The sequence below is a fragment of the Cucurbita maxima genome, unplaced genomic scaffold, assembly GCF_002738345.1.
Source record: "Cucurbita maxima cultivar Rimu unplaced genomic scaffold, Cmax_1.0 Cma_Scf00002, whole genome shotgun sequence".
NCBI lineage: Eukaryota > Viridiplantae > Streptophyta > Magnoliopsida > Cucurbitales > Cucurbitaceae > Cucurbita > Cucurbita maxima.
The window spans coordinates 509,531-641,436 of record NW_019272018.1 but is presented as its reverse complement, the minus strand read 5'-3'; the positions used below and the strand labels follow the sequence as shown (position 1 = coordinate 641,436).

Here is a 131,906-nt window from a genome sequence, read left to right as displayed (position 1 = left end):
AAAAAAAAAAAAAAAAAAAAAAAAATCAAAAGCTTATGTAATTGTAATTACATATGATCAAAATTTTAGTTTATACTATGGAGAAAAAAAATTACATAAATGTGAGTCACATTGAGACTTTCCTTTCACAGTGAGTTAGAGGTCGTGGTAATTTTACCTTTTAGCGTCAGTATTAGATATAGCTAACGCATCCCCTCTGCTAATAGAACTAACAAGACCATCTTCACTCTGCAATGCACAAAATAAATTTTTAATAAACTCAACGAGTGGAACAAGATAACGATGATAAATTGTCGCAGACTTTTTCTTGAAGCTACCACTAGACCAACTTATGGTCTATTTTCATACATCCTAGAAGTAGAAGTAGAGTATTGGAATATAAAAACTCTATAAACAATAATTAAGGACTCTTATGCATTTCTCATTAAACAATACTACAAGCACATACACGACATGAAGTTGATAGAACAAGTATCAAAATAATTTCTTGTGAGTTTATAGTGGTTGATTTTGACAACATACTAGTTTAATTAGATCCCAAGGAGCAACAGCTAGAACATGTGCATTGCGCAATCCTAGTAGGAATCTAAATAAGTCAACTCAAATAGAGAACATATAAATAGAAGTTAATGCATTTTCTCAACGATATGGGGGGTGGGATTTTAATCCATCCAGCTCCTCTTAGAAACACTTCAACATGACTTAAGCAGGTTTGTTGACTAGGCTCAGTTTTTGTGGGATTTTAGAAACTCTTTTGTGATGTGTTTGGCTTTTAGTTTGACATTCAAAGAAGTTGCAGGAAGATAATCAAGGAGTTCCGGAGTTCCTTCTCCATCCACCTCTTTTTTTTTTTTTTTTAGAGAAGGAAAGATTAAATGTAACAGCCTAAGCCCACTGCTAGCAAATATTGTCCTTTTTGGGTTTTCCCATTCGAACTTCCCCTCAAGATTTTAAAAACACGTCTACTAGGGAAAGGTTTCCACACCTTTACAAAGAATACTTCGTTCTCCTCTCCAACCGATGTGGGATCTCACATGAAAAGTGGAAGTTTTGCCCGTAGGATTTGTGGGGTAAGAGAAATAGTAGAACTTTTAGATATTGTTCACTAGGCGGCTAAAATATGAAATTGTTAAGCAATAAGCCAAGTTAAGAAAGCCTGTAACAGGAAGAATACTACAAAGGCAAACCATTAGAAAGAAAAGGAATGCAGCAGGTCCCACTAAGAGACAAAATAAACAAAGTCAACTAAAGTGATCCCAAAGAAGGTGAAGGTTCAAGAACTACGTTTGCCTCCATTGTGCCGCGCGCTGCTTCAGTAAAATCTCCAACTTATTACAGTCTAGAGAGTATGATAAGAAGCTTATGTGGATCTAAGGCTTAGAAATGAGATTCATGCCATTGAAGTTGATATTCTTTTAATCAAATGTAGAAAAACTGCGTATATCTTCTTTTCAGATTCTACATGTCGAACTTTCATGCAAGACGATTTAATCACCTTGCCTCAATCCATAGATGTTAGCCTAGAGGCAACCGAAATTGTAGAGCATCTCTTGTTTGCACAAGGGAAGTGACTATCGAACAACTTTCAAGGATAATGCTAAAGAACAAAAAGAACTTTAAGTTGGTACCTTGTTATAGTAAATCTTGGAGAACTAGGACTAGATACAATTACTGGAACAAAAGACAGAAGGGCCCTTGCTAAATTATCAAAAACAAAAAGTAAAATGCTTATATTCTTGATGTTCCAGATGGGCTGACATCAACTTGACATTTATCACGGAAGATCTATAAGATTACTTCCCTCTAGATACTCTCTTGTTGTAGCTTCAATTTGAGATAAAGTTCATTCCAAGTTATTTTAGGGGGGGAAAACATTAATGACACTTTTCATGAAGAAACTGAAATTTACAAAGCTTGAACCAAACAAAATAAAGCCAAAACAACTCTATCACAAGGAGGACCATACCTAAAACCAAAACACAAGTCACACTTACCCTACCACCCTTACGGAAGAAAAGGCTCATTTCCTAAATGAGCGAGAATAACTAACTTTAGATTGTTAAGTGTCACGGTTATGATTGTCCAATGCATGTTGCCAATGATCGCATGCCCATTTAACCCTTTTACCTCACTTTTATTGTATGTTTTTCATTCAAGTGTAGTCATTTATTTTTCTTGTAATTTTGTGAGTGTATGACTCTCCGCCACTTTTGATGTCTACGTCTACCAAAGGAAATTGCCTTAAAATGCACTATAGGAGGATATGACTAGCTGTCGAATCTTCCTACCCTATTTATATGCTATTAATGTTGTTGTCCCTTATTGCTGGCTAGCTTATAACATTTTCTTTTCTAAAATTGCTTCAAAATATTTTTCAAAACCTTCTCTAACCTCATTTCTAAAATCACTTTAAAAAACAGGACGGAGGCGGATAGACTATTTGTGCCACCAACGATTTTAGTTGGTTGACTTACTCGAAGGTGAAAGTAAGTGGTACAAAATCGCTTTGTGAGTCTCAAAAGAGTGCGATTGTGACAAATGGAACAAAACTAAGTCAATTCGTAGAGTGAAATTAGTAAACATGTCGACAACTAAGCAGTTGGGCAAGTCTCTCGTGTTGACTAATTGGTCCAGATCAAAGAGTAGATGTTCTATCTACATGAAGTCCCTGACAATATTTGGTTTTTGGATTCTCATCTGGATGAGATTTCCACCAAAACCGACAAAATTAACATAGTAGCTAGCCGCCTAGACGAGATTCCTATCCAAGAATTGATGTTCAAGGTTGAGATCTTAAAAGACAAAATCACACGGTTGATTGGTTCAGGCGTGGGGATAGGTCGACAAGCTCGGTTGTCCACATGGAGAAGCGTGTCAAAGGTTTAGAAAACTCTCGAAAGGCTATAGTTCAGATGATCTCAGACCTTTCTGAAGATGTAAAAGTTTCTCTTGAGGTAGTTAGAGAGTGGTGGCTTCTGGATCACACTAAACCTCTTATGCATGAGAGCAATGGAGAACTAAAACTAACCTCACATGAAAGCAATGGAGAACTAAATCCTAGTAGGGGATTCGATCCAGTTTAACAATCGAGAGCAATGGAGAACTAAACCCTAGCAGGGGATTCGATCCAGTTTAACCATCTAAAGGTTCTAGAGCCTAAGTCCTTCCGGAAGGTTCAAGATGCCAAGAATCTAGCGAACTCTATCTTCGACCTTGAATAGTACTTTTGAACCATAAATACTATGGCAGAGGAAGCAAATATTACGTTAGCAACAATACATCTAGCTAACGATGCGAAGTTGTGGTGGAGATCTAGGTATATGAATATTCAAGACGGTTGATGTACAACCAACACTTGGGAGAGATAAAAGTAAAAACTTCAATCAAAATTCTGTTAAATAAAAGTTATGTTCCTTATTCAGTTAGGTTGTTTTGACGTCTCAAAACTTCTGAATTCACGCCAATGGAGGAGCGTAATTCTAGCGTAATTAGCTGCCAACTTGGGCGAAGTCTTCGCCCACTTTTCTATTTTTTGTAATTAGTTTTTCTATTTTTGTAATTAGATTTGTTATTTAAAGAATTCAACGGAAGAGAAATAAAACATCGAGTCTTCAGCAAATCTCTCTCTCTCTCTCCTTTTACTTCTACTATTTTTTCTTTAGAAGAAACCTTCGGCTAGTTTTTCGTTGACATTTTCCTCCGAATTGCCAGGGTCAACAAGTGGTATCAGAGCCAGGTCGAAGCCATCGGTGGTATATTATTTCGGAGGAGCCAATCTTATCAACAGTCAAGTTGAATAGCTCAAGTGGTTAGAGTGTCGATCTAACAACACACGCGTGAAAACACACATCGTGGGGTCCTTCCCGGGTAGGCTCACTCACTCCTCCACGCTGCCGCCGTGTGCTGGCATCTCCATCACCGCCACAAAGAGGTCGACGCCGTGATGACGGGCGTCGAGTTGTTATTGAGCGAGTGATAAGAGAGACAATGACCGCCTCATCACCGCCACAAAGAGGTCGACGCCGTGATGACGGACGTCGAGTTGTTGTTGAGCGAGTGATAAGAGAGACAACGACCGCCGCCACCGTTCAGTACCCGATGTTAACAAGGTCCAACTACAATGAGTGGGCCTTGTTGATGCTCGTCAACCTACAAGCGCAAGGGTTATGGCATGCTGTCGAGCCAGAGGAAGGAGAAACGATCGAGTACCGGGAGGATCGGCTGGCGTTCGCCGCCATATTACGATCTGTGCCCCAGAGATGCTGGCGTCTCGGCTAGCGTTCGCCACCATATTACAATCTGTTCCCCAGAGATGCTGGCGTCTCTTTCCACTAAGTGTACCGAGCAATCGGCCTGGGAGGGAATCAAATCCCGTCGGGTCAGTGTACAGCGTGTGCGGGAATCCAACATCGAGCAGCTGCAGAAGAGCTCTTGGAGATCCGCTTTAAGGACGGCGAATTCGTCGATGATTTTTCAATGCAGATCACAGGGCTTGCCAATAGGTCGTCCCCGATCACCTCGAGCAAGTCGTGATTTCAATCGAGACATTGCTTGACGTGAACGACCTAACAGTGGAAGAGGTGACCGAAAGACTGCGTAACGTCGAGCAGCGGAAGAAAAATACAGCTTCAGCTGTCAAGTAACGTCTACGCGCGGGGAAGATGGGGATCAAAAGAAGAAGTCGACCAATGGCAGGCCGATCCAGTGTGGGAAGAGAGGTCACCTGAGCAAGAATTGTTGGAGCAAGTTCAGGAACAAAGAGAAGGCCGAAAAGGCCCATGTGGCTCAATCCGAGGAGGACGAGCCAGCTCTCTTCATGGTAAGTGCATGCGTCCCCAATTTCGATTCCAAATCCACGGAGGTGGAGGTAATCGACGACGACGTCGAACCCGAGAAAGAGCTTCAGCTGGGCGTAGCAAAGGCGGCACCAGCTAGGGAGCCAATTCAACTGGAGAAGAAGCGAGTGTTCGCTCAAATCGGCGAGAGGGACAAGCAACACGAGCACCGGCGATGGATCCTCGACATAGGGGCAACAAACCATATGACCGGAGCTAGATCTGCGTTCTTCGAGCTCGACTCGGGGATTCGCGGGACGGTGAAATTTGGCGACGGCTTCGTCGTCGAGATCGAAGGGCGTGGCACTATCCTGTTCGTCAGCAAGGGAGGCGAGCACCGCAAGCTGACCGACGTCTACTTCATCCCTAGGCTCAAGGCTAACCTTGTGAGCCTGGGTAAACACGATGAGACAGGCTGCTTCATTTCCATCGAGCGCGGACTCCTCAAAATCTGCGATAATCAACGACGGCTGCTCACTCAGGTTTGACGCACGACAAACTGTCTTTACATCCTGGAGTTAGAGATAGAGCAACTCGTCAGCCTCTCAGCCAAGACCAAGAGGTATCTTGGAGGTGGCACGCAAGATACGGGCACTTAAACTTTCTTGCTCTAGAAAAGCTACAGAAGGAGGAGTTGGTGCACGGTTTGCCGGCAATCAAAGGCATGAACAAGCTGTGCGACGTGTGCCTCATCGGTAAATAAAGGCGCACACCCTTTCCGTCTCGAACATCCTACTGTGCCGATGAGCTGTTGGAGCTTGTGCACGGCGATATCTGCTGGCCCATCAAGCCGACGACCCCAGGCAGTTAGAGTCTCTTCCTCTTGATAGTCGATGACAAAAGCCACTTCATGTGGCTGACCCTGCTGCAAGCGAAAAGTGAGGCGGCAGAGGTGGTTAAGCGCATTAAAGCACGAGCGGAAGCCGAATTGAGAAGAAGATGCGAGTGCTGCGCACAGACCGAGGCGGAGAATTCACCTCGACAAGTTTCGATAAGTACTGCAATGAGATCGACATACAACGGCACCTAACGGCGCCCTACTCCCCCCAACAGAACGGAGTGGTGGAGCGCCGAAATCAGACCATCGTCGGGACAGCGAGGTCATTGCTGGTGACGGCTGGGATGCCTGGGAGATTCTGAGGAGAGGCGGTAATGACGGCCGTCTATCTCCTCAATCGGTCACCAACCCGAAGCCTCGATGGGAAGACGCCATATGAGGCCTGGTACAACAAAAAGTCAGCGGTACATCATTTCCGCGTGTTCGGCTACGTCGCATACATGAAGGTAACACGTCCCCACCTCGCCAAGCTCGATCCTAGGGGGTTGAAGGTCGTCTTCATCGACTATGAACCCGGGAGCAAGGCGTACAGACTCTATGATCCTGTAAGGGGGCGAGCTCACGTGTCTTGCGACGTTGTCTTCGACGAAAGCACCTTCTGGCAGTGGAATGACGTGATCGAGGCAAACCATAATCCAAATAAATTCACGGTGGAGTACTTCGTCACCGAGCCGGAAGGAGCCCAGCATCAGGAGCCGTCACTGCCGCCAGCAGGTGCAACCCCTGAACCAGTGGAATTCGCAACAACACGGACTGCGGATTCGACGCTGGAAGCCGATCACGATGCTGATCTGGAGGCTAGGTACTGGAGGATGGACGACCTAGTGGGAGGAGGTGAACCACCTGGACTGGCAACGCGCGAGCTCGAAGAAGTGGCCGAACTGCATGCCATCAGTGCAAATGAACCGAACACCTTCGGCGAAGCAGAAAGAAACCCATGCTGACTGAAGGCAATGCAGGAGGAGATGACATCCATCACCGAGAACCAGACGTGGAGTTTGGAGGATATGCCGCCGGGACACCGAGCCATAGGGCTCAAATGGGTCTTCAAACTGAAGCGCAACGAAAAAGAGTTGTGAAGCACAAGGCCCATCTGGTGGCGAAGGGCTACGTCCAGAAGTAAGGAGTGGACTTCGAAGAGGTATTTCCGATAGTGGCAAGGTTAGAATCCGTCCGTCTCTTGCTGGCAATTGCGGCACATTACTCTTGGGAGGTTCACCATATAGACGTGAAGTCTGCTTTCCTTAACGGAGAGCTGAAGGAGACCGTCTACGTCCGACAACCACCTGGCTTCCTGGACAACGATAACCCCGATAAGGTACTGCATCTGCACAAAGCACTCTACGGGCTTCGACAAGCCCCACGAGCCTGGAACGCAAAGCTCAACAGTACCCTACTGTCATTGAAATTCAAGCGTTGTGCCTCTGAGCATGGCATGTACACGCACGGCCATAACAAGTAGCGACTGATCGTGGGAGTGTACGTCGACGACCTCATAAACACTGGAGGCGACGTGGAAGTCCTTGGAAGGTTCAAGAAGGAGATGTCAAAGAACTTCGAGATGAGCGATCTCGGCGTGCTCAGCTACTGCCTCGGCATCGAAATACAACAGAACTCTATCGGCATCTCCATCTGCCAAAGTGCATACGCGAAAAAGCTGCTGGACACAACTGGGCTTGTGGACAGTAATCCTACAAGGACGCCAATGGAGGCCCGTCTCTAACTAAGGAAGGCTGGCACTACGACGACAGTCGACTCCACCAATTGCCGCAGCATTGTCGGGAATCTGCGCTATCTGGTATACTCTCGTCCTGATCTCGCTTATTTTGTTGGATATGTGAGCAGGTTTATGGAAGCACCTAGGGAGGAGCATCTAGTGGCTGTCAAGCGCATCCTGCGCTATGTAGCCGGAACCAGAGACTGGGGTGTAAGATACTGCGCAGGGAGAGGAAAGGAGAAACTCAAGCTGGTCGGCTACAGTGATAGTGACATGGCCGGTGACATTGATGATCGTAAGAGCACCAGCGGTGACATTGATGATCGTAAGAGCACCAGCGGAATGATCTACTTCCTCTCAGGAGGCACGATCTACTGGCAATCAACAAAACAGAAGGTAGTTGTTTCGTCTTCCTGCAAAGCAGAATACATCGCCGCTTCGATGGCAGCAACACAAGGGATCTGGCTTGCGCGACTAATGGAAGAACTCATCGGGAGAGAAAGCAGTCCACCAATGTTATACGTAAACAACAAAGCTACGATCTCCCTGATCAAAAATCCAGTTTTGCACGACTGGAGCAAGCACATTGAAATCAGATTCCACTACATTCGAGAATGTGCAGATCGAGGGCTCATCAAGATTGATTTCATCCGAACAGAGGAACAACTTGGAGACATTTTCACCAAGTTCCTGGCGCGGGTAAAATTTGAAGAACTACGCTCAAAGATCGGAGTTCAAATAATAAGGTAGATATAGCACAGCTTTTACGAGGAGATTGTTAAATAAAAGCTATGTTCCTTATTCAGTTAGGTTGTTTTGACGTCTCAAAACTTCTGAATTCACGCCAATGGAAGAGCGTAATTCTAGCTGCCAACTTGGGCGAAGTCTTAGCCCACTTTTCTATTTTTTGTAATTAGATTTGTTATTTAAAAAATTCAACGGAAGAGAAATAAATCGAGTTTTCAGCAAATCTCTCTCCCTCTCTCCTTTTACTTCTACTATTTTTTCTTTAAAAGAAACCTTCGGCTGGTTTTTCGTCGACATTTTCCTCTGAATTGCCAGAGTCAACAAATTCTTCCTTGAGAATGTCAAGACATTAACAAGAGAAAAATCTAGGGAATTGAAACACATCAGAAATATCCAAGACGTACTACGTCAAGTACTTTCCTGAGTTGATGGAAGATAACTTAGGATTTTTCTGAAAAAACAAAATTTTGCCAAAGGGCTAGCGATAGACCTGGAACTAGAGGAGACTATAAACCCTTTCAACTAAGAGGTTGAAATTAAGCTGAGACTGCACAACCAAAATAATTATAATCGGGGCCCTTGTCCTGTTTCATACATAAAGGGGCCCATCGAGTATTTAAGTGCTCAAATAGAGCGGCCCTCAAAGTCTTCCAAGCAACATTTATAACGACTTCAAAAGTTAAATCTAAAATGGCAAAATTTGAAGTACCATCAATTGAAATCATTGACAACCCCCGCATGGGGCCAGAAGTTCTTATCGGTTCTTTAGAGAGAATTGGGGGGAGATGAAAGAGTTAGTGGACGGGGACTTATGTATGTTGAGACCTGGGTTAACCATAGATCGACCAAGAGCACTATGGTCGACTCTAAAATCATTCACAACTTTGTGACAGAGACCGAAGCAAAGTTCTTAAACATACTCTGGCACAGAGATATGAAGACGAAGGCCGTCAATTTGGTAACCCTACCCAATTTGGGAATTGCAAAGAGAATTACAATCAAGATGGCAACTTGGAATGGACATGATGATTTTGTGATTGTTAAGATGTTCGATTTCAGCATTGTTAAGGAAGGAGTTCCTATTCAAACACAAAGACATTCTCATACCCCGAGAAAAATGCTCGGTGATGGGATCCAACCCCACCATGTTTAAACTAATGTCAAACATTCAAAAGGGGGTGAAGATGATATCGTCGCAACAATTGAAATGTGGCCCCATCCACAATGAACCCACTTTTATGGTCATTCCTGAGGTTGAAGATGAAGGCTCGAGTAGACTAGTTCTTATAAAGATCCAATGGCTGCTAGAAAAACACCATGATGTAATTCTAAAAAGGCTAACTAAAGTTTTATCCCCACACAGAGGGTTAGATCATGAAACTGAGTTACTATCGGAAGCGAGACTGCATGCCAAAAATATGTACCGTATGGCTCCACCCGAATTAGCAAACTTTGAAAATAGCTAGACAACTTGTTGAATGTCGAGTTTATTTGGCCCGCAAAGGCTCATGTCATTGACCATCCATATGCTGGAAAGAGTCTCCAAGACTACAATTTCACCAAAGCGTAAAGACGAACCTCTAAAGTAGCTCATGATTACTTAGAGAAAACATCTAGGCGGATGAAGAAATGGGTGGATCTGAAAAGCCACTGGAATTCCAAGTCAGAGACAAAGTTTTGATCATGTTAAGACCAAAACAGTTTTGCAAGACCAAAACAGTTTTGATTCAGAAGCAACCAGGATTAGTGACTAGTGCGAAAATATGAAGAACTAGACGAAGTCATTTAGAAGGTCAGGAAGGCATCATACAGGACCCAATTTCCTTCATGGATGAAGATTCACCAAGTTATCCATGTAAGTAACTTAAACCTCTACCATTCTGATTTAGAGAACAACGGCCACAATGAGGTAACACGACCTCCCCTCACAATGAATAATAATGTCAAAAAAAGAAGAAGAAGAGATTCTAGCTAAGAGAACAAGACAAATAGGTAAGCCAAAAAGAGATGTGCACGAGTTCCTTATATAGTGGAGGGACTCCTTGACACAGAGATCAATAGAGAATTCATTGAAGACCTACAGACAGTCGCTATTCACATTGATGAGTTTGAGTAGATTCAGTTACAAGGACATCATCCAATTAAGTGGGGAGGATGTCATGGTCATGCATGTCTAAGGCCTATTACCCGTAGTTGCATGCCCATTCCAAATCCTTTTACCTTGCTTTTATTATATGTTTTTCATTCTAATGTAGTAATTTACTTTTCTTGTAATTTTGTGAGTGTATTACTCCTCACCACTTTTGATGTCTCCACTTGCCAAATGCAATTTACCTCCAAATGTAATGGATACAACTGGTTGTCAAATCTTCCTACCAGGGTTACATACTATCAATGTTATTGATGTTGTGGCTTATTGCTTGCTAGCTTATAAAAGTTGCGTTCAAAACGTTTTCCAAAACTTTCTCTAACACCATTTTTCAAGAATGTGCGGAGGTTAAATCATATGCCTATTGTGCCACCAGCAACCTAAGTTTCAGTTGGTTGGCTGACTTGAGAACAAGAATCAGTGTCGCACAGTCGCTTTGTGAGTCGCAAAGAGTGCGATTGTGACACCAAGCTCCTTCCTAAATCCCTAGCCAATCATCAAACACCATATTCCTTTACAGCCATATATTCCACACAAAAAAAACATATTAATTGGTAGTTCCCTTAATGAAAGTACAACTTAACATACCTCTGGTTAACTTGACATTTATTGCAGATGATCTATATGTATTCTACCCACTATAAACCTTTTTGTGGTTTGTTCAAACGGGAGATGAATTTAATCATAGTTAAGAGTGAGTGGGATGCATAGGATGCTAGCATTGTGCTTTAATATTTTATACTGATTCAGTGTACATTGTGGTCCTTAGTAGTTAACTGGTTAGCCTGACCTGGAAGCTATTAGAGACCTAGTCTAGTCAAAGATAGAGTTAATGGAAACTGACAACCTTGCACTACTTCTGAACAGCCGAACTCTCGAAGGAACCCGCTGTTACAAGCTTTAAGCTATTTATTCCATCCAATCAAGTTCCCAAGATAGATCAGAATTAGGTCAGATTTATTAAGAATTTGACATCTTTGAGCACATTAAAAGAACATCCAAAGTATAATTATGTGCAATTTGGATATCACAACCTTCTTTGTTAGACCATGAGCTGACATTATTTCAAAAAACTTGCGCATGAGCATTTCTTCTTCTACCTGCAAATATTAGAATTGCAATTACAAGCACTAGAAATAGAACCAACAACCTTCCAGTTGTAACCCAAAATTTCCAGGATTTCTCTCAAAAAGCAAAGTTTCATCTCAAGAGCAAATATAACAGACTAATACAATAAAACAACATTAAGTTGATTTTGAATTTTCAACTGCATTAATATCTTTTGAAAGTAGACTGAAATATTGTTTGGCAACCTCCCTCCCAGTCTTTCTCTATTGACAGTAAGTTATCATAAAAAAAAAAAAAATCCAAATCGATGAAATCCTGTAGTACTAAAAAGTCTAAAATAGCATTGTACTCGTAGTTACTTCAAAGGACTATATTCTGCAATCAGAACATAAGCCAGAGCCGTAGAGGCTTAAGAACTTAAAATGAGAGCCAAATAAAATAAAATAAAAAATCTCTAACTGAATCAGATATCCACGGATGCCAATCAGGTTAATACATAAAGACAGGCGTATAGAATCATATATGTACTAATATGTCAGATTTTTTTCTAAATCCTTCTAAAAGGTAAAAACTTAGAAAGGTGGACAATACAGCTCAAAATAAGATGAAATCGATAATGCAAGTTCATCAAACAAATCAGCAAATCAAGAGCAAAAGAAAGGAAACCTGAAGTTTATGTAATTCATGGGACATTAATCTATAAGCATCCATAAGAATCTCATCCTGCTTGTCCAAATGCCTGCACAACAAATTTAGAAGTTAATGACCAGTATCCCATCCAAAGATACTAAAGGAATTTCACCTACTGAATTCGTTGAAAAGAACTTACTTCAAAATCTCTCCCGTGTGTTTGGGATCCATTCCTAGAGCTTTAGACTTCACCACGTTCCAAAACTAAGATTTCCATTTTTTCAAAAAAGCACCCTAAATCAGTGATATTATAAATGTTTGGAGAAAACTTAATGGGGCTTATATATTTAGATTGGTTGGATTGGATAAATTTCAAGAAATATGATCCAGCAAGAAAACATCAAGCAATTTGAGCTAACAGATTCCCGTTCGAGACATCCCCAATTAAAAACTGAATTCTTCAAAATATATAAATTTTCAACAATAATTTTACTTGACATAAAAGAACCCTAGAAATAAAGGAAAACACAAGTACTCGAAATTACTTTCAAAACCAAAATTGCTGTCCTACATTCAGATTGATGAGAACAAGGAATAGAGTATTAACAATTGCTTCTAATTACAATTAAGAAGTCGTTATTTCATTCACATAATCAATCAATTAACTGACGGAAATTGGAATAAATAAGGATCTTGAACATGAAAGAGCGAGATAGGCTACACTCAATTATCTCCTCTATCAATTGGTTAATGGTTAAGTGAAAGAGAATGAGAAGGCGGAAGCACAAAGTGTTAAGAATAAAAATAAACTCAGTACTGTCGCCTCTCAACAGGTTTGCTTCTCAAATCTCAGCGACGGCGACGGCGACGGAGACGGTGACGGCAAGAATGAGAGCAACGACAGAGGAGCAAACAAAGTGAGAGGTGAGATCACAGGTGAGGTGAGATCACAGGTGGGGTGAGAGAAGAGGATGGGCCCTCAGTTTCCGTCTTCAATTTCCTTAAATTCTCTATTTATTTTTATTAGATTATTCTAAATTTGAGAAATATATATATATTTCTATATACCATTTCTATTTTTTAATATAATTCCTATAAAATAAAATAATATAATTTTTAAAAATTCAATTTCATAATTTTTTTTATTTATTAAGTATATGATACATACATCAAAACTAACTTGAGATAAAGACGAGAATTAGGGCAGGGTAAGGATGTAGCCGAGAATGTAATCTTCGTCTGTGGCCCCGAAAAAATTTATTTATATTCTCTGTGAATGTTTGATTAATCCACCACACCCAAATGGTGGTGAGAGTTCTCTTATTTATAATCATTTACAGAATACAAAAATAAGGTAAATTACAAATAATAAGGAAATAGCGATAAAAGGAAAGAATAATAAATGAATACAATATATTTGTATTTAATAAAAGAGCAAATATGGTAACCCGTAATGTAAGGCAAATATCTAGATATTTGCCTTATAATGAACGGTCAACTATCCTTAACACCCCCCCGCAAGCTGAGCGTCGAATTTGAACGAACATGAAGCTTGGATCTGAAAAATTCAAAGAGAGGTCGAGAAATACTCTTTGTGAAGATGTCAGCAACTTGGAGATGTTGGAGATGAGAGGGTACATATTGTGTGCGAAGTTTGCCAGCGATAACAAGTTCTCGAAAGAAATTATAATCTAGTTCAACATGTTTGGCCCGCTTGTGAGAAACAGGATTAGAGCTAAAAAAAATAGCACTTTTGTTGTCACATAAGAGATATTTAGTAATTCACATATAGCCCTCCATCTCTTTTACCGGTTGCCACCACCCTTCCTGTTTCATGATTCTGGATAGTAATAAGATTATTAGTAAATGTAACGGAGAGAAGAAAATCAGACGTTAATTTACTTATGGAAAGAAGATTTTTAGTGAGGTGAGGGACAACCAAGACATCTAATAAGTGAATATTTGGAAGAGGAGAAAGAGTACCGGTGTGGGTAATGGGTAGGGATGCACCGTTTCCTACGATCACAGAGTCCTTGCCCGTGTAATTTTTAGACTGATCCAGAATTGATGGGTCGGCAGTCATATGAGTCGAAGCTCCAGTGTCCAGAAACCAATCAGCAGCATCGGGTCCAGAAATAGAACATGACGTGTTAAAGGCTTCAGCAAGGTGAGCATGAGAAGAATCAGGTCGAACATACCGTTGGTTGCAGCGGTCAGCATAATGGCCCTCTTTGCGGCATATTTGGCAATGAGGTGGTCGACGACCCTGACTTGAGTGGGTTCGTCCTGGATTAGAAGAGTTGTTTTTGTGTGAATGCTGTAGGAGTGGAGTCATAGGACTCAAGGGAGCGCTGGAACAACTCAAAACTTTCAGTTTTAGAGACTAGATCTGCAAAACAGGGGATAGGGGTGAGAGCCATCTGAGCAGTAGAAAAAGCTGAAAATTCGGTGCCGAGTCCACGAAGGAACCAGTGCACTTTATCAATGTCCTCAACGGGTCTGCCAATGACATGAAGTTAGTCACAAATTTTTTTGTAGGCACGGGCATACTCAGCAACAGGTTTTGTACCACGTTTCATCAACTGCAAGTCATCCTTGAGTCTCAGTTCACGAGCTTTTGACTGATGGCTGAACGTAGTTTCCAACGCAAGCCAAACATCACGTGCAATAGAGAGACCAACGACAACAGCCATGGCTTCCTCAGTGAGAGAGGAGAGCAGGGAGACAGAGAAGTCGTTGATCAGCTGCTCTCCATGCCAAATATTTGGGGTTGAATGTTGAGGAGGTTTTTGGTTCAAAGCGAGGTGGTGGAACCATAGTTCCATCGACATAGCCCAGCATGTCTTGACTCTCAAGGATAGGGAGAAGTTGGCTTTTCCAAAGAAGATAATTGGAGGAAGAAAGTTTGATGGTGATCATATGGATTAGAGTATTGAAAGGAAGGAGATGATAACAAGATTCGGAAGCCATAGAGAAGAAAGGATCAGGGTTGTTAAACCGAAAGGACTCTAATACCATGTGAATGTTTGATTAATCCACCACATCCAAATGGTGGTGAGAGTTCTCTTATTTATAATCATTTACAGAATACAGAAATAAGGTAAATTACAAATAATAAGGAAATAGCGATAAAATGAAAGAATAATAAATGAATACAATATATTTGCATTTAATAAAAGAGCTTATAATGAACGGTCAACTATCCTTAACATTCTCTCTCTTATTCCTTATTTAAATAGGAAATTCATACTCTGTTCGAGACACGTCCTTATTCCAATTTAATATTATTAGGACATCTCTAGTTTCATCCTAATCATATTATTTTAAAAAATCCCACTTTTTCTAATGGGAATGTATATCATAGGTAAATATATAAACTAAGATGATAATAAAAAGATTTATACATGAAGATGAGGCCAATAAGGGTCATGAAAGCAACATATTAGCGTTAGAAAGATTTATAGATGACGTCCTAGAGAGCGAGACGTTCAACCCAAATTTGGGTTTGAGATCTTGTAACGTCTGGTAACCAATCAGGACATACCCATACCCCCCATACCCAGCCTTTGATGACCATTACTCTGAAAGCCAAACAAGTCTCCACGTAGATCATGTGGTGGGCTTAGATATATCAATTTACTTAGGCTATGATGACTATTAAAAGAATTATGCACCCTACGAGCAGACATTACCAATTAGAAGTTTTGGTTACTATGATATTAAATGAAATAAGATCCATACACCACGAGGCGTGCTATGGGAATCATGGCTGCAATGGTTTTAGATAGTCTACAGAGACTATATTCATTTATATGGACTCCTAGGTGTCCAACAGGCGCATTATGCTACTTATCAGATATGGAATGAAGGACATTTCTGGTCGAGGATGGTTCAATAGACGATAGATTTACTATGAACCTCAAATGAGAGATCCAAACTTAGGAGCAGCACATGGTTATCATGATTATATGACCGTGCTTAGAGTCGTCCATAGGATTCGATAGGCAACTAGTGAAGCTTGGAAATGAGGACAACAATAAAAAGCTTGAGGTAAGGCCGACATTACCATCGTCCAAAGAAAGGATGGACCAGACGTCGTAATGAAACCTACCCTAACAACTGACGTAGTCATGTCGCAGGAGATGTAAGAGGATTATTAAAGTCGTCAGGTGCCTAATATGGTTGATATGAACCAAGGTATCAATCATGCAAGATAAAATTCAAGGAAAATGTGAAGAAAATGTTGTTCAAATTATCACAATATGTTGTAGTTCATGCCACATTAAGTAAGAAACAGGCTTCATTTATTCTTGGATGATTACAAATTTTGGGTGGATGATAATCTAGAGTTATGTGTTTCTTAATGTATTTTAAGTTTTTATTTACTCTAAGGTTACATTTACACCGTGACTAATTATGGTCATAAAATATGAAAGTTTGTGCTTTCTTTTAGCCCATGGTTAAGTTTCTTTGCAATTCTACGAAGTTTAGATTGTATGTTTAGAATCATTCAAGTCTAACATGATTAAACTTGCTTGTGAAGTGATTCGAATCTCAAAAAAGTGTTCTTGTCTTGTAATATTCGATCAACAAGAAAATCCAGAGTCTTACTTTTACTTGGGTAAAATCAAATTGATTTTGGAGTTTCAACATTCATGAACTAGGGGTTTGTATATCCAAGCGCGTATGAGGGTTCTTAGATTCAACTGGCTAGAGTTTTCTATCAATGGTTTCTGAATCTTGATCAGAATCCTAAGCATTGAGCATTATACTTACATGTAAAGGAAACATCTTAGAGCTTAAAGAAAAGCTAGCCACCACATTAATACCTATAGAGTTCTCTAGGATCCCGTATAGAAACTCTAGGGTTGAGGTTCTTAGATGTTACCGTGATGATATGTCACTATCGAGGAGGTATGAATAGGCTAACCATGAGAAATTGTGGGAGCTAGCCTAGGTGAACAACATGAGACTCATTAAAGAATTAATGACTCCCAAGAAGCTTGAAAAAAACTTAAATGAGTAACAATTATCACATGAGCAATGTGACAGAGTGTTACGACATGATATAGGCCCGATTTGGCCACATGTGAAGGAACTATGGGGCTAACTTCAGTGAAACAACAAGGACAACCAAGACCATGATAAGGTCAGGTTACCCTTTGTTGAGGATTAAAGAGGAGGACATATCAAAGATTGCACGTAGAAGTCATTATGGATGAGATTACCATTATGTCATTCGGTCTTACTAATGCTCCTACAATGTTTATGGAACTGATGAATCGAGTATTAAAAAATTTTCTCAATTTATTCGTCACTGTTTTCATTGATGACACAATAATGTACTCCAAGATGGAGGAGGATCATGGGAATCATTTAAGGAAAGTCTTATTAGGGTTCATACCAACTATATGTCAAGTTCTCAAAGTTTGAGTTTTGACTTCAAGATGTGGCTTTCCTAGGACATGTTGTATTGATTAAAGCGATCCTAGTAGATCCTACAAAGATAGAGGCAGTCTTGATATGTTTAAAACCAACCTCAATCACTAAAATGAGAAGTTTTTTTTGGGATTAACAGACTACTAATAAGAGGTTTGTTCAAAACTTCTCCAGAATTCAACAACGTTAACTTGGTTGACTAATACGACTATCTCTTTCTAATGGACAACATGTGAGCAAAGTTAAGAACTTGTGGACAAGTTAGTGATTGCACCCTCACTCACAATCGCAAATGGATCAGGTAATCTCATAATGAACAACAATACCTTAAAAAAAAAAGCTCGGGTTGCATGTTGATACAGAAAGACAAAGTGATTTCCTATGGCTCCCAACAACGTAAGAAATATGAATGCAACTATCTTGCCATTGACCATGAATTGACAGCTATGATGTTCACATTTAAGATATGACAATATTACTTGTATGGAAAGAAGATAAACGTATTCACCAACCGCAAGAATCTTAAGGATTTGTTTATGTACAAAGAGTTGAACATGAGACAAATGAGGTGGTTGGAGTTAGTGAAGAACTATGATAATGCGATCCACTGGTACCCAGGTAAAGTTAATGTTATGGCCCTTGCAAGATGAGATTCATATAGCTAGGATTGAGATCATGGTTAAGAGTGTCACTGCACAACTAGCTTAGTTAATAGTCCAACTCACACTTTGAAAGTGTATCATAGATGCTCAGAAGACCGATATGTACCTCAGCAAGATCTAGCAATAACAGGAGATTGATAGGCCTGAGAAGTTTAGAGTCTAATCAAATGATGGTTTGTTGTAGCAAGATCCTTTACGTGTACCACAAGATGAAGATATTTTGAAGAAGATCATGACTAAAGTCCATAATATATCTTGTACGTTTCATCTTTAAGGTACGAAGATGTATCTAGAATTGAAGACTTGCTACTTGTAACAAGGAAAGAAGGACATATGTAATAAAAAAAACACAAAAGCCTAAACTCGAGACAAAAGAGAAGGAAAGGAGATTGGGTCGAAGTCCAATCCATCTTCTCAACCTCAACAATGAGAAAAGGCTCGGCCTCAGCAAGAGGTTAAGTCCATGTTCAACCTTCTAATAACGTTTGCACCATACTTCCCTAATTGATGGTATCAATATTTGGTTCGATTTAGTTCACTTTTAACCTAATTCATATAGAAAACGTGAAATACCATAATGAATTTTCATATAAGTTCAACCTAGGTATGATCATTTATTTGTATACCTAAAAGCTAGATACATCCAAATTTTTCTAGGTAACTTAAGCATCAAAGCTAGTGTGATAAGCTCCGATGCTTAAACTCCACTAATGTTCAGCTTCTTCTTCTTATGTGGACGACATTCTTCCCTCTTTATACAAATTGACTATTGTTGTCACATGACATACACATTTTCTCCATCTAAATTTTGGCAACAACAAAGTAACAATGAAGTTTATAATGGCTCCAATTACTTTGATGCTCATCTACATTGTTCTTAGATCCAAACTCGTACTTATATCATCATTAGCAGTCCCAAATCTTGAGAAATTGACAGCTTCAACTTTATACACAAATGTTCAGCAGTAACAATGGACTAGGAGACACGTTTATAACATCGATATAGGTTGATAATATTGAAGCAATTTAACTATTAGAACGGTTCATTAGTATTGATGTATACTACTCATTTCTTGATGTTAGAAAGCTAAGATGAACTATCATCATTATTGGATCTATTTACATCTATTTTACGTATATAGCTCTGCGCATATAATCTGTTGAGATCACCTTTTAACTTCATACTTAGCTGTGCTAAAGAAAATGTTCATATTAAGTTTCAGAATTCCTTTATGTTCATTGTTAGAGAAACTCAACCTTACTAGCCACAGCAGAAGAAGCCTGATAAGTTACAGATCTTTATTTTCAAATATTACAACCTATGAGGTCAGACAGCCTAGGCATTAAATACTGCCCAAACAAAATAATCTTAATTGTCTTTACATTGTATCAAATATAAATATCTTCAGAAAATATTTCATTCCCAAACGAATAACATAGCAACCTATTAACTTACTTATCAATTTTAATCGATCAACATTTCTCCGCTTGTGGGTTGGATCGTCGCCTTGCTACTCTGCATCGCAACCCCTCCGTCCGGTTGCCTCTTCAATTTTTTTGACATGATGAACTCTTTGATCCTTGCTTTCAGTTCTTCGTTTGGTATTAGCATGTCCGAAGTCAGATGAGACCGGTTGAACGGGTCGGTCTGCAAATCGTGTAGAGTTTAGCAGGGGAAATCAAACACTTTGTTCTGATAGATAAATGTACTTGAAGGGAAAAGCAAATCTTACGCTATCGCTAAGGAGATGTCTTTGAATGACGGGTCTGTCGACCGTGATCCTTGAAGAAGGTAAGATCACAGGATCCTTCATTAAAGTATACTGCATAAGGGAAAATATAAGTTCTAACCGGTTTAAGACACAAACATAATATCGAGCTTCAAATATGTCTTGAGCAAAACCATTCCATACTGAAGGCACAGCTCAAAAACTTGTTATGCGCAGTGATCATGCATAATGAAGTCAATAACTCAGCTACCTAAAGAGTAACTGAAACCCATCAATTTAAGCGTACTATAAGTGGAGCGTACTTGGATCGGGTCAAGGAATTCATCCGGTATATCTCCTAGAGTAGCCTCAGCATCCATGGCCTCTGAAGCTGCATCCTTCGCCTTGTTACCAAGAGCAATAAATTCCTGTATTATCCTACCATCTTCTCCAATTCGTCTAAGTACAACTGCTGCAGCATTGAACAACTGGAGAACGCTCCAAAATTCAGGCAGAGAAAAGATGCCAATGAACATGTCCACAATGATAAAATGCATTTCTTTAAAAAGAAATAACTGTTGATAAATGCATTCGAGTTTTACTTATACTGGGAGTTTTTTTTTTTTTTTTTTTCCCCTTTTAGTTCGATGGAATTATCTTCTCGAGGGTCTTATCAAAAGGTTAGAATAAATAAATAACCTGCTCGTTATATGATCTGCCGTCCTTCGAAATGGCAGCTGGGAAAATATTCTCCTTATCGCCTCTCGCCAGATGAACATATATGTGAACAATCTTTACAACCAAAAAAATAAATAAGAGAAGTCAATATCTAACTAAATTGTGTTCCCAAGTCAGCTAAATACATAAGCTCCTAGCAGAGAAGCACATCACATCATTTCATTACAGCAGAGATAGCATAGAAAACAAAAGGGAAAGAAAATAATTATCAAACTCTGCATTTGGCTTAATTATCAAGAGTGAATAGGGAGAATGTAGATGCATGACCTATATTCCCGCTATGGTGAAACATTAGAATAGCCAATCTTAGCAGTGATAACAGATTCAATATTGAATTGAATTACTTTTTCCCCACATGAAATAAATTAATCCAATCATGTGACTCTTTCCACAAGTTACATACATAAATTACTTTGTTTCCTAGAAAAAGAAACTACATATACAAATAACAAGGTAGAACATTCAAATCTATTCAAGCTAATGTCACATTAGAAGATGGAATTATCTCTACCTATTATTAAAAAAAGAGAAAAAGCAGTCTATTATAGTAGAAATTAGAATCTAACTTGTACATACCTGCTTAAGCAACTCTCTTGGACGGAATTCGTACTTTTCAGGGTCTTTCAGACTAAGAGATCTTCGCTGAGGACCAACAAGTTGCAGGAGGAAATAATTAAGCATGCTGGCCACCCGTTCGACCTGTAAGTAAAAATTGGAATGGAAAGTTACCAAATGAGATAAATTTAAGCAGAAAATGTAACGAGATCATATTGAAAGTGTGCATTGTGATGAAAACAAAAGGTTTCTAGTTTCATTAGGGAAAAATATGGAAAAAAGTAAGCTTTGTGCACAACAGTGGTAGAGTACCATCTCTGGAAGTAGGAAAGGAGCTGTGATTTGCTCTGTTGTAAATGCCAGCATACTCACATCCTCATTTGCTAATTTCATGTCAATCCGGATGATCTGAGAATATCAAATAATGTCAGATTAACCATATACTCAAAACTCGAGATCAATATCAAGGCTTTGAGAGTGATTAACAACAGTTCATGATTCATAGTAGGGTTATCAAACCAACATTTTCTTGGGAGTGAAATAGCCTAGTTCTCTCCTGCCTCTCTTGAGCAGGTCGCTGCTCCCATTCTGCAGTATTTGACATTTCAGCTTCAAGCTCTTTAAGTTCGAGAATCTTATTAAGGCTTTCATCAAGAAGATATATGCTATCATTGATTAGGAAGTTCAAGAAATTCAAGTAAACACCCTTCTCCTCTTCCTTGGCAATCTGGAATGGCAATTAAGAGAAATAACATGTAAAAGATAAAGCCATAATCCCGGTCAACAAAAAAAATCACATGGATGAACGGGAATAAAATTTTACCATTCTCCAAGCATTACGATGACTAGGAACCTGCCAAAGGTATTCAAGAAGTTCGGCAATATTATGACGGATGTTGAACTTGTCATAAAACTGCACCAGAGTAAAGAAGACCAGTCAATAACTGCCATTGGGAGTTGCCTTCTCCTCAAAATTGGAACAGGGGTAACAATGACTCAAAATGTCATTTGAGAGGACAAAAATAGATATCATCGCCTTAAAATAACATGCAACATGTTTCTTAGACTAATTATAAGATCTTATACAAGAGGGGGACAGTTAATTTCTGCCCTATTCGAATGCCTTTTGTTTTTGTTTTCTCATCATCCTGCAGGATCCGCTTTGAACTTAATAAAAGCATAAATCATCAAAGCATCCATAGAATAGTTATTGCAATGTTAGTGGGTATACTAAAACACATGAAAAAAGGAGCTGAACTCTCTCTATTATCAAATAATCGTTTACGCTTCCTATATTTAAGCTAGAACTTCAACCATGCTGTACCTGTGTATGTGAACCAGTGAACTCAATGTCCACATAAAGCTTTAAGAGATTCCTAACAAGATACTCGAGTGATAGTTGGTGGCCTTCAAATAATGTTGCTGTTACAGATGAACCACTGCATGAAAACAAGGACCAAAGGCTTTTAACTTCAGAATCAGTAATGGAAAAAATATCAAATGATCAATCTGTACATATCAAATATAAAAAATCACCTTCTACGAGGAATCCAGCAGTTGAGAACTTCAACCATCTTTGCTCTTAAGTAAGGATTTCTAATATATTCCGGACTTGCCATAAACATAATGATGAAGTTCATAAAATCATCCTGTCAAAACAAGATATAAAAAATGTTTATACAACATCATTGGCATTTAACTATGTAAAAGAATTGATTAGGGTCGGTTAGAGCTACCAAATTGATACCGTCCAAAGCTTTTGGAATTCGGGAAGCAAATATAAGCAATTCCATTGCATCTTCCACAAAATGCTCTGTCATGGATGCAAATTCCATCGGGCAACTTGATGGAAGAGGCATTTTAAATCCACCAATCAAACCAACTAACCATACGACCATTAATCGATAGAAAGTAAGAGCTTGCTGGATTAGACTCCCGTCCTATAAGGAGAACAAAAATAACCACCAGTTTATGTAACAGTTAGCTGAAAACATAAGGTTCAATTGATGTAGCCAAAAATAAACCACAATGATGTTCATGAAGGATAAAATCACCATTCTTATGTGAAAATGAAGGATAAAACCATAGCTCTTGAGTTTCTAATTCTAATCAAGATCAAGGGTGATCTCAACTGGCATCAAAAGTTTTACAGCACGAATAAGGATCACATCTTTTGGTGTCAATACTATCTTCAAAATTACAATAAAGACGGTGGAGGGCATTGCAGATACGTACATATAATGAGAGCCTCCAGTAGATAGGGGAGTTTAAAGGATATGGATCAAATAGATGAAGAATGTGATAAAACCTCCTATTAAACGTGTATATTGGAGGAGCATGAGGAAGGGGAGTGGGGAATTATGTGCCGTAGATAGTTACTTATTACATCATCAGTTCAATTCACTAATGGCAATCATACTCGTTAGATCAAAAACAATTATGGATGAAGATCTCAAAAAATAAAAAATCATAAACTATAAAAAATGGTATACATTGCCCAGCCAAGTTTGTGCTTTTTTAGACAATTAATGACTAGTTATGAGATTTCTTGTAATTGGATGAGATTATTTTTCGGGAGGATATTGGTTTCTATAATCTTTTTTTTTTTTAATATATATAAGAAATGAATAATTTATTGACACGAAGCGAATCATAAAAAAGGGTGAGGCAGAAATATACCCTCAGTATTTGAGCTTCAAAACAAAGCTTTTCCTGTGAGTACAACTCTATTTCCTTCTCAAGGCGAGCTACATCCATTTCAAGCTGTGGAGCAGGTCCTTGTCCTTGCATGGCTTTGAGTGTGGCCAATGTATCTTCACACCTAGATATATCCTGAACAAAATTTTACTTGATTTCAAAAGGTCCAGAAAACAGGATTAATGAAAGCAATATGTAGAATGAACATAAATTCTAAACCAAAAAAATCATAAAACTATGTGTCGTTTCTTTTATCCACAAACAAACGCATAATCTATAGTTACCTGTACTAAATGCTTGAAGTCCGAAAATGCTTTTAACAAGCCCAAATTCAGCACCCTTGCAGTCATAAAGAAACACTCACATATGAAAGGGTACCTAGTCTTCTCACTATTCAATCTTGCCTTTGCAGTAGAAGATTCAATTGTAGCATTACTGCCAGAACTAGAAGCTTCTTGGGATTGCAGCAAGCGACTTTCACTGTCATTGAACTGCCCGGAGTTATCAGTTTTCAACTGAGTACCATTATTAATCCAGTCTGTAACTTCTTCAGACGATGCATGTAGAGCAGTTAATCCTCTGACAATTACGTGACCACGTTTAGGAACAGTTGTAATAGATCAATAATCAACAAGTACACAAGAAAATTATCAACAACAAGAACAGCAAGCAAACAAAAACTTCTCACCTTAACTCCAAGCGGTTACCATAACATACATATTTCGGATCAATTTTATCCCTTTTGGTCAAGTTTGCATCTAGAAATGGCTCACAAAGACGAAGCATGATGGCACTGAGATTAACAAACATGCCTGAACTTGCACAGGAGAGAGGATCAACCTACAATAAGAAAGTACATAGCATAGTTGTTAAAGTGGAAAAAATCAACTCGACCGATAGGGGGAGGAGATTCTAACTATGATGAATGCGCCACTAACTAAGGATATGATGCCGGAAATAGACCGATTTTATATCATCCCTTCAATTCGAATTAGCAAAGGATATAACATTCATCAACATTTCTCTACAGTTACCAAAATAAATGACCTTCGAAATTGAAACTGAATCAGTGTTTTGAAATCAAAATATTGAAAATGGATGAAAGCTGATAACAATCAAACACAGTACAGTTGACACCACTAGAACCATATGCAAGTACCTGTATATGAGCCCTTGATGAGTTTCTATTTATCACTTCTGCAAGATACTCAAGAACATTTTCACGGGTCTCCGTGTTCTTAAGAAGAGAGAGAAGAACTTCCGCAAGACCATCATATAAGTTATTCATGACTGTTTTAATTGTAGTGAATGAAGACAGTAAATCAGATGGTCTACGAGTTGATGCTTCTGAAAAGCATTGCTGCCTGAAGTTACCAACAAGACATTCACCGGTCAGAACAGAACCAGTGTACATAGGAAATAACAAAACCTCAAAACACATTAACTAAAACTCACCCAACATCAGGTTGGCTCTTAAAAATGGCATGGTCGGGCAGAGCACTGACATGGAAGAAAGGCCCCAAAATACTTGTCCTCTCAATGACACGGCCATTGGAATATTTACCAGGGGGAATCCACCATGGATGATTAACCAAAGATTTAGCCCCAATGGGAAAACTAACAAGAAACCTAAGTGCCCTTAAGGGCTGCTGGAAGTTCCCAAGAGCCGAAACTTTAAGGACGGTACCCCTCAAATCCTCGTACAACCCCCTCAATATGGGGTCTAATGTATCAAAATCCGAATCCCGGAAAAACTCGTCCATGAAACCCGGAGGGCACTGAAGAGCTCCACCAACACTGGTACTAGCCCCAAATCCATCCATGGAGCTACCAACTTCAGAGAAAATCAAAGGAAGCAAAGGCGAAGTAGTGGAGTTAGTACCCAAATCCCCACCCGAAAACAATTCAGGATTCCCCAAATGAATCCTACAATAGGAAACCGTCAACTTCTTGGCTTGTTTGAGCGCCATCTCAATCTCAGACCGCAAATTCCTATCCTTCATGGAGGCAATTTTCTTAGTCTCGTCGTGAGCCCGACGATAGCAGCCGATTAGGTACTGAAAAATAGGTTCGGCAGAGAGGAAATTACCGGATAGACGATCAATTATAATACGCTCCATTACATCCCTCGAAATCCTCAATTGCTTGCCTTCGCTAAGGAGTTCGGCGGCGGTTTGCTCGAGATAGACGGTGCGAGAATCGGAATCGGAATCGGAAGGAGGGGTGAGAGAGACAAGGAAAACTTTGCGAAGGATAATGCCTTCCACCTCCTCAGGAGACCTTTGGGATTTGGAGGTCGCCATTAGAGTTGAAAACTGGGAAGAAGAAGAAGAAGAAGAAGAAGGCGATCAAAAGTCTGAACTTTGTAGGCACAAAGGGTATGGGTATATATTTTGCCTAAGGACCAAGAAACGATGAAGATCCCTCTTTCAAATCTCACAGATTAATCTCACTCCCCATTAATCTATTATCAAAATCTTTTTTTTTTTTCCTTTTTTATTTATTTTCCTTTATTCAATTAACGGTTCAATTTTCCTTTTCTTTTCACATTTTTACCTTAAGATATTTTATTATTATTATTATTATTATTTTTTTAAGATCCAGCTGACAAACTCAAAAATAGAATTACAGTCCAACCCAATCCAACCCAATCTTATCTTTAATATTATTTAATGTTTGTAACCGATTTAGTGATAAGTTGTGACTTTTGAATATTTAAAACAACAAAAGAGAAGGAATGTCAGGGAAGAACATCTGTCCGAGTAGCGACATAAAGTGCTAATAAATATTAAATTTATTATAGAAATATTAAATTTTTTTATAAGCGAATCAATTTAATTATTTTTTTTAAAGATGTGTGGTAAATTAATTAATGCTTATAAAACTTCTTTTTGAATGAAAATAAATCAAATTAGCTTAAAAATGCACTTAATGTAAGTGAAAAATAATATAAATATTTTGGAGAATAATATTTTTATTTAAGTTCATTTTAAAAATAATTATAAGAATCAAATTATATAAATAGATTCATTTATAAGATTTAGGATTTTAATCGAATCAACACAAATTTTAGGGTTTTAAATGGATTTCCCCCCCTAAAATTAGGATAATATAAATTTTAAAATATTTTTTAAATTTGATGAAATTTTTTTATTTTTAAAACTTATAAATTTTAAAAACTTGTAATTTTTTCATTCAGTAATCCATGTAAATGACGTGGAATTTGTCATTTTATTTTACCAAAAGAAAAAGAAAAAACAGGACATTTATCTATATACATAAATTAAAGATGTATTTTCTACTATATTAATTTAATTTTTATATTTTTAAAATTTATAATAACATAGCCTCTATTAAAAAAAATTATTATTAAGATTTAATAAGATTTTTTATTTATGTAAATTGATAAAACCAAATGCATTTATAAATTACAAACTAAAACATTACGAATTTTAAGGACAAGGAGGAACATATTAGCAATGAATTAGATATTGATGCATTAAATGTTAAAGGTGGAGATTTTCAATGTGTTGGGTGTCCGATCGTACTTCTTCAACTGTGTCATCTTAAGGAGGAATTTAAGCTCCATTCACATTTTTCACCTGACTTCGTCGGACCTTTGTTGAGGTTTGTTTTCGCCAATCGAACACAACTTATGCAGAATTTAAACTTGTTCAGCCACACATGTCGTTCCTACCTACATATTTAATCATCTGCAACTCTAGCTAACTTACATCTACATTAGACCAAGTCATTTGGATTGATCTTACCTATACTTTAGGCCAAGGCCTCTCATAAGCAATATTGCATCTCCTCGTCATCTCCGTTTCCAACAACACGACTCATACATCGTGATGTCATCTCATGTCTTGAGACAACTTGACCATATTGGCTTACTTAGACACATCCATTGGAAACTGACCCATGTCTTGATCATTTCATCGAGACATCCTGGACATCCATCCCTCTGGGTTTCTCATCGGGCATTGAACTCTCTCGTGTTCATGCTAAATCATTTACGGCATCCATTCCAAATAGCGAATGCATAATCCAACCCTTGACACATGGACTGGAGAGCAATACCGGTACACTCGTGTTGTCCGGTATTGTCCTTGAAAGATCTTTTTCAAAGGAAAACGTCTGAGATGCTCGTCCCACGACGCTCGCTCATGTTATGACGCACGTATGTGCCACAAGGTAGCTTACTTAGGCCATAAGGCTCATGGGTTTTGGAGAGTTGTCACCATCTCTCCCTCTATATTACATTGTTAAGGCATTTCCAATTCTTTTTTAGTGGCGAGCCGACATACGGCCCTATGTATCGTCCATCAAGTATCTAATTGACACCAATTATGGTGAGCTTTCATCTTTCATATAGACCTATTGAACTCCAAAAGTCTATGCTGAAACTCATTTCGAGACGTCGAATTCTTAAGTTATGGCCTGGGGCCCTACCTAGTCCTCTTCGAGCTTGTCTTCGACACTCGTGCTGCCTCGTTCTCTCGAACCTTGCAAATGTCTTGCCTTAACTTGAATGCACACTCTTGGTGTGTTGGATGATGCACCATCCTCCTTGGTTGCATCATGGTACCAGAATCACACTTTTCTTGGTAGTAGAGTGATTGTGCTGCACTTACTCCCAACACCGAGTGAGTCAAGCTAATTTGGATTTGGATCGCCTATAGTCGAGCTACATTGCTCAAGCCTCTGGCCCTGTTTTTAGAAAAAAAAAATTAGAAAACGAGGGCAAATAGATTTTCGAAAGAGAGTTAAAAGCAAGATTGGAATAAGGTTTTGAAAGCAATATTATAGGTTATAAGCAAGAAAGGCAACGCAACGGTTTAGATAGCAAATAACTCTTAACTCTTAACTCTGGGCAATTAGTCGCATCCCCCTGTAATCATACATTTTGAGGCGATTTAGGTCTAGCAGGCTTAGACGTGATTTTGTCGAACAGTCATACAAAATTCAGGCAGAAAGAGTTGACAACTTGTCGAATCCTCTACAATACATTTTGAGGCGATTCAGGTCTGGCAAGCCTAGACATGATTTCGATGAGCAGTTATATAACATAAAATACAATAATAAGGATATACAACATGAAATCAAATAAAGGGTTTGGCGTGATATGGACATGTGACCAGGGGCAACACACCCGGGAAGAGCATGACCGTGACATCCTCCCCCACCTAATTGGTTGACGACCCCATCAATCGGCTATTTTCGAACTCAACAATGGAATTGCGTCAGAGTCCAGGTCTTCAGCACATTACCAACTTGTTTATGCTAAGCTAGAAAAAGAATATACATGACTCGAATTCAAGATGCGCAATTCAGACAAAGTAAACTTTATAAGATATATAAAATTATGAAAATTGTCATAGATGATTGATAGGGTCATCTCTCTAATAAGTTTGTACGAATGTTTAGATTATGAAGATCATGCTCTAGGTGATCCATAGGATAACTCCCTAACAAAGCATGAATAAAAGAACCAAGTTAAGATTAGGGTTCTAGAGTTAGAGCAGTTTTGCGTTGACCTAGGTCAATATGTTTCCAATAGACCAAGTACCCTCGGATCGTGAGTCGAGATTAGAGGCAGATGGCAGAAAGCACGTACAAGTAGGCAGATTGCAGTAGCCACCATACGAATGGACACCAACATTGGGCACAAGAAGGTAGACGACAAAGACATCTCCCCACCCCATTTGTCGAGGCCACAATTTGAGTTGAGGAGGTTGGGGAGGCGATTTAAGAGGTGTGGGAGCTGAAGGAGACGGGAAGCACGCAAGATTTTGGGATTAAGTCGCTAGAGAACTTGAAGTTTAACGCATGTTCGTCGGAGAGTAAACAGTCCAAATCCATTGGAATTCAGCTCAAGTTGGGACATGGTTTCGAACGAGGAACAAGAGCTTGAAGAGGAAGAAATCGAGAGCGTCGGTCACGGTAACGTTTTGAGGTTTCTCTAAAAACTTCCTTTACTCATATCTTTCTTGAAACACAACCAAATATCATAATTTTTATCCATATAGTTTCTATTTGACAAGATCTATAAGGTTTGTGAAGAGGTCAAACATAAAAGGAGGCTAGTATTGACACGGTTTGGTTGAGAAAGAAGAAGCGGAGAGAAAAGGGTAATGTCAGTGCAACAGTCAAAGGTCAAATTTTTTCGAGCGGTTTTCACCATTTTTATTTTCTTGATTCAATCTATGGTCTATTTGAGGAATTTGATGAAATTTAGAATGTTTTGAAGACTCAAACCGGAACAAAAAATGTCATGCATTTCAAGTAAGTGACACCTCAAAATTTCTGATTGAGCTATGTTCGTAGTATGTATAAAAACATGATATAAAAATATGTCACAAATTTGAGCTTAAGTTGAGTTAATTGATGTACGAAAAAGCATGTTAAACTATGTTTCCAAAAAACATCTATTGGACTCTGAATGAAACTGAAAGCATGCCTTTAGTATGATAAATAACATGTTATAGGAACACATATTATCCAGATTTGAGCCTGGAAGGAGTTGATTTACTGTATGTAAGAGCATGTTAAATATTATGATGCACATTTTTTGAGAAAATACATGAGTTGAGCTTTGATTGGATCGAAATTGAAACCATGACTAGGTATCCATGTGTTAGGTCGTCTTTAATATATGTATGCGATTTTAAGACATTTAGAGGTTCACCAACTAGTTTTTAATCATAAACCTAACTCGATTGTCAAGGGTCCGGATAACTATACAATTGACTTATGATGATATATGATTTGTACTTTGTGGGGATTACTAGGAAGCTTGCCAGTTAGCTTTCTTTTAGTGAACCTATCACGAGCGGCAGGGGTCCACAGTTGTACCTTAGAGTTAGTCAAACTTAAGAATTGCGATTATTGTTCATGGGGACGATTAAAGATTTGTCAACTAGCCCTTAATCATAAACCTAACTCGATTATCAAGGGTCTGGACAACTATAGAACTGAATGATGATATTGATGTATGAGTTGTATTATGTGGCGATTATTAGGAAGTTTGCAAAGTTAGCTTCCCTTTAGTGAACCTGTCACAAGCGGCAGGGGTTCACAATTGTACCTTAGAGTTGGTTGAGCTTTAGCATGCACGAACCATATGAGACTAATACCAAGGTCACACCTCGAGGACCTAGAGCTATGAGATGAAAGAGACTAGCAAAAATGACTAACTAGGAGTCCTAGAGAACTTAAGAATATTCTAAGGATTGGAGGTCCAGATAGGACCAAAAGCCGAGAAAATAGAAAGAGTAAACTTAGGATGTAGCCTAGGAAGAACCTATACTTGAGAACGAACCCTCAAACGAGAATAAAACACTAAACTAAGATCAACAAAACTTAATAACGAACTATGAACTACCAACAAACTGCTTACTGAGTATATTTTATATATTCAACCCTGCTACTTCAATTTTCTTTTCAAGTGGAGTTTCATGTAGCGGTCGAGATGAAGGTGCATGTGGGCTATTAGCTTTAGGGAGTCCCATCACACATAGTTTAGATTTCCTTTTGTACTTATCTTTAAATCTTGTATTTCATGTATTTTAAACCGATTGATCCTGTAGTAGTGTATTTTGGTGGTCTTCGTTTGTCTCTTGTAAAAGTAAAAATTTTCAGTACTATTTTAATTGAATTTCAAAGTGCATGCACATGTTTAAGTGTTTTAAATTCTACACATTTTTACTGATTTTCACGTTAATGATAACGATTCGTGCTTGACTTCTTCGAAAAGTAGGTCTTTATAACGTAGTCAGAGAATGGATTAGTTCAAGGAGTTAATACTTAACGTCCCGGTAATGAGAGACAAAATTTAAAACCACATATACACTCCTTAATAATCTAATAGACCTCCATGGCATCTAAGGAGGACCAACATAGCTCTCTAGACTATTTAGCATTATGACTAGTATCAACAAAGTCTCCACTACCCTTTTTACTCCGGTACCTATACTGTCGAGTTAGGTATAGGCTAGTTAGAGTACTGTCAAGACAACTAGGTGCCCCAACCTTTTGGAAATGACTAGGGATCTCCTGAATAGAGCCTTTGTGGGGCTGATCTTCCATGATGTTTAGATTAGCATGCAACATATTGTCCCATCAGAACTTTATGAGGTAGCACCTTGACTCAGGACGTCGGTCATGCACTACGTTGGCAAAACAAGTTATCTAAGTCAAAGAACAGAAAGGTTGAACCACCTATACAAACCCTTATGGGTAAGTTTCAGACTAGAGAACAACTTGGGAACTACAATACCTCTTCAGTTGCACAGATAGTAGTAGAGATTAAACCTGAACTACTTAGAGCCTAGAAAAAAGCATGTGGTTACCTACTAGGTCGAACACGTGATGACAGTCAACAAGTAGGTTACCTAGTATTTTTATACTCACCATTTTTTATATTTTCTTTTCAGGTGAACGATGTAATTGGTCGAGGTGGGAGAGTGCTCGAGAGCTGTACAGTCACAAAAGGGTGCCAACCTAGAGTGTTGATTCTATCAATTTACTTTCGGTTGTCATTTATTCATTTTGTATCACGCTCCCATTCTTCATTGGTAATTAACTCGAAGATCATGACCCTGGTGTTGTAAGACTTCAATTCGCACGAAATTTTGTTTTATTTTCATTTATTTAATGGTTTTATTTATTTATTTATTTATTTTGTGTTAGATTTAAATTTTCAAAATTTAGGTTGATAAAATTAAATAATAATAATAGTAATAAAAAAAAAAATGCTTATTCAATCACTCTCCCATATTTTGTTCTTGGCTCAAAACTTGATTTGAAAGTGGGTTGTCAGTTCTTCCCTTCCATTCTATGTTTTTTTTTTTTTTTTTTTTTTTTTTTTTTTTTTTTTTTTTTTTTTTTAATTTAATTTAATTTTAGAATTAGACCGACGTTCTTAATATGATAGAGAATACCTTCGTGTATGTCGTTACAAACTTCGAAGGACAACAAACCAATCTCGAAAATAGGATAGAACGTCAACTAAGGCCAACCAAGTAAGTGGCCTTACTATCGATTTGGTTAAAAGTTGATGTTGTGTGATGACACGTGTCATATGCTGGACGTGTGTGAATATTTATGAAATGATACGATTATAATATGTTATGTAAATGTTGTGATATATATTATGATATGTGAATGATATGATAACTATTATGATACGATGCATTTGATAATATATTTGAGATATGATAAGAGGTGGATAAGATATTTTTTATGATATGAGATATGGATGGTACGATTTGTGAATGATATAATATATGTTATGATATGATATGTATGATGATATAATCGAGGTATAATATGTGAAGATAAGATATATGTTATGAAATGATATGATTATGATACGTTATGTAAATGTTACGACATATGTTATGATATGCTAGGTAAATGATATGATATAAGTGTTATGATACGATGCATTTGACGATATATTTAAGATATGATAGGTGAACGATATGATATGTTTGATGATACGACACATATGGTGATATGCTTTATGACATGATAGGTTTATGATATGACACATGTGACATGTTAAGATATATGGTATGAATGACATGCAATAAGGCGTTTTTGGCATGAGATACAACCTCGATACAACCATGGAAGATATGATAAAAATGTTATGATAAGAAGGAAGAGCTAGAGGGGTTGTAGTACATGATAATGAAAATTATAAATATTAGAATCTCATGCATTATTGCGTGTTCATGCCTCGGGCATTTCTATTACATCTTAGAAAACTTGACAGATTATAAGTTTAGTCTCTTTCACGTCTGTGTGTATTCGGTCCTTGGGCTTTAAAAAAGTATCGGATAGATTTCTAAACTTTTTAATTTATATTAAGTAAGTTCCTAAAACGGTTAAGTTAGGGAAATTTTACGAACCAATTCAAAATTTCGGGTTAGTTGAGTGGGTAATCCAACCAATCAGAATAGAGTTTACACTCCAACCCAACTCTATATATTTCGAGTTGGGTTGTCCGGTTTATCTATAATATATTTTACATTAATAATTAAAATTTCATTAACATAATATACAAACGTCAAGCGTTCTTAATTTTCATAATAATTTTAAAAATAGGGTAGAGTTGGATTGTAGCCCTATTTTCGGGTTGATAGGATTGGTCAGGTTGACCCGACCCAAAAAATGTCAACTTGTGAACTGACCCAAATTTTCGATTTTTTAAAATTTCAATTCAACTCTAAACATATATTTAATAAATTAAAATTAATTTAAGGCTTGTTTTTATACCTTTGACATAAATTTTATCTAATCAAAATTTATTTGGTATCAATAATATATTTGAGAATAATTTTAAATATAAATAAAATAATTTACCATATTTAGTTCTTTTAACTATTACTAGCAGTTCTTTTTCCTTAAACGTCAGCCATTTCTCGCTCCCATTACTACTGCACCCGGCCCCGCCGTGTCGCCGCATGCTGCACTCTCAGCCGTCGCCGTCTCAGTCCCCCTTCCAACTCGACGCCGCTCCCTGCCTCTCACACTCTCTCAAAATCAGGTAATCTCCTGTGTCTGGATGGATATCTTTTTTCTTTTTTTACTGTATTCCTACAATCCTTATATTGCGTTTGTTTTTTGCTTGTTAAGGTTGGAAACTTAGGCAACACGAAATATTGGTTTGGGATTAAGGGGCGAGTTTGGAATGATTTTGAAGAGTGTGGTTTTAAGTGAAAGAAGCACGAATTGAGTACTATTCCTTCGAGCACTTTAAGCACATTTTAGTGTTTTTAGGATTTTCAAGTGATCACACTGTAAATTGTGGAGAGTGTTTTTAATTGACTAATAGTCCAAATACGTTTTCCCCCATTTTTAGATGTTAAATTTTTGCAGCTATTAGTATAATTTCGGAAATATGTATATGATCTGTGGCTGTGGTATCTATTTAGTCCGTATATTATCTTTTGCAGCTCAAATTTACTTGTATACATTATAATTGATTGGCTACGAATACCCCTAAAGTTCGTACTTTGTTTAAAAATACCCAGAACTTTCAAAAGGTCCAATAATACCCTTAAACTTTCAATAAAAGTTAAAAAATACAAAAAAAAAAAAAAAAACCCTTACCATTAGTTTCAGATGGAAACTGTTAATATTTTGTTTGAAAAATATCCTTTAAGCTTTCATAGGTTTAAAAAAAGACAATGGGAATTTTTATTAATGTAACTTAATTGATTTGCATGATGGTAATATATTGGTAAGTTTTGGTAACTTAGATTTAATTTTTGTGTGTAGAGTACATTAATCATATATATAATTAATGTTTGATTCTTCGCACGTTGACATGCATTAGACGTTTGTAGTAGCAGATTTGGGTTACGTAAGTGAAAGATATGAATAGAAAGAAAAAATTGAAACCAAGAGGATTATTGGCCTAACTTACAGTCAAGCTACATTCTACTCTTCCAACCATTCACAACTATCTTTACCATTTTTTCTTGTCTAATAAACATAGTAATCTTGGATAATCAAGTATTTTCATTCTCAGGCATCTCGGATTTTGAGCATCAGATATTCCTTTTAAGCTAAGATGGACAAGATGAAGATAGAAGAGGTTCAATCAACCTCTAAGAAGCAACGGGTAGCCACTCACACTCACATTAAAGGACTTGGTCTTGAGGTATCTCGCTCTTAACTTTACATTGAATAGGAAATAATCATTGTTATTTGGTTTTAAAATTACTTTTAAACGAATCGAAAATTATTATTTTTTCCCTCCATGTTTTGGCTTGTGTGTGATATACTACATTTACTTTCTGTGAAATTTTATATGAAATTTCCTCTCTCATTTAATCAATTATGTAAAAACTGAAATTTTATATGAAATTTTCTTTCTCGTGTTGTCTTTTATGTAGAAACTTCCTTTGGTCATTTCCTTCTTTTGTTTTAGTCTCTTTGGGAGCTTTAGAGCTTTGTTATTGCACCCCTTCTCTTTGCTTCAAATCTATCTTCTTTTGAGACCCTTTGGTAGAGAAGGTGCAAAAGTGACTTGCTAATTGGAAGAGAAGGGTTTTTATCTGAGGGGTAGACTAACTCTCACTCGTTCAATGTTAAGGGACATCCTTACTTATTTACTTTCCCTCTTCAGAGCTCCTCGTTTAGGGGACGAGGGAAGGAGTGCACATTTTTTGATCGAGGAAATCAATGAATCTTGGGAGGCTAGAACCGGGAATTTTAGGACACGCCATTGAGCCTTGTTGGCTAAATGGCTATGGTGGTTTCCCTTGAGTCTTAACACCTTTTGGCATAGAATAATTGTGAGTAATTATGGTCCTAATTCTTTTGAGTGGTTGTTGGGTAGGGTCAATGGCACGTACATAAATCCTTGGAAAGACATCTCCAATGAGCTCCCTACCTTTTCTATTCTGGTCCAGCACTTGATGGGGGATGGGAAGGAAATGTACTTCTGGGAGGATAAATGGGTGGAGGATATACCCCTTTGCGTTATGTTTCCTCTTTTATACCATTTGTCTTCTATGAAAAATCATTTTGTTGCTAACATTCTAGATCCTTCTAGGAGCTCTCCTTGTTTAGCTTTTGTCGTCTTTTATCTAATAAGGAAACGATGAACATCATGACTCTCTTTACTTTCATATCTTTGATTAGGAGTTTTCTTTGACTAGGGCAATTTTTGTTTTTTCTTGTAATTCATTCGTTTAGTGCTTATTGAATCCCTCCCTAGTCGGTGAGTCGTTTTTTTCTCAAAGAAGGTACAATTCTTTGTTTGACTGGTAATCCACGAAAGAGATAACACTTTAGAGATCGGCTTTTGAAAAAGTTGTCTAATTTGATTGGGCCGTTTTGTTCCATTCTTTGTCGGAAGGTGGAGGAAGGCCTTGATCATATTCTTTGGAGCTATAATTTTGTTTGGATTGCTTGAAATTCCTTTTTTGGATGCTTGATTAATTTCCTTCATAAAAAAGAAAAAGGAATTTCATGGGGTAGAAAGGTTCTGAGTTTACAATTCTGATTTTTTAGCCAGGGCCTTTATGTATCTCTCAGTAGTCTTTACTCAGAACCATATTTGTGTTAAAAGAATTATAGTTTTACTTACATCTATACATTTTTCTTTTTTATTAACTTTTCTTTTATTTAGCAAACATGGAATGAATTTTTATAATAATATGCACAGGAACATATCATATTATGATCATTGTCTGTTTATCTTTCCTGCTAAAAAGTAAAAAAGAAATATTTGTCCACTTAGTAAAAAAAGTGACATCCATAGGTATCCATTTTAGGCATCAGGAAAGGCATTGCCACTAGCTTCAGGTTTTGTGGGTCAATCAGAAGCAAGAGAAGCAGCAGGGTTAGTTATTGATATGATACGACAGAAGAAAATGGCTGGCCGAGCACTTCTTCTAGCTGGACCTCCTGGTACTGGAAAGACTGCGCTTGCACTTGGAATATCACAGGAGCTAGGAAGCAAGGTCCTTCTGATTCCCCTCCTCACCACACTCCTAGAAAGACCCCAAGAATTATTTTTTTGTTGGCCTTGGCTTAGAAAATCTGCTTACTTTATTATCATGGACAGGTTCCCTTTTGTCCAATGGTTGGGTCTGAAGTATACTCATCCGAAGTGAAGAAAACCGAGGTTTTGATGGAAAATTTCAGACGATCTATTGGTCTACGTATCAAGGAGAAGAAAGAGGTCTATGAGGGAGAGGTAAGTGCCTAGTGCCTCAAGCATATGAATCTTTAAATGTTGTTGTTGTCAACTATTATAAACACTTGATGTGAGGTATCCTTTTTCCCAGGTGACTGAACTTTCACCAGAAGAAACAGAGAGCATGACTGGTGGCTATGGTAAAAGCATAAGCCATGTTATCATTGGTTTAAAAACTATTAAAGGAACAAAGCAATTAAAATTGGATCCGACCATCTATGATGCCTTAATTAAAGAGAAGGTGACATTTGCTAATTATATCGTTTCGGGGGGCGTATGGATGTTTTTACTAAGTAATGGAAGTGCTGTACCTTTTTACCAATGACCATTCTGGTTATAATGAAGCATCTTTATGCAAAGTAATCTTCAGGTAGCTGTTGGTGATGTTATATATATAGAAGCAAATAGTGGAGCTGTGAAAAGGGTGGGTAGAAGTGATGCTTTTGCTACAGAGTTTGATCTTGAAGCTGAAGAATATGTTCCACTTCCTAAAGGTGAAGTTCACAAGAGGAAAGAAATAGTCCAGGTGAGAAATTTAACTTTACTGTATTGCATTTCCTCAATATCGTAATATTTACAGTCGTAAATCTTTAGTTTGCTAGCTTGCTTAAGAGAAAAACTACATAAAGTATGTGTTTTCTTTGATATAATTCTGGCATTCTTGTTTCAAGTTTATATAATTATTTTTATCATATTTATGAACACTATTAAGTTGTAGGATGCACGTTTAATGTACACGTAGGATATCGGTATTTTTCTTTAATCAAATCTTTGTCCGGTATTGGTTGACTGGAAACTGCTTCCTGTTGTTTATTTATTTTGTTATGATTTTGCAAAAGTCTTAATTGTTCTTTTTTTTTTTTTTTGGGGTATATATCCACCTTAATTTACTATGCTATTGCCAGGAGCTTTGCACTAGCATTCTTTGCTCCATTAAGAACTCTGGCCTAGCATGTTTCACACCAGTGATGGAATATGCATGTTACATCCCAATCTCACCGCTAATAGATATGGTCCTCTTTAGGCTTTCCCTTTTGAGCTTCCCCTAAAGGTTTTCAAAACGTGTCTGCTAGGGAGAGATTTTAATACCTTTATATAGAATGCTTCGTTCTCTTTCCCAACTGATGTGGGATCTCATAATCCACCCCCTTCGGTGCCCAGCGTCCTCGTTGGCACTCGTTCCCTTCTCCAATCGATGTGGTACCTTCCAATCCACCCCCCCTTCGGGGCCTAGGGTCGTTGCTGGCACACTGACTCGTGTCCACTCTCTTTCGGGACTCAGCCTCCTTGCAAGCACATCGTCCGATGTCTGGCTCTAATACCATTTGTAACAACCCAAGTCCACCGCTAGCAAATATTGTCTTCTTTGGGCTTTCCTTTGGGGCTTCCCTCAAGGTTTTTAAAACGCGTTTGTTAGGGAGAGGTTTCCACATCCTTATAAAGAATGCTTCATTCTTCTCCCCAATTGATGTGGGATCTCACAATGCATTCATGTGTATGCGTGTTTTTAATAGCAAAATCAAGTTTTTGAATCTTTCTTGCTTAACATTCTTAAATTTGGAGATATGTAGACTATTAATTTGTTAAGATTCTGGTAACAATTATAAGTATACACTATATTGCAATGTCGAGAAAAAAAATTTACAATTGCAATAACCGTTTGAGAGGGCTATGTCCAAAGTCCCACACGGAAAAATACTCAAAATCATTTCCCCTTCTAAGTTCCATAACTCCCGTACCAAGTCACCCTTAACCATTTACACTATGCCCTAAGTAATATCTTACTAATATTCCCAACATATCCCTTACTAATACTCTCACAAAGACCCAAAATCATTCCCCCCTTCTACGACCCCCAACTCCCTTATCTAAAACCAAGTCACCTTAACTAATTACCACTATGCCCTTATCAATATCCTACTAATAATCTCAACATATGGCATACTATTGCTCTCTCATAATTTTGTATTAATTTTATTGCATTTTCCTTTTCTACCTGACAGGATGTGACTCTACATGATCTAGATGCTGCCAATGCTCGGCCTCAAGGTGGACAAGATATACTATCTCTAATGGGTCAGATGATGAAGCCAAGGAAGACGGAAATCACAGACAAGTTGCGGCAAGAAGTAAATAAGGTAGCTCTTTGTGTTTGAAAGATCTTTTTTTTTTTTTTGAGTTACGTTCTTGGTGATATCCTGAATCGTGGACTGTATTATTATACTTTGAATGGGACATGAGTTCTTAATTTCTTTGATTTATTTTTATATTCTCGACGAGAAAATACTTCCAGTACTGTTCCAAAGTTTCATGAGATTTTTCAATAACACTGGAGGGTTTATTCTATTTTCAGTAGTATGAAATTTTTAAACACAAGATATAGAAGTATAATTCTTGGTAGAGTTTATTTTACCGACAGGTGGTTAACCGATATATTGACGAAGGTATAGCAGAACTTGTCCCGGGAGTTCTATTCGTTGATGAGGTTATTTCTTCTCTTTAAGCTCTCTCGACATTCTCTGTACTCAAACTTATGAGGTAAGTAAAGTTTCCAGGTGCATATGCTGGATATGGAGTGCTTTTCGTACTTAAATCGAGCTTTAGAGAGCTCACTCTCCCCAATAGTGATCTTTGCTACAAACAGAGGAATCTGCAATGTACGGTATGAGTCTTTGCCCTTAGTTGATCCTGTATTTCAAGTTGCACATTCTTGCACCTTTTGCATGCTTGAGATGTATTTTTTAGAAAAAACGAGCTTCCATTGAGAAAAAAAAAAAAAAAATGAAAGAATACAATGACATCGTTAAAATCAAGCCCACGAAAGTAACCCGATTAAAGAAAAGGGTTCCAATCCAGTAATATGAGACCAAACATATAATTACAAGACCAATTACATGCCTTTGTTGCTTGAATGTTTTATTCTGCTGACTTGCCCTTTCATTTGGCAAGAAATCCATATTTTATAGGCACCTTTACTTATGTTTCGAACCATATGTTGTCGGTTTTTATGCCTCCTGGATGTAATTTGTTATGACAAGTCTTCTCCAAAAAGAAGAGATTATTGTATCGATTACAAGTGAATCATTTATGAAGGGGATGAGCATTGTGATGATGGATGGAGCTCACAAAGGAGACCTTTGATTAACTTTATGGAAACTTCTGAAGGTAGACCAATGTTTCTAGAAGAAATGGGTTGAAGTCGATCATGAAAATGTGATTGAAGTGATAACAGTTAATTTTCTTAATTGCGAAGGTGCAACGCTAATTATCGAAATACAACTTTCGACGATTGTATAGACACCACGTGTAGTGCATGCCCTGAATCTTGCCTCGGAGAAGAACATATTTGCTACTAAGAATGTTGAAAACAATCAACTTTTATATGGGGTGTAGATTTATTATTCTTATGTGAAATTTACATATTCTAAAAAAAGCCTATCCCCAATGTGTCCGTTTTCTAATTTTTGTAGAAATCGACGTATCACCTTGTCTGGTCATGTACGCATTCATGTTTTGTCTCCATATTCATGCTTCTTAGACTACATCTTTTGGACCGTAAAATAAACGTTATTTTTTCAGAGGGACTGATATGAATAGCCCTCATGGAATACCTGTTGACTTGTTAGACCGATTGGTGATCATCCGAACACAAACGTATGGCCCTGCTGAGATGATTCAGGTCGACTTGCATTCTTTTGTGGAAATTTAAATCTTAATACTTTTTGTGAAGGTGCCAAACTGCTGATTATGCTATCATTGTTACTTTGTCAAGATATTAGCCATTCGGGCACAGGTGGAAGAATTGGTTGTAGATGAAGAAAGTTTAGCTTTCCTTGGGGAGATTGGCCAGAGAACATCTTTAAGGTACCATAATGATAGATTTGTGTTTGGAGTGTTTTTTAAATAAGTAATTTTCATATACAATTGGTCGATGCTATCAATAACCTCTGGTCGATAATACATGCTAGTTATTGTTGAACGTTCATGAACTTACTTGGCTGAAGTGTTTTGGTTGTTATGTAGACACGCGGTTCAGTTGCTATCGCCTGCTAGCGTCGTGGCGAAAATGAATGGTCGTGAAAGCATATGCAAGGTATTTACTTGAATGTGGCATTTTATTGGAGATTCATTTGTAGGCTCTATGTTTTGATTGTTTCTCACTCACAGGGAGATCTCAAAGAAGTTTGTGCGCTCTATCTGGACGCCAAGTCTTCGGCAAGGCTTCTTCAAGAACAGCAAGAAAGGTACATTTCTTGATTTGTTTCGATGTGGGATTCCACTTTTAACCATTTCCCACCTATACATTGATTTTTATCTCAGAAACATTCTGTTGTGTAGATGCTTTCTCTCTCTCTCAAAATTGATGTGTACAAACATGAATCTATCACCTGAAATGAAAAAATGGGTTTGTGTTTTGGCTATCATAAGTTTGCAATTTCATTTCGTAACTCTATTAACCAACCAAAGACAGGAGATGTAGGTACTATGATCGATGTATTTGGTTATTAGAAACTGAATGGTGAGCGTTATTTTTTTATTTTCGACTTGTTGCATAGCTTTCTTTAGTGGCTATCTATTGAAGATTTAATATCGCACCATTTTCTTTGACAACTAAATATCATACCTATTGAAGTGAACTAGAACATAAAAGCTAGCCATTTATTAACCAGTTGGCAGATAGGTCAGGTCGGCAACTTTGTTGTTGGAGGTGTATTTAAAAAGGTAGTTCATGCCTCCTTCAAATATTTATATATGTTAAACTATATACGAGATCTATATAATTTGTAAGAATTCTTTTATTCAAGGAAAAATAAAATATCCTTTCAGTTTCTACTCCTTGAAGTTTTCGTTTCTATTTGGTCATTTGGTTGAAATATTGAGATTGTTTGACTACAATGTTACTAACTTGTAGTTATAAAATTAAATATTAGGTTTATATAACCATTATTAATTAATTTTCAAACATATTTTTGTTATAAAATTGGTATAATTATTATTCTATAATATAATTTAGAATAAACAATATTAAACATATATAAATTTAACAAAAACAATTTGAGTTTAAAAATAAAGTACTATATTCATTGATTTTTAAACTTTTGTTAATATAATTCTTCATTTTTTAAAATTTAAATTACAAAATCTAGATTCAAAGAAAACATATATAAAAAAAAAAAAAAAAATTGTTTTATAGAATTTCTACCATTTGAACAACATAAAATTTAGATTCTTTTTATTATTTCAATTTACCTACTTGTTTTTTTCTTAAAAAAAAAAAAAAAAAAATCTTGTATATAGTATCAAATGTGTCGGATTCACGTGGGACCAAAGGAACATAGACTCATGTTTAGTTTGATCCATGTCATCTTAAAAACTCATCGGTTCGTTTATAATTCTAGAGTTGAACTCACACAAAGTGCGTTTTCAAAATTTATTTTGATTTAGTTTTAATTTTTAAAGGTAGAACTTATTACAAAGGTTATTTTTTTTTTTATTTTTTCACATCATACACACAAATATATCTTTTTTTTTTCTTTTTTTTTTTTTTTTCATTTTTAGTAAATTTCTAGAAAAATTAATTCCACACTAAAACTAATAACTTTTAATTTTAAAAACCAAAAATAAATATTTCAATTTTCATTTATTACTTATATATTTAACTGAAAAATAAATTTGTATGTATGCATGTCCAATNCCGATTTTTATTTTCAAATAATAGTGTGTTAGTATGGACTATTTTGTTTAGTTGTATGATTTTTATTTTCTTTTCCCAATGAATTTTAAAAGGGTATCACTGAGTATTGTTTACTATTTTCAAATCATCTTTTTTATTTTTAAATTACAAAAGCCTTGTTTTTAAGTATCGTCTCCAATCAATACTCGAAAAATCGACATTTTATGAACCATCTTCATGTTAATTATTTGAAAAACTTTATTGGATGATTGATTCTCGATATAGGGCAACACCTATAAAAGATAATAATAATAATAAAAAAAAAAAGATCGTGTGCTGAAGTGTTTTAAAATAACGATAACATACAAACGATTGTACCTCGTGATCGTGAATACTTAGGAGTAGAAACATATATGAACATCCATAATATCATCCACACATTACCATCTCTTTTACATTTTCACTTTTAGCATTTCAGATAACTCAGCATCATATTTTTCGATTACCAGACACTGCGTTTCACAGACATCTTTGAGCATTAGAAAAGAAAAACTGATATGAACAACTAAGTTAAAAAGTTTCTCCAAGTCAATTACAGAATCACAGTAAAACATTATAGAGCCATGTGAATTGAATGCTGAAGCTTACCACAGAAAGAAGAAGGCTGATAAAAATGCTTCAGATGGGGAAATTGTTCTTCTGCTTCCAAATTTTCTGATCCCCATTTAATCCCAGGCCTACCTGTTTTGATCAACTTTGAAGGGGGCTCTTCTGTGTGTTTCTGCTTCTCATACTCATTTGCTACACACATCAAGAGACCACTCTTGCCATTCTACAGCAACACCTCCAAACCCGAGCTCGTGCTACTACTCTTCCTCTTCGCATACTCGTGAGCAACGCTGATTGCGTTCTTGTTATGCCGTAGTGAGAACTCCGCCAGTAGAATTTGCCTTTCTATTGATGTGAGATCTCCATGGCAGCCCTGAAAAGTTTGATAAAGAACATACCATCAATTCAGTACTAGAAACAGTATATGTCCATTTTGACATCCTTTGTGTCGAACCCACCGGAAGACTCGAATCGACATATTTCCAGACAACACCCCTGGTAGCGCCCCAACTAGTTGAACTACCACTTAGGCGTAAACGAATTCAAAACATCAAACATGACTTTAGAGTTACCAGTCGAGATGTTCGATCGCAAACAGCATGGTGCATGAGGATGCCAGCAGCAACTGATACGTTGAAGGAATCTACCATCCCATTCATAGGAATAGTGCAATGCAAATCTGATAGCTCCAGGGCTTCATCACTTATTCCCCTGAGACCGAAGAGAACTAAACCTCAGATACTAACATAAATTGTAAATATCATAACTAGCTACAAGTATAATTTCTCCTGATTCGGACAATATTCACAACTCGAAACTCACTAATCAAAGGATGAGCGGATTAGAATTGCTGGACAACAAAAATGTAGGCCAGTTTATTAAACATGGACTAAGTTATGGTTTGCTAAATATAACAGATATCTCCCAGCTAGCAGAGATTTAAAAAAGTGTACTAAAACTTTGATCAAACTCGGTATTATTGAAGCAAAGAAGATAATTACCTACTTTCATTCCCAACCACAATTGCAGTTGGACACGACCAATCCATATCATAAACAGAAACCTAAAACAGGACAATCACAACTCAGCTGTCAGGATAAGCTCAAAAAGGTTGAAAAATAATAAAATTGGCATAAGACAATCGATATAAGAACAGAATTGATTTCAATGTAAAGCTACTTCATGGGACATTGTGGAAGGGAGAAAGTTTACAAAATGAATCAATACCGCATTCGATCCAAGATGCGTCGATACTATTCTATAACCCCGAGATTTCAGAATTCTAAAACATTCTGGGGTTGAGTTCCAAAGTTCAATGTCCAACCATTTCTCTGCTCCCATGCTAACATGACGATTCTCTCTGTACCTGCATTGAAATTGCAATAATCTCAGAAGAAGAAACATGGAATGAAAGATTATGACTCATGAATGAAATGTATTCAATGGAAATTTCTGTCATTATTAGCAAGTAGAATGTGTCACATTGTCACCCATATCTAACAATTACCATGGAAATCAAATGCATTTTCATCAATTTAACCTCCTAATCATATAAAACCAGATATGCAAATTGACTAATTGATTGAATTCAAGTGCTCCATTGAACAACGAAGTAAAACCACACTATGTAGAGGAATGAAATTCCGCCGGCGCAATGGACTAGAAGCAGCTGTCGAATTCCTGAACCAAACAATTTTCCATTGGGAAAATCAAGGGGGAAAAGGCAAATGTATTCGAAAACAATTTCACCTCAATCATTCTTGCACCTTTTGGAAGCGTCGCAAGAGACCACATGAACCGACTGAAATCCAAGTGCATCGGCAGATCGAAACGCCGCCGAGACGTTGCCGAAATCACTCAAACCCTCTACCACCAAACAAACTGAATAGCTCCTGTGTCGCACGACGTTCTTGAACCTCTCTTTCCTCGAGTCCAATATGAGAGGATCCAAGGCGTCCAAAACCTCACCACTATTCAACCAAGAATTTTCACAGCTAAACTTATCCAGGTACGGAAACCATCGCCCTTGGTGCGGATATTCAGCTCCATCTAAATTAATCGGCCTCCGCTCCATCTTCATCAACCTGGCAACGTCATCGGAGTGTGTGAGAAGGTGCTCCACCGTGTCTTGTGTATGAATCTCCGGCGGTTCTAGGTCACTTCCTACAGCGTCTGTTACTTCTACTGAAGATGCGGCGGCCGAAGTCGAGGAAAAACATCTTGTAAAAACTGCCTTAGGGTTGTTTCTTGAAGCTATAAAGCAATCAAAACAGAAGGAAAGTCAAGAACAGATTTAAGAAAGAAATGCAAAAGAAATTGTATGGCCTCCGAGAGCGAGAAAGAGAGGAAGTGAGAGAAGAGTACAATGGTTTGAGACGGCGGTGAAGAATGGAGAGTAGGAAGAAAGCGGTGGTGAGGGGAAGGAAACAGAAGGGAGAATTAGTTGAGTTGTTCGGGAACTGCAGCTTCCAAGTAGAAAGAGTGAAGGTCGGACTGCGATTCTGCAGGACGCCATGGCTGCTTGTTGAAGAGCTTCGATGGTTCAGACAGCTGTAGAAGCAGAGATAGACACCCTCCTCATCCACAAATGCAGTGCCGGCGTCCTTTCGAAATATGAATTATAGGTCAAAATCAAATGAGCTCCAATTGATGAGCACATTTGGGACTATAGATCTAAATTCAATTTAATCACCTAGGTCGGAGCTCGGTGTCACAATCCATGGAGCCTCGAGAAAGACATCGCGGATGGTGACAACTTTAAGTGGCGGAGAATGCCACAACTATATTACGAAGAGGGTAGGTTATGACCCTCATGTCGAGACAAGCATAACGGTGACCCTCAAGTGGTGTCCATCCAGCAACACGAGGGCCTAGAAGAGTGTCATGATGTGACCAAAGAGGACGTTGAACATTGAAGTTAAGAAGTGATAAAGCAAGATTGTGGCAACAAGTAGACAAGAGTGTAAAGATGGAAGCCCTCTAAATTTGGTGTCAATCGGACATCGAATGAACTCTCCATGACACCATATGATCATTTCCCCAAAAATCATATTTACATCTACTAGATAGGAAATGCTTAGACATATACCTTATGGGGAGGCATAGTATCAACTCTCCACCACTCTTGGGCCATGTGCCACATTAAGCAAGCTACCATGTGCCACATTAAGCAAGTACCGGGCTGCACAGGTGTGTCGGTATTGCACCATAGCCCAAGTGTCAGAGGTTGAATTATGCACCTGCAATCCGGTACGAAGTCCGTAGGTGACACGACATAGGCACGAGAGAGCTAATGCCTCGATAAAATCCGAATGGATGGATGTTCGGGATGTCTCAATGTTATAAATGACAAGTGTGTTTGTTCTCGATGGCATGACCGAGTGAGATGCGATGGCCGGTGACACCCTGTGATTTGGGATGGTGTAAAGACATATGGATTATGTTAGTTGGGAACCAAGATGATGTTGGATACGACGTTGCACACGAGATACCTTGCCATCGAGCAAAGGCAAAGTCGAGTTGAGGCCTAGTGTAGAGGCAAATCGATTGTGTTGCAGACGATTGAACATGAATGCCCAAGTGTTAGGTTATGGAGCCTGCTACTTATTTATAGCTTGGTCAACGGTTATAGTAAAGCTATATCTGTTATGGTAAAGCTATATATGGTAGATGGTTAAATCTAGTAAAGCTATATATAGTAAACGGAACTATATATATGTCCCTTAGGTAAAGCTTTGACGATGTACATTCTATTCTATTCTCTGTATTCTCTCTTATGCATACTCATCAATACAAATCATTTAGCCAAAGTTCTCCTTGCATTTTCTCTCCTATTTCTTTGTGTTCATCTAGATCGAGTGTGTGCATTGTTGTACGATCCTAACAACTAGTATCAGAGCTAGGCGAAATTCACCACGATCTGTGAAGATGAAAAGTTCAAAGATTGGAATTGAGAAGTTCGATAGATCCGATTTCGGTTTCTGAAAGATGCAAATTGAAGATTATCTGTACTAGAAAGATCTTCATGAACCCCTGTTGGGGGTGAAGTTGGATACCATGACCACGAAACAGTGGAAGCTCAAGGATCGAAAAGCCTTAGGGTTGATCCGGTTGACGCTATCCAGAAATGTGGCGTTCAACATCATTAACGAGAAAGCAACGTCAGATCTGTTGAAGGCGCTGTCGAATATGTATGAAAAACCATTGGCTATGAACAAGGTGTATTTGATTCAAAGATTGTTCAATCTACAGATGTCTGAAGGTGGATTTGTTTCTGATCATATAAATGAATTTAATATGATCATAAGTCAACTGAGTTCGGTGGAAATTAATTTCGAGGATGAAATTAAAGCGTTGATTTTGATGTCATCTTTACCCGAGTCATGGGATACTGTTGTTGCCGTAATCAACAGCTCCCGAGGATCTGATAAACTGAAGTTTGACGAAATTCGAGATGTAGTTCTCAACAGCGAAAGTATTCACAAACGAGAAATTGAAGATTCATCAGACAATGCTTTCACTGTTGATGGAAGGGGAAGAAATAAATCAAAGAGCTCAAACAAACACGGGTGATCAAAATCAAAGAACCAGGGAAAGTCTCCAAACAAACCCAACGTAACGTGTAGGAGCTGTAGAGGAAAAGGATATTTTCGGTCAGATTGTACAAAACTAAAGAAGAAGCAGAATAAAAATCTGAAGATGATGATGATTCTATATATACAACAGAAGATACTGAGGACGCTTTAATCCTTAGTGTGGACAACCCAGCTGAATCCTGGATTTTGGATTCAGGTGCATCGTTCCATTCATCTCCAAGTAAGGAATTGTTTCGAAATTTTCTGATTTGAAATTTCGGGAAGGTGTATCTTGCTGACAACAAAACCTTGGAGATTGAAGGGAAGGGAGATGTCTCCATACAAACTCTAGCAGGAAATCAATGAACCTTACAAGATGTCAGATGCATTCCTAGTATCAAGAAGAACCTAATCTCTGTTGATCAGTTGGATAGTACAGGCTATGCAGTAGAGTTTGGAAAGAGTTCATGGAAGATTGTAAAGGGTGCCATAGTTGTTGCACGTGCCACAAAATTCGGAACCTTATACTCTACTGTAGAATGTATAAACATGACTGCTGCTACTGCTGAGAGTGCTTCCAATTCAAGTCTATGACACAATAGACTTGGAAATATAAGTGTCAAAGGAATGAAGATGCTAACTGCGAAAGGAGATTTAGAAGGCTTAAAATCTATTGATATGAGTCTTTGTGAGAGCTGTGTTATGGGCAAATAGAAACGAGTTAGTTCCACAAAGGCTGCTAAAGAACAGAAGAAAGTGCAGTTGGAAATGGTCCATATAGACGTTTGGAGACCATCTCTAGTTTTATCCCTTGGTGGATCGGTGGATCAAGGTACTACGTCACCTTCAAATGACTTCAGCAAGAAGGTATGGGTTTACTTTCTGAAACACAAGTCAGATGTGTTAGTCACCTTCAAGAAGTGGAAAGCTGAAGTTGAAAATCAGACTGGCTTGAAAATCAAATGTTTGAGGTCTGGCAATGGAGAAGAGTACAACAAATCAGAGTTTAAAACATTTCGTGCAGCTGAGGGAATTAGATTAATAAGAACAATTTCCAGTAAGGAAAGACAAAATGGTATTGCAGGAAGGATGAACAGAACATTGAATGAGCGAGCAAGAAGCATGAGAATTCATTCTGGACTACCAAAGACATTCTGGGCTAATGCTGTGAACACAGCAGCATATTTAACTAATAGAGGGTCGTCAGTACCCTTGAAGTTCAAATTTCCAGAAGAAGTATGGACAGGAAAAGAACTCAAGTACTCTCACTTGAAAACTTTTGGTTGTACTGCGTATGTTCATGTTGATCCAGAGAAGAGAGATAAGCTTGATGCTAAGGCTGTGAAATGCTACTTTATAGGCTATGGCTCTGACATGTTCGGGTACAGGTTTTGGGATGATAAGAATAGGAAAATTCTAAGACACTGCAATGTGACCTTTGATGAAAATGTCATGTACAAGGATAAAGAGAAGATAAACTCTGAGACTACAAAGCAAGTTGGGGTGAACTTGAGTGACACGAAAATTCACCCAGTGATATTACAACAGAAACTCAAGAAACTCCTGATCCTGTTGCTAAAGAAACAGACGTGAAACAAGTTACACCTGAGCAGGTGTTAAGGAGATCATTCAGAACTGTCAGAGCACCAGATAGATATTCTCCCTCATTACATTATATGTTACTGACTGATGAAGGAGAACCAGAATCCTTTGATGAGGCCCTATAAGTGGAAGATTCAACCAAGTGGGAGCAAGCCATGGATGATTAGATGAGCTCACTTGAAAAGAATAATATATGGGTGCTGACTGAGTTACCTACAGGAAAGAGAGATTTGTTGAACAAATGGATGTTCAGAATTAAGGCTAAACCAGATGGCAGAAGGAGATTTAAGGTTCGGTTAGTAGTTAAAGGATATTCACAAAGAAAAGGCATTGATTATAATGATATCTTTTCTCTTGTTGTGAAATTAACTACTATCCAAATTCTGTTGAGTATTGTTGCATTGGAGAATTTGCACCTTGAGAAAATGGATGTAAAAACGGTGTTTTTACATGGAAATCTAGATAAGGAGATCTATATGCAACAGCCAGAAGGGTTTGCAGCTCCAAGCAAGGAGCACATGGTGTGTAAGCTCAATAAGAGCTTGTATGGATTAAAACAAGCATTGAGACAATGGTACAAGAAGTTTGACTCCTTCATGTGCAAGAGTGGTTTCCACAGGAGTGAAAAGGACCAGTGTTGTTACCTCAAGAAATACATTGATTCTTATGTGTTTCTACTCCTGTATGTGGATGATATACTGATTGTTGGATCAAGTATGAGGGAGATAAACCACCTGAAGGCAAGCTTGTCTTCAGTATTTGAGATGAAAGATTTGGGTGCAACAAAATAGATTTTTGGGATGAGGATTTCTCGAGATAGATTTGCTAGCACATTAAATCTATCCCAAAAGTAGTACATTGAGAAGGTGTTGTCCAAATTCAAGATGAATGATGCTAAACCCAAGACTACCCCCTTGGCAAATCATATTAAATTGTCAAAGGGGCAATCTCCCAAGACAGTTGAGGAACGTGAGCACATGACATCAGTTTCGTACTCTTCTGCAGCTGGGAGTTTGATGTATGCTCTGGTCTGCACTAGACTTGAACACATACAGTGGGAATTGTTAGCAAGTACATGGTAAATTCAGGGAAAGAACGTTGAGAAGCTTTGAAGTGGCTTCTGAGATATCTGAGAGGTACATCCAATACTTCACTCTGGTATTGCAATGGCAAAGTAGTTTTAAAAGGTTTTGTGGATGTTGATTTGAGTGGAGATGTAGACTCTAGCAAGAGCACATCTAAATATATCTAGACTATAGATGGACCAGCAGTGAGTTGGATGTCCATGCTTTAGAAATGCATTGCTCTTTCATCTACTGAGGCTGAGTACGTAACAATTGCTGAACCTGGAAAGGAGATGATACGGATGACAGACTATCTAGAAGAATTAGGCATGAAGCAGTGCAAGAAGATTCTTTATACAAATATTTAGAACGCCATATAGTTGGTGAAAAACCCACTCTATCATTCAAGGACAAAACACATTAGAAGACAATACCATTTCACTCATAGGTCAGTGGAATAAGGTGATATGTGTTTAGAGAATATAGAGGGTACAAAGAATCCGACAGACATGTTGACAAAATTTGTTGATGTTGGAAAATTGAGGTTATGCAAAGCCTTAATTGGTACGGTGTAGTGATCGTTTGAAAATGAAATTCTTGGTTGACTGGATGTCTCCAAGTGGGAGAATTGTTAGGTTATGGAGTCTGCTACTTATTTATAGCTTGGTCAACAGTTATACATAATAAAATTGTATCCGATAAAGCTATACTGGTAAATAGCTATATATAATAGTTGGTCAACGGTTATATATAATAAAACTATATCCGATAAAGCTATATATGGTAAATAGCTATATATAGTAGTTGGTCAATGGTTATGCATAATACAACTATATCCGGCAGTAAATAGTTATATATAGTAGATGGTTAAATCTAGTAAAACTATATATAGTAAGCGGAACCATATATATTCTCTGTATTCTCCCTCCTACATAATCATCAAATACAAATCCTATAGCCAGAGTTCTCCTTGCATTTTCTCTCTTCTATTTATTTGTGTTCATCTAGATCGAGTGAGTGCGTTGTTGTACGAAATATTCCTAGTTATCAAATAAGTCTTTGAGTTATGAAATATTCGAACTTTTAACCTCAGTCGGTGGTACATATTTTATGTAGTTGAGTTATGCTCATGTTGATTTTTTTTAATTATTTATAATTAACTAAGAAATTATTTTTTCAATAAATTTGAGGCTTCGAACAAACCTAATGAAGTTTGCACATCTAGACCATAATCTCGCAATGATACATGAGAAAGATTTTAGAGTCTACTACAACGTTACCCACACCACAAACTACCACATTGTATCCAAATGAAGACCTTTAGGTTAAGGTTGAACAAAATTATGTAAGTTCGTGTCGATTCATCTGCTAATGGCGAACTATTGAGATGAACCTACGATGAAACATACAAAATTTTGGGTCGTATAGAATGTAACAACTATGAATGGGGATCAATAGAGGATAGAAGGAAGTTTCATCAAAACGAGCGTTTGAAGTTACACAGAGGAACAATTAAGAGTGTGCATAGGTTGAGTTTTGGGTTGGATTGGGAAAAAAAACTTTGGACTAACTCGAAATTTTGGGTTAGTTGGGTTAGTGACTTGAGCAACTCGAATAGAGTTTACAATCCTGTTCAGCCCAACATCTTTTTTTATAATTATTTTAAAAAATATTACATTTAATAACTAAAATCTCATAAAATTCAAATATCAAATATTTGTAGTCACAACATATCACTAACATCGATTACCAACGCTAAATATTTTTAAACGTAGGCTAGAGTTGGATTGTAACCCTACTCTCGGATTGGTCGAATTGACCTGACCAAAGAAATATCAACTCACAAACTAAACCAAATTGAAACCCTAGGATGAACGATTAAAAATTATATTTTTATTAAATAGTTCCTTGTGTTATTGTATTAATTAAATTTAAATGAGTTAATTAAATAAATTTATATTTTATTTCAACCGTATCGAAATTTGAATACACGTATAATGTCTTGATCAAATAAAAAAACGATTAAATTGTAAAAAATAATTAATTATAATTTCTCATTTCACTTAACTAGGATTAACTCTAAGAATTGATTAGTGAAATAATTAAATAATTAATGCTAGTTAATTAAAAAAGTTCGTATTATTGGTTAAACAATTACCATAAAATAATTAATTTTCACTCATTTTCTTATTTCACTTATTTTTTACTTATGAATTTATGGTTTAATCAATAATACGAATTTATTGATGGCAATTGATTTAAACAATTAATTACATATAATTATATTAGATAATCATTTAATAACCAATAATACGAATTTGATTAATTTGATCAATAATTTAATTTAAAATATAATTAAATAATCAATTTTTTTTTTCACAAAAATAGCATGATTAGTGAAAATCAATTAATTTATGGTAATTGATTCGTATTATTAGTTAAACAATTAATTACATATAATTATATTAGACTCGTTATAATTCACATTAAACACAATTGTTTAGGTTTAGTTAGATAATCATTTAACTTTTATTATTATTATTTATTTTCAGTTTATAAACACTAAAAACAATGAGTCATTAGGATCTAAGCATATCGTCCTTGTTGTGCACAAACTTAGGTAAGCTAGCCTTCGCAATGGTGTCTGGTGGCTAGAGTTGAGGTACTATCTCAAGAACACACTCACAATGAGGTGAGGACAACATGATGAATGCTAGCCTACTCATCATCCATGAGAGGTTGCTGATGAACCCATCCCACAAACCAAGGAGTTGCCCGAAGGTTAGGGGTGCTACCCCTTACATGTACCTGACTACCTGCTCTCCCATAGGATAGATTCATTGTGCAAGGTACCTCAGTTAAACTCTCTCACTTAGGTCACATAAATCCTAACCGGTTTCACGCTTAGCCCAATGGTACCAAACCCAAGCGAATAGGGTAGTGGAAGTTCCATAACCGCTACATCGTCTATTACCAGCCTTCATGGTATGTTTATTTCCTACAGGGTCGCCGTGGTGGTTGTCTAGGTCTTTATGATGGTCTTGAAGAAGTTCAACATCTTCAGGTTACGAGATTCCAACATCCCCAATCAAGATCGGTCAAAAGCACGGGGGTTCACCCTTTGATCATCTCTCACAATTCCATAATGCTCTTCCTTTGGAGGCATTTATGTAGGTGTTAATATAACACATGCGGAAGCAATTTGGATCTTAGGCACTTTTAGAACATCAATTATAGTAAATAACTAGCATGTTCATAAGTATTAAAACTTAATGAGTTTGAATACTAACTTTTTGTAGTTCAAATTCCCTTTTCCTCACGAACCGGTTTCGAACCACCACTAGTGTCTTCTCCACTATCCTCCGGCCTTAGAATCGGATTGTGGAATCCGGTGAGTGACTTCAACTTGGGAGGGATTTTGTATGTATGAAGAGGGTGTTTGTGAGAGGTTTTTCTCAAGGTTTTTCACGAAGAAAAAGACCTTTCATGTATTATGATCACTCTCTATTTATAGAGTCATGTTTGCATGTTCATGCAAATTTGAGATCACCAAATTTTGACACTCAAAATTCCACTCAAATGTTTGAGATTATGTGGCAAGCATGCATGCTTGAGTTAACCAAATTTTGACACCTCAAAATTCCACTACCATGGATTTTTCCATTAAATGAAGTCAACATTTTGACTTTCTTCATTTTGATTCAAAATTGGAATTATTAATTTCAAATTAAAGTAATATTAAATGATTAATTAAACTATTTAATTAATATTTAATATTAATTCAAATGTCAATCCCAATTAATTCCGACACATATTTGATTAAGATATTTAAATCTTATTTAAATATCTCAGATTCTCCCTTTTTGTTTAATTCGTAAATAAAACAAAAATGCGGTTAAATATATCGTATATATGTAGCGCATATTCCCTAATTTGAATTCGAACACTTTGAACCCACACTGTTCTATGGTTTAGTCTGATATGAGCTAGCAGAGGGACCTAATGGACCTATAGATCATGGGCTCCAACGATCCAAGATTAACTGGTTAAACTCATTAACCTTGTTAACCAACATTCGTTAACTACTAAGACATTCCACTATAGCCTAGTAGTTGCACTTCCCTCACTATAGATATATTTCTATCCATTTGATATAACCATGATTAGTAAGTCGATCCTTCACAGGTTGTTCGTAACTAGAGTTGTGTCAATTTACCATTTTACCCCTGAAGTTACTTCTTATTTCTTATGTCTCACTGATCCTCTAATGAACCATTGGTTTGTGGTCCAACCAGTAAATTGGATCCCTCTCAGGCCAATGAGAGGGTGGGGCCCCTTGTTCAAGACCTAGAGTCAGTACTTAAAGGAACTACCTCTCTTTTATCCCTAAAAGTGGGTAGGAGTGAATTCCATCTTGCACCCCACGCCCTCAGCCATTTACCCAGTCTTACCCCTGAAATGGGAGGCCTATTGAGTCGGCGAACTTGAGTCACTCTCACCCATGCAAATCTGTGGATAATTCCAAATAAACAGAAATTCATGGTTAGCTCAGGATTAAGATCGAGTTACCTAGGTCATTGAATGAAAAGAAAATCAGTCTCAACAGTAAACGACATTATAAAGTGAGAGTGATTTTCTTCATGGTCTGATCTTATGCAATACTCATTGCATAGGACGCCCCCACTCACATGTCTCCACATGTACAATTTTAGTGATCACATTGTTTATATCATATACAAAAGTGGGCCGCATCCATAGTGTCCCTAGAATAAGCTACTCAGCCTTATTCTTATACTATAGATCCTTTCGACTATATACTTGAACTTGATCAACTCTTATGTCTCTACATATAGTGCAAGTAATCATACTATAGCCAGAGTGTTCTTAGTTTATTGGATTTAGATTAATGATCGTAAAGTTCACTTTATTCAATAACAATCTTTACTGAATAAACAACCACAATAACTTTATTGAAAATAGAATATGTTTTTGTTTACAAACTATGAGTTTTAGGACATAAAACCCAACAATTTCATCCTAGGTCGTAGATTAGCTAACTATCACACACACCCTAGTCTTAGATTGTTTATACTGCTAGTCACAAGGAGAATCACACATTCAATCACCTCGATCTAATATACAATCTATCATGCAAGCGAACATACACATGCTCAACTGGGCAATAACATTCATCAAGCATTTAGAGCGCAGATGCACAAAATTCTATCCTCCAATCCAAGACGATAATGTACAAGCAATACAAAAATGAACAAAAACATGTGAGGTTCCATCCATCTATATCCGAATCCAAGAGCATATAATCACACAATTAACCAATATTTTGTTGGTACATGTCATACGAAACTAGTCCTAGGATTGGTTTTACTAGCATGCATGAAAATCCAAGCGATCCTTACAAGTATTACTTCCAATAAGTTCGTGTGATTACTTACTAGTTTGACGAGTGCCTTCCCGAGTAAGATTTCAAGTCAAGGAGGAGTCTAAAAATTTCAAATTTCCTTCGGAGGGGCCTAATTCACATTAAAATAAGGTTAGTATAAAAAACGGGACATAAAACTGACAAATGGGTAGAAAATAAGGGCAGTCCATGATTCGAATCAGAATTTAGAATCCACTAGGATATGGTCACATTACTTCTTACTTTTAAGAGTGAAAACTATCTCACAAATTAACACGAGTCCTTTCAGCATAGTTTATCCCCATTCACGTGTATCCTAAGAAAATTTCGAAAAAGGACCACTAGCTTCCACCTTGATTTGTCCCAAAACCATATCTTATTGGGAGAGCCACCACTCTAACATCATTTATAACAAACACCCTATGTCCATGATTCGGACCAGGATTTAGAATCCGAATTTGGAATTTGCTAGCCCCTACATCTCCATCGATAAAAGTCACATTACTTCCTCTTCACTTCAAAGAGTGAAGACTATTCCCACCGACCAACATGAGTTCTTAAAACAAGCTTTATCCTCACTCACATACATCATAGGAAAATTTTCAAAAAAGACCACCACTTCCACCTAAATTCGTCCCCAAATCACATATTATTGGGAGAGGTACTGCTCTAATACCATTTGTAACACCCCATATCTAGGGTTTGAATTAAGATTCAGAATCTGTATTTGACACCTGATAGCTCCTATATCTCCAGCAGTAGGATCACGTTTCTTACTCCTCGCTTCGAAGAGTGAAGACCATTCCCAACGACCTGAAGGTGTTAATATAACACATGTGGAAGCAATTTGGATCTTAGGCACTCTTAGAACATCAATTATAGTAAATAACTAGCATGTTCATAAGCATTAAAACTCAAGGTGTTTGAGTACTAACCTTTTGTAGTTCAAATTTCTTTTTCCTCACAAACCGATTTCAAATCACCACTAGTGTCTTCTCTACTATTCTCCAGTCTTAGAACCGGATTGTGGAATCTGGTGAGTGACTAAACTTAGGAGGGATTTAGTATATATGAAGAGAGAGTTTGTGAGAGTTTTTCTCAAAGGTTGTTGGAGGGAGAAGTTCCATGTACCTTGATCACTCTATTTATAGAGTTATGTTTGCATGTTCATCAAAATTTGAGATCACCAAATTTTGACACTCAAATGTTTGGGATTATGTGGCAAGCATGCAAGTTTGAGTTCACCACATTTTGACACTCAAAATTCCACTCAAATTTGTGGAGTTTATTTGGCAAGCATGGGTTAAACTAAATTTTGACACTTCACTCATTTAATTCAACAATTAATTTGAATTATTAATTTCAAATTAAAGTAATATTAATTGATTAATTAAACTATTTAATTAATATTTAATATTAATTCAAATGTCAATCTCAATCAATTTCGACACATGTTTGATTAAAATATTTAAATCTTATTTAAATATCTCAAATTCTCCCTTTTTGTTTAATTCGTAAATAAAACAAAAATGCGGTTAAATATATCGTATATATGCAGCGCATATTCCCTAATTTGAATTTGAACACTTCGAACTCACTAGTCACACTGTTCTATGGTTTAGTCTGATATGAGCTAACAGACGAACCTAATGGACCTATAAATCATGGGCTCCAACGATCCAAGATTAACCGGTTAAACTCATTAACCTTGTTAACCAATACTCGTTAACTACTAGGACACTCCACTATAGCCTAATAGTTGCACTCCCCTTACTATAGATATATTTTTGTCCATTTGATATAACTATGAATAGTAAGTCGATCCTTCACAGGTTGCTCGTAACTAGAGCTAGGTCAATTAACCGTTTTACCCCTAAAGTTACTTCTTGTTCCTTATGTCCCACTAATCCTCTAATGAACAATTGGTTTGTGGTTCAACCAATAAACCGAATCCCTCTCAGGCCAATGAGAGGGTGGGGCCTATTGTTCAAGATCTAGAGTCAGTACTTGGAACTACCTCTCTTCTATCCGTAAAAGTGGGTAGGAGTGAATTCTATCTTGCACCCCACGTCCCCAGCCATTCACCCAGTCTTACCCCTGAAATGGGAGGCCTATTGAGTTGGCAAACTCGAGCCACTTTCACCCATGCAAATCTGAGGATAACTTCGAATAAATAGGAGTTCATGGTTAGCTCAAGATTAAGATCGAGTTACCTAGGTCATCAAATGAAAAGAAAATCACTCTCAATAGTAAACGACATTATAAAGTGAGAGTGATTTTCTTCATGGTTCGATCTTATGCAATACTCATTGCATAGGACGCCTCCACTTACATGTCTTCGCATGTACAATTTAGTGATCCATTGTTTATGTCATATACAAAAGTGGGCCGCATCCATAGTGTCCCCAAGATAAAGTACTCAGCCTTATCCCTATACTATAGATCATTTTGACTATATACTTGAACTTGATCCACTTTTATGTCTCTACCTATAGTTCAAGTAATAATACTATAGCTAGAGTATTCTTAGTTTATTGAATTTAGATTAACGATTGTAAAATTCATTTTATTCAATAACAATCTCTACTGAATAAACATAAAACTTTATTGAAAATAGAAAATGTTTTTATTTACAAACTAAGAGTTTTAGGACATAAAACCCAACACGACCAACATGAGTTCTTTCAACATGTTTTGTCCTCACTCACATGTATTATAGAAATTTTTTTGAAAAAGACCACCAACTTCTACCTAAGTTCGTCCCTATGTCACATCTAATTGGGAGATGTACCGCTATGATACAATTTGTAACGCCCTATATCCAGGGTTCAAATTAGGATTTTGAATCTGGATTCGACACCTGATAGCCTATACATCCCTAGCAACAAGAGTGAAGACTATTCCCACCGACCAACATGATTCCTTTCAACGTGATTTGTCCTCATTAACATGCATCATTGAAACATTTTCGAAAAAGACCACCAACTTCTGCCTAAGTTTGCGCACAAATCACATCTTATTTAGAGAGGTACTGCTCTAATACCATTTGTAACACCCCCTATCAAGGATTTGAATTCTCCAGATTCGACACCTGATAGCTCCTACATCCCCAACAACAGGATCACGTTTCTTACTCATTTCTAAGAGTGAAGACTATCTCCATAGATCAACACGAGTCCTTTTAGCCTGCTTTGCCCTCACTCACATTCATCCTAAAAAAATTTCCTAAAAGGACTATCAATCCGCTTTGGTTCATCATTGAGTCATATCTTACTTAGAGAGCTACCGCTCTAATACCATTTGTATTGCCCCTTGTCTAAGATTCGAATTAGGATGCCCCGTGCTTCACCAACAATAGGATCTGATTACTTACTCCTCTCTTGTAAGAGTGAAGACTATCCCCACAAACTAACATGATTTCTTTCAACATATTTTGACCTCACGCACATACATTATCAGAAAATAAGTACATTTAGCTTTAGAGTTTCTATGATTGAGACATCGAAAAGGAAGATACATTTTATTAGTATATCTAGTAGTTTTAATTCTTTTAAGGCATTTTTAGCCATCATATCTTCAAATGTTGGGACTATTGTTATTGACTTATGTTTCCCAACTGATACATCACTTTTATTAGATGAAAAAGAAACATACGCTCAAACTCTACAACTTAACATTCTTCGAAATCACATCAAAACATATCCCATTCTCTTCAAGTCTTTTCTGCAGATCAGTTGGTCCAAACACAATACCAGGAGTAAGAACTCCATTGGGAAGAACCTCGCGTTTGCTTAGAACAATCAAAGCACATTGAACAAGGATTATCGGGGTGGCTACATATCCAATCTCAGGACCCATCACTCTCGTTACAATTGTCATATCCACTTCTCCACTCCCTTTACCATTCTTGTTCCTAAAACCATGACCAACAAACCACATCTTGAAAGACGCGCTATCGACCTCGTCTTTCGAAGGACCCTTCTTCTCAAAACAGCCGAGACTAAAAACCGAAGGGAATGTCAAGAGAAGCCACCTCCCGAACGAGCTTTTAGCCAACTTCCCCATGATCATACCAACTGCAATGATTTGGCTAATGCCAATCAATGACTTCGACCCAATTTTTACGCCGAAACGAGCTGGCTTCACCGACGACCAAAACGCCGTCCTCTGTTCGATCTCTTCGACGCGCTCATTAACACCAGGAAGACCATGAGGGGTTTCAGCGAGAGAAGAGAGTGTTCTACGAACAACAGGGGAATCAGCTGAAGGTAATCTTACAGCCCAAAGGCCTGTCTCTTTATTGTGTTCCACAAATTGTCCTTTTGGAGGACAAGGGCCCGGAATCTGACACAACAAAAATCATTATAGAACGGATCGAAATTTTGATTAATGTTTTGTAGAAATTTCCTCACCCTTGGCCGAGGTCTTCTAGCCCTCGAACGCCGCAATTGCACTAATTGGTCGGCATTAGCAACACCCAAAACAGCCGACTCAAATGTCCCAAAGTTCCCAACAATTTTGTTCTTGGATTCCAAGCTCAAATACGCCTCGATCCGGTTCGGCGCCGATTCCCCAACCCACTGCTTGGAATTGAACATAAACCCCAATTCAGCCGGAACAGAATCGAACCCACAAGCCGAAATCACCAAAGAACCATTCTCCACCGCCCTCTCATGATAATCAGCTTCCATTTTCTCCATGAACTCCGGCTCCCCACAGATGTCCAAATAATCGCACCCAGTCTCCACACACGCCGCCACCACAGGCTCGCCGTAGCGGCGGAAGGGTCCGACGCAGTTGAGGATGAGCTTGGTTTGGGTGCAGAGGCGGTGGATGGATTGTGGGTCGGTGATGTCGGCGATTAGAAGCGGAATGGGCGGCGGGGAGTGGAGATTGGCTGCCCATTTGAGGGTTTCCGACAATTTTGTCGGATTCCGACCGGCGAGAGCGAAGGATTTGAGAGGGAAAGAAGGGGAAGGGTTGAGGAATTGGAGAGCTTGTCGGACGACGTGCTTGCCGGTGAAACCAGAGGCGCCTAGGATTATGAAATCGTAGAGTGAACTCTCCATTGTTTAAGCTTCCAATCTCACAAATTCGGTTGATTTGCTGTTAATAAATAAGTAAATCAACTACTTACCAGCTCTCTTTCATTAAATCAGTTATAGTTCGTTGGATGGTATTTGCAGTAAGCATAGTAACTCTAGATCTAATATGTGCAACAAATTCGACTTTTGAAAGGGATGCTTTTAGTAGATAAAAGGTCGATGCGGGCTCTGCATGTTGCTGGGCTCTGCATGTTGCTCTGATGATTCATGATAATTCGATGGATCGCTCGGCCATCGTGTCGGTGACGCATCATTCAAATTTCTGCCCTATCAACTTTCGATGGTAGGATAGTGGACTTTCGATCCCACTTCTGTTTTTCGTTGTTGTTATGAATTATGTATCAAGTAGCGAGCCTCCCTAGACAATAATTTCATATTTACCTATTCTATTTACTCTCATTATTTTTTCATTAATTATAATATTTCATTTAGGTAGATTTTGTGACCACTATTTTACCAACCCTATCAATAGAGCATTATATTTTAAGTTATATTTGCTCTTTACCAACCCTATCAATAATTACAGACATACTACAAGAAGGAAAGTTTCTTAGACGGGACAAGTAGTCACTCAAAATAAAAAAAATAGAAAATGAAATCTTAATATAAATAGAATATATATATATATATATGATATGTATATTATAACGTTTCAAGACTTTATCCAACTCGCATGAAGTTTAGCACATGAACCATTGTAAAAGTTAGAGAATTGAACATGAAATTGATGCCATAGATTCTTATAGGTTGGCTTGGATACAAAGGGAAAAATAGAACTTTCATTAAAGGTAAATTGATGACACCCATATAAGCTAATCAGGTAAGTGGTCTTACTATAGGATAGGCTGAAAATTGTATGAGTTATGATGATGTATGAACTATGTCGTACGATGCGGCTTATGAGTTATGATGATGTATGAGTTATGATGATGTGTGGGTTACGATACTTGATGATGTGCGCAGTATATATATATTTTGATGAATGACGTACTTGTTATGTTTGATGCACTTTGTGGCAATATGATGAGTATGATGATTACGTGACATTTACCTTAATATGATGATGTTTTCCTTATTGAGCATGCTATATGATGATGAGTGTCATATTGCATCATATTGTTAGATCAACATAGGACACGACCCTAAGAGCGTGAAAATGATATTAATATAAATATCCACGAGTATGTGTTACCTAGAGTAACAAAGAGATGAGACTAGAAGGTTGTGTCAGAAGAGACATTATAATGGATTTAGAGGGAACTCGTACATATTGTATGTTCATAAGCATAGGGCTACTTCCCCTAGAGATGATGAGTGCGGACGCGCACAGGTGCGTATGCACACAGATGAGGGTGTTCATGAGGCGCATGACACTATGGGGTTCCGCTGACCTCCGGACGCCGCTACAGATTAGCTTGACCAGAGGGTCTAGGGAGTGTGTGAGTGCCCTGGGGATTAACACTCGCACGTGTGAGCCGTGTGTAGGGAAGTACTACACATCCAATTTGTCCGAGACTGGAGGCCACCCCTAAGATGATTAGAGATAGGTTTCTAAATCATGATTGCAAGTGTTTGCATTTGCATCGCCCCTATAGTGGAGTCACTTACTGAGTATTCTTTGAAATACTCAAACCGTGTACCACATCATTTTTCAGGTAAAGGCAAGGCGCACTTGTACGAAGGACGGCGGCATCGCGAGCAGAGACTGTGGCACGTGTATAGGGTAGACTCATATTTAAATTCTTCGTTTTAAGTTAGAATAGGTTGTTTTCCATTCCATTGTTTTAAATTATTTTGTATTTGTTTTTTTTTTATTCTCCAAATTTTAGTATTTTGTATTTAAACACGTAAGACTATGGCTGTGTTTTCCAGAAAAGAAGTTGTTTTAAACGTTTTTCGAAGTTTATATTATAAATGATGTTCATGTAAGAGTTATATTTCCTTATTATAGATGAGCATGAGACGTAAGTGGCGACTCTAGATATGTGGAAATTTAGGGTCGTTACAGCGAGGATGAGTGGGGCCACGTGTCAACTTTAGATAAAGCATCTGAAAAATAGTTGAAGTTGCATTTAATCGAGACTACCTACTGTCAGGATCATGCTTGTCCAAGGCGTGTTACTTATGGGCGCGTGTCGGATGTCTCATTTATTCTTTTTTAAAGCGTGTTGTCCATGGTTGCATGTACGTTCCAAACCCCTTTTACTTCTTTTTCATGTGCAGGTAGGTCATTACTATTCTTGTCATATTAATACGATGGTGTATGATCATTCAAAATCATGCCTACACCTGCCAGAGATAAAATACCCCAAAATGTACAATCGGGGATGTGACTAGTTATCAATTCTTACTATCTGAGTTATGTGTATCAAAGTTGTGGGATGTGACGAGAAATAATAAATAATAAATACGATAGTGTGATATCCACTTTTGGTGGGTGGCTTATTGTTGCTCTAGTTTTTACTTGCATAGAGTGCTTCTTCTTCAGTATTTTAGCATGATATCTCCTATTTGCTTTGTCATGGCTTCTTGGCTAGTTAGCAAATTTTCAAACTCCACAAGTGATGGTTGAACGGGTCATCCTTGTATAACAATAACAAAAATTCTATATTCTGGTTGCAATCCATGGATGATGAACCTCTTCATATGAGCTTCTCTGATGACGAACTCAAATCTAATTCAGTAATCTCTTGACAGATCGACTTGTCTCTCTGGAAGTATTGAATAATCGTCATGTCGGCATTGGAGACTAATGGCAACTGATTCTCTAAAAGTTGTAGTCTTGTATCGTTCTTCTTTGAGAAACGTGTCACGAACATGTCACATGCTTCTTTTAGAGTCTTGTTGTCCCAAATGTGCTCCAACATATCTTCTTCAGCTGAGGTCTTCAAGGCAAATATTGTTTTGCCTCATTTGATTCTCCATTTCTGAAAGGTGTCATTAGTACCTTCTTCCAATGGAGCAATTTTGCTTCCTCCAACAACCTCCCAAAAGTCTTGTCCCTGTAGATAGGACATCATGTATGTAGTTCATGTGTTATAGTTGTTGTTGAGTTTATTGATTCCTCCGATGACTTGGAGATCACCCATTGTGTTAGCAGTACCTTAGTAGTACCAAACTAGATTTTACGAAAATGAACTTGCAGAGTCACGAACTACTCATGACAAGAAGAAACTCACTCAATTCTAATGTAGAAGATCAGGCAGAGCTACTGATGTCTTTTGACTTAGCAATTCGCCTGGTGAAAAAATCCTTTACGGAGGAAAAACAGTCGGAAAAAAAATAGTTGGAATAAGAAAATAACATAAAAACACAAGAGAGAGACACAATATGTATTGAGATTATGTTGAAGACCAACCAGTGATTTGTTTCTCATTAGTTTGTCATATTTAAATAACAATTCTACGCTAAAAAATGGAAAGGAGTGGCAACTCAATTAACATCGTTCCACCGGACGTGGCCATTCCACTCAACTTAATTTTGTGGCTTTAACTTAAGAATAGAGATTTATCTAACAATCTCCTCCTAAGCCCTATGGTATACTACCTTATTGTTTGAACTCCGATCTTCGAGCGTAGTTCTTCAAATTTCACCCGCGCTAGAGATTTAGTGAAGATATCTCCAAGTTGTTATTCTGTTTGGATGAAGTCAATCTTGATGAGCCCTTGATCTGCACATTCCCGAATGTAGTGGAATCTCATTTCTATGTGCTTACTCCGGTCGTGTAAAACTGGATTTTTGATCAGGGAGATCGTAGCTTTGTTGTCCACATATAGCATTGGTAGATCGCCTTCTCTTTTGATGAGTTCTTTCATCAGCCGCGCAAGCCAGACCCCCTGTGTGGCCGTCGTCGAAGCAGCGATGTACTCTGCTTCGCAAGAAAACATAGCAACTACCTTTTGTTTGGTTGATTGCCCGTAGATCGCATCGCCTGAGAGGAAGTAAATCATCCCGCTAGTGCTCTTACGATCATCAACGTCAACAGCCATATCACTATCACTGTAGTCAACCAATTCAAGCTTCTTGTTTATTCCGCTAGTGCTCTTATGATCATCAATGTCACTTAGCCATATCACTCTCACTAGTCATATCACTATCACTACAGCCAACCAATTCAAGCCTCTTGTTTCCTCTCTCCCAACAATTTTCTTCAGCTATTTTTCCTCGGAAATTAGAGTCGAAATGGCTCATCACCTACCACCATATATTATTTCTTCCATGTTTGGGTAGAATAAGTCGTTTTCCAAGCATAAAAAAATTATGAGAGGTTTTGTGCTTTTTAAAACCCATGTTTTTTTTTTAATGATTTCTTCTTTCAATTATTTATTTATTTTGGTTTTTTTTTCATTTTTTATTATTATTTAGGTTTATTATTGTTTCTTTTCTAATTCTTCTTATAAATCTAATTATCAATATTAACCATTTCAAATAAACCCAATATTTCAATGAAAATTAAATAAAAATGTACTTAGTAGTAAAAATAAACTAAAAAATATAAAATATTAATAATTTATTTACATATTATATTTAATTCATTCGACCAAAAAATTAAAATTTATTATTATTTAATTACAAATTAAATAAGGTAAGAGTACGTATTAAATTCATCTTATTTAACTCCTCCACGGGAAAATTAACAAATAAATTCATCTTATTCATTGAGCCAAAATAATTATATAACTGTATACTGAAGGAGTGCGCCAGGCCCTATAAGTAGTGCAACACATGGGCGACGCTTGAGAGCCCGGGTAGCAAGCTACCGCAGTGGTCACTCCCCCTTGAAAAAATAATTTAATATCATGAGGGCCGATGGCCCACGTATCAGATATTAAACTGATAAGAACAGATACTACACTTGATCTTAGCCAAAAGGCCGAGAAAGGTATGATTTTAAAGCTATCTCAACCTGTTTTATACTCTCTCTTCCTCTCGCTTCATTAGCCTTGGCCGATGTGGGACAAACTCATTTTTTAGTTTTTATTTAGTTCAATATTTTGTAATTTAAAAAAATTGTTAAATTTATTCGTACCCTAAACATTTCTATCAAAATAAGAAGAAATTTCATCAAAACTAAATATTTTCGCAAAATGAAATAAATAATTATAAATTTTAAACGGTAAAAAACTATATTGACATTAGAACTAATAATTTTAAAATAAACATTTCACTTACCATATTATATTTAGTTTATTATTTATTCTCTAACTAAACTAATTTTCTAAAATATATATTTAAATTGAGTTGTAAATTTTAATTAAATAGGTAACGATCGAAAAAAAAAAAAACTATTAGTCGTCAGAAATTCGAGACCCACTCGGAATCACGTTTCCTGACCACCACAACGCGCCAAAATCCTTAGCAACTTCCCTCCCACCTTCAGCTATCCTCCATCCAACGCCTCGTGTACTTGCGACAAGGAAACATAAGAGAAAGAGAAATATTCAAGACTCTGGCAAGATCCGAAAACGAAACCCACGGCCTTAAACCACCAGATCCAGTGTCAAAACGCTCAAATTCAGGTCATCTTGGCTCAACTCAAGGATCCTATTTATATAGGATACCCTCACTCACATGTCTACACATGAACGATTTGGATCAAATCATTTCTAATGATTACAAAGTGGATCGTATCAATAGTGTTACCAGGATAAGAAACCCAACTTTATCTATATACTATAGACTCATTAGGTTATTACTTTGTTATGATCGCACAAAAACGCACACACTCGATCTAGATGAACACAAAAAACATGATAGAGAAAATGCAAGGAGAATATTGGCTAAAGGATTTGTATTGATGACTCTAAGTATGTACCGTAGAGAATAGAGAAAGTACATTTCAAAGCTCTGTTATATATGGTTTAACTTGCTATATATAGTTTTACCAGATATAACTTTTTACTATACATAGCTATTTTATGACAATTTATTTTATATGTCATTTACTAAATATAACTTTATTATTTATAACGGTTGACTAAGCTATAAATAAGTAGCAGACTCCATAACCTAACAATTCTCTCACTAGAGATTGATCTAGTCAACCAAGAATTTCATTCTCAAACAACCATGAGCATCTTCATAGCACCATACAAATCGCAACTCAAGCTCAACTCTCACTTGCTTCGTGGTCTTAAAACTTTGCTCCACATTTTGTTCCTCAGCAGTAGTCTCTGGAGTTTCATGAGTATCTGCTACAACATCACTAGGTGATTTTCCCTGCAACTCAAGCTCAAATCCCACTTGCTTCATGGTTTTGGAACCTTGCTCCACATCTGTATAGATCATTTCCAACCGCACTTTCTTCAATTCTCTGGCAGTTCTTGTGAAGCTAACTCGTTTCTGCTTGCTCATAACGTAGTTCTCACAACGATCCACATCAACAGATTTCAGACCTTCTAAAACTCCTTTCGCAATCAGCATCTTCATTCCTTTCACGCTCATATGTCCAAGTTTATTGTGTCATAGACTTGAATTTGAAGCACTCTCAGCAACAGCAGTCATGTTCATACACCTTGTAATGGTGTATAAAGTTCCAGATTTTATGCCACGTGCTACCACCATAGCACCCTTCATAATCTTCCACAAACTCTTCCCTAACTCCGTTGCATAATCTGTGTTGTCCAACTGACCAATAGAGATTAGGTTCTTCTTGAGACCAAGAATGTGTTTGACATTCTTTAACGTCTACTGATTTCCTACCGAAGTTTTTATGCAGACATTCCATTTTCCTTTAATTTCCAAATTTTTGGTGTCAGCAAGATACACCTTCTCGAAATTTTCAAACTTAAAATTCCAGAACAACTCTTTATTTGAAGACAAATGAAAAGATGCACCTGAATCCAAAATCTAGGATTCAATCGAACTATTCACGCTGAGTATTAGAGCATTCCCAATGTCTTCTGCTGAATTTATAGAATTATTATCATCTCCAGATTTGTGATTCTGCTTCCTCTTTGGTCTTGTACAATCTGTCCAAAAGTGATCTTTTCTTCACAATTCCAACACGTTACGTTTGGTCTATTTAAAGATTTTTCTCGGTTCTTTGATTTTGATCGCCCTTTGTTTGGGCCCTTCGTTTTACTTCTTTCCCGTTGGTCAACACTGAGAGCACTACCAGATGAATTTTCAATTTCTCGTTTGCAAATACTTTCGCTGAGAACTACATCTCGAATCTCATCAAACTTCAGTTTATCATATCCTCGGAAACTGTTGATTGCGGCAACAACAATATCCCACGACTCGGGTAAAGATGATATCAAAACCAATGCATTAATTTCATCCTCAAAATTAATTTCCACCGAACTCAGTTGACTTACGATCATATTGAATTCATTTATATGATCAACAACAGATCCACCTTCAGACATTTGTAGATTGAACAATCTTCACATCAAATACACCTTGTTTATAGCCGATGGTTTTTCGTACATATTTGACAATGTCTTCAACAGATCTGATGTTGTCTTCTCCTTGATGATGTTGAACACCACGTTTTTGGATAGCGTCAACCGGATCAACTTTAAGGCTTGTCGATCTTTGAGCTTCCACTGCTCCGTGGTCATGGTATCCGGCATCACTCCCGACAGGGGTTCGTGAAGACTTTTCTAATAATATAATTTTCAATCTGCATTTTTCAGAAACCGAAATCGGATCCATCGAACTTCTCAATTCCAATCTTTAAGCTTTCCATCTTCACAGATCATGGTGAATTTCGCCTAGCTCTGATACCAGTTGTTAGGATCGCACAACAACGCACACACTCGATCTAGATAAACATAAAGAACATGATAGAGAAAATGCAAGGAGAATATTGGCTAAAGAATTTGTATTGATGACTCCAAGTGTAGCATAAGAGAGAATACAGAAAAATAAAAAATACATTTGAAAAGCTCTACCTAAAGGGATATATATATAGTTTAGCTTGCTATATATAGCTTTACTAGATATAACCATCTACCATATATAGTTTTATTAGATATAGTTTTTTACTATACATAACTATTTACTATTTACTATTTATGACAATTTACTTTATATATTATTTACCAAATATAGCTTTACTATGCATAACGGTTAACTAAGCTATAAATGAGTAGTAAGCATCAAGCTCGATAACCTAACAATTACTTAAACACGATTCTTTTGTATGTCAACCACATACTATTCAAGATTACATTAATAATCTTGGATTTTCATATAGGGGATAATATTAAATTGTAAATAAAATTATAAAACTATTATTAAAAATTAAATAATTAATTACAAGGCTTTATGGCATAAATCCCAACAAGAGCGCCCTACCAAGTGGTAGTAGTATAGGTACCATCGAGCAAGGCTAAGGGCAGATATTGTAGCGCATTAAGGCAACTAAATGTTTGCCCAGTATAGTAGAATCCATCCTAAGAGAGGATCTAGGACCACGTAGGTAGACACAACAGATGGCAAGCACTCGAGGGTCTCGTCCTCCAAACTCGGGTGGCTATATGGTCTTGTGGGAGAGTTCGTCAGCTAACCTCCCATGATGTTTTGGCTAACAAACAACATGGTGTCCCAACACATTATTATGAGGTAGTGCCTTAACCTAGTGCTAGGCATTCACTACACAAGCAAAACAACCATCTAAGTCAAAAGAACAAAAAAGTTGTAAAATCGGTAAACTAAGTTAGATAATAGTAGAGACTAGGTTGAAATTTCCTAACGGCCTAAAGTACCGTCCATGGAAACCTACTAAGTTAAGAATGTGATGAGAGCCTATAAGTAGGCTGCTTACTGAATATTTTTATACTGACCCTTTTTCCTTTTTTCTCAGATGTTCGCAGGTTATCGATCAACGTGTAAAGAATTCAAGAGTTGCACGGTCACAGAAGAGGTCATTCCAAAGTGTCAATTTGTCTTTATATTTGAGTCTTTTACGTTTCGTTTTGTAATTACATCTCAAACTCATTTTCTTTATTTGATTTAAATTTTATTGCATTTTTATCTTTTATTTTATTTTTATTTACTTTTAGTCTTTGTTCTTTTAGTCATGGTCCGAGATTCGAAATCTCAAAATTTGGATCGTGAAAAGTAAGATGCTAATGAAGAAGTTGACCTTCATTTGTATCGAAGCTTAGTTGGGAGCTTGAAGTACTTTGACAAGAACGAGACATGATATTTTATTTGTTGTAAATATTGTAAGTAGATTCATGACAAGGACAAAGAAATCAATGGGAAGTAGGTAAAAAAAAGTTATTGGTTACATATATGGCACGTAATTTATTGCAAATAAAATATTCTCGAATCCATATTGACTCATTACGTGATAGTGATTAGGGTTGTAATTTTGATGTTCATGAAAGTACGTTAGCTTTTTAGTATTAGTTACTATGCTCTTTCATGGAGTTCAAAAAAACAACCTATTACGGCTCTTTCTATCACCGAAGAATAATATATCTCATTATCTACAACTGGATATCAAACTTTATGGCTCAAAAGTGAAACGGTTTTATTTTGTGATGATAGTTCTACCATTGCATTATCAAAGAATCAAGCTTTTCATGGAAGAAGTAAACATATTAGAATCAAATATCATTTCATTAGAGACTTCGTTAAAGATGGAGAATTGACGATGAAACATTGCAAAACTCAAGATCAAATAGCAGATATAAAGTAATATAAGCTCTTATTTATCTTAAATTGTATAAGTAAAAGAACAATTTTATTCTCGTCTACCGAGTTTATTTTACTGTGAGCACCTAAAGCATATCGCAAATGATGTTTGAAAGAACCTTACAGCAATTTCTGCAATAGAGCATGCTTTGAAATAACATCAAAACATATCTCATTCTCTTCGAGTCTTTTCTGAAGATCAGTAGGTCCGAACACAATACCAGGAGTAAGAACTCCTCCTTTCGGAAGAATCTCGCGTTTGCTTAGAACAACCAAAGCACATTGAACAAGGATTATCGAAGTAGCTACATATCCAGATTCAGGCCCCATCACTCTCGTTACAATTTTCATATCCAGTTCTCGACTCCCTCCACCATTATTATTACTAAAACCATGACCAACAAACCACATCTTAAACGACGCACTATCGACCTCGTCTTCAGAAGGACCGTTCTTCCTAAACCAACCGAGACTAAAAATCGAAGGGAACGTCAAAAGAAGCCACGTCCCGAATGAACTTCTACTCAACAAACCTATGATGATTCCAACTACAATCATTTGGAGAATGCAAATCAATGACTTATGGCCAATTTTTACGCCGAAATGAGCTGGCTTCATAGAGGACCAAAACGTCGTCCTCTGTTCGATCTCTTCGACACGCTCGTTAACACCGGGAAGACCATGAGGGTTTTCAGCTAGAGAAGAGAGTGTTCTACGAACAACAGTAGAATCAGCTGAAGGTAATCTTACAGCCCAAAGGCTTGTCTCTTTGTTGTGTTCCACAGTTGGTCCTTTAGGAGGAGGACAACCCGGAATCTGACACAACAAAATTCATAATAAATTTTAATAATGTTCCATAAATTTCAAATATTTTCAAATATATTTTTAAATTGTGGAATTTTCCTCACCGTTGGCCGAGATCTTCTAGACCTCGACCGCCGCAATTGCACTAACCGGTCGGCATTAGCGACACCCAAAACAGCCGACTCAAATGTCCCAAAATTCGCAACAATTTTGTTCTTGGATTCCAAGCTCAAATACGCCTCGATCCGGTTCGGCGCCGATTCCCCAACCCACTGCTTGGAATTGAAAATAAAACCCAATTCAGCCGGAACCGAGTCGAACCCACAAGCCGAAATCACCAAACAACCATTCTCAACCGCTCTCTCATGATAATTAGCTTCCATTTTCTCTATGAACTCCGGCTCCCCACAAATGTCCAAATAATCGCACCCTGTCTCTACACAAGCCGCCACCACCGGCTCGCCGTAGCGGCGGAAGGGTCCGGCGCAGTTGAGGATGAGCTTGGTTTGGGTGCAGAGGCGGTGGATGGATTGTGGGTCGGAAATATCGGCGGTTAGAAGCGGAATTGACGGCGGGGAGTTGGGATGAGCTGCCCATTTGAGTGTTTCCGACAGTTTTGTCGGATTCCGACCAGCTAGAGCGAAGGATTTGAGAGGGGAAGAAGGAGATGGGTTGAGGAATTTGAGGGCTTGTCGGACCACGTACTTGCCGGTGAAACCAGAGGCGGCTAGGATTATGAAATCGTAAAGGGGAGCCTCCATTGTTGAAGCTTCTAATTTGACAGAATCCGGTGGGTTCTTAAATTCCGGTGGGAATGTGGAGGAAAGTTTATGTTAGGAACCATTACTATTAAGCTTTAAATGCTATTTACTAATCTACTTCGCTACCTAGTTGATTTTAATTCCTACATTAAAAAGTTTGGGATTTCAAGGTTGGTTGAGTCGGATTGTAATTGTTGGAAGAAAGTCCCACATCGGTAATTGTTGGAAGAAAGTCCCACATCAGTAATTGTTGGAAGAAGTCACATCGGTTAATTTAGGAAATGATCATGGATTTATAATAAAAAAATTCTATCTCCATTACTCAAAGTAGACCATATCATACCATTCGTCTAACAGTAATATTGTTATTGGTTTCATAGTTATTGTCAAAATTTGTAGGCTCCTCAATTGGAATTTAATTTGAGTTAAAGTATCTTAATCAACAAAACTGTAACGACCCTATATGCATAACCTAGTTTCTTAGGTTAAAACAATATTAAAGAAATATTAAATAAGTTAAAGTAAATATTAAATATAATCACGTTATATACTCACCTAAAGTCTAAGAAATTTAAATAGATCTACCTAACGCATGTGCCATGATATTTACTTGTGATGTTGTCGGCAACTGTGTAAGGGTGCCTTGAGTTTTTAAAAAATACTGACCCAACTATTGGGATTAGAAAATGCAAAAACATGAACATAAATGAAACTCATTATATTAAAGTTGTATTCCCTTAGGTGACCAATCATACATCATGTTACATCATGTCATGCACATATTATATCCTTCAACATACCATATCATTACACGTATTATGTAACGACCCGAAATTTTCTACTTAATTTAAGGTTGCTACTGTATACGTATCATAAACATTGAACGGCGTTTAAATTAAAAACATTCTATTCTAGCCTAAGTCTAAGAAAATAAATACCACTATCTTATGCATGTGTCATGGTCTCGAGTTGCAATGTCGTCGTCAGCCGTACAGAAATGCCTTGTCTTAACCTAAAAAATGTAGTAGCATATGGCTTGAGTATCTAAAAAATTACTCAGCAAGTGACCTCACTATTGCGGTTAAATGCAAGAACATGCAAATGCAATGACGGGACCTATCCTTTCAGTCTATTTTCCTACGGTACTGTCCTAAATGGTCATTTGAACATGTACCATATACTTTATACACAGCCCATATGTGCGGGTATGGGCTCACTAGTCAGTTCGCACACCACTGGGCCACCTTGTCGGGCGAGCATACACTGGGACGCTCCCTAGGCTGGACACCCGTTAGAACTAGTAACCGTCACGGTAGCGCTATGCAAAACATAACGATCGTTGTCCTACCATTGGATGTATGCGTCCATACCCTCGTGATGGAAGAGGAGAATCATCCTAAATGCATGAGAACACATAATGCATGAAGTCCCCAATATTTATGTTATCATCTTTTATGCTTAAAATGTCATTTCTCATTTTTCAGTCTACGTATCATACATAATCCTAAGTTACATTTCATTTCATTTATCGTGATATCATGTCATTCATAACATGTTGTATACATACAATTTAGAAAACATAACATAACGTTCCATGCTTGTAACATGTCGTTTCATAACGTGCAATTCATACAACAATTACCTCAATGATCACACAAAACAATCTAAAAATAACATATCACATCACAATATATCGTATCATAAACATGTCATATTGTAAACCCTTCGTGGTCATATCCTTAACTTATCATAGCCTTAATGTTCTTATACCTATCACAGTCATATCATTACGTGAGCGTACCTTAATCATATCATCAGAGGAATGTATCCTAACACTATCGTTTTATCAATCTATCACAAACATATCTCTTTCTATCCATATCCTAACCATATTCTTTCGTGAATCTCTCATATCCATAGCACTCCGGTATGTAACCTAACCTTAACATTTCATGAACGTATCTTACTCCCATCGTTAGATTTCGTTTTGTGCATCATTCTCATATCCTATCTCAAATATATCCTTGAATACATTGTACCATAATTATTATCATACAATCCATATATTATAACATAACATAAACATAATATAAGCATACCGATTCACAGATAATTCACACATATCAGTATATATGACACGTGCAGAACCACAGACACGTGTCAATATCAAATATAATCGTGCCGATAGTGAGGTCACTTACCTGGCTAGCTTAAGTCGTTGTCATGAATATAGCTGTAATGAAAGTTTGTTTCGAGTCAAACTACATGAGTCATTTGTTTCGAGTCAACCTACATGAGTCATTTGTTTCGAGTCAACCTACGTGAGTCATTTGTTTCGAGTCAACCTACGTGAGCCATTTGTTTCGAGTCAACCTACGTGAGCCCATGTCAGTTTCAAGTTTGAACTCTATAACATTATCTCTCATATATGGAGATCCATTATTAAAAGTCTTGAAATGATATATATAAGGCTGTTTTCACTATCTTATTTCTATTATTACAGTGGTAGGGAATATACTGTTAGTGGACCAAATTTAATGGAGTTTCTCTATTTTTAGATTCGCTTAACAAAATCTTTCCTCAATCTCCCCTCCTATTATATAAATAGATTTTCATTCTCTATTATTGGCAAATTTTAATAGATTGTTTACCTAATCTTAGGTAGTGATACGTGAAAATGAGATTAAAATATTGGATAAAGAAAAGAAGATTTTGATCATAAATTAATTTATCATAAGGATAACTGTAAATGAAAAGGCACAATCTTCCGTCCTATTTTCATTCTCTAAACAAACATTCATTCTCTAAACAAACATTTCTCCTAATATAGATTTTCACTCTCTAAACGACATTCTTCCTACTCAGTATTTATTTTCTAAACAGACATTTCTCCTAATATAGATTTTCATTCTCTAAACAGACATTCCTCCTACTTAGTATTTATTTTCTAAACAGATATTATTGGCAAATTTTAATGGATTGTTTACCTAATCTTATAGATTTATAGAATTGTGATACGTTGAAAATGAGATTAAAATATTGGATAAAGAAAAGAAGATTTTGATCATAAATTAATTTCTTTTAAGGATAACTATAAATGAAAAGGAAATCTGAGCCTCAATCTTCCCTCCTATTGTATAAATAGATTTTCATTCTCTAAATAGACATTCCTCGTAAAATAGATTTTCATTTTCTAAACAGACATTCCTCCTACCTAGTATTTATTTTCTAAATAGATATTATTGGCGAATTTTAATAGATTGTTTACCTAATCTTACAGATTTATAGAATCGTCATAAATAAATCTGAGATAGGATTTTACAGACCAAAATCTCTAAATCTGCCATTTGTGTTTGTTGAAAGCTATTTTACTCTTTTCTTCATAGGACATTTTTCTGTTTATTTTTGGACTGAATGTGACATTGTGTTGTGGGTTAAGGAGATGAGATTGAGATGAGATGTTAGTGGAGAGAGGTGGGTAAGTTTTATTTATTTTTTATTTTTAAGTAATCATTTTTTAGTTATTTATTTATGAATTATTATTATAACTATTATTTTGACTATATTTTTTTTATAATTTTTTTTATTTGTTTATATTTGATATATATATATTTGGCTATTACATATCATATCATGTATTGTATCATCAAACATGTTATTTCATAGTCATATCATATTATAAACACATCACACATATCAAACATATGACACGTATAGAGCCACTGGTGCGATCATACATAATACAAATTTCTGACCATTTCGATAGTAATGCCACTTATTTTATTAACTTAAAACTGGTGTCACTATTTATTTTTAATGAAAGTTCGATTTTGTCTTTTGAAATTCAAGTCAACTATATAAGTCAACAACGTCAGTTTCAAGTTTGAACTTCTGCAAAACTATTTCTCCAATTCATAGTGGTCCATATGCCGACTTCATGCGAACATTAGAGTTTTGCATGATTAGAGTCTTGAAATGTTTACATATGTTTATACATGTTTATACATACATTTATTTATTTATTTATATATTATTTTAATTAAATTTCACATTTATTTGTTAATAATTGATAATAATTTTTATTATTTTATTTACCATATAATGTAGGAGAAATTTAAGGTTATTAGCGCAATCTTGAAATGTATATATTGACGTACTTGAGAATCATGTTTAAAAAAATAGCTTAAAAAATTTGTAATATATAGATAAGATTTAGTGTTTTATCCCGGTAACAATGTATACAACCCAACAAACTTTGTAATTGTTACTAATGATTTGATCTAAATCATTCATATGGATACACGTGAGTGAGAGTATTCTATTCCGTGAGTTTGTATAAAATTAAATTTCGAAATATTTAATATCTTTTTATAAATTTATTAATTAAGAAAAATGATATTTTACCCGATGATTATATGCATCTTAATCTTGAGTGAGTTGTAAACTTCTAAGACTTTGACTTTGGTAGTTCTTCGTTAAAGGTTGACTTTGACTAAATATTTCCTATAACATAACTTCATCAAATGAGATTCACACCTTCCACATAGGAAGGCAAATGAGTAGTCCGATTTTGAGACTTAAACTATGGGTATTCAACTCTTGGGTTTGTCTCGGGTTTGACCAAAATAAGGAGAAGAATTTTATAAAATAAAATTAAAAAAAAAAAAGAAAAAAAAAAAGAGGAATTTGCATGAAAGGTCAAAATTGAAAAATTAGTCCGGAAGGTTTATCCCAAAATAGCCCTACATAATTGAAAATTGGAAAACTAGCTCTCACCCAAATTTGCCCTCTACGTCACTCCAAATTTTAATATGATCTATTATGCTCTACCACAAATGTTAGGGATGTACATTGAACGAACCCGACAACCTAAAACGAGTCAACCCAATTTATAAGGATTGAGTTGGATTGGATTAACATTTCGAGTCAGGCTAGGTTGATTTTTCTAAACTCGAATAGATTCGATTTGGTTTCAGGTTCACTGCATAAAAACCTCGAGTTGACCCAAAAAAATTTTAGTTGGTCCAAAAAATTCCTTCAACCCAATTCAACCCAACCTATGTACACCTCTAACAAATGCGTTTGATAGAAGTCGAATAGAGTAATCGTAACCAGGCATTTCTAAAGGTTCAATGTTGGATTCAAGGCTAGCTCAGCCCAATCATGCAAATTTAAATTATACACGATTTTAAAAATAGTTTTTAACTGCTTGAAAATTAAAAGTTTTAAATATATATTAAAATGGAATGGTAAATTTTAGTAATAGACCAAAGAACTCCAAGTTCAAGGTGATTCTGGAAGACTTGGAGACATGATTTGAAGCAAGAAATTGGAAGCGAGGATCGCTTATGTGAGCTACCTGAATTGAGGAAGGGTAGCCACGGGTTTGCTCTGACAATGAGGCTGAGGCTGAGGCTGAGGCTGGTTTCCAAGCCGTATTTCACAACTTGTAACTTTGTCGACGATGAACCAAAATCTACGAGACTAGAGGGAGAAAACCAGTGTGCAAGGCAGGTGAAGGTAATTTTAGAGTTATCGAGCACTACCCATGCTCGTCTTCCCTTTGAACAAAGGTTGAAAACGATGATGCGACTAGTTCACTTGAATCTTTGGGTGCGAGAATTGAAGTTCCAAACACAACCGAGCAAGTAAGTTGTTAATTTGGTCTTTCCTTAAAGAAAGAATCCAGAGGATCCAGAAGAAATTTTTGAATCCTTCGACAGTTAAAGAATCTAAATTCAATCAGGTGACGGGGCAGGCAGAGGGAAGAGGGAGTGAACGCATCTTGCTTAAAGCTTTCTCTTGCTTGAGTCTTGAAACACTAAAGGTTCCTTCCTGCACGTAATATAATAAAGACTTTAGGCTAAAACTCATGATATATTGAAAGAGTCCAAGCCCACTGCTACCCACTGCTAACATATATTGTCTTCTTTGACTTTGTCTTTCGGGCTTCCCATCAAGGTTTTTTAAAACTTTTGGGTTTTGCCTTTCGGACTTCCTTTCAAAGTTTTTAAAACGCGTCTCACAATCCACCCCTTCGGGATCCAATGTCCTTATTGGCACTCATTGCTCTCTCCAATCGATGTGAGATGTTTCACACCCTTATAACCAATCGATGTGGGATATTCCACACTCTTATAAAAAAATATTTCGTTTTCCTACCCAACCAATGTGAGATCTCACAATCCACCCCCAGGACGCGGCGTCATCACTGGCACTCGCTCCTCTCACCAATCGACATGGGATCTTCCACACTCTTACAAAAAAATGTTTCGGTCTCCTACCCAACTAATGTGGGATCTCAAAATCCACCACCTTAGGGATTCAGCATTCTCGCTGGCACTCGTTTCTTTCTCCAATCGATATGGGATCTCACAATCCACTCCCCCTTTGAGGTTCAGCATCCTCGCTGGTACTCATTCCTCTCTCTAATTGATGTGGGATCTCACAATCCACCCCCTTTGAGGCCAGCGTCCGGTGTCTGACTCTGATACTATTTGTAACAATCTAAATCCACCACTGGCCAATCTAATCCTCTTTGAGTTTTCCCTTTCGGGATTCCCTTCAAGGTTTTTAAAACATGTTTACCAGGGAGAGGTTTCCACACCCTTATAAAGAATGCTTCATTCTCCTCTCCAACCAATATAGGATCTCACATAAACGATATCAATATATGTTTATGAATGACTATTTTCCTATATATGAGCTACTTAATGAGTAGTTTTATACTCGTTCGGGCATGTAACGAGGGCGTATCAAAGCATAGAGGCTATGGAATAACTTCAGTTCTAAGTCTAATGTTCTTATTGGCCCAAACCCCAATTCTCGAAAGAAAACCAACAGAGTAATCTTACATATCTAAAGTATATCACAGAGATCAGTTTCAGATGCAAAAGACACAAATCCAGCAAAAGTAACGACACATATTCTAAAAAAAACATTATTCACTAACTAAGCATTCTTTGAAATCACATCAAAGCATATCCCATTCTCTTCGAGTTTTTTTTGAAGATCAGTAGGTCCAAACACGATACCTGGAGTGAGAGCTCCTCCTTTTGGGAGAATCTCACGTTTGCTTAGAACAATCAATGCACATTGAACAAGGATTATCGGCGTGGTTATATATCCGATCTCAGGCCCCATCACTCTCGTTACAATTTTCATATCTGGTTCTCCATTCCCTTCACCACTCTTGTTGCTAAAACCATGACCAACAAACCACATCTTGAACGAGGCGCTATCGACCTCGTCTTCCGAAGGACCCTTCTTCTTGAACCAACCGAGACTGAAAACCGAAGGGAACGTCAAGAGAAGCCACCTCCCGAATGAGGTTATACCAAACAGCCCTATGAACATTCCAACTGCAATGATCCGCAGAGTGCCAATCAAGGACTTGGAACCAATTTTTACTCCAAAATGAGCTGGCTTCACCGACGACCAAAACGTCGCCCTCTGTTCGATCTCTTCGACACTCTCGTTAACACCAGGAAGACCATGAGGGTTTTCAGCTAGAGAAGAGAGTGTTCTACGAACAACAGTGGAATCAGCTGAAGGTAATCTTACAGCCCAAAGGCCTGTCTCTTTGTTGTGTTCTACGGTAGGTCCTTTAGGAGGAGGAGGACCAGGAATCTGAGACAAGAAAATTCACAACATATTGCAAGTTTATGCATAAAAGTAAGCTAAACAGATTGTTATCAGCAGATCATAATCATATCAAATGGTTCAAACATTCCCAGAAACTAAAGCTTTGATTAATGTAGATTTGAAGAAATTTGCTGACCGAAGGGCGAGGTCTTCTGGGCCTTGAACGCCTCAATTGCACTAACCGGCCGGCATTAGCAACACCAAGAACAGCCGATTCAAAAGTCCCAAAGTTCCCAACAATTTTCTTCTTCGATTCCAAGCTCAAATACGCCTCGATCCGATTCGGCGCCGATTCCCCAACCCACTGCTTGGAATTGAACATCAAACCCAATTCAGCCGGAACCGAATCGAACCCACAAGCCGAAATCACCAAACAACCATTCTCCACCGCCCTCTCATGATAATTAGCTTCCATTTTCTCCATGAACTCCGGCTCCCCACAGATGTCCAAATAATCGCAACCTGTCTCTACACACGCCGCCACCACAGGCTCGCCGTAGCGGCGGAAGGGTCCGACGCAGTTGAGAATGAGCTTGGTTTGGGTGCAGAGGCGGTGGATGGATTGTGGATCGGAAATATCCGCGGTTAGAAGCGGAATCGGCGGCGGTGAGTTGGGATGCGCTGCCCATTTGAGGGTTTCCGTCAATTTTGTGGGATTCCGACCGGCAAGAGCGAAGGATTTGAGTGGGGAAGAAGGGGAAGGGTTGAGGAATTTGAGGGCTTCTCGAACCACGTACTTGCCGGTGAACCCAGAGGCGCCTAGGATTATGAAATCATAAAGGGGAGCCTCCATTGTTGAAGCTTCCAATTCGACGAATTCCGATTGAAAAATAGCCCAGCTCTAACCCTCACCCAATTATTATTGGTTTTAATAAATCCCTCCAAATCCATCATTTTAGTTCTTGCTGTTCTTAATCAACTAATTAATTGATTAAGTCGGATTCAATCTCTAAATTTTATGAACTTTATTTTTTTAAATATATTTGGGTAAATGAACAATCAATCCCCCTTTAAAAGAATTTTGAATTGGACTGCTAAAACAACCGATTTGAAGTAATTTTTAGGTTGTATTAATGAGATATGATTTCATAGTTATTGTCAAAATTTATAGCCTCTAATATTGATTCGAGAAATGATATTGAAAGTATCTTAAAGCTCACTAGTCGACATATTAATTGCAACGAAAAGTATATGAATTAATCAAGTTATAACTTTTCTTCGTTCTAAATTTACAATTTCATTAATGCCTTAACCTAGTAAACTATAGTCACATTATTTGAAAATAAAGAGTTCGATTTGGTTCAATTCGGTTAGGTTGTGAATTTTGTCATTTGGGCTACCAACGTAACTAAAGCAAAATTTTAGGTTAGTCTAAATATTTTTTCTAATTTGTCCCAATCTAAGTCATACTGTAACAATTCTAAATTTCCACGTACTCAGAGTTGTTACTAACGTTTCGTGCTCATCTATAATGTAGAAATATAACTCTTACATGAACATCATTTATAACGTAAACTTCGAAAAATGCTTAAAATAACTTCTTCTTGATATGAATCCAACAACTGATCACTTGCATGTACCCGAATGAGCAATTACAAGAAGCATTACAAAGAAGATTCAAGTATTAAATCAAGAAAATAATGGAGTGGCTGACATTGGAAAATGATTAGAAGACTTGCTTTGGTAGTTGAACTGCCAATTAAGACAATTTATGAATGCCTTATTTTCTTTCATTTGCGTGTAATATTCAATTTTGAAATCATGGTGGAATACAAAAACCATGTGGTTGAAACTCTTTGGGTGGTATGTTTCTTTCAAACCTTGCTTAGGTTTGATGTTAAAAATCGATTCATTGAATTAGTCATGATCAAGCTAATTTTGGAGTGAGTCATCTTGGTAGCTAAGAGTGACAATCATAGATTCCAAGTTCGATCTCAGAGTCATTCATCTTCTAACTAGCTCTTGGTTGGAATCAATCCGTTAAGTTAGCTTTCTCTGTGAACGTTTTGCAAGGATTCTAGAAGGACCTCTAGCTTTGCAAAATCTAGCATTGTATGACGTTTATCACTTCTCTTGAAAAACACAGCCATGGTCTTATGTGTTTACATACGAAATACTGAAATTTAGAGAAAAATAAAAACAAATACAAATTAGTTTAAAACAATGATATGCAAAACAACCTATTCTAACTTAAGACTAGGAATTTAAATATGAGTTTACCCTATGTACGTGTCATAAGTCTCTGCTCGCGATGTCGCCGTCTTCCGTACAAGTGCACCTTGCCTTTACTTGAAAAATAATGTGGCACATGGCCTGAGTATTTCAAAAAATACTCAATAAGTGGCCCCCCTGCAAATGCAAATACATGCAATCATGATTTAGGGACCTATCTCTAATCGTCATAAGGGTGGCCTCCAGTCTGGAACAAATTGGATGTGTAGTACTTCCCTACACCGAATTTCCAGGGTGATTGCACACCCCCTGGAACCTCTAGTCAAGCTAATTTGTAGCAATGTCGGGAGGTCAGCAGAACCCCATAGTGTCGTGCGCCTCATGAACACCCTCATCTGTGCGCATTCACACTTGTGCACATTTGCACTCATCATCGTACAGTGCGCGTTTGCACTCATCATCGTACAGTGCGCGTTTGCACTCATCATCTTTAGGGGAAGTAACCCTATGCTTTTGAACATACAATATGCATGAGGTCCCTCTAAATCCATCATAATGTCTATTCTGACACAACCCTCTAGTCTCATCTCTTTATTACTCTAGGTAACACATACTCGTGGATATTTATATTAATATCATTTTCATGCTCTTAGGGTTGTGTCTTATGTCGATCTAACGACATGATGAAATATGACACTCATCATCATATAGCATGCTCAATATGGAAAACATCATCATATTAAGGTAAATGTCACGCAATCATCATACTCATCATATTGCCATATAGTGCATCAAGCATACTAAGTACATCATTCATGTAACATCATCACATCATTATCTAATGTCATCAAGTCATCATATAACGTCATCACATCATCATCTAACGTCATCACGTCATCACGTCATCACATAACCTTATCACATCATCATATAACATCACCACATCATCATCTAACGTCATCACGTCATCACATATCTTTATCACATCATCATATAACAACATCACATCATCATATAGCATCACCGCATCACTATCTAACGTCATCACATCATCATACAACAGCAACACATCATCATCTAACGTCATCACGTCATCACATAACATTAAGCATAAAGAACACGTGCAAGGGCCACTGGACACGTGTCGTTATACATAAGACAAGTCTTTCAACCGAGCCGATAGTAAGGCCACTTACCTTATTAGCTTAGGCTGGTATCACCAATTTATCAAGTTCGATTATGTTCTTTGTATCCAAGCCAACCTATATGAACCATGACATCCATTTCAATTCTCTCAATTTTAGAATGGTCCATATGTTTACTCTATGTATTTACTCTGTCAAATTGTTTTTGTATTTATTTTAAATTCTGCTCACCAAATCTTCCCTTTTTAGTTTTTGTATTTATTTTAATTCTGTTCACTAAAATCTTCCATTTTTCTTTGCTTTAAGGGGATAAGATTCTAAATAATTGTATAAAGGAAAAGATCTATGATTTCATCTAAAATCTGACCATTTCCAACTGCTAATTAAAATCTAAATAATTGGGTAATGAAAGAGGAGATCTGATTCTACTAAATCTGCCATTTTTTTTTTTTGTTTTTTTTTCCTCAGATCATTTTGCTAGGAGGTGATGGGGAGAGATACCTGGTAAGGTGGAGAGTTCTCCTTGAATTTTCTCTATCCTGTTCTTTGGTGTTCATCTAAAGTGTGTGCATTGTTGTGCGATCCTAACATATATCTCATGGAAGAAAGAAGTAACAACTAGTCATATCTTCCTATAGTACACTTTGAGGCATTTTAGCCCTAACAGGTGTAGACATGATTTTCGTGAACAATCATACACCTCTGTATCGACACAACATGAAATGATAAAGGCTTATCTAAGATGAAAGTATGTAAAAGGAGTTTGAAACAAGCATGTAACCATGGACAACACGTCCTAGAAAAGCATGACTGGGAAGTCTGACATGTGGTCATAGACAATCACCTTGGACAAACATAACTGTGACATCCTCCCCCACTCAATTGGTTGATGTATCTATCAATCGACTCTTCACAAACTTAGTGATGTAGGTTGAGGCTGACTTCAGGTCTTTCGACGCGCTTCCAAATGACTTCAGCATTGAGGAGTCTCTTCCAATATGCAAAAAACTGTTGAAAACCACATCTTGGTTCGTTGACTCTTGGCTTCTTCTCTGTGGGAGTTTCTCCTACTTTCTTCACTTGAAAATTCTTCTTCTTTGCGTGAGGTTATGTTGCCTCTATGTGCTTTACGTCTTCTTGATCGAGAGAGTAATGTTACATGTTACTGACATGGACAAAAGGGCTCATTCGCATCCATGGGAGCAATTGGATCCTATATTATGCAGTCTCGACTTTGTGGATAACTTCGACAGGTCCATAGAATTTTTCGCCCCAATATTTGATTCTAGTTGTTTTAACCTCGAAGTTGATATGACCTCAATTTGATCAAAACTCTCTTTACCTTGAATTTTTCATGGTCGACACTTCTGACTGACCCTTCTCTTCATTTGTCTATATGGTATTTCTACATGACACATGTATTGTTTTAGAGGTTTGTCTCTGTCTCTCTCTTTCGACGGGCGGCGTTTGCTTGGTGTTTCTCTTTAGCCTTTGGGTGATCACTAACAACGGTACTTGTGGGTCTAATGAACCCAATTGTTTGCAAGACATTTAGTTGCTTGTAAAATTCAGACCGCTCAAGTTGGGTCGTATGAAATGCATTTGTGGCAAGCGATCTTGCCTCCGATATAACATCAATCTCATTATTTATCTGCCCAGGTGGAGATAAATACTTTATCTGACTTCCTTGTTTCACGTCGCGGTGTTTCTAAATCGATCGTGAGACTTGTGTTGGGGTTGACTTCCTTTCTCAACTGTAGTGCTAACGTCATTTTCACCCCTCCTGCTGACGAGTGTTTGTCTGGATCAATTTTGTGGAAATTCTGTTTCTGCCAGATTGGACCCCATTACTACTAAGTTTTTTGCTAGAGGCATAGGGATAACTTTCTGTTCTAGTAGGAATTCCGTCCCTATCACGATGTCGAAGTCATCCATCTTGACTACCACAAAGTTGGTTCGTCTAGTCCAAGTCCCTAGCTTGATGGGAGTTCTCTTCGCAACTCTAAGACCAGTAAAGCTGCCAAATTGACGGCCTTCATCTTTCCTGCATTTCGATGCTAAAGGATATTCAAGCGTTTTGCTTCGGTCCTTGTCATAAAGTTGTGGGTAGCTCCAGAGTCGACAATAGTGCTTTTGGCAGCTCTATGATTAACCTAGGCCTCGACATACATAAGACCACGTTCCACTGACTCTTTGGTCTCTTCCACTCTCTTCTGGAGAGTAGACAAGTACTTTAGTGCCCCACGCGGGGTGTCCAACATTCTCAGCTAACGGTATTTATGTTTCTACCATCTCATACTCAACTTTTGAATTTACTCCGAGTTTTGCTTGGAAGGTGTATAGTGTCGCCTTCTATGGACGCCCCATTGCATATGAAGCAGGACGGGGTCTTGGCTTTGACTTTGACTATTATGGTTATGAGGTCTCTTTCACTTCCCAATTTCTGGGAGATTTTGATAAGTAATTCTCATTTTCATTACTTGCGGATGCCTTGTTTCGCCCTATCTCTTGGAGTTCATCGGTACTAAGATCAAACAATCGTTTTGCGGTAGCATAGACCATGAAAATGTTTTGAACTGAAGATCTTGTTGTCTCGGACATATCACAAATATCTAACATAAGGCCATAAAACTGCTTAATGTAGTCTCTACTCTCTTAATTTCCTTCTTGTGATTATCTCGATATTCTCTAAGAAGAACCGAGAGCGGAGTTAAAAATCATTTTGATTATTTATTTATTTATTTCTTATTTAAGCTTGGAAGTATTTTACATGTAAGTTATTTATTATTATTATTAGCTAAGAAGTTCAGAAATGGCGTTTCCTCGACTCGCTAACACATCACAGATTCCTTTCCATTTCTGTTCTTTTTCTCCTCCTTTTCATCGCTCCATTGCTTAACTTCTTCGATACTGTTTCAATGGAGATGGAGGCAAAAATTTTGAGAACGGCCCCATCTATTCACTCGCTTCGATTACGTTCTCGTCCAAGATGTTCTTTGTTCGTCCATCGGATGCCCGCAACCAGTTCGAAGTATTGCTCGAGTGTGCTGAGATGCGGCCTTCGCCCTGTTCAAGCTTCTTCCGCTTCCACCGGGTATATACACGACAATCCTTTGACGAATCTTGTTGTTTGGTTCTTCTTTCTATGCCTACTACTTACTTTGCCGTCTGATTTGTTATGCTCGCCAAATTCTTGTGGTGTTGTCTTCAATTTGCTTCTTTTCGTTAGATGCAAATGCTCAAGTACAACTTTCCATTGTCGTTGGATGTTAGATTTTTGGATTTGGTGACATGGTAATTAGGAAAGGGAGGCGGTTGTTTTAGGCGACTGCTGTTTATGTATACAATTATAACACATATTCAGTCAACTCTTTGTGCTTCTATTAGGTTCTGAGCATATACATTCTAGATTGAATTACCAAATGTATCCTCTCAATTTTGATGGTCGTGTTTGTGTAGTTCTTAAATTTTAAAAAGGTTTCAATCAAGTTAATCAAGTTGCTTCACTTTGAATTTTGATTTTATGTAATGTGTTTTAACATCAAACAAAAGTAAGTGGAAAACTGGACAAAATAGAGTGGCACAACCAAAAAAAGAGTTTCAAAAAGTTGTTTCAAAAGGAGGTATGTTGTATGTGCCATTTTATTTTGTTCAACTATCCAATTTCTTCTTCTAATGCCATGAAAATTAGTTGTTTTTGTTATAAACATCTTATGTTATTTTTAAGTTAATGACAATCAATAATAGGACAATGTAGAATTTGGATGGAAGATAATAGGACTACGTTGAATTACAGTTCAAAGTTTGAGAGCATATTGAAACCTTTTAGAGTTTTAAGCCTCAGAAGCATAATAATGAAAGTTCATGATATAAACAATGTCCTGTGTTAAAGAACTTTGTTGCCCTTTGCATGACATTTGTTTACACAATCTTATGTTTTTAGGCATGGCCAAAGTCCATTAAAATTACGTCATCATATCTATTTTGTATGCCACTTGTCTAGAAAGGTTCCGCAAGGTGCTTGACAATACTTGTAAAAGAAAATGTTTTTAAAAGTAAGGCTATCTGGTCCATTTGAGGCGTCTCTATGATTTCCTCGACTTAGAGACCCTTGCTGCATTTTCTTACAAGCTAGAGAGTAATTCTTGTAGGTTGAAGGATCTAAAATCCCTTTGCTTTTCGTTCTTTTCCTCCTCAATTAATTGAAATTGGATTGCTGTAGACCACTAGCAAGGAAGAAACGGGTGGACATGAGTGAGACCTTGACCCTCGAGAGTATAAGATTTTCATTAATCATTCAGGAGGACAGCATAATATTCAATCTTATGGAGAGAGCACAGTATTGTTACAATGCCAATACTTATGACCGGGATGCTTTTGTTATGGATGGGTTTCATGGTTCTTTGGTAGAGTATATGGTCAAAGAAACTGAAAAGCTTCATGCTCAGGTATGCGAGAAGACAGAAACTTTAGTAAAAGTTAAGATGTAAAATAATGAGAGGAAGGTTTCATGTTCATCGGATTTTCTGCTTAACAACAATCTGTTTCATGCTAGGTGGGTAGATACAAAAGCCCTGATGAACATCCTTTTTTCCCAAATGACTTGCCGGAACCACTATTGCCTCCGATGCAGTATCCTCAGGTAAACTTAAACTCGCATTTGCTATTAAAATTGTTTGTCCTTAAAACATTTCCAAACAAATCTACATGTTTCGTTAGTCTATTCAATTTAGTAGCAGCCACCATTCAAAAAGTGGGGACCACATTCGCTTACGATCATGATCTCATTCTTCTTTCCTATTTTGAACACCTTCCCTCCATGGTACCCTTTTCTTTCAAAATGATGTGGTTGCCCCTATGGAAATTTAGAACTCAAAGTTGTGAAACAAAAGAATGCAACATTCTATTGACTTGATATAATATATTTCAAGATTCTAAATACATCTCAGAGGAAAAGCTCCCTAACCTTAATAATCAGAGAAGGGCAAGCCAGACCCTTAAGAGAAATTTGAAAATTGGTAACATATACTATTGCTGGTTTAATGATTCTCACATTGGCTATGTTGTCACAAAATCTTACTTATGATAAATAGCTGTGTTTCGTTAATAGTTTCATTGGTCCATCCTATTTCCACAATTCTAACTTCTCAAATTGAAATATTTGAACTCTTCTGCAACCATTTCCCCACAAAACCAGGCTAATTGTCTAGCCATGTATGTTATATATGGCCATGCCTCAGGGCATATTGATCGAGGTGGATTTTCTTTTTTCCTTCTTTTGATCAATCAAAGCCTGGAATCCTCTCTGGTAAATATCTTTTAAGGATGCTTGGAGTTATGCTCATCTTGAGTTGGTCTCCATAATACGTTCTACAGTATATTTCACTATGATTGAGCTTAAAAATAAAAAAGAAATCTTAGTATGTAACTGATAACATAACATCTGAGCAATGCTCTTGAAATCGGGCTCGATATTGTAAATGGTTCTGTTGCTCTGTTTTCTTATATGTCAACTACTTATGTGGCGAACAGGTACTACATCCAGTTGCAGATTCGATTAACATCAATCCAAAAGTATGGGACATGTACTTTAGGGATCTCATTCCTAGATTAGTGAAGGAAGGAGATGATGGGAATTGTGGATCAAGTGCTGTTTGCGACACATTGTGTTTGCAGGTGTGCCTTTCAACCAATCCATTTCATGAATCATGTTCTTGTTAAAGGAAAGGCTAAATTAATAAAAATACCTCTTAACGTTGCACTTTGTCTTGAACTTTCAAAAGTTTAAAGTTTTAATAATACCTTTAAACTTTCAAAAAGTCTAAAAAATAACCTTAAACTTTAAAACAAAGTTAAAAAATACCCTTACAGTTGGTTTTGGATGAAAACCGTTAATACTTTGTTTCAAAAATACTCTTGAACTTTTAAAAGTGTTTCAAAAATACCTTTTAACTTTAAAAAGTGTTCAAAAAGTGTCGTTTAGTTTTCAAAAGTTTCATTAATACCCTTAAACCTTTTTAAAAACTTTAAAAATACCTTTAAACTTTTTTTAAAAGTTCAAAAATACTCATCATAAATACCATGCTTCAAAATACTCCTAAGCTTTCAAAAGTAACATTAAAAGTTTGGAGACAATTTATGAGGTGTTGATGAACGGTTTCCATCCATATATTGACGGGAAGAACTTTTTCTGTTTTTTTTTATATAAAGGTGGTGTTAATGTTATTTTTAAAATTTTATGGGTGTTTTTTAAACAAAGTACTAACGACAAGAGTATTTTTTTAACTTTTTTTAAAAGTCGAAGGAAACGTTCTAAAGTTCAGGGGTATTTTTGAAATAAAGTACTAACGATTTCTATCCAAAATTAACGGCAAGAGTATCTTTTAGATTTTTTTGAAAGTGGTATTATTAAAACTTTTGAAAGTTTAGGGGCATTTTTTGAGACAAAGTGCAAGGTTTAGGAGTATTTTTCAATTAATTTAGCCTAAAATAAATATTAAGATAAAAATAAAAAAGAGGACAAACAACAAAAGAATTAGATAGCTAGCATAATAACAAATTTGTTGTCCTCTATGCGGCAATAATCTTGTATATTCCAGACTTTACAACATTGAGCCACGTTTCTTGTCTTCATATATGTTATGTGCTGCTCAGCTGTTGAAGTTATATCTCATTTCACTAACTTTACTCAAAATTTCAATATTAGATTTTTCCTGTATAAATGTGGCCTATGGTACATAAATCAGCATTTCAATTTTATGGGATGCCATCGAAGGGACTTACGGTCTCTATGTCATCCTCTAGACTTCGTTTGCAGTGTTTGAGTCGAGCCAATTTTAGGCGATTTTAGATTTCATCTGGGTTATGTTATTAAAAACCATCAGGTTAGTTGTTTTCAAGAAGCATTTCCTTTTTATTCCACTTTCTTTAGTTTGCTGGTCTTGCTGCTACCAGTTTAACGTGATCTGGATTCTTTTATTGGTTACTAGAAAATCGAAATCACCTAATCCTCTCTCGTTGTATTAGTTTACTTTACTGACTTAAAAATGGGAAGTCTAAGTCGAATATTGGGACAAGCACATTAATAAGAGACAAATATATCGATACTTAGGCCCCGTTAGATAACTATTTAATTTCTTTTTTTCTGCTTTAAATGTCGCAAAATTAAGTACACAAGATATTCACCGATTATGCATAAACATCACGTTGATCAACATGACAATCTCCAAGAATTGTATGAATGAATTCCTTGCTTTGGCAGGCTTTATCAAAGAGAATCCATTATGGAAAATTCGTAGCAGAAGCTAAGTTTCGAGCCTCACCGGAGGCGTATGAAGCAGCTATTAGAGCACAGGTAAACAAACTCAAACCAGATGGAACCCTCCAGCTGACTCTTTTCTGGATTTTCATTCATTAACTTTTTCCTTGTGTAAAATTTTCAAAGGATAAGCAAAAACTGATGGATATCTTGACATACCCGACGGTGGAGGAGGTTGTGAAAAGGCGAGTGGAGATGAAAGCAACGGTTTATGGACAAGAGGTAACGACCGATGCACCGAAAGCTGAATCCCGAGCAACTTATAAGATCAAACCCAGCTTGGTTGCTGATCTATATGGGGATTGGATCATGCCATTGACTAAGGAAGTTCAAGTTCAATATTTATTAAGAAGATTGGATTGATGATCTTACTTAAATCTCCGAAGCCAAGTTGAAGCTGTGTTTGGTCTTGGAACTGCTGACTTGTTTTTGCAGCTAACTTAATTTGTGTCAGATGGTTTAGCACCAGATTTTCTAAGTTATCTGATCTTTTCAATGTCGGATACAAAAATGGGTGAATTAAAACGCCCTTTTGTAGATTTTATCACGATAAACTTTATTCATTTTTTAACTCGAATTAGAATAGAGGATTAGTGAACTTTCAACCTATTAAAAGAAGCTACCGATGAACAATGAACTACGTCATTGAGTTATATTATAACTTTTTTTATTCAAAAAATATAAAGTGAGATCGAACCTTCAACTTTAAAAAAGATAATAAATGTCTTATACATAAGTCGAAAAAATCATAAGAGTCAATCGTTAAGAAAAATGTAGGGCCATTAATACAATATGAAATTGTAACAACTCAAATCTACACTAGCGCTAACAAATATTTTCCTCTTGAGTTTTCTTTAAGATTTTTAAAACGTGTCTATCAAGAGATGAAGGTTTCCACGCCTTTACAAAGAATGTTTCGTTCTCCTCTCCATCAGTGAAGGGTGCTTGATAATATTCCGTTATCTCTTAAAAGTTTAGAATGCTTCGTTATCCTCTCCAATAATGAAGAGTGCTTGATAATATTCCATTATTCCTTAAAAGTTTAGAATGCTTTATTATGCTCTCCAACCGTGATAATATTCAATTATTCCTTAAAAGTTTAGAACGCTTCGTTATCCTCTCCAACAGTGAAGGGTTCTTGATAATATTCCGTTATTCCTTAAAAATTTAGAATGCTTCGTTATCCCCTCCAACAGTAAAGGGTGCTTGATAATATTCCATTCTTCCTTAAAAGTTTAGAATGCTTCGTTATCCTTTCCAACCGTGAAGGGTGCTTGATAATATTTCATTCTTCTTTAAAAGTTTGTGAATATTAAAGTCAATAAAACCGTAGTTACTAAAACGTAAACTATTAGTTTTTTCTTTCGCACCGAGTATTACACGATAAGCCTGAAAACTAAACATTTTTCCCTTTTCATGCGAATAGCCTGTTGAGTTCATAAATTGCTCATTTTTTTAATATAGCATAATGAGACTAAGTTACAATAGCTCCAGATGAACGAAATAGCCGTTAGAGTGTAAATTTGGATTAGTGTTCGAGTCACAAATAAAATACCCTAAATTTGATTGAATTTCTTTTTTCAAGCTAGGACCATTGTCTCTCTTAGTACATAAATTGACAGCTAGATTATGTGTGAAATGAGTAGTCTTCCACTTCATTTGATGCCCCACAAGTCCCCAAAATACAACAAATAAGAGCCATTTCAGCCTTAAATTATGGACTCAAAATCATTTAGTATCATTATCTGTTCATATATTAACAAAACATATAAGTTCAACAGAGTTTTTAAGAATTCTAAGAATAATACCAAACCTGAGCTGGCTGTCGTGTGAAAAAATCTCAACTTTTGGACCCAAATTGTTAAACTTTGATTTCCCCCCCCCAAAAAAAATAAAGTAAAAGCTGAGGTGTAATAATTTGTATCGAATTGAAAAAAATAATGGCGGTCAGTAGATCCATTAAGCAAACTCTTAATTAATCTTCATAATCACTAATCCCCTCCCCACCCATTTAAATAAAACCTCAAACCAGACCCTTCTAGACTACGCTAAAAATACAGAGCTATGGAGGTTCTAAGAAGGGTCAGCGGCGGTGGACTGTTAGCGGCGGTGCTGCTGCTGCTGGCGGCGGCGGTGTCGGAAGTTTCAGCTAAACGGTGGACTGTTGGTGATAACATGGGGTGGACGACCAATGTGAACTACACTGTCTGGGCTGAAGGGAAGCACTTCTACTATGACGACTGGCTCTGTAAGCACTTTTATCTTTAGATCTGTTAATGGTGTTTGGATTTGTAGCTGATAATTTGGATTTTGGTTAGTTTTGAGGAGAGATTTTGTGGGTTTTTGTCGGATTTTGATGTTCTTGATTCTGTTTGGCTGCTGAGAAAATTGGTGTAAGAAGTAGGAAAATGAAATTGGTTCTTGATGTTCTTGGTTCTGCGAATTTCTGTGTTTGATTGTTCTTGTCCCTTAGCTTGAGATTTGGACTAGGTTTTAGAATCTGGATTTGATGCAAACCAATACAGGTTCTTTCAACATGTTTTGTTCTCGGTTATCAAATCATTTAGAGAAATCTGCTAAGATTTGGTTCGTTACTAGCAAATGAGCTGAAAAGAAAGTTCCAACTCGCATAATCTCTTGGTCGCTCTCGTTTTGATGTAATGTCGGTTCATCCATGTATCCCTTTGCACATGCACGTATGTACATTACATCGTAATGATCTATCGAGTATTATATGAGAAAAAACTGTCAAAGATTGAAAGTATCGGGTCGAAATATGGTTAGTTACTCGAACTAGTTCGACGAGGATGTCGGGATTATAGCTAATTTGGTCTTTGTTGTTAGTTTTTGTGTACGACAGGAACCAAATGGATGTGTTGGAGGTGAACAAGACAAACTATGAGGCTTGCAATTCTGAGAATCCACTAAAAAACTTCACCACAGGAGCTGGAAGAGATGTTGTTCATTTGAATGTAACCAGACCTTATTACTTCATAAGTGGCAAAGGGTTTTGCTATGGAGGCATGAAGCTCGCTATCAATGTTGAGCACCTACCGCCCCCGCCCTCGAGCTCACCCTTGAATGAGAAGAGCAGTGCTCCAAGATCAACCCACATCGGCCACACCCCGTTCGTTTTAACCGCTGTTTTTGCAGCTGCTCGGGCCCTGATCTGGTAAACCACCGGTGTTGTTGATTGATATTGAAACAGAGGAGATCTTGCTTCACCAATTTGTGCAAGGAAGATCTAGTTAGTCATTGAATCCAGTTTCTTTGTGTTATCTTGTTGATTTAAAAATTTGTTGTTGTTGTTGTTGTTCTTGATGTTCTTGATGGGTGGTGGGTATTAAACTCATAGGGGTTGAGATTTGATAATACTCATAATTTATTTTGGCCATTGAAAATGGGTTTGGTTGCAGCAAGGGGCAAGCCACCACCACCAACCATGTGAGTATAGATTCTTCTGTCTTTTATGTTCATTAAATGAATAGATTGCTAATTTGGAAAAGAAAGCAATGTTTGTTGACTGGGTCCACAATCCAGCCCATTAACCCTTCCCTTTGCCATACGTACTCGGGTGTTGTTTGGTTCGGTTCGGTTTAATTTGGTTTGATTTGATTTTCGCAGCAGGTTTGGTTTGTGCTTAGATTTTAATTTTTTTTTAAAAATTTATAATCTAAATCTAGGTTAAGGTGTTCATGCGACCCGATAATCCATTCAATATGGTTTGGGTTCAATTTTTCTTTTTGTTTTTGAATTGGGTTTGAATTTTAAAAAATTGAAAATTTGGTTCGGTTTGTGGACGATAGTTTTTTGGTTGGGTTATCTCGATGAATTTGAAAATAGAGTTATCCAGATAATGAATTATGTAATTAATGTTAATGATGTATTATGGCTTGTAAATATTTTATGAGATTTTAGTTATTAACGTAGTTATATATATATATATATATGATAAATATGAATTTTTTTATTAAATGGAATGAACTGGAAATTGGTTGGAAAATAAGAGTAAAATAAAAACAATTTACGTTTTGAAAATATAAAGACAAGAAATTAAATGAAAAGTGTATTATAAGCAAGCCGCACGTGAAAAAATATATTTAAATAATGTAATTATTATTTTAAAATAATAATAATAATAAATAAATAAATAAATAAAGTTGTGTGTCTCAGACGACCATTCGAAAGCTTTTCCACGTGGCATTTATACGAAAATATAAAGACAATAAATTATTGTCTTTTTTTTTTAATACCAAATTTGCATGCCAACCATTTTTTCCTATAAAAATTGAATATAATTCTTTTATTTTAAAATTGAATATAATTGTTTATAACTACATGTCGAATGTCACGAACATATGACTAAATGTTTGTTTCAATTTTTTTTTAACTTGGTTTGATGTTCGCTAGTTATTTATTATTTATTGTAACAGCTCGAGCTCATCACTAGTAGATATTGTCTACTTTTATTCGTTATGTATCGTCGTCAGCCTCATAGTGTTAAAATCTACTATCAAGAGATTTCCTGAATATTTCGTTCCTCTTTTCAACTAATGTGAGATGTCACAATCCATTCACCTCCCTTGAGGACTTAACGTCCTCGTTGACACACCATCCCGTATCTGGCTCTGATAACATTTGTAACAACCCAAACATACCACTAGTAGATATTAAATTTGTAACAATCCAAACTCCATACCGCTAGAAGATATTACATTTGTAACAACTCAAACCTACCGCTAGTAGATATTACATTTTTAACAGTTCAAGTTAACCACTACTAAGTATTATTCTCTTTGGGCTTTTCTTTTCGAGCTTTTCTTCAAGGTTTTTAAAATACGTCTATTGGGGAGAGGTTTCCACACCCCGTTTTCTAAAGCATTTTTTCAAGAACGAGGTCAGAGGCTTAAGCATATATCGCCCCTCACACAATCATATTTGTGATATTCCACATTGGTTGGGGAGGAGAACAAACCATCATTTATACAAATATGGAAACTTTTCCCTAACAGACGTGTTTTAAAGCCTTGAGGGAAAGTCCAAAAAAGACAATATCTGCTAGAGGTGAATCGGGTCGTTACAATATTACTACGAGTCGTGATAGAATGAGCGTGCAAACAAACGAACAAATGGTCAAATCTGAAATTAAAATTTGCAACTTTAACACTTAATTAAATTTAAAAGGTAAACTCAAGTAGTACCGAACACAATACGTGGGCCCCACAGGATTTGTCTGCCAACCAAGAGCTTTAAATAAAGCAAAGTCATGGTTCACGTTGACTGCTCTTTTGTCAGAACAAAATTCTGAACCAAAATTATAAATCTTTTAAATTTTAAATTTTAAATTTTAAACTTTAAATTTAAAACTCCATGTCTTATTTAATATTTAATTAGTTTTAATAAACATTAATTTAAAATTTTTTATTATTTAAAAATAATATCAAAATTGAAGTAAAATTTTAAAAATTTATAATATTTTTTTTTAAAAAAAAAAAAGAAAAAAGCTTTTTAGAGCTTTGTTTTTTTATTGTGGACATGGAAGTTGTTAAAGAGAAGCAAACCAAAAAGAAAAAAAAAGAGGAAGAAATGGAGGAAATGAGAGTGAGGGTGATAATGGTAATAGTGGCAATGGCTTGGGCAACAGATGCAATGGGAGAGAAGCTTCATAAGGTGGGCAATTCTAAAGGATGGAACCCTAATCTCAATTATACCCTTTGGTCCTCCTCTCACCGTTTCTATCTCGGTGATTGGCTTTGTAAGTTTCTAATCTCTTTCGTTTTTTCGTTTCTTTCTTTTTTTGAAAATCTGGTCGGGTCGAGTCGAGTCGAGTCTGAGTGCAGCAAATTTGTAAACTTTTTCCAACAATTTCCGTTGGTTTTGGTCATTCCGCTTCATTTTATATTATTCTTGTATATCATTATTTTCATGTATGTACTTCTCAAAAAAAATTATTTTTTTCTTATGAATATCTAATGTTTTTATTTTTTTATTTTAAGAAAGTATTGTTAAAAGTCGATATTATTTACAAATAAAAAAAAATCGCCCAAAATTAAAGATTAGAAATTGATGAATCTATTTATTATTATTATTATTATTATTTAGTAAATAAAGTTTTGTTGTGAAATATGGATGACTGTATTAATAAAAAAATATTTTGTTTTTTTATCTTATTTAAAAATGATAATATTCTTGAATTTTTTTAAAATATTTCAAAAATATTTTAAAAATATTTTTGAGTTTCATTAATTTGGTGAGAAATTACGAGTGAAATTTAAAAAATTTAAAGATATTTTTAAAACATTTAAAAGTTTTAAATGTGTTTTTTAAAATTTGTACTGAGGAAATAATTAATTTTTAAAATGGTATATTAATATTTTATTTGAAAAGATTTCGTGTTCGACAAGCGATACTACAACGTGTTGGAAGTGAACGAAACGAGCTACGAGGGTTGCACTGAGAAGGAGTTCATAAAGAACATTACAAGAGGTGGACGAGACGTGTTTCAGCTGACGGAGCTGCGGCCCTATTTCTTCATTGCCGGCGGCGGCTACTGCTTTCAAGGAATGAAACTTGCTGTCTTAGTGTGCCCGACGGCCGTAGCCCCGGCTGCTCCGCCGTCTGCCACTCCCATAAGTCGCGCGTCTTTGTCAAACCCCACCTGTTGGATTATGAATGCCCTTCTGCTTTTTGTTGCTCTTTTCTTAGTGATCAAGATTGAGTGAATTAAGGAAGAGAGATTTATTCTGTGTTTGTTATTCGAATTAGTTCGCTAAAATTCGTTCACAAAGCGATGTTATTTGATCTACTTTGATGACCATACCAAATTACTCAGGTGGAACTTGTAATGAAATTATGCCATATATACTCGAGAACTACTCTTGTTCTCGAGTAAGTCGGCTATCTATATTCATGTTAAGGATATTTAATACTAAATTATAGTTTACCATATTGTGAATATTTGATTAATCTACCACACCCAAATTTTTAGACTACTCGTGTAATTTTTAGACTGATCCAGAATTGATGGGTCGAAGCTCCAGTGTCCAGAAACCAATCAGCAGCATCGGGTCCAGCAATAGAACATGACGTGTTAAAGGCTTCAGCAAGGTGAGCATGAGAAGAATCAGGTCGAACATATCGTTGGTTGCAGCGGTCAGCATAATGGCCCTCTTTGCGGCATATTTGGCAATGAGGTGGTCGACGACCCTGACTTGAGTGGGTTCGTCCTCGATTAGAAGAGTTGTTTTTGTGAGAATAAGAACGACCTCGCTGGTTGGTAAAGGAAGCAGGGTGACTTTCATGGGTGTGACCACGATTAGTGGCTGTGAATGCTGTAGGAGTGGAGTCAGAGGACTCAAGGGAGCGCTGAAACAACTCAAAACTTTCAGTTTTAGAGACTAGATCTGCAAAACAGGAGATAGGGGTGAGAGCCATCTGAGCAGTAGAAAAAGCTGAAAATTCGGTGCCGAGTCCACGAAGGAACCAGTGCACTTTATCAATGTCCTCGACGGGTCTGCCAATGACATGAAGTTGGTCACAAATTTTTTTGAAGGCACGGGCATACTCAGCAACAGGTTTTGTGCCACGTTTCATCAACTGCAAGTCATCCTTGAGTCTCAGTTCACGAGTTTTTGACTGATGGCTGAACGTAGTTTCCAACACAAGCCAAACATCACGTGCAGTAGAGAAACCAACGACAACAACCATGGCTTCCTCAGTGAGAGAGGAGAGCAGGAGACAAAGAAGTCGTTGATCGGTTGCTCTCCATGCCAAATATTTGGGGTTGAATGTTGAGGAGGTTTCTGGTTCAAAGCAAGGTGGTGGAACCATAGTTCCATCGACATAGCCCAGCATGTCTTGACTCTCAAGGAGAGAGAGAAGTTGGCTTTTCCAAAGAAGATAATTGGAGGAAGAAAGTTTGATGGTGATCATATGGATTAGAGTATTGAAAGGAAGAAGATGATAACAAGATTCGGAAGCCATAGAGAAGAAAGGATCAGGGTTGTTAAACCGAAAGGGCTCTGATACCATGTGAATGTTTGATTAATCCACCACACCCAAATGGTGGTGAGAGTTCTCTTATTTATAATCAAATAAGGTAAATTACCAATAATAAGAAAATAGCGATAAAAGGAAAGAATAATAAATGAATACAATATATTTGCATTTAATAAAAGAGCAAATATGGTAACCCGTAATGTAAGGTAAATATCTAGATATTTGCCTTATAATTAACGGTCAACTATCCTTAACACATATATATCATATTTAATATTTTATTACAAGGCAACTTGTTAATATATGTATCTTTCCTTTATTGTTATTTTAATTTATTATTCTTACCATATCCTTGTAATTTATTTGATTATAAATAGATAATTTTCGCATTATTTAGGTGGGGTGGATTTAAGCAAACATTCTCATGTTATCAGAGTCATTTATGTTTAGCAACACTAATACTTTCTTTTCAATGGCTTTTGAATCCTCTATTGTTCTTCCCCACCACCACTGCTGGCTTTGGCGCCGCACGGACAGTCTCCATGACTGTTGCAAGCAGAGCCGATTGATTACTCTTCGGCTCCACCTTTTTGACCCTCCAAATCACCATTCACCATACTCTGTACATACAACCTCACCTTCTCCAACATAATCGGTTTCCCCTTGGCCAACATACACTCTCATTTTCTTCTCAATCAACCTTTCATCTTTCACAGAAACCCTGGTTGACTTTTTGGCCCTTAATCTCAAATTAATTAATTTTAATTAATTGATTGATGTTTTGATGATAACAAATTACATCTGATTATTAACAGTATTTTGAATTGTCCACAGTGTAAGATTGAGAATAACGATTTCAACACCTTTTTTTTGTTCACTCAAGTTATAGCTAAAACAAAGAAGTTTAAGTTGAAACAAAATACTCGACCTGATGATGTGACAAAAAAATTGATATCATAAACCAATCGAAGTATGACACTCGTAACTTTGGTAGAGTAACAAATGGAGAGTTTTCAATTACTTTTAAATTGAAATAAAATTATTTGAATAATAAAAATAAACTTTAATCACATTGTTTTCATTAATATATATTTTTATTATATATATATAAAAGTAAAACATGTGGTCGACATTATTTCACGATAAATTTAACCAATAAAAATTGTTAATAATATTGAGGAGCTTAAAATGGAGGATGAATTTGATCCGCCCATATGATTTTTTTTTTTTTTTAATTCTAGTGTTATAAATTGGCTTTATTGTGCCATAAGTAACGATGAATTTAATAAAGAATGTGTGTTCTTATGAAATTTGGAAAACTCTGAAGTAATTAAGGAGGAAACAAATAAGTTAAACAAACAAAGATTAGCAGGTTAGTTCATAATTACTATTTAAAATTGATGCAAATGAATTTATAAGTGATATGTTTACTAGATTTACTAAAATTCTAAATGTTTTGAAAAAATTTCTAAAAAATATACTCTCCCGAAAATTTAGGGAAAATTCTTAGGTCTCTATCTAAAAGTTGGGAAACAAAGGTGATTGGAATCGAAGAAGCAAATGATCTCACAAAACTTCATTTAGATGAACTTGTTGGTTCTCTCATGACACATGAGATTACCATGAAAGAGTGTATGGAAGAGGAGGAGCGCAGGGAAGAATCCAAAAAGAAAAAAAGTATAGCTCTAAAGTCCATCACATTGGAAGTTGACTCCGACGATGAGAAAGCCCTTGTGAAGATGATGTTGTCTACTTCACATATAAGTATAAAAATTTCATAAAAAAGAAGAAACAATTTAGGAAACATTTCATCAACCAAAAAGTGAAAAGAGCAAACATGATAGAGATAATATGTTATGAATGTAAAAAGCCAGGTCATATAAGACCGAATTGTCCTCTCCTCAAATCATCTAAGAAATCCAGGAAGAAAGCAATGAAGGCTACTTGAGATGATAGTGATGAAAGTGCAAGGAATGAAGAAGTAGCAAATTTTTGCTTCATGGCTCATAGTGACAAAGAGGATGAAGAAGATGAGGTTTATTTGAAAGCAAAAGAAAAAATAAGTGGTATTTGGATAGTGGTTGGTCAAGACACATGACTGGAAACCAATCCAAGTTTGTGGGTGTTTCCAAGAAGGACGGTGGCTCAGTAAGTTTTGTCAACAACAAAAAGGGTAAAATAATTGGTAAGGATACTATAGGTAATGACTCTCCTACTTGGTTATGACATAAAAGATTAGAACATGTTGACACCGTATCTATCACTCAAAAGTGTGAATAGATCTGAAAATATTATTATTCAAGGAAACAATATAAAGTTAAGAATGAGAAATAGAATTGGAATAAAAGGTTCAATCTTCATTGATATTCACAACGTTTAAATAGGATACAAACTAATACCTACAAATCCCTAAAATATAAACTAACTAAATCTTGAGAATAAAATAAAATATACTACTAATCAAATCATAAAAAACATATATTAGTCAATATAACTAATATATTATCCAAATATTAACGGATTATGAATATCTTGACTAATTCAAACTATCAATGAGTTGCACTAAATTCTGACCCCTCCATTAGTGCAAGCTTATTTCTCAATAACTTCGAGAGCCTTACGAAAAAACTTCAAACTTTACTAATGTATCGATACATGGCAGCACTTGGTGGAGTCTCTATTGTTGGAGGAAATCTATGTCCTGATGGTCCGGGTGGAAAAGCGGGAGAAACTGGTGGGCCTGGACTGAGTGACATGTCAGGAATAAGTGGCTGCATTGGTCCTAGAGGTCCAAAAGGAGATCCTATCATATTGGCAATGGAATTCCACTCTTTGACTCTCTCTCCCAGCAGGTCTTCTTCTGCCTCCTCTCCCTACTCTATTTCCTTTGAACACCACCAACACGACCAGAATTTAAACCTTTTTGGCCTCTTCCCTTTCCTCCACGAAAATCAAAGTCATCTCTCCATGAATTTTGATCTTTTGATTGCTCTAATTCTAATGACAAAGAGTTGTAGGCTTCAACAGTTTTGATTCCATTTGATTGAAGCTTTTCCACAGTTACTTTGGCTGTTTCGAATTGATTTTGGTTTTTCCTTGCAATGTTGAGGGCTTGAGCTTCATATCTCTACAGTAATTGAGCTCATTTTTCAGTTTTTCCACAAGAGAGAGTGTCTCTGAGAGCTGTGTTCTTAAATAATCCATCTCAACTTGTGCAGACTCAGCGAGGTTACTGTGAGTTTGGTTGGATTCAAACACCATGTTCAGCTGGACCTTGAGCCTCTGAACTTCATTCATGGCGGAGGCCAATGTAGCAGCATCCATTGCATGCTGCTTCTGAACAGCTTTGAGTTCAGACTCCCATGCTCGATCACGATCTTGAGAAAGTTTGTGCAGTTCTTGAACACGATCTTCCTCAGAAGTTGAGAGCTCAAGCACCTGCCATTGGGATTCTTCAAACTTTGCAGACATATCTAATAGTTGTTTCTTTGCTTGTTCTGCTTCCTGTTGGGCTTGCTTTTAGTGTGATTCAAATGCGCTCAGTTGATCACTTGTTTTCTTCAGTTCCTTCTGGAGTTGAGGAAGTCGTGATTCCAATTCAGCCACGTTGCTAGGTCATTTACTCTTATTTTGACAATGTGGACGAACATCTGATAGAAGAGTTTCGTTTCCAGTTGCATGACGAGAACAACCAGAATCGACAATCCATTCTTCATTGTAGTCTATAAAGGCATGAAGATCTGTAGAAACATCATCTTGATGTACAGCTGAAGTCACGTTTGTTAGCGGGTCAAGAACCTCAATAGTTAAATAGTGTTCCCAAGATGGATCTAAAGAATTTTTACTTTCATGGTACAACATTTGCTTCTGATTCCTGCATTTTGATTCGGCAATTTGGCTTAATATGATCTGACTTTCCGCAACGATGATACACCACTTTCATCCGACAATCTCGTTTAAAATGGCCAGGTTTTTCATAGTTATAACAAACTTTAAATGGCTTCTTTAACGACTCTTCACTTCTGAATTGATTCTCATTGCTTGATGAAGGCTCTGAATGAAAATTTTGTCTTTTTTGATCTTTGACATACAACACATCTTTTAACTTTGGAGAAAGCTCGTTGCTGCTAGTCATTTACTTAATCAAAGCTTCTTGATTAGAAAGAAAATTCTCCAATTCAATAAATGTAGGTTGATTTGCCCACCCTTGTATTGAGGAAACAAAGGGCATAAAGTCTTTTCGTAATCCACGAATAAGATAATGTCGTAATCGAGCATCACTCACTCACTGGCTGCTCAGCATCTAATTCTTCACTTTCAAGAAATATTCTTTAACCGAAAAATTACCTTGAGTTACCACAACTAGTTCATTCTCTAGAAATTGCAATCGAGCTGTATTTTTCTTAGTGAACAACTTTTGAAGTGTTTCCCACGCTTGCTTTGGTGACTTTAAATCACGAATATGATCAATATATTTCTTACTAATCAAAGTTCGCAACGTAAATAAAGTTTTTCCACATTTGATCTTCATTTTCGGTGTAATTCAACATTCTGTGGAGTATCTGCCGGAATTTCTTGTCATCACCTTCAATTAAATCCCATAAATCTTGCCCCTGTAGATAAGCTTTCATACATAACTTCCATAATTATAATTATTGGTGACAAGCTTTTCCATAGCTATACCCATAGAAACACTTCCACCATTCAAATCTAGTTGAGTAATAATATCAAACCCTTAGTTACCAACTTGGCTCTGATACCAACAACACAATATCTACCACTAAAAAAAAGGTGTGAATTGATCTGAAAATATTATTACTCAAATAATCAATACAGAGTTAAGAATGAGAAATAAAAATTGGGATCGAAGGTTCAATCTTCATTGATATTCACAACGTTTAAATAGGATACAAGATACCAATTAATATCTACCAATCAAGAAAATATAAACTAACCAAGAATAAAATAAAATATACTACTAATCAAATATAAAAGAAAAAATATTGGCTAATTACCAATATATAAGATATATTCTATGACTAATATATTATCCAAATATTAACTGATTACGAATATCTTGACTAATTCAAACTAGCAATAAGTTGCACTAAATTCTGACACATGATTGCTAGTATGCAATTGATTTCAAATATCTCAAAAAAATTATTAGTATAGGCCTTCCTAAATTTAAATTTAAATTTAAATGTGATGTTTGTCGTCCTCTTTCAAATCTAAAAAATGTGATTTCGACGCGCTCTTCCATTATTATATGGACTTATTTGGCCCTTCTAAAATAGCTAAGCTATAGAGGGAATTACTATGTCTTTGTGATAGTTTATGATTTTTCGAGATTTACTTGAGTTTTGATGATAAAACATAATAATGATGTTCGACAAATTTTACTTAGTTTTGTAACAAGAGTTCAAAATGAAAAAAATATTTTTTAATTACTAAAATTAGGAGTGAATATGGAGGAGAATTTGATAGCGTAGCATTTGAAAATTTTTGTGAAGATAATGGTTTGTATCTCCTCCCCAAGGAATCCTCAACAAAAGCGTGTGGTTGAAAGAAAAAACTAGCACCTTACAAGAATTTAGGGTGTACATGGTCCGGGTTGGGTTGGGTTCAAGGATTTTTTTGACCCAACCCAAAAGTTCGGGTTGGTTGGATTGGTAACCCAACCTAACCCAACCCTCTATTTTCGGGTTGGGTTCGGGTTGGTCCAAAAAAAATTAAAAAAATTTAATTTGTATGACCTAAAATTATAAAACAATTACTACCTATAAGTTGTAGATAAAAAAAATATCAAATTCTCTATTACATTCATATTATCACCTATAAATATTAAAGAATATGCAATGAATCAATTCCAAAGTTACCACATCTAATTAAATTATCTACATTTACAATATATAATCATTCAACAAAATGCCTAAAAATTCACCTATAAATATGCAAAGAATATTCAATGAATTAATTCCGAAGTTACAACATTCAACAAAATACCTAAAAATTTAATACTATCCAACCCTTTATTGCATTCTTAATTCCTATGAAAGAAAAATAGCATCTTGAAAGTTAGTACCGTTTTAAGATTGTTTAGATAAAGCATAGTGTAACTTCAAATATTTTACTTACATTGAAAAATAATTATTCTTGCATGACATTGGTGGAGCTTGAAGGTCTTAAATTATCTGGAAAATAAAATATAAATTGGGATACGACAATATAGAATACATCTTAATAAATAGACAATAAATATATGTGGAGTTACTTGTCTCAATCTTAAAACAAATCTCCAAATCTTCAAGTTGTGGAGGAATATCTAAAGATATTGATTTTCTACTGATCCAATTTTATGTACATATGAGAGCTTCCACTGTTTTAGGTGTCAAAGAATTCCTAAAAGAATCAAGAATTCTCTCACCCATACTAGATGTTGATTCAGAAGATACAGTCGACACTGGAATGGCCATAACATGTTGGGCAATTTTCGATAAAACTCTATATTTAAACTCATTTGCTTTCCACTATGCCAAAACATCAAAATTATCATTGTTCTTCACTAGGGTAAGATTGTTGAGGTAGCAAATTTCTGTTAGCTATTTTTTCTTGTTATTAGTGGAGTCAGTTGAGTTGTGTCCTTTTTCGTATTTTTCTATAAAAGGCATTGGACCCTATGAATAAAGAATGATCATTTTTTTGTATATTTGCCAAGTCTCTGTAATTTACCTATCATTTGGTATCAGAGCCAAAGCAGCAAAACAAAGTGATCCAAGAGAGAAAATGAGCAACGACAAAACACTCACCAAGATTCCACAGTTTGATGGTCATTATGACCATTGGAGTGAACTGATGGAAAACCTCTTGCTTGCCACGGGTTTGTGGAGATGGAAGAGGGTTACACCGAACCGGCAGAGAGAATCGAAGTGACTGCAGCACAGAAAAGGAATCTAGAGGAGTTCAAGATGACGGACCATCAAGTGAAGCACTACCTGATCCAAGCAATTAATCGAGTTGTGTTTTAACAGATCTTGAATCGCAAAACATCCAAGAACATTTGGGATTCGATGAAGAAAAAGTTTGGAGGCAACGAAACAGTTTGTCAGTTTGTCAGCCTGAATACGGTCTCTATGGAACTCAACCACAACTATGCCTCTGTCGGGTCATCAGAAGTCTCATTGAAGGTCTGTGGGTCACCTCGCTTAAAATCTCGCAGGCACCTGGCTTCTCTAGTGGAGGCTGAGTCATTAGCTGGTTGGTCACCGGACAGGTTTCGTACTACGATCCACAATACGTCGACCAATTTCGCCACTGAGTCTCGAGCGGGCTGGAGTGTCGTTGGCAGTAGGCACGTCATCGTTACGTCGGGCCCCTCCACGGTGTCCTCACGATTGGGACCCCGTCCCCTCACGCTCCTACCCCTAACTGGGGTTCGACTCCTAGTACTCCTTCCTCGCGTCCTGGGTGACATATCTAAACCTAACAATAGCTGTGAGGTTACATACTAATCTATCCACTTATATGAACAATCACAAGGGCATAAGTTGCGTACACATGCAATGACATTAGCCGAATACACCCACAAGCATATATCTGTCACATCATGGGACGCACTAACATCAGGACAAGAGAACGTACAACTGTAATTCTTCCTTACAATATATACACATACCTGACGGTAACGGTGCAGTTGCTGGAGGACCATGGAAGTGCCTTAGGCCTACATCGTAGGCCAGTCTACAAGACTTGTGATCTAGGGCTCTGATACCAACTGTAACGCCCTTAATTTTCTATAACTTAATTAGTGACGTTACCTTGTACTTGCATAACGACAGAACGAGAGTTCACGTAAGAGAGTCTCAATAACGACAATATGTTCATTATTATAAGTATTTCATACCTGGGGGAAAACAATAACGACAACCTAACCTAGAAATAATCAACAGAGAACTAGAGGAACAATTGCAATAACTATTAACCGAGAGAATCCAACAAGACGCCTACGACACTACAACCCCTCCTTAAGACTTCCATGGCCTTGGCAGCATCCACCACCAGCCGTACATAAATAAAACAAAAATGCAGTTAAATATATCGTATATATGTAGCGCATATTCTCTAATTTGAATTCGAACACTTCGAACTCACTCGTCACACTGTTCTATGGTTTAGTCTGATATGAGCTAGGTTTAGTCTGATATGAGTTAACAGAGGGACCTAATGGACCTATAGATCATGGGCTCCAACGATCCAAGATTAACTGGTTAAACCATTAACCTTGTTAACCAACATTCGTTAACTACTAGGACACTCCACTATAGCCTAGTAGTTGCGCTCCACTCACTAAAGATATATTTCTATCCATTTGATATAACCATGATTAGTAAGTCGATCTTTCACAGGTTGTTCGTAACTAGAGCTGGGTCAATTAACCGTTTTACGCCTGAAGTTACTTCTTGTTTCTTATGTCCCACTGATCCTCTTATAAACAATTGGTTTGTGGTCCAACCAGTAAACCAAATCCCTCTCAGGCCAATGAGTGGGTGGGGCCCCTTGTTCAAGACCTGGAGTCAGTACTTAAGGGAACTACCTCTCTTCTATCCCTAAAAGTGGGTAGGAGCGAATTCCATCTTGCATCCCACGTCCCCAGCTATTCACCCAGTCTTACCCCTGAAATGGGAGGCCTATTGAGTCGGCGAACTCGAGCCACTCTCACCCATGCAAATCTAAGGATAATTCCGAATGAACAGAAGTTCATGGTTAGCTCAAGATTAAGATCGAGTTACCTAGGTCATCGAATGAAAAGAAAATTAGTCTCAATAGTAAACGACATTATAAAGAGAGAGTGATTTTCTTCATGGTCTGATCTTATGCAATACTCATTGCATAGGACGCCCCCACTCACATGTCTTCACATGTACAATTTAGGGATCACATTGTTTATATCATATACAAAAGTGAGCCGCATCCATAGTGTTCCCAGAATAAGGTACTCAGTCTTATCCTTATACTATAGATTATTTTGACTATATACTTGAACTTGATCCACTTTTATGTCTCTACATATAGTTCAAGTAATCATACTATAGCCAGAGTGTTCTTAGTTTATTGGATTTGATTAATGATCGTAAAGTTCACTCTATTCAATAACAATTTTTAGTGAATAAACATCAATAATAGCTTTATTAAAAATAGAATATGTCTTTGTTTACAAATTATGAGTTTTAAGACATAAAACTCAACAACATCAACAACACACATGGTGCATGCAAGGGCTACAGGACACGCACCAACATACTTACATACATAACTAACACCAACAGTAAGGTTACTTACTTTCTTGGCCTTGGCCGAAGTCACCCACAATGCTAACTCTGACGCCTAACTACCTCCTATAAGGTAACATGATACACTTAGAGCCCTTTCACAACTAGCTCTTATGCCTAGCTACCAAGGTACGTCCCTATCACAAGTTTTTTTTTTTTTTTTTTATCAAAATGGAGTTATAATAACCTCAAATGGTTGAAACAAGGGTGGGAATGGCTCCAAAAGGGTCGAAAACCTAGAAATCAGTATACTATTCGGATGTCGAGCCACCAAGCTGCATCGCCAAGCCGAGCTGGGAGTGCATAGAGTCGCCGATGGAGCTGAAACCGATGGGCTGCAAAGAACACTGACGGCGCAGGGTTTCTAGGCATGTCTCTAGTTTGGGCCGAAAGGGAACAAGGCCGAGTGTGGTGTCCGAGCGCGGCCTGCGAGGTGCGGCTCTACGCTGGCCGAGACGAACTCGCGGAATGCCGAGGGTCGACCCATGCCCGCCGCTTCTTCTTCCTCGCCCGTAAGCCTCGACAGCCCTAATCGCGGAGCTTGGCTACTGTCACCAGTGGAAGCGCCGTCGTTCGTCCGTCTACGGTGCCACGTCTATCTCTCCTTGCCCTGACGTACACTGACGCGTGCTCCTACCTAAAGGAGGCTGCCACTGCAACCCTAGGGTTTAAGGGGGTCTGACTGAATCCTGCCGACCCTAGGGTTTAAGAAAGCAAGGTGATCAACAGCAACAATAATCACACTAATAAAAATCATAAAATATTTAAGTTACCAAGGGAGTATTATAATCTTTTAAAATAAATTAAAAGTTTTTACTATTAATATTTAATCTTAGATCAAGACTACTCTTTCAAGTTAGGATACAAACCTCATAGATCGCCATGTCTCGTTCACTTTGGATGACCATAGGGGTTCGTCCCCTTCTTTATATATGAATATTAAATATTACACGTAAGTTAGTATCATTCTCTTGGGCCTTAGAGCATACCATCTCTTTCTTTTTTTTTCTTTGGGACCAATTCAAAAGTTCTGGTTGGTTAGATTGGTAACTCAACCCATTCTTTTATTTTGAGTTTAGGTTTAAAAAAAAAAAATTTAAAATTTTTTATTTATCAACTATTCATAATTATTCCATACAATCTCATATAAAATATATTAACAATTCACAAACAAACATAAATCAATCCATAATTATTCAACCAAATTTAAAATAGTTCTTCCCATAGAACTATAGACAACTAAATACCAGCATGTAATTGGTGATAAAAAAATAGATGTACAATACTAGAGTCAAACTAGCGTGTGAATAGTTTCAATAAGGCTTCATCGACACTCTGACATAACCATAAATATGCTAAATTGCTTAATTTATTTTATAAGTTCTTTTTGGCTCGGGTCTCGAGGGGTTAGTCCCACAATCCCAAAATCGAACTAAGCCAATTCAAGTTCAGAAAAATTAACCCAATTCAATCCCTATAATTTGAGATGGGTTGGTCTGGGTTGTTTAGTTGAATGTACACCCTTAATGTCAGAACTATTAGCAGTGAGCTTGAATTGTTACAAATGATATATAGTCAACATTGGGCGGTGTACCAAAGCTACTAGTAACGAGCTTGAGTTGTTACAAATGATATAGAGTTGACACTGAAGTAGATGATGGTTGATAGAGTAATCCTTGATTGTAATTTCCCGTATGAGTACTTGGGCCAACATGAAATTTGTGGTTGGTAGTAAAACACTAATTCTACTCTTGAGACTTAATTTGATTTTCATAGATTTCTTGAGATATTTTTTTACGAAGTTTTGTTATTACATCTATAACAACCTCGAGTTTAGGTGGACAACCCGATAAATACACTAGCAGGAATTAACTTATCGGGAATCGATATTGAACATCCTTCCAGTAATTATACATGCTCCCATAGTAATAACATACTTACACTATGTCAGCTACAAGGCTGGCCTTAGATTGTTAGATCCTAGAAAGTAGGGTGTACTGGTCATGGGTTGGGTTGGGTTGGGTTGGTCTATTTTTTTTTTTACACAACCTAATGGGCTTGCAATTTTAAATAATATATTATTATGATACAATCTTAAATAATATATTAAAAGTTGATAAATAAATTCAAATCAAATATGCTTATTTATTTATTTATTTATATATTTTTTATTATTAATACGAAGAATATATCATATATCATATATATATATATATATTTATTTATTTAGCTTGGGTCAACTTAAAGGTTGTGCTCATGAACTCGATACTGAGTAAAATATATTTATTTAGTTGGGGTGAATTCTTAATATATTTTATATGTATTTATTTAGCTCGGGTCAACTCAAAGGTGGTGCTCATGAACCCAAAACAAAACCAATTCAGTGCTGTTTAAAAAATGAACTCACCGTAATTGAAATGCTAATCCAATCCAATCTTGTCTGGTCGTTGAATGTAGACCATATTTTGAGTAATAAAAGTACCAAAAATAGCATTAAATGTTTAACAATGCTCCATCTCTAACAAACCTTCCAAAATCTCTCCCATCCACTCCTCCATCTCCTTCTTAATCCCCATTCATCCCTCCATTTTCCACACACCGCAATTGCTTTCTTCTTCCTCCTCACAACACTACACATCCAGAGGAAGCAGGTTTTCCCCCACCTCCTTCCTCTACCCCGCCATGGCCGTCTTTCACCCTACCGCTCTTCTTCTTCTACTTTTCCTATCTCTTCCATTCTCAGTTCACTCTCAGCTTTCTCTCGATTATTACCACAAAACTTGCCCCGACTTCGCACAAATCGTTCACGACACTGTCGCCCGCAAGCACGCTACTAGCCCCGTCACCGCCGCTGCATCTATGCGCCTCTTCTTCAGCGATTGTTTGGTTGGAGGCTGCGATGCCTCTGTTCTTATTTCATCCAATGTCTTCAACCACGCCGAGCGCGATGCTGAAATCAACCACGCTCTTCCCGGTGACGCCTTCGACGTTGTCACTCGTGCGAAGATCACCTTAGAGCTCTCTTGCCCTGGGATCGTCTCTTGCTCTGATGTGTTAGCGCAGGCGACTAGAGATCTCATCGCGGCCTCAGGTGGACCGTCGTACAAAGTTGAATTAGGGCGAAAAGATAGCCTCGTCTCGAAGATTTCAGATGTGGAAGGTAACATTCCGAAACCGAATCAATCAATTGACGAATTGATTAAGCTATTCGAAGCGAAAGGATTCACGATTCAAGAAATGGTAGCGCTATACGGCGGACGCACAATCGGATTCTCGAATTGCAGGGAATTCAGCGATCGGCTCTTTAATTTCAGCAAAAACACGCCAACAGATCCTGAGATTAATTCGAAATACGCGGAGGCGTTGAAGAAGTCCTGCGCCGACTACGAGAAGAATCCAGCAAGTTCGGTGTACAGCGACCCCGTAACGCCAGGGAAGTTCGACAACGTATACTACCAGAATCTGCTGAGAGGAATGGGAGTGTCGGCGTCGGATCACGCGCTGGCGAAGGATCCGAGGACGAGGAAATTCGTGGAGATGTACGCAGGGAACCGGGCATTATTCTTCAAGGATTTTGGACACGCCATGGAGAAGATGAGCGTTCGCGAGGTGAAAACGGGCGAGAAAGGAGATGTGAGGAGAAGGTGCGATGCGTTCAATACAATCAACCATTAGGCCATTTTTTTGTTTTTTGTTTTTTTTTTATTTTTTTTTATTTTTGCCGTATTTTTTTGTGAGATTGATTTGGAAAAGAACCGATGGAAGAGAGAGTGAGAGGAAGAGGAAGAGGAAGAGGAAGAATCCTTTTTGTAATTGTGGTTATTGCATATTTTAATGAATTAATTCTCTTATTTTCTCTTCATTTATTCTTTTTTACAATTTTTTATATAGCACTTTTTTATTATTATTATTATTATTTATTTTTTTTTTTTTGTGAAAAGGGTTGCCTCTCTAGTACATATTTGCTAGTGGTGGGTTTAGCTGATTTATTGGAGACCTCTTTAGACTCTTAACAATATTTCTATTATGAAAGACGAAATATTTGGAATTGCTGAATAACAAACGAAATAATAAAGCACCATCATAGTATTTAATTGTTCTGGGTCTGATAGATCCTCCATTTTCTATACCTTTGATGGAAGGTAAAAACGAATTCCATTGTGGAGCCGGATGCACTGCACAAAGGATGTTGTTGTTAATCCTATCTTTTTTATTCTCTTTGACTCATCATGATCATGCGAGATAGAGAACCATTTATTATCATCAGGGTAATAGAGTCTAACATTGAGCTGAGTTGTTACAAATGGTATAGAGTCTGACATTGAGCTGAGTTGGTAGAGTCTCACATAGAGTCTGACATTGAGCTGAGTTGGTACAAATGGTAAAGAGTCGACATTGAGCTGAGTTGTTACAAATGGTATAGAGTTGACATTGAGCTGAGTTGTTACAAATGGTATAGAGTCGACATTGAGCTGAATCTCAAAAATGTGTTTCGTATCACATCTCCCTCTTTGATCTTAATCTAATGGTAGTATGATCGTAGGTATATCTTGAAAAACATTGTCGGTTTTCTGAGTTGGTCAAAAAGTCCTCTATACGAAGGAAAGGGTATTAAATATTTACTGTTATCTTATTCAGCTTCCTGTAATCGATGCACAAACGCATCGTTCCATCATTGTTCTTGACGAATAACATTAGTGCGCCCCAAGGGAATATACAAGGGCCGATAAAACCCTTGTCCAATAAATCTTACAATTGTACCTTGGAGATAGGGTTGGTACCCAATTTAAGCTCTATGTAGAAATCTATAGCTCGGGAAGGAGGTACCCCTGGTAAATCCTCCAAAAATACGTTAGAGAACTCGTTCACCACTGTCATTGCATTTAAAGTCTTTCCTTCCTTTTTTGTATCCACGACATTGGCAAGTATACCCCAAGCACCTTACTGGATTAATCTTTTTGCTTTCATCGTGGAAACTACCTTGAGGGTAACACTAGTGTAGGACCGTTGAATTTATGGCTCTCGATGGCGGCGAAAACACTTCTTCCTTTCTATGGTAATTGATACGGGTAGCCAACCAATCCATTCCAATTATTACGTCAAAATCAATCAAACTACTCAAAATCATTGACGAGATAGAGGACTGATTGTTAACATAGACATTGGTCAACGTCAAGCAACCGATGGACTCACCTAGGCGAGCCATTCTCATGACCAAGCTACACAATGCTAGATGAAGGCTAAAACAAGTTAGACTGTATCTGTGCGCGGGTTGGGTTGAAGTCAGTAAGTGTGGATCTTGTTAAAAAATTCTTTTGGTTTATGCAAATCATTAGCTACCGAGGTTTCTCTAGCAACCTGTACTCGATGATATACAGTGTTTTACAATGGTGTTCTATCATGAATGTGACGGGGTAGTAACATGCATCATTTTTCCGTATCAATTACACATTAACGTCACTCGAAACCATCTACTAAAAATTCACCCTACACACCAAATCGAAAAAAAAGAAGTAAATTTTAATATTATATAATAGATAATATGATAAAGTAGAAGGGTATTTATTCATAACAAAAATGAAAATAATAATAATAATAAAAAAAAATATAATTTTGGATGATATTCTCTTTTTAATATTTTGTTAGCTCCTCATATTCCCTACAGGAAAAAATAAAAGGTAAGAAAGAGAGAAGAGAGAGAAAATCTGAAAGAGAGCAAAGCAAAGCGAAATAACTTTTGTAGAGAGAGAGAGAGAGAGAGAGAGAGAGAGAGGTCCAGAGGATGAGTTGTTCTTCATCTTTATCCCTCTGCTGCGTCTTCTTCCCTTTTCCCTCTTCTTCTTCCCCTTCCCTTAGATTCATTAACATTTCCAATCCCTTCTTCTTCCCAAGCCCTAATGGACGCCGCCGCCGCCCTCCTGCTTCTCTCCATACACCTCTGGTAACTTCTCCCTCTCTATTTCTGCATACGCTTTTCTTGTTTTCTTTTATCTCTTTCTTTGTGTTTTTCCATTTTCCTGCTCTTGTTATTGTTCTGTTCTTGTTTTGTGGTTGAGCGGATTTTGATTGCTTTGTCTTCCCAAATGTCTTGTTCAAATGAATGACTCTCCGTACTTGCCAGAATTGTGTAGGTTTCTTTACGAATCTTGCATTATTGACTTGGAGGTACTCGTCTTTTTGTGTTTATTATGCTCAAGAAGTTCTTTGGTTCTTTATGCCCTAAAATTGTAACAAAGAAAAGAAGATACGTGGTTATTGAGAAATAGAGAGGATTATTTACTAGATGTTGAAATTGATTGTTGAGAGCAGTTGTTTCTGAACTGTTGAAGACGGCGGGTAGATAATCTGGAGTTCGCTTCATGTACGACATTGATTGATTTCATTAAATAACAAACGATTTTTTTTCAATTTCAACCCTAACGTAATTGTAAAGTGGGTTTAGGATATTCATTGGTGCTCCTGGGGTTGGTTGAGTGCCAATTACAAATGGATTGTATGGAACTACAGCAATGACAATTGAGAAAAGATGATCCTGTGCTTTTCACTCTTTCTTCAAAGGGCACATCACCCCAGAAAAATTACGCCAAAAGGGGAGGGAAGCATTAGACCCTTGAGATCCCAAAAGAAACGGTTTGACTTTCTTCGGGTATTTCCAAATCATATTATAAAGAAGATAACTCTCACTCTTCCCCTTGATCCTCAAGTCTATAAGAAAAGAGCTCACTTAGCTGCCATCCAGATCTCATCCAAATCCAATGATTGACGAGTTTGTTAGGTTGAAAATCTGCCAAAATATGAGATAGGATGCCCTTCAAGAATCTCATCATCCTTGTGACTTTTTCTTATGCCAAGATTCCAGCTTCTGTTTGAAGAAATCTACGGGCCTTTGATGGATGATACTTTTTGGCTTGGTAAAGAATGAAGTCTCATAATTGCTTTGGCAAAAGGCACAATGTCCTACTAAAGATCTTCGCAAAAGTATGTTGAAGAGCCAAAGCCTACTGCCACTTTCATTCTGGAGTAAATGAGGTTTTTGAGCTTGAGAGTATCTTTTCAAGAGCCTTTTGGAGAATGAAGAAAGAGTGTCCGACCTTTTTTCCAAAATTGGAAGCCAAGTTTTTCCTCAATGATCTTCCTCCAAACGTATGTTGAAGGTTTCTCGTTATTTTTTTGAATAAACAAAGATATATTTATCAAAAGAGAAACAACCTAAGGACGAAGGGGCAAGGAGACCCTTCCCACAAAAACTAATGAAGCACTGCTCCCCAATTCTTTTGTAACAAGTACTATAGTTGCAAAAGAATTTATTGTTTCTAGAACACTGCAAATAAAATGTAATTTGTACACTATTACAAAACAAAATATAAGAATTGGACCTATCCTTAAAGATTCTCCTATTTCTTTCCTACTGAATCTCCCGAACAAGCGCCCGAGCAACACATCTCCACAAAAAAACAATTGCCTTGTCTTTAAGCTTCTAGCCATTAAGAGATTCTACCAACCACTCGTTCCAACTTCTAAGGACGACACACCAAGACCAAAAGCTTTAAGGCACTGATCTCACCCTCTCGCTGCAAAGTGGCAACTAAGAAGAAGGTAATCATTAGTTTCTTCACCATTTAGGCACAAATAACACAATGAAGGAGACAAAGACACATGGTTTCCATTGTTGTAAATATCTTTTTTCTCTTGAAAATATATTTGGAAGAGCCAACCAAGCTATAGTTCAACCACTTAAGACATTACAATTTATATATATGTTCTAAAGATCAGATGTTTGAATTTTTTCTGTAGTGTCAAACTCAACAAAATATATGTTTGTTGCAGGGAACTTTGTTTTTATCTAGAGCATAGCAAAACCTTAAACTGTTAATTTCGTTAGTAGACTTGCTAAATTGATGAAATAGGCATCTCCTTTAGGGATCTGTTTTAACAGCGACAATACATTTGGGGTCGCACATGTCAAATTTTATATGAAAGAAAGAGGGGAAAACATGGAAAAATGCACTTATTTGGATATAGTTTCTAATAATAATTTACACGTTGGGATGGATTAACTCATAAACTATCACTAACGTTATAACTATAAATCTGGAAATTTGCATCCAAACTCAACACATTGTCATCCCTTGAGCAAGTGCTCTATTAGATAGATGATATCTGTCTTTTCACCTGCAAATTTTGTCCCTTTCACTAACAAATCTCTCAAAACTAATAGTTACTTAAGCCGTCCAAACAATTGTTTTGTCTTCTACATAATTGTAAGACAACCGCTAGTTCATAAAATCAAAAGCAAGGAAATTTCATGATTCAACAAGATTCTGGAGAAAACATCCAACTCTGAGGGGAAAAGATCCTAAAACTGTCAATTTCCTTCATCCTTTTCCTAATGCATGCCGCACATAAATTCATTTTGACAGTTTGTCCCTTTTTCTATTAGTTTTTTTTTTTTTTTTTTTTTTGGTTGGATAAGCAGAGTTATGAAGAGAGGAAGGAAACTTCCAACCACAATGGTGGATTACAAAAATGATCACCAATCAGCCCAAAGATCAATGATTCGATCCTACACCCTGCTATTGTTGAACTCAAAAAACAAACAATATATAGCCAAATAGAGACTTGAGACATAATCAAATAATCTTCAAATTTTGATGTTCATTTGTACAAATAAAAAGTAGAAAAAGGATGGTATCTGTAACACTATGAAAATTAGTCTCCAAACCATGAAAAACTGATTATTTGGTGCCACAAACTCCACAAAAAAGCCCTAGGTATGGACCACTAGAGAAACTTCTTGGTCTTCTTAAAAGGATGATGCACAACGGAGATTCTTTAAGTGGGTAACTGTTTTCTATTACTAGAATAGACTTCCACAACGATTGGGCAAGAATTTCTTAAACCCTTAACAATGAATTTCTTAAACCCTTTAACTGCTGGAGGAGTCTTTCACTGTGTATCCCTTCCTCCCTAATAAAGCCCTGTTGTTGTGTCCCACGACAAGTATGCAAGGCTATGAGCCACAAATGTAAGGGTGGATTACTTTTGGAGCCTTGACAATGAAGTTAGAAAGATGGGACCCCTTTGAGGCGCAGGAAAACTACAGTGGTCCCCTCCTACGGGGATTGGATAAATTTCAGAAACATTCCCTGCATTTATGGAGCGGAGCCACATTAAGGCAATAGGTGATTGCGTTGGGGTTTTGTGGACTGTGCAGATCAAAACTCTTCCCTCATTCAGTGCTTAGTAGTTGCTATTAAAGTGCAAGGGAATTACTGTGGATTCATCCTCGCTGAAGTGAAAACTCCTTAATAGAGACCAGGTGTTTTCCACCCATGTGAGTACGCTCCAATTTGGCTGGTTGTTGGCCAAAAAGAAAGTTGAAGTTCATGGTGGGTTTTCTATCTGAAGCAGCCACAATGTCAGGTCCTAACTCGATAGATTTGTGGAGGTTAAGGGAAGATTTCTTTTACCCATCAGACACTATTTTTTACCCGGATAAGACTGCTTGCACACCCCCCCATGACTATTAAGGTTTAGGGAGAGGTTTCAGGCTTCAGCCCAAATTTGAATCACATGCCTAATAAGACTGCTTGCACAACCCCCATGACTGATCGTAGTCTTCCCTCAAGCTCCACACGAATGTAGACACCACTGCCAAGCAAAGTGGTAGCAGTCCTTTGCATTAGTGGGCCTTTCCAGATTTGCCCTCTAAATTCAAAAAGCAGACAGACGGAGGAAAGGGCAAAATCAGTCGAATTCATGGAAGATTTAGAGACAGATCCTGGAAAAGTCATTTCTGAAAAGAAGAAAGGGTAAATTTTGCTCTACAACCAATACCAAGGCTGAGTTTTCTAATAAACATTTGGAAAAGCTAGGTGATGAAAAAGATATGTTCTCCGAGGTTTCTATTTCCAGCCAAGAAGAGGGCAGAGAGGTAGAGGATTGCATAGAGATCCCTGAGAATTATCAGCTTTGTTTTCAAGAAAATGACGTTTTCCCTTTATCAAAGATAAATTACGGATGTTATATTTTTTTTCTATAAAGTTCAGTAGTTGACCCATTCATAAGATAAATTTATATTCATTTTGAACAGTATCAAAGTCAACTTTCATTAATGAATATACAAAAGAAAAGGAATGATAGTCTCATCTCCTGGACTTCTGAAGTACGACAAATTCTTCCAATTGGATCATAAAGAGGAAATGAAGGGCATAATCACAAAAAGGGGGGAGCTATTTACACCATGAGAAGGAAAAAAAAAAAAAAAAACATCAGATTCTCTATGAAACTATCCAAAATTTAGTGTCAGAACATGCGATTTGTTTCTTTTTAGCAATTGGTCCCAAAACACCTTTCTTTTCTTAAAAAGTATTAACATAATTTTTTCTTCGTTATTATTATTTGTTGATTGTTGCGGATGGCTGAGGATTTTACCCATGCGTGGTCAAGATCCAAAAACTATGTCTGAAAATATTGAATTTTGATCGAATATGGTTGACACAGACCTAATCTTATTTGTCAATCAACCATGGTTATACTTGTAGTTCTAGCAAGAACATAATTCTAGGACAACTTTTATGGATTCAAACTTATCCATTATCCCGTCTAAATGCTGATGTCATGTAAATATTTCTAGTGTAGATGAATTTGTTTGCATGGCGTATTTTAGGTATCAAAGTTGATAACAACTTGTGATTAACTTGGTATTTTCTGTAACTGATTTGTCCTTGATGACTTATGATGATTAGTCAGCTTCATAATCTTTGCATCTGTCATATGCAATGCCAATCATTGATTTTCTTTTGGAACATTGATGCTCTTATCTTGTTAGGTTATCCGAACAGATTTTTATTCCCAGTTGACTTGATTCTCTTGAACCTTCTAATTGGAACTTTTGTTCGGTATTGATACTATTTTAGAGTTGGCATGGATAAATAGCGAGTTTCTACTTCACCACATTTGTGGGCAGTTGGTTTTCACTAATGATTTACTATCAGGGGATCTTTTTTATGTACTGGTTATAGTGCATCCAAGGGCATATAAAAGGAGATAAAGATGGAGATAGTTATGTGCATCAGACGAAGAATACAACGCAGATGTTTGGATTTGGGTTTAATGATGAGAAGACAGGCACTCAAATTCCAACCCAGGCTCAGTCCATAGTGGAAGGATCAGGATCAGTTATGGTGACTGAGTTCAAACCAGTTCCTGATGTTGATTATCTACAGGTGAGTGATAAGATACGATCATTTCGATTACTTATGTCGGATGTTGGCCATCTTCTGAAAAAAGATGATTAAAAGGAAAATGGACTATATTTTTCTTCTAATACATTTCAAATCTGAAGTTTTTTTACCTGCATGACTTGAGCATTTGCAAATGTTAGAATTTCCTGAGGAAGTAATTCTTTTGGATGACCTTTTATAAAGCTTCAAGTCTTAGCTCTTAGTGCCCACAATTTCTCCATTTTAATGCTTGCGTGAAGCTCCTTTCAAGTCACAATGTGTTTTTATTTTCACAGGAGTTATTGGCCATTCAACAACAAGGTCCTAGATCCATTGGTTTCTTTGGAACTCGGAATATGGGTTTCTTGCATCAAGAACTCATCGAGATTCTTAGCTATGCAATGGTTATAACGGTAGGATATGTGGTTTAATGTCAATGATTATACTGAAGGGCTATTTGGTTTTTGATGAGTACATAAACTTCATATTGCTTGATAACTTCTGTATGCAGAAGAATCACATCTATACTTCAGGAGCATCTGGAACCAATGCAGCAGTTATCAGAGGTGCATTGAGGGCTGAGAAACCAGAACTGCTTACTGTCATTTTGCCACAAAGTTTGAAGAAACAACCTCCTGAGAGCCAGGAATTATTGTCCAAAGTAAGTTTGTTGATGAGTTCAATTGGGTTGGTCTGTTATGTTCATTGAATTATTTATCTATCATGATTATCTTGGCATTTGTAGGTTAAGAATGTGATAGAGAAGCCCTACAACGATCATCTACCTTTAATAGAAGCTAGCAGGTAGCTTTGCGTGTAAATGTATTATTACGTTGTTTGAAAAAAACCCTTATTTCTGCTATTCATGATTGTCCATGAAAGTCGTCGTAAAGTTATTTTCTAACGACATACCTTTGGTTGCAACTGAATTTAAAATCAAATGAGATAACAGAATTTTGGTGTAGCTTTGCTTGTAAGTGTATATCATTACATTGTTTTCAAAATGTTTCAAGTTTGAATGTTCCATCTAATGCCTTTGTTGAAAGTTGCAGGTTATGCAATATGGACATCATTTCGCATGTACAGCAAGTCATTTGCTTTGCATTTCATGATAGTAGGTTGCTCATGGAAACTTGTCAAGAGGCAAAAAATCTCCGAAAAATCGTTACCCTTTTTTATCTCGACTAAGAATAAGAAGAAGCTTCTCCAAATTCTGTAAATACATTATTTGACAGAGATTATTACAATATTTTACCCTAATTTTGCTTGTAAAGTTGCTGCTCCTGCCTGCTCAAAGAGGGCCAATTTCCCTTTCCAAATCTTACTGTTCAAATCAGGAATTCTGCAGTGGGAAGTACATTTACAGATTAGAAGTCTCAAAAATTTTCAGATGAAGATTTATGAGGAATGTTTTGAGTTTGTGTTTGGTAAATGAGAAAGTTGGTTTCATAAAGCGTTTAAAGCCTAAAACGTCTGTGGGTAGAGTTCTTAATGGTAGATAAATGGAAATAAAGTTACAACGCTGTTACGAAAACACAATGCATTTGCTTGTTCTAATGAAAGGGGCATTGATATAAAAACTTTCAAGTCTGAAACCAAATAGAGATGAATTGTCACAACAAAAAAAAAACAAAACAGAACACATTAGGCTATAGTGTTTACATTAGAAGAATGTAAACACAAGAAAAGGAGAAAACTCTTGCTGTGCCAACGTAGAACGAACACTGAGAAATAACCTCAACGATTAGCCTTTGCAACTCTCTCGACCTCATCCTTTTTCTTGATGGCGTAACTGTTAGATGAACCCTTTGCTGCGTTAATAAGTTCATCAGCCAAGCATTCTGCAATGGTTTTGATATTTCTGAAGGCAGCCTCACGAGCACCAGTCGTAAGAAGATAGATTGCCTGGTTAACACGTCGCAGAGGGGATATATCCACAGCTTGACGCCTAACAACACCAGCTGAACCGATTCGAGTGGCGTCTTCACGTGGTCCACTGTTAACAACAGCATCAACAATGACTTGAATTGGGTTGAGATCAGTTAGAAGATGAATGATCTCCATTGCATGTTTAATAATCCTGACAGCCATAAGTTTCTTCCCATTGTTTCTACCGTGCATCATAAGAGAATTTGTGAGCCTTTCCACAATTGGGCACTGAGCTTTTCGGAACCGCTTGACAGAGTACCTCCCAGCTGTGTGGGGGACATAGGTGGCATGCTTGGAAGGAGCAACCCCAATGTAATCACCCAGAGACATATCATTCACATTGACGTCATCGAAGGTCCACCGGTTGAACAGCTTCACATCATTATGAGGCTGGGTCAGTTCCTGGTTTACCACATCAACTTCAACAGCCATGGTTCCTAATGAACATAAAAAGACAGAAAAAGTGAGCACTAGTTGAGTACAAACATAAGGCATGTCTGAATTCCTGAAAATTCATTCTCTCCCTTGTTCAAATTGGAAACGCAATCTGGTCTAACTTATAAATTAAATGGGCAAAATTATCATCCAAGAGTGAGGACACCTTGTTGTCAGTAAATGTACTTGCAAACAGGGAATAAATTAGATACAAATGCATGCAAGTATAACAGTGAAACCATGACGTAAAATACTTGGAACTATCTGGCATGTCTCATCTTCACCATGATTGCTTATAACTAAATAACTTTTAGCAAACATGGGCACATCACATGTAAGATCATGATGGCCTAGGGATTATAACATATCGTAAGGTGACATGGATTGTAGTAACAAAATATGAGAAATTCAAGAGGATGAAAGTAGATGCGGACAAACACACATTGCTAACATATTCGTCCAAATGACATTACACAGGATTACTATCTTATAAATTATCCACATATTTCATTAACTTATATCAATCAAACATGACAGTATACACGAATTGAACAGTATATGCAAAAAGAATAAATAACAAAGAAAGCGAACTAATCCCGACAACATATCTACACCGGATTGAGGAAAGGAATTGTCCCTTCATGGTTCCTACTTTTACATCAAAGATTAGTTTAAAAAAATCAGATCCTTGTGGTTGCTATTCGCGAGTAAAAGACATCATATGTGTATACCAATTCATGAAAGGTATTTTTATGTAAAAAAAGGGGGAAATTCCCCTAAATTCATAGCAGTGCACCGCGGTTCAAATTGAATCCACACAAAGCCACTTACATTCTGAATAACAACTAATTAGGTAAAACACACATGAACAAGAGTAATAGAACTACAACACATCTAGGATTTCAAGTACATATACTTGAACCAATTCCTGCAAATCTTAGAAACAGCAAAACTCGAAAAACCCACCAGTTACTTGCAAAAGAAAAAAGAAAAAAAAAAAAAAAACAAGTCGACTGCTTGACACGTAAAAGCTACCAACAATTCTGAGGAATTTCAACGATCTAGAAGACTCAAAAAGAAAATAAGTACAGCAACAGCAACAGCAACAAACAACAGCTTTTTATAGAATCAAAAGTATGATTTTTGCAAACATAAGCGTGGAATTAGAGAGAGATAGAGGCAGTGAGAAGGGCTTACCGTAGTATGGCTGCAAAGGAGCGAATGAAACGGCAACTACGAGAGGATAAAGCGAGAGTAAGTGAGGACTGGACGGAAGGGTTTAAGGGTTGCGGAATGAGCTACAAATACGATCCACCAATTCCACCCAATTAGGGTTTTGTAAGCTAAATTACATAAATGCCCTTCCCTGATTTCTTTTTCTTTTTTCTTTTTTTCTTTTTATAAAAAACCAAAAAAAAAAAAAACTAATTTTACAAATTTTCTTTTTAAATTAGAAATTTTGTTTTGATAAAATATTGGTTTTTTTTTTGTATTATTTTAATTCGGTTAGCGGATAAATTATAATTTTTCTTTAAATTAAAAAAAATGTTAAATTATAAATAAAAAAATATCTAAATTTTGTCCCTTATTTTTTAAAATATTATTATAATTTTGTTTGTTTAGAAATAACCTCAAAATTATTTAATTACTTTTATTTGTTTATTAAGAATTTTAAATATTTTCAAGCTAATTTTTTAGAAATAATTAACTTACTAATTTGATTTCATATTATAATTAAAGGAAATCTACAAATTATTATTCACAATTAGTATTTAATTTGATATTCATAATTAATTAATATAATGTCCATAAATGGATTGAATTAGGTTTAGGTCAGTGTTGTTTTTTTTTAATTATTTAAAAAAAATACTTATTCTAGTAAATATTACATTAATAACTAAAATCTCGTGAAACTCAAATATCAAACATTCACAAGTTACAGTGCATCGTTAACATCGGTAATAACTATTAAATATTCTTAATTTTCATAATAATATTAATAATAGTGTAGAATTGGATTGACTTGTAACCCTACTTTTCGGGTTTGTCGGGTTGACCAGACCAAAAAATGTCAACCCATCGACCGTAATTTTAGGTCTTCCAAAAATTCAATCCAATTTAAAATATATATATATATATATATAGATATATCTAACCGAACGATTTGTTTGGATATCTCTTAGCTTAGATAGCAATCACTATCATTCGTCTAGGATGCCTTTACTCTTATTTGAGAGGAAAAAAAATTAGAAAATGTGATGGTTAGTATCTAACCACACTACTCAGGTCGAAAAATGCATATGCATGCAAACATGTTTTTCTTTATAACGGGATTTAAAATCATGGCTTTGAATTTTAGTTATTTTCTTATGTTCGGGATGTCGACCACTTTCATACATACAAAACCCTCCAAGCTTGTATTAATTTATCGTAATTTTTGGATCTTACCGTGTACGCATCAATTTCATACACACTGATCTCACATTCAATGCTTTAATGTTGTTGGATACCTTAGAAGAGTCCTTCTGATACGAGCTTGTATTTGCTACCGCACAAGTCTAAAAATCAAAGAAGAAGCAATTCATCACGTGCATATGCCTCGTATAAAAAGCTTGATAAGGTCAATCGAAGATGGGATGCAGGAACCACCGTTGCTTATGTGTTGGAAAAGATTGTCGTCGTTGCTTACAATCATTGAGATGAGGGGGGATTACCACCATTGTTGTTGTTGTTCAAGCGACCTTGGTGAGAAGAACGAGTCATTAAACAGGTGGATTGTGCATGTCGGAGTCATTCGAGTTTGCTAAAATCTAATGGAACGAGGACTAAATTTTAAAAAATTTATTATCTTAATTTAACTCACTTAAATATAATTTTCTCAAATTGGATCACAAGCGACACCCATTCACTTGGTCATATTCCCTTAATCTCTTTATTAGGGGTGTACATTCAACCCGACAACCCAAACTATAAGGGTTAGATTCATTTTTCTGAACCCGAACTGAATCGGTTTGGCTTCGGGTTCATGGATAAAACTTTCGGATTGACCCGAGACAAATAAAAATATATAAATTATTCAATTAGAAATTGTTCCGTATTAATAAGTTTGTCAGAGTGGTACCTCGGCTTCTCTCAGGACACCTATCTTTAAATTAATCATTTATTTAATTTGATAATCCTGAGATTGTATCAGAATATTTTATCGATTTGGGTTGGGCCAAGAAAATCCCTCAACCCAACCCGGACCATGTACACCCCTACTCTTAACAATTATAATCATCTTATCTTAAAACGCAGAGCTTTACTCGCTATCTCGAGATTCATAACTTTGAAATATCCGTCCCCCATCAATATTCCCATTTCCTCTTTTAGGTAAATAATCCCTCAAGGCAATTTGGCTTCAATTAAGATTTTTTATGCGATGTCGCCATCAATCGTACATAGGTATTTTGTCTTTACCTGGTATCTAAAAGTAGCCATGACTTGATTATTTTACGAAATACTCAGTAAGTGACCCATCGTTTGGGTAAAGGAATGCAAACACATACAATCATGAATAGAACCTATCTTTTAAAACCATAGTCTCTTAGGTGGTCTTCAGTCCAAACAAATTAAATATGTGACACTTTCCTACACATGATCCACATGTGCAAATGTGGGTCCACCAAGCGGGCTCACACAACAACTTTCGTGCATCATACCAAGCATGGTGGTCATCTTATCATCTATGCGTCCTTATTCATCATAAAAAGAGAAGTATCCCGATGTTAGTAAATACATAATATGCATGAAGTCCCTATTATTTTCATTTTAAGACATTCATGAGGCACAATCCCATACATTTCTCACATATTACCCTAGGTAACATGCATGCATAAGTTTTCATACATTAAATCATCATATCGTTACTTAGGGGTTGTGCGTTAGAAAAACTCCTCGTTGTCATACATGTCGTAGCATATCATACATTTCATTATCAAGCATATTCATGTCATAGTGCAACACAATATCTCATACATATTTATCATTAAAGCATAACATATCATATTGTTATACATCTTATGACATCATAACGTATCACATCATCATAAAATATCATAGCATCATAACATATCATATCATCATAGCATAACATATCATCATAAACACATTATATTAAACACATGGCACGTGCGGGAGCCACTGGGCATGTGTTATCATAAATAAGACAATTCTCCTGAACAAGTTGATAGTTGGGCCACTTACTTGGATGACTTTAGTTGAAGTTCTATCTAGCTCCAAGTTCACGTGCTTTCGTCCCTCGAATTCGTTCTCACTTATGTCGAGGTTCACCTTGTTATGGAATCAACCAAAGGGAAAGTTTGGAACAGATTACATTGATGATCAAGATCAAGAGTAAAGAAAACTCATGATTCGAATCACTCTACAAGAGGTTTGATTAATACCACTTGAATGATTCTAGCATGCAAGTTCTAAATACCACTTGAATGATTAACTCCTATATTAAAAACTAGCTAAATGACAAACAAATATTAAAATTATAATTAAAATAAATGTGTTATCCAGTAACTATCTTTAGACTAAGTTCCATACATTCAACTATGATTCATTAAATGCAAATTAAATTGCATTTAATGCATCTCTATCTCTTGAAGCACGACTTAGCACATCATGTAGGGAAAGACTTCAACATCTTCCAGGATTTTCTCTGACCTCGCCATAGCTTAAATATAAGTGACTAAAACTTCTTGTAACTTCTTGGCTCTCGTCCTTGTAATTAGACCTTGAGGATAGTAGTATTCTCACTGATATTCTAATGCAAAATCGAACATTAATAAACTTATATATTATGGAATTGAAAATACAACATATATGAAAGGCATGAGTTGTCATGCACTTCAAATAAATAAAATGTTAACAAAATGAAGAGATGAATGTTAGCGCTAATTAAGATATTTCATTTACTAAAGACTTTGGCAATAGATTATTACAAGTTGGTTCCTCGAAGAGGATTAATACAATGGTTTTTGTCTAGCGATCTTCATCCTTATTTTCTGAAACTCACGGTACGTTTCTTGTCAAGGACGTTGGTTAGAAGACAAGGATCACGTTTCATGGAGATATCTCTTGCTACAAAGGTTTATGAGAGATTATTCGAAAATTTTGGTGTAAGTTTGGCTCGTAGCAAAGTTGTCAGAACTTATGAGATGTTGCCTTGTAAAACCCTTTCAAAATAGAAGTAAATTTATCTGTGCAACATTCTCTAATATCATTTGGAACATCTAATTACAATGAAATAGGACCATCTTCAAGGATGTAGAAGGATCTTGGTAAGCGGTTGAGATGGTTATGAAAGACTTATACTTAGTTAAGAATTTACGAAAGACTTTAGGAAGGATTTATGCACGTAAAGAAATGTTTATGAACCATACAGATTTACCCATATCAGAATTCCTTCTTCCTACCAAACAAATAGAAAAAAAACTAAGCAGATTTATTTACACGGGAGGAGATATGTCATTTGAAGAGGTCAGTAGATAGTATGTTAAATCTTCTTTTTGTTTTATTAAATAATATTAATTTGGTTACGATTATTTAGTTTTGAATTGGAGATTAAATGAAAAGAATTTTGTATGAGTAAATATCCGAATTTAAAAATAAAACGGGAAATATCGGAGGGCAAGGAACTCCATTCAATTTTGTCTAATAGTAAATATCTGAATTTAACAATGACCAATGTAAATTAGAGAAATAAATTTATAAAGTTCAAACTTCAAACTGATGTCATGGGCTCACGTAGGTTGACTTGGAATTCAAAGAACGAAATCGAACTTTCATTAAGGATATATTCGTGACAACGACTTAAGCTAACCAGGTAAGTGGCTCACCCGTCATAGGTTACGCATTGTATGTTGTATGTTGGCACGTGCCTGTGGATTCGCACATGTCATTAAATTGTATGCTAGCTTGTTATACTCAATTAAGTACGCTTGTGAAATTTGAATGTATGCTGTTTAATATGATATGATGTGTTATGTTTATGACGTTTATGATGTGTCTAGATTATTCTAGCATGAATAGTACTATAATTCTGAATGTAAACAGCATGTGATGTATGACATGAAATGTAACCCCATTAGGATTATGTGTGATACGTAGACTGAAAAATGAGAAATGACATGTTAAGCATGAAAGATGATAGCGAGGTTATATTCATAAATTATAAAAGTAAAAATATTGGGGACCTCATGCATTATGTGTGTTCATGCATTGGGGAATACCCCTATTCCATCACGAGGGTACAGACGCGTACACCCAATGGCAGGACAACGATCGTTATATTTTGCATAGCGTTGCCGTGATGGTTACTAGTTCTAACGGGTGTCCGGCCTAGGGAGCATCCCAGTGTATGCTCGCCCGACTAGTAAGGTGGCCAACGATGTGCGAACTGACTAGTGAGCCCATACCCGCATGTATGGGCTGTGTGTAGAGTATATGGTACACGTTCAAATTACCCGTTATGACAGTACCGTAAGAAGACAGATTGAAAGATAGGTCTCATCATCTTATTGAATGTGATTGTAGCATAACCCTGATAGGGGTCACTTACTGAGTATTTCTTTAACTACTCAAGTCATGTGCTACTACATTTTTTCAGGTTAAGGCAAGACATTCCTGTACGGCTGACGACGACATCGCAACTCAAGACCATGACACATGCATAGGATAGTGGTATTTATTTTCTTAGACTTAGGCTAGAATGGTTTTAACTTAAACACTTATTTATTTTATTTAGTCTTTTGTTGTGTCGTTTTAAAGATGTTTTCGAAACATGTAAGTCCATGGCTGTGTTATGTTTTGATGAAATTTAAATGAAGTCTTCTGCCTTTAATGTTTAGAATGTATACAGTTGAGACCTTAAATTAAGTAGAAAATTATTGTCGTTACAATGAAAATTCCTTAGTCGTGGTTCATATCATTCTCCCCTCTTGAGAAGGATCCGACCTTGAATCCCATCCATCATCTATATCAAGAGGGCTAAAATCAACAACACTAAAAGTTGCACTAACACCATACTTACCTAGTAAATCAATTTTATAAACATTGTCGTTGATACGCTCAAGAATTTGAAAAGGTTCATCTCCTCATGGTAGAAGCTTAGATTTTCTTTGAGCAGGAAATCTTTCCTTTCGAAAATGCACCCAAACCCAACAAGACATGTTCTTTTTAATGTCTTGGTTCATATCACAAATACTTTGTGTTCAAAATCGAACTACTTATTCTAAGTATTGAGGAGAACACACCTTTCTGCTAAAACATTTGCAACAATGTTATCCTTACGTTGTTTATATTTTATAACGTAAGGGAATGTTACAATAAATTCCAACCACTTGGCATGTCGTTTATTGAGATTATTCTGTGCTCTTAAATGTTCTAAGCTTTCATGGTCTGTTTGAATAACGAACTCCTCATACCAAAGATAATGTTGTCAGGTTTGCGTTGCACGAACTAAAGCATAAAGCTCTGAGGCACTAGTCAACTTCTCACCCAATAACATTAAAGGTCTTTGATTTTGCATTAATACAACACCTATCCCTACTCCACTAGCATCAGATTCAATTTCAAAAGTTGCATGTACCGGAACAGAATTCATTTATCTTATGAATGTACTAAGTGCCTTAGTTAATCCAAAAGGCATAACCGACCATTCATAAAGACCATACTTAGTTTTAAACTATGTTTTCCACTCATCCCCAATATGCATGTAAGTTTGATGATAACCCGATTTTAAATTAATCTTAGTAAAAAGACTTCATCCATGCAACTCATCAAGCATATCATCTCGTCTAGGAATTGGATGCCTATACTTTATAGTGATATTGTTTATAGCCCTACAAAAAAGACACATACGCCAAGAACCATCTTTCTTAGGCACAAGAATAACTGGAACAGAATAAGGACTCAAACTTTCACGTACATACCCTTTAGCAAGTACCTCACTTACTTGCCTTTATATCTCTTCAGTCTCCTTTGGATTAGTCTTACATGTTGGTCGGTTTGGAATGGGCGCACCTAGAATGAAGTCAATTTTGTGTTCAATCCCTCCAATTGGTGGCAAGACCCCTTGCACATAAGTATAAGAATGGTTCGGTTAGAGTGCAAAACGTTCATAGTCTCACTTGATCGAACGTACAAGCTCACAATTTGGCTTCTCTCTCTCTCTCTCCTTTTTTTCCTCTCATTTGAGTGCTACTCTCTTGTTTTTCACTCAAGCTCTTTTTTCACTTGATTCTTTTTCAATCTCTTCTTTTGCATCACCCTCTTGTCTTTTCTTTTCAAGTTTGCAATGATCAATAAATACATCTTTTCGAGATAATGGAATAAGAGTTATTTTTCTACTATTGTGAGTAATAGAGTATCGATTTGCATACCCATCATTCATTACCCGACGATCAAATTGTCAAGGCCTCCCCAGTAGTCAATCTCCAACATGCATGGATACAACATCATATAAAACATCATCAACATATTTTCCATTAGTAAAAGATACAAGAGCTTGTAGAGTTACCTATACTTCCCCACGATCACTCAACTATTAAAGGTGGTAGGGTCTTGGATGTGGTTTTGCCTTTAAATAAAGTCTTTTGATCAGAATAGAACTCGCTACATTAGTGCAACTACCACTATCAATGACTGCACTACAAGGTACAGATTGAACAAGACACCGAGTTTTAAATAAGTTCTCTCTTTGGTCTAGGCCTTCCTCCTTAATGTGGGTGTTTAGAGCTCATCGAGTAACTAAAGATATATGTGAAGGGAATGAACTCTTCATTCATTTAGCGGAAGTATTGGGAACCGTTTTGATTTTATTAAGAATTAAAAGAAAATAATAAATTTGAGAGTAACAACTCTACTTTGTAGAAACCCTAGCTTGCAAGACTTCTTGAAGTATTCCAATCATACAAAAGTTCTTCAACATTTCACAAGATCTTCCTTGCTATGACTCGAACATAAGATTAATGTAACGACTCGAAATTTTCTACTTAATTTAAGGTCGCTACTTTATACATATCCTAAATATTGAATGCATAAGACTTCATTTAAATTCCATTAAACATAAACTTTATCTTAAAACATAGCCATGGACTTACGTGTTTCGAAAACATCTTTAAAACGACATAACAAAAGACTAAATAAAATAAATAAGTTAGGTTAAAAACATCCTATTCTACCGTAAGTCTAACAAAATAAATACCACTACTCTATGCATGTGTCATGGTCCCGAGTTGCGATGTCGTCGTCAGCCATACAGGAACGTCTTGCCTTAACCTGAAAAATGTAGTAGCACATGGTTTGAGTATTTAAATAAATACTCAGTAAGTGACCCCACTATTGGGGTTAAATGCAAGAACATGCGAATGCAATGACGGGACCTATCCTTTCAATCTATTTTCCTACGGTACTGTCCTAACGGGCGAGTATTATGTGTACCATATACTCTACACAGAGCCCATACGTGCGAGTATGGACTAACTAGTTAGTTCGCACACCGCTGGGCCACTTTCCTTGTCGGGCGAGCATACTCTGGGAGCTCCTTAGGCTAGACACCCGTTAGAACTAGTAACCGCCACGACAGCATTATGTAAAACAAAATGATCGTACCCCTGCCAGCAACATTATGTAAAACATAGTGATTGTACCCCTACCGGCAACATTTTGTAAAACATAATGATCGTACCCCTGCCCGTCATGATGAAATAGGGGTGTCCCCCAATGCATAAGCACACATAATGCATTAGGTCCCAATTTTTTTCCATTTTCGACATCATTAAATATAACCTTGCTATCTTTTTACTTTCATATCATATCTTTCATATCATGCCTAATTCTAACGGGGTTATATTTCATTTCATTTATCGTGATATCAAGTCATTCATAAC

General features: G+C 36.7%; 12 protein-coding genes and 1 non-coding gene across 17 annotated transcripts; 6 read left to right on the top strand and 7 right to left on the bottom strand.

The window, feature by feature from the left end:
• Nucleotides 1-19,361: 19,361 nt before the first annotated feature.
• On the bottom strand, nt 19,362-26,212 carry LOC111468307 (probable ubiquitin conjugation factor E4). Its single transcript, XM_023113484.1, has 16 exons — nt 25,240-26,212; nt 24,944-25,148; nt 24,473-24,624; nt 24,069-24,363; nt 23,767-23,919; nt 22,824-23,027; nt 22,624-22,736; nt 22,412-22,526; nt 21,911-22,000; nt 21,611-21,814; nt 21,400-21,495; nt 21,109-21,231; nt 20,494-20,586; nt 20,118-20,282; nt 19,819-19,908; nt 19,362-19,733 (listed from the first exon to the last, which is right to left on the bottom strand). Exons 1-16 carry the CDS (start codon nt 26,085-26,087, stop codon nt 19,551-19,553), a joined length of 3,129 nt encoding a protein of 1,042 aa, XP_022969252.1. The 5' UTR covers nt 26,088-26,212; the 3' UTR covers nt 19,362-19,550.
• Nucleotides 26,213-34,194: 7,982 nt separating this feature from the next.
• Nucleotides 34,195-41,926, top strand: LOC111468561 (ruvB-like protein 1). 4 transcript variants are annotated; one of them, XM_023113818.1, is made up of 13 exons: nt 34,197-34,342; nt 35,330-35,461; nt 37,083-37,271; nt 37,376-37,507; nt 37,599-37,748; nt 37,878-38,033; nt 39,511-39,645; nt 39,927-39,992; nt 40,063-40,169; nt 41,087-41,186; nt 41,280-41,371; nt 41,531-41,600; nt 41,675-41,926. In XM_023113818.1, exons 2-13 carry the CDS (start codon nt 35,372-35,374, stop codon nt 41,762-41,764), a joined length of 1,377 nt encoding a protein of 458 aa, XP_022969586.1. In that variant the 5' UTR covers nt 34,197-34,342; nt 35,330-35,371; the 3' UTR covers nt 41,765-41,926. The 4 variants fall into 4 exon arrangements, with proteins under 4 accessions (XP_022969596.1, XP_022969586.1, XP_022969592.1 ...); XM_023113824.1 differs by lacking the exon at nt 34,197-34,342 and adding an exon at nt 34,428-34,531; XM_023113827.1 differs by lacking the exon at nt 34,197-34,342 and having other exon boundaries at nt 35,381-35,461; nt 37,070-37,271.
• Nucleotides 41,927-43,719: 1,793 nt separating this feature from the next.
• Nucleotides 43,720-46,418, bottom strand: LOC111468788. The gene is made up of 6 exons (XM_023113943.1): nt 46,155-46,418; nt 45,557-46,043; nt 45,018-45,156; nt 44,792-44,853; nt 44,363-44,501; nt 43,720-44,163 (listed from the first exon to the last, which is right to left on the bottom strand). The coding sequence occupies exons 1-6, from the start codon at nt 46,303-46,305 to the stop codon at nt 44,014-44,016; spliced, it is 1,128 nt and encodes a 375-aa protein (XP_022969711.1). The 5' UTR covers nt 46,306-46,418; the 3' UTR covers nt 43,720-44,013.
• A 13,528-nt stretch (nt 46,419-59,946) lies between these two features.
• On the bottom strand, nt 59,947-61,550 carry LOC111468612 (probable mitochondrial saccharopine dehydrogenase-like oxidoreductase At5g39410). Its single transcript, XM_023113891.1, has 2 exons — nt 60,862-61,550; nt 59,947-60,793 (listed from the first exon to the last, which is right to left on the bottom strand). The coding sequence occupies exons 1-2, from the start codon at nt 61,516-61,518 to the stop codon at nt 60,113-60,115; spliced, it is 1,338 nt and encodes a 445-aa protein (XP_022969659.1). The 5' UTR covers nt 61,519-61,550; the 3' UTR covers nt 59,947-60,112.
• Nucleotides 61,551-66,244: 4,694 nt separating this feature from the next.
• Nucleotides 66,245-66,440, bottom strand: LOC111473136. The gene has a single exon (XR_002715563.1). It is a non-coding gene; the product is annotated as a U2 spliceosomal RNA (small nuclear RNA).
• Nucleotides 66,441-71,232: 4,792 nt separating this feature from the next.
• On the bottom strand, nt 71,233-72,812 carry LOC111468602 (probable mitochondrial saccharopine dehydrogenase-like oxidoreductase At5g39410). Its single transcript, XM_023113867.1, has 2 exons — nt 72,114-72,812; nt 71,233-72,021 (listed from the first exon to the last, which is right to left on the bottom strand). Exons 1-2 carry the CDS (start codon nt 72,768-72,770, stop codon nt 71,326-71,328), a joined length of 1,353 nt encoding a protein of 450 aa, XP_022969635.1. The 5' UTR covers nt 72,771-72,812; the 3' UTR covers nt 71,233-71,325.
• A 6,747-nt stretch (nt 72,813-79,559) lies between these two features.
• Nucleotides 79,560-81,287, bottom strand: LOC111468622 (probable mitochondrial saccharopine dehydrogenase-like oxidoreductase At5g39410). The gene is made up of 2 exons (XM_023113903.1): nt 80,551-81,287; nt 79,560-80,399 (listed from the first exon to the last, which is right to left on the bottom strand). The coding sequence occupies exons 1-2, from the start codon at nt 81,205-81,207 to the stop codon at nt 79,722-79,724; spliced, it is 1,335 nt and encodes a 444-aa protein (XP_022969671.1). The 5' UTR covers nt 81,208-81,287; the 3' UTR covers nt 79,560-79,721.
• A 5,266-nt stretch (nt 81,288-86,553) lies between these two features.
• LOC111468907 (chorismate mutase 1, chloroplastic-like) lies at nt 86,554-91,654 on the top strand. Its single transcript, XM_023114057.1, has 6 exons — nt 86,554-86,825; nt 87,954-88,179; nt 88,287-88,373; nt 89,264-89,407; nt 90,993-91,085; nt 91,176-91,654. Exons 1-6 carry the CDS (start codon nt 86,650-86,652, stop codon nt 91,410-91,412), a joined length of 963 nt encoding a protein of 320 aa, XP_022969825.1. The 5' UTR covers nt 86,554-86,649; the 3' UTR covers nt 91,413-91,654.
• A 1,370-nt stretch (nt 91,655-93,024) lies between these two features.
• Nucleotides 93,025-94,554, top strand: LOC111469068 (lamin-like protein). The gene is made up of 2 exons (XM_023114304.1): nt 93,025-93,297; nt 93,894-94,554. Exons 1-2 carry the CDS (start codon nt 93,114-93,116, stop codon nt 94,223-94,225), a joined length of 516 nt encoding a protein of 171 aa, XP_022970072.1. The 5' UTR covers nt 93,025-93,113; the 3' UTR covers nt 94,226-94,554.
• A 2,055-nt stretch (nt 94,555-96,609) lies between these two features.
• On the top strand, nt 96,610-97,987 carry LOC111469092 (lamin-like protein). The gene is made up of 2 exons (XM_023114335.1): nt 96,610-96,804; nt 97,437-97,987. The coding sequence occupies exons 1-2, from the start codon at nt 96,636-96,638 to the stop codon at nt 97,769-97,771; spliced, it is 504 nt and encodes a 167-aa protein (XP_022970103.1). The 5' UTR covers nt 96,610-96,635; the 3' UTR covers nt 97,772-97,987.
• Nucleotides 97,988-98,923: 936 nt separating this feature from the next.
• Nucleotides 98,924-120,978, top strand: LOC111468939. Of its 2 annotated transcripts, XM_023114106.1 has the most exons (7): nt 98,924-98,929; nt 114,120-114,317; nt 119,401-119,604; nt 119,898-120,014; nt 120,113-120,262; nt 120,347-120,405; nt 120,654-120,978. In XM_023114106.1, the coding sequence occupies exons 2-7, from the start codon at nt 114,159-114,161 to the stop codon at nt 120,787-120,789; spliced, it is 825 nt and encodes a 274-aa protein (XP_022969874.1). In that variant the 5' UTR covers nt 98,924-98,929; nt 114,120-114,158; the 3' UTR covers nt 120,790-120,978. The 2 variants fall into 2 exon arrangements, with proteins under 2 accessions (XP_022969874.1, XP_022969882.1); XM_023114114.1 differs by lacking the exon at nt 98,924-98,929 and having other exon boundaries at nt 114,214-114,317; nt 119,374-119,604.
• LOC111468886 (peroxidase 41-like) lies at nt 110,831-112,238 on the top strand. The gene has a single exon (XM_023114023.1). It carries the CDS (start codon nt 111,059-111,061, stop codon nt 112,049-112,051), a length of 993 nt encoding a protein of 330 aa, XP_022969791.1. The 5' UTR covers nt 110,831-111,058; the 3' UTR covers nt 112,052-112,238.
• A 122-nt stretch (nt 120,979-121,100) lies between the features above and the next one.
• LOC111469027 (40S ribosomal protein S5) lies at nt 121,101-123,269 on the bottom strand. Its single transcript, XM_023114242.1, has 2 exons — nt 123,163-123,269; nt 121,101-121,967 (listed from the first exon to the last, which is right to left on the bottom strand). Exon 2 carries the CDS (start codon nt 121,960-121,962, stop codon nt 121,339-121,341), a length of 624 nt encoding a protein of 207 aa, XP_022970010.1. The 5' UTR covers nt 121,963-121,967; nt 123,163-123,269; the 3' UTR covers nt 121,101-121,338.
• Between the last annotated feature and the right edge of the window lie 8,637 nt (nt 123,270-131,906).

Excerpts from the sequence above, each read along its gene's own strand:
- LOC111468788 (XM_023113943.1), bottom strand. The coding sequence starts at position 46,305 with ATGGCGTCCTGCAGAATCGCAGTCCGACCTTCACTCTTTCTACTTGGA. Across the intron at positions 45,157-45,556 it reads TCTTGCGACGCTTCCAAAAG|GTACAGAGAGAATCGTCATG; the intron begins GTGCAAGAATGA and ends ATTTCAATGCAG. Across the intron at positions 44,854-45,017 it reads CGCATCTTGGATCGAATGCG|GTTTCTGTTTATGATATGGA; the intron begins GTATTGATTCAT and ends GTCCTGTTTTAG.
- LOC111468939 (XM_023114106.1), top strand. The coding sequence starts at position 114,159 with ATGAGTTGTTCTTCATCTTTATCCCTCTGCTGCGTCTTCTTCCCTTTT. Across the intron at positions 120,015-120,112 it reads GCTATGCAATGGTTATAACG|AAGAATCACATCTATACTTC; the intron begins GTAGGATATGTG and ends TTCTGTATGCAG. Across the intron at positions 120,406-120,653 it reads CCTTTAATAGAAGCTAGCAG|GTTATGCAATATGGACATCA; the intron begins GTAGCTTTGCGT and ends TGAAAGTTGCAG.
- LOC111468886 (XM_023114023.1), top strand. The coding sequence starts at position 111,059 with ATGGCCGTCTTTCACCCTACCGCTCTTCTTCTTCTACTTTTCCTATCT.
- LOC111469092 (XM_023114335.1), top strand. The coding sequence starts at position 96,636 with ATGGAGGAAATGAGAGTGAGGGTGATAATGGTAATAGTGGCAATGGCT. Across the intron at positions 96,805-97,436 it reads CTATCTCGGTGATTGGCTTT|ATTTCGTGTTCGACAAGCGA; the intron begins GTAAGTTTCTAA and ends TTATTTGAAAAG.
- LOC111468561 (XM_023113818.1), top strand. The coding sequence starts at position 35,372 with ATGGACAAGATGAAGATAGAAGAGGTTCAATCAACCTCTAAGAAGCAA. Across the intron at positions 39,646-39,926 it reads TGCGGCAAGAAGTAAATAAG|GTGGTTAACCGATATATTGA; the intron begins GTAGCTCTTTGT and ends TTTTACCGACAG. Across the intron at positions 41,601-41,674 it reads GTCGTGAAAGCATATGCAAG|GGAGATCTCAAAGAAGTTTG; the intron begins GTATTTACTTGA and ends TCTCACTCACAG.
- LOC111468612 (XM_023113891.1), bottom strand. The coding sequence starts at position 61,518 with ATGGAGAGTTCACTCTACGATTTCATAATCCTAGGCGCCTCTGGTTTC. Across the intron at positions 60,794-60,861 it reads CTAGAAGACCTCGGCCAAGG|ATTCCGGGCCCTTGTCCTCC; the intron begins GTGAGGAAATTT and ends TTGTTGTGTCAG.
- LOC111468907 (XM_023114057.1), top strand. The coding sequence starts at position 86,650 with ATGGAGATGGAGGCAAAAATTTTGAGAACGGCCCCATCTATTCACTCG. Across the intron at positions 88,180-88,286 it reads CTGAAAAGCTTCATGCTCAG|GTGGGTAGATACAAAAGCCC; the intron begins GTATGCGAGAAG and ends GTTTCATGCTAG. Across the intron at positions 91,086-91,175 it reads AAGCAGCTATTAGAGCACAG|GATAAGCAAAAACTGATGGA; the intron begins GTAAACAAACTC and ends AAATTTTCAAAG.
- LOC111469027 (XM_023114242.1), bottom strand. The coding sequence starts at position 121,962 with ATGGCTGTTGAAGTTGATGTGGTAAACCAGGAACTGACCCAGCCTCAT.
- LOC111468622 (XM_023113903.1), bottom strand. The coding sequence starts at position 81,207 with ATGGAGGCTCCCCTTTATGATTTCATAATCCTAGGCGCCTCTGGGTTC. Across the intron at positions 80,400-80,550 it reads CCAGAAGACCTCGCCCTTCG|ATTCCTGGTCCTCCTCCTCC; the intron begins GTCAGCAAATTT and ends TTCTTGTCTCAG.
- LOC111468307 (XM_023113484.1), bottom strand. The coding sequence starts at position 26,087 with ATGGCGACCTCCAAATCCCAAAGGTCTCCTGAGGAGGTGGAAGGCATT. Across the intron at positions 24,625-24,943 it reads CATCAAGGGCTCATATACAG|GTTGATCCTCTCTCCTGTGC; the intron begins GTACTTGCATAT and ends TTCTTATTGTAG. Across the intron at positions 19,734-19,818 it reads GACATCTCCTTAGCGATAGC|ACCGACCCGTTCAACCGGTC; the intron begins GTAAGATTTGCT and ends CACGATTTGCAG.
- LOC111469068 (XM_023114304.1), top strand. The coding sequence starts at position 93,114 with ATGGAGGTTCTAAGAAGGGTCAGCGGCGGTGGACTGTTAGCGGCGGTG. Across the intron at positions 93,298-93,893 it reads CTACTATGACGACTGGCTCT|TTTTTGTGTACGACAGGAAC; the intron begins GTAAGCACTTTT and ends CTTTGTTGTTAG.
- LOC111468602 (XM_023113867.1), bottom strand. The coding sequence starts at position 72,770 with ATGGAGGCTCCCCTTTACGATTTCATAATCCTAGCCGCCTCTGGTTTC. Across the intron at positions 72,022-72,113 it reads CTAGAAGATCTCGGCCAACG|ATTCCGGGTTGTCCTCCTCC; the intron begins GTGAGGAAAATT and ends TTGTTGTGTCAG.